The sequence below is a fragment of the Orcinus orca genome, chromosome 8 (assembly GCF_937001465.1).
Source record: "Orcinus orca chromosome 8, mOrcOrc1.1, whole genome shotgun sequence".
NCBI classification, from domain to species: Eukaryota; Metazoa; Chordata; class Mammalia; order Artiodactyla; family Delphinidae; genus Orcinus; species Orcinus orca.
Window position 1 is genome coordinate 38696549 of NC_064566.1, and position 144179 is coordinate 38840727.

General features: G+C 38.9%; 3 protein-coding genes and 1 non-coding gene across 12 annotated transcripts; 3 read left to right on the plus strand and 1 right to left on the minus strand.

The window, feature by feature from the left end:
• Positions 1 to 3924: 3924 nt before the first annotated feature.
• On the plus strand, positions 3925 to 4031 carry LOC117198669 (U6 spliceosomal RNA). Its single transcript, XR_004479892.1, has one exon. It is a non-coding gene; the product is annotated as a U6 spliceosomal RNA (small nuclear RNA).
• Positions 4032 to 15248: 11217 nt separating this feature from the next.
• PIK3C2A (phosphatidylinositol-4-phosphate 3-kinase catalytic subunit type 2 alpha) lies at positions 15249 to 120129 on the plus strand. Of its 9 annotated transcripts, none has more exons than XR_004479889.2 (34): positions 15480 to 15623; positions 44491 to 45630; positions 63178 to 63281; positions 68993 to 69150; positions 70628 to 70748; positions 71400 to 71511; positions 72663 to 72742; positions 72873 to 72936; positions 79868 to 80011; positions 81829 to 81877; positions 81958 to 82168; positions 84386 to 84508; positions 85598 to 85765; positions 91477 to 91588; positions 91964 to 92109; positions 93694 to 93882; positions 94347 to 94440; positions 94934 to 95028; positions 95386 to 95566; positions 98956 to 99060; positions 102842 to 102934; positions 104202 to 104331; positions 106847 to 106983; positions 108443 to 108612; positions 109377 to 109533; positions 110218 to 110327; positions 111970 to 112177; positions 113357 to 113481; positions 114404 to 114521; positions 114613 to 114685; positions 115020 to 115129; positions 115217 to 115342; positions 117006 to 117868; positions 119831 to 120129. XR_004479889.2 is itself a non-coding variant. In XM_033416176.2 (33 exons), the coding sequence occupies exons 2-33, from the start codon at positions 44557 to 44559 to the stop codon at positions 117186 to 117188; spliced, it is 5070 nt and encodes a 1689-aa protein (XP_033272067.1). In that variant the 5' UTR covers positions 15249 to 15416; positions 44491 to 44556; the 3' UTR covers positions 117189 to 120129. The 9 variants fall into 9 exon arrangements, 7 of the variants coding, with proteins under 7 accessions (XP_033272067.1, XP_004285570.1, XP_033272070.1 ...); XR_004479890.2 differs by having other exon boundaries at positions 117777 to 117868; XM_033416176.2 differs by lacking the exon at positions 15480 to 15623 and adding an exon at positions 15249 to 15416 and having other exon boundaries at positions 117006 to 120129.
• LOC105748868 (phosphatidylethanolamine-binding protein 1-like) lies at positions 62105 to 62755 on the minus strand. Its single transcript, XM_033416182.2, has one exon. The coding sequence runs from the start codon at positions 62738 to 62740 to the stop codon at positions 62120 to 62122; it is 621 nt and encodes a 206-aa protein (XP_033272073.1). The 5' UTR covers positions 62741 to 62755; the 3' UTR covers positions 62105 to 62119.
• A 6567-nt stretch (positions 120130 to 126696) lies between the features above and the next one.
• On the plus strand, positions 126697 to 129736 carry RPS13 (ribosomal protein S13). Its single transcript, XM_004285521.4, has 6 exons — positions 126697 to 126799; positions 126944 to 126992; positions 127397 to 127475; positions 128434 to 128603; positions 128930 to 129030; positions 129657 to 129736. Exons 1-6 carry the CDS (start codon positions 126777 to 126779, stop codon positions 129688 to 129690), a joined length of 456 nt encoding a protein of 151 aa, XP_004285569.1. The 5' UTR covers positions 126697 to 126776; the 3' UTR covers positions 129691 to 129736.
• Positions 129737 to 144179: the final 14443 nt, after the last annotated feature.

The following is a 144179-nucleotide window of genomic DNA, read 5'->3' on the forward strand; positions in this document are numbered from 1 at the left end:
TCCCGGACCAGGGCTTGAACCCGTGTCCCCTGCATTGGCAGGCGGATTCTTAACCACTGCGCCACCAGGAAAGCCCAAGGGTCAAATATTTAGATCAGTGGCAGAGACTGGAGCAAGACTTTCAGGTCTCAAATGCCAGCTCCACCCCTCCCAGGTTGTGTGACCTTGGGCAAATTATTCAACCTCACTTTTCCTCAGTTTCTTCATTTGGAAATGGGGAGAATAATCAGATTGTGTGAAGATTAAATTAGTTAATAGTTATAAAGTACTTACAACTGCATTTGGAATATATTAAGTGCTATATAAGTATTCGCTGAATGTTAGATATTTATTTAACACAAATATTAGTTATTATGGTTAGCTATTATCCAACACTGTTGAAATAAACTCTACTTAGGTTACTTTTCAGAATTATCTTACCTACCCTCAACCTTGCTCCTCTCCTATCTGTAATTCTACAAATACACTGCATCTGTTATTTGCTCATATTATTCTCACAGTCTGGAATGCCAGTTCCAACCATGACTGACTGAAGAATGCTTAACTGTCCTTCAAGATACAATTCAACGATCTCTTCCTCCCTGAAGGTGGCTGCTCTCTCCTATTAGCTGCCCCATCACAGATCTCTAGTCTGACGCTTCCCTACTCTCACTGCCTCTTGTCCTGCCTCAGACCAGCAGGCAGAGCAGGCAACAATTCGTGCTTGTGGGAATAAATGGGTAAATGGAATACTGACGTTTTCAAGGGAATTCAAAAAAGTGTAAGTTTTCTGTTGTGACATGTATTAAGTTCATTTTTATGCCCTAAATTCTCAGAGAGGAAAGAAAGAGCTGTTCACGGACACTTAATGGAAGGTGGAAATAGAATACTTTGGAAATTAGAAGGGGTTTTTTTTAGTGTTTTTTTGGGGAGGTGTGTTGTTTTGGTTTGGTTTTTGCCTTTAATTAACATGGACCTGGCTCCCCCTGCTGGATCTAGAGTAAAACGTGGGTGGACTTGGAGAGTATTATACTTAGTGAAATGTCAAAGACAAGTACTATATGATATTACTTATATATGGAATCTAAAAAATAAAACAAACTAGTGAATATAGCAAAAAAGAAATAGACTCACAGATATAGAGAACAAACATGATTACTGTCAAGGAGCGGGAAGGGGGGAGGGGCAAGATAGGGGTAGGGGATTAAGAGATACAAACTACTATGTATAAAATAAATATGCTACAGGGATTTTCCTGGTGGTTCAGTGCATAAGACTTCACGCTCCCAATACAGGAGGCTCGGGTTCGATCCCTGGTCGGGGAACTAGATCCCCCATGCATGCCGCAGCTAAAAGATCCCACATGCTGCAACTAAAGACCCCACATGCCACAACTAAGACCAGCACAGCCTAAATAAATAAATAAATACTTTAAAAAAGCTACAGGGCTTCCCTGGTGGCGCAGTGGTTGAGAGTCCGCCTGCCGATGCAGGGGATACAGGTTCGTGACCCGGTCTGGGAAGATCCCACATGCCACGGAGCAGCTAGGCCCGTGAGCCATGGCCGCTGAGCCTGCATGTCCAGAGCCTAAAAAATAAGCTACAAGAGTATATTGTACAGGGACTTCCCTGGTAGACTTCCCTGGTGGTGCAGTGGTTAAGAATACTCCTGCAAATGCAGGGAACACGGGTTCAAGCCCTAGTCTAGGAAGATCCTACATGCTGCGGAGCAACTAAACCCGTGCGCCACACTACTGAACCTGTGCTCTAGAGCCCATGAGCCACAACTGCTGAAGCCCATGTGCCTAGAGCCTGTGCTCTGCAACAAGAGAAGCCACCGCAATGAGAAGCCTGTGTACCGCAGTGAAGAGTAGCCCCCGCTCGCCGCAACTAGAGAAAGCCTGTGCGCAGCAATGAAGACCCAAGGCAGCCAAAAAAAATAAAAAATTTATTTAAAAATAACTGATTTGGGACCCTTCTCCTTTAAGAAAAAAAAAAAGAATATATTGTAGAGTACAGAGAATATAGCCAATATTTTATAATAGCTATAAATGAAGTATATAACATTTAAAAATTGTGAATCACTATGTTGTATACCTGAAACTTGTATAATATTGTACATCAACCATACTTAAATTTAAAAAATCAATTCATTTCTGTAAAGGCAGAGGAAACAAAACTCATAGCATATTTAAAATAGTACCGAGAGCTTTCATCAAGGCTCTTATTACAGATGGCATAGTTGTAGCTATGACATTCCAGCATCCCCGTAATGACTGGCTACATAACAATTACAGTTACCTCATGTATTTGGAGGGAGAGGTGTGGCTTTGAAATCTAAGCCCAGGACTGCAGGCCAGGAAGTCCTGAGTGTATATCCAACTTTGACAAGACCTGCAAAAATTGGTCTCTGGCAAATAATTTAACTTGTTTTTTATGGCATTGTTAATTTTTATTTTACTGTCTGTGTGCCGGCACAAGAATGCTACTAGCATCTCATTGCCATTGAAGCACTTGAATGATATCAGTTGTCAACTGAATACCAAATGTCTCCTATGTGCACAGCAACACTCAGGGCCCTGAGGAACCGAAGAGCAGTATAATGTTCCTCCCCTCAAGGATCTGTGTGTCTTAAGGGAACGTGGAGGTTGTGTATGGTGCTTCGAATGGTGTCTGATATACAGTTTTAAGTCTTCAAAAAACATACATTCACTTCCTTCTTCCACCTCTGAATCTGGCTTCTGCCCAGGGCTAGAATCCCTGATTCCAGACCTGATGGAACATTTTCTGTGATGGATTCTTCCCATCTAGATTGTCTAGATTGCCTAGATTGTCAGTGCCATGAGAATAGGGACCAGGTCTTATTCATGCTCCATCCCCAGTAACCAGGACCATGCCTGGCACATGAAATGTGCTCAGTACATTTTGTTGAGTGAAGGATATTCCAAGGAAACTCATTCTATTTTTGGCTTACCCTCATTGTTAAAGAAGTGAGCTGAAATCTACCTCCCTGTCACTTGCATTCACTGGTTCTTCTCTTCTCTAATCTAAATAGTTCTCAATAAATGTAAGCTCTCTTTCTACCTCCCCTTCATGCCCTTCTGTCATCATCGCCCTCATGAATATCACAAGAGACTATTTAAACCCCTTGCTGAAATCTAGGTACTACTGACTGTACCTCCAGTGTTCCTCTAATCCATTAGCCAAATAATTAAAAACTCATAATGTAATTGAGGAAATCCATCATGAAACAAAGAGGAATCAAAGCCTTTAAATGTGGTGGGTGATTGTGGTCAGACAGGAGTAAATTCAGGAGTTCAGAAAAGGGAACTATCCTTAGGGTACAAAAGAGTGAGAAGAGATTTTCTGCAGTGTTGGGGCTGAAACGTTGATTCATTCATCTTAAGACCTAGATGAAGCAAATAACACAGTACTTCCCCTCACATGTTCACTCTCTAGTGGAGGAGACAGGTAACTATCAAGTGAATTAATAAAATGAACTTAAAAGATGGTGCTATGAAGAAAAAGGCAGGGTGCTGGGAGGGAGAATAATGAGGTGAGGTAGGTAGGGGACAAACATCAGCTTTAGAGAGAACGGGGGTCAGAAAGCCTCTCTGAGGAGCCATCAAGAAGGAGCTTGAGAAAAAGTAAGGGTGGGAGGGGTTTAAAGCATGAATTGGAGGACAGATGTTAGAATCAGTGAAGTACAAGGAAAGAAACAAACATGAACTCCAAGGTAAAACTTGTGTTTAAGCAAATATCTAGCTCAAAATCTTTTGTTTGTTATTCCAAATATTTGAGCATTACTTCATATAAAAACATACACACGCAAATACGTTCTGAAACATGTAAATAGTTTATATGTTCCCAAAAGGATTCGAAGCACCTTATAGAAATATAACAGGAAATAATTCAGAAATTAGGATGAAGGTGAAAAGTAAAGACAGTGCTCCCTTCGGCAGCACATATACTAAAATTGGAACGATACTGAGAAGATTAGCATGGCCCCTGCGCAAGGATGACACGCAAATTCGTGAAGCGTTCCATATTTTTAAGCAGCCGCATATCACAGAGAGATCAGCTCGGTGCTTTGTGTCCACCTAGAGGGGTGGGATAGGGAGGGTGGGAGGGAGACGCAAGAGGGAGGGGATATGGGGATATATGTATACGTATAGCTTATTCACTTTGTTATACAGCAGCAACTAATACAACAATGTAAAGCAATTATACTTCAATAAAGATGTTAAAAAAATAAAAGTAAAGACAAACAGGAGAAGGAAAATGAAGTCAATTGTTAGGACTGACATACAAAAGTGGATATTATACAGTTCTAAACAGTAACTAGATCTGGGCTGTATATTTGATTCTGAGCTTCCAGGAACAGAGCAATAGGGAAATATGAACAATTATGAAATTCAGTGTGCCCATAATAAAAAAAAAATGAAGTAGTTCTTAAGAGAAATATAGCTTCCTGGTATTAAGATCTGAGAGAAATACTCCTTCATCATGAGTCACTCTGTGACATACTGGTCAAAGTCCTCAACGATATCCCTGCAGTAAACACAACAGCAAGATTCCCAGGGCCATCTCTCAGAACTAGCTTCAATGCATAAAACCAAAGTGCAGCTCAGTAAAAGCAGTTCTATAAGGGACCAGAGGCAATCCAGCTACACAGCTTATACTAGCAGCTGTGAATCAGCGATAACAGTTAGAATGTCTAGAGAAATGGATGGATTACTTATCCTTCAGGTAATCCTCAATGAATATTACTTCTTTCACCTGAGCTTTTGATAAATAATGTGTAGGAGAGAACTGAAGTCATTTCTCTGGCAAGAGACTAGAGTGGAAATGATCTTGCTGCTAATGAGTAATTGTTTTGAAAATCAATGGCACTGAAGATAGGACTAACAATCTTTTAGAGAAGTAAGGGGTCTAACAGTGTGATAGCTTGAAAAAAGGCTATCCTACTGCCATTTGGAAGTGGACTTAAAACTTTCCTCAAAAAATAGATCTTAACCCACATAATCACATGGACAGATAACGCCTCAGGCCCCAAAGTACTTCCACAAACATGTGGTCAAGATCATTCTAGCTGGGCTTCCCTGGTGGCGCAGTGGTTGAGAGTCCGCCTGCCGATGCAGGGGACACGGGTTCGTGCCCTGGTCCGGGAAGATCCCACATGCCGCGGAATGGCTGGGCCCGTAAGCCATGGCCGCTGAGCCTGCGCGTCCGGAGCCTGTGCTCCGCAACGGGAGAGGCCACAACAGTGAGAGGCCCGCATACCACAAAAAAAAAAAAAAAAAAAAAAAAAAGATCATTCTAGTCTCTATTAGTCAAGAGAACTCAATAAATTAGTTAAAAATGTTTACTTTCCAGGTAACTGCATAGTGCATGTGCTGTATAAATTTTTTGTCAATAAATCAATTAAATGTTGGAGGACAGCGACCTAAAACAATATTTGAATATAAAAAGAGTTGATTTCAAGCCATGCTTTCTGACGATAATTATGTAGAAAGATTCAGAGCCTGCTTAGTGGTAATATCCTCAGCATAGAGGCAAATAATTATCTTTCCCTTCTTAAAAAAAAAAAGCCATGCACTAAGCTCATCTAAAAGTGCCTTTAGGGGGCTTCTCTGGTGGTCCAGTGGTTAAGACCTCATGCTTCCACTGCATGGGGCATGGGCTCCATCCCTGGTCAGGGAACAAAGATCCCACATGCCCTGCGACATGGCCGGAAATAAAAAATGGTTTTAGTTCTTTAAGGAGCACATTTTGAAAGAAAAAGGGGAAGCTTTCTGCTTGAACCAGTAGAGTTATCTGATCTGTTAGTTTGACCGAGACTGGCTAGCTGGTTGCCAAACTGGTTTTGTTTCCCTCTGGGCCCACAGTTCAAGTAAATTTCCCAGCCTCCCTTGCAGTTAGGTGTAGGCAAGAGAATTCTGGCCAGTTGAATTGGATGTATTTCACCTTCAGGATGGTGCAAGAAACCTCAGAGTGACTTTGGGTGTAGTGTACCGAAGACGATAGACCTTTCCATCAGTCTGGGTCACTCAACACCCAAGCTCTTATTGGGCATATGTGTGAGAGAAATAACTTTATATTGCATTAAGCCACTGAGATATCAAAGTTTGTTGTTACAGCAGCTAGTGTACAGTCAATACAACATTTAAATCAAGTCAAGAATATGCTTCTACCTCTCTGTACCTCAGTTTCCTTAACTGTAAAATGTAGATTTTAATAGCACTTACCTCATAAATTTGCTCTAAGAATTAAATATGTTAATTCATGTTAATGCTTCCAACAGTGCCTAGCACATATAGTAAACATTCAATTCATGTTAACTATTATGGTTATTACAATAGTACAAATCTTCCTAGTAGAATTAAGTTCCATATAACTCAAATTTCCTCTGACTACTCAGATTGTAGTAACAAGTGATGTCACATTCATGTTACTATCTGCACTGTGCTGATCTGTGCCCCAATCACTGCAGGATTTCAGTACATTTCTTGGTCACCTTGGGTTGTCCCATACATGCTCTGAAATTATTCTCTGATCTCCATTTTGTTGTCTGCTAACCACTTTTGAAGTTACTGGGAAGTAGGGGGTGGCAGAATGAGGAAGGCTTGCCGTCACGGTGTACCGCCTCTCATTTGTCCCAAAGCTATAAATCCTCAAAGTGCCAGAATAGACTCCCATCCATTTGTATCTGTTTTTTCTCAAATTTGCTTTAATTTTTAAACTTTGTGTAATAATATACTGCGTTTCAGGAAATGTTAGAAACACATTTAAGGAATTATTCTCAGATAACACAGAACAAGTTTTAATTCATTTAATTTTCCATTGTCAGTCAACAGGCTTATGGGAAGGGGCAAACAGTCCATACCACTGAATCCAGGAATTCTCAGTGAGGTGCCTGGGCCTCTTCTTAACCCACTTCTTGTCCATACAGTGGGTCACCACAGTTTACCCCACAACTGCTCCTAGGTTTGGCTCACAGGGATTTTTAACCTGAGGCCCACAGACCTCCCTACCCAGCTGAAATAATCCCCAGGATATCCCTGGACAGAACTCAGAGGCCTGTGATCTTGGATGGGGAAAAAAAATTATATATATATATATATATATATATATGTATTACTAATCTCTAATAGAAATATAGCAATTCCTTCATTAATAATGTAGGCAACAAGTTATAGTAGTATTAGCTGTACCTGTGACTGTCACCAACAGATATACCAATAGATATTTCTATGTTACATTATAGCAGTTAAAAATATTTTGAAATAGCATTTATGCTCACACTACTATGAAATTATGGTAGTCACTAGATCTGCCAATGTCCTCCCTTTTGTCTTATTTCGTACATTAATAAGGATGTATATTACTATAGCAAATGCTGATTTAATATTCTGAGAACTATATTTTAATATAATTGGCTTCCAAATGTTTGTATGTAGAAACATTGTTCTGAGAAAGGAATCTATAGACTTTACCTGACTGCCAAAAGGGTCCATGGTACAAAAAAGAAAAACCTTTGGATTATTGGGTTTGACATTAACTCCACACCCCCATGTATTTTTCCTTACTCACCCTCCTCTGTAGTCTTGAAGAGGACTATATAGGGGTGACAAACACTCAGACACGTTGAAATGCCATCCCCTAGGACAGCATGGTAGGTGGTTAAGAGCTTGGGCACTGGAGTCAACTTGTCCTACTCTACCACTTATTAACTGTGTGACCCAGGGCAAGTTACTTAACCTCTCTGTGCCTCATGTCTGTAAAATGGGAATTATAATTTTTCCTTCCTCATAGGGTTATTGTGAAGAATAAACAAGTTAATCCATTAAGTCTCTTAGAGTCTAGCACATAGTAAGCTCTCAGAAAATGTTAGCTGCTCTTTCAAGTGCCTGTCACAGCTGTTTCTTTATGATATTTATAGGGAAGGGAGAGGAAGAGAGAAAAGAGTAGGCTAGACATTCCTCTTGTGAGTCATAGCCTACACATATTACTTTTATGATGCACAAAGTTAATATCCTTTTTTAAAGCACGCATAGTTCTTCCTTGAAAAGTTTCCAATTTAATTTTATGTTTTATATAATAAGTCCCAACTGAATCTTTTTTAATGCTTCCATAGCAGTACAAATGCTCCCTGCCCTTGGTTTACAAAAGCAGGGCTTACATTTAAATAATATTAGTCTTTCATAATTCATGCTCCTTTCTAAGCACTTTAAGAGGTGAATCTTGGCTATGTCATTTTAACTGAAGGGGAGAAAATATTAAAAATAAATGAAAGTAGATTCATTCATTCATTCATTTAACAATTATTACGCTCCTGCTCTGTGCCAGGCACTGCTCTAAATGCTGAGGACTTAGTGATGAACAACACAAAGTCCCTGCTGTCACTGAGCTTACTTTCTAGTGTGGACAATGAACTAAAAGTATCAGGAGGTGATCAATGCTTCACAGAGCATTAAAATAAAGTGATGTTATATACATAAGGACTAGGTGGTTATTTTATATTGGGTAGTCAGGGAAGTTCTCCCCAAAGAGGCGACATTTAAGCAGAGATCTGAATGACAAAACAGAGCTAGCCAATAAGGAGACAACATTCCACGCAAAGGGAAGAGCTAGTGCAAATTCATTAGAGCAAGACTGAGCTTACCTGTTCTTATCTCTTTAGGAATGAAAAGAAGGCTGCTGTTGCTGGAACATAGTGTGCAAAGGGCGGAGCCATTCAGGAGAGTTAAACAGGGATAAGATATTGTGAGGTTTTGCAAGTAAAGGCAAGGTTTATTTTCAGTGCAATGGGAAGCTACTACAGAGTTTTAGTCAGAGGCGAGGTGATCTGATATACCATTTAAAAGCACTCCAAGATAGGGAAGGAGAGTTGAAAATAAATAAAGTCCACTTACTCATGGGGAATGAATTTAGTGGGGCAAGACTAGATATGGGAAGACTGGTTGGATGGTGGCTTAGACCAGGATTACAGCAGAGAGATGGCAAAGATGGTCAGTTTACGCGTTAGAGTATATTTTGGAGGTAAAGCCAGTAATGCTTACTGATTGGGACATGAAGAAATGAGAGGAATCAAGGATAACTCCTGACCTTCTGGCCTATGTAACTGGGCTGATGGTGCCAATTGTAGAGATGGATAAATCCTGGGGGAATGAGGGGATGAGGAAGTGGGAACAGATGCGAGATAATGAGTTGCAATTTCTCATTTAGTGCTCATCTTAATTTTGAGTTGCCTATCAAACATCTAAATGGAGATATCAAATATACAGTTACACAAGTTTTAAGTTCAGGGGAGAAGGCAGGGGCTGGAAATATACGTTTAAGAATCATTGGCCTAGGAATGGTATTTAAAACCACGGGACTTGATGAGCTCACCTAGTTAGACAGTATAAACAAAGAAAAAAGAGTTGAAGACTAGGTCTTGGGGGCACTCCTAACTTTGGAGGTCTGATAAAGGGGAAGGAGCTGATAAGAAACTAAGAAGTAAGCAGGAAGATAGAAGGAAAACAAGATGAATGTGGCATCATGGAAACTTTGAGAACAAAGTGCTTCCAGGAGGGAGTGATAACTAGTGTCAGAAAATGCTGAGTGGTCCAGAAGGGTGAGGACAGAGAATTGACCTGTGTCTTTGGCGAGATGTGGGTCAGTAGTGACTTGATAGGAGATGTTTCGGCATGTGGAGGGGGATGAAAGTCCAGGGGGATGAGAAAGTAGAGTTGGCAAATATGAGACAGTTCTTTTGAGGCACCAAAATCGGGCAGAAGCTGGAGGCGGTGTAAGATCAAGGGAGAGAGGGAAGTTATGTGTGTAAGGGGGTTCAATGAGGAGGGCTGGGTAGGGAAGTTGTGAGAAAGGAAAACATAGATCTAAACTTTGGTTTCTGCCCTCAGGGAGTTTATGATCTTATCTGGGAGAAGTTGAGGATAGCAGTAGCAAAAAATTTAGGCTTTGGATTAAATAAAACAGCATCTGTAATGCTGAGCACGATGCCTAACAGTAAGAACTCAATAAACGGAAGTTATAATTACAAAACAATTTGAAAGCAGTCTAAGATAGGCAGTAATTAAGGACTAAACTGAGTAAGTAATTGAATGTTAGGATTTTAGAAAATGGAGAGATTACTGTCAGCCACAGCGACCATACTTCCCAGTTAAAACTCAGGACCCATCATATGACAGTGGGTTAAAAAAAAATCTGTCAGTATATTTATGTGAACAAATTTGCAAAGGTCTAAGATTTAAAAAAACTTTCAGCCACCTACTTAAACAATTGCCTATATTGGAGATACTTAAGTTCCATGTATCCCCAAATACCCTGAGCCATTTTGAGGCCTCTGTACCTGTGCTCTTGCTTTTCCCTCTGCCTGAAACACCATTCTCCACCTTTACATGACTAACTCCTACTCATTCTTCAGGGTTACTTCCTCTGGGAAGCCTCCCTGGCCCTGCCCTCCCCTCCAGCGGGGCTGGGAGCTCCTGTGTTGGGACCTTGTGCACAATTTTTTTTTTTTTTTGCGGTACGTGGGCCTCTCACTGTTGTGGCCTCTCCCGTTGCGGAGCAGAGGCTCCGGACGCGCAGGCTCAGCGGCCATGGCTCACGGGCCCAGCCGCTCCGCGGCATGTGGGATCTTCCCGGACCGGGACACGAAGCCGTGTCCCCTGCATCGGCAGGCGGACTCTCAACCACTGCGCCACCAGGGAAGCCCCTTTGTGCACAATTTTACCATAGCTTTTACCACACTGTATTGACATTTTGTATTTGTGTACCTTTTGTGGTTTTTTTCTGCTGTTTTGGGGTTTACTAAACTGCAGGCTTTCCAAGGGCAGTGTCAAGATTGTATTCACCGTTTTTTCCCTTGCACTCAGACCAGCTTATGGCTGATCTCAATCAATGTCTATTGAACCCAACAGAATCTGATACTAGGACTATGCTGGAATATCCTGGACACAAGTCCTTGAATGACTGATAACTAGCTTAAACACCCCACCGTAATCTTATAACAGGTTTATAATATGAGAACTACTCAGGACCCCATCCTTCCTCACTCCCTCTGAGTCTGCACAATTCCACATACTTCCTGAGCTGTTTTACAACACTTCCCAATACACTTTTTAAAAAATCTTTTTTCTGATCATTCAGCTTCTAATCAAAATGTATTAGCATCCAGTGCTGTCTAACTATACTTCATGCCAAAATTATTAAGCTCTCATATTTTTCTCTTCTAAGTTGAAAGGAATACATACTTATGGTAACAAAGCCAATCTGTATAAAAGGAATATATAGTTAAAAGGAAGGCTCCAATAAATAAATAAATAAATAAATAAATAAACAGCAAAAAAAAAAAAAAAAAAAGGAAGGCTCCATTCTGTTGCTGACTCCCAGCCTCCCAGGTCCTCTTTATAGACACAGTCACTACTACCAACTTCTTTTGTATCCTTCCAGAGGTATCCTATGCTATTACAACACACTCCGTTGTTTTTTATTTTAATAAATTTATTTTACTTATTTTTATTTTTGGCTGCATTTGGTCTTCGTTGCTGTGTGAGGGCTTTCTCTAGTTGCAGCAAGAAGGGGCTACTCTTCGTTGTGGTGCGCAGGCTTCTCATTGCGGTGGCTTCTCGTGTTGCGGTGCACGTGCTCTAGGCGCGTGGGCTTCAGTAGTCGTGGTACATGGGCTTAGTTGCTCTGCGGCATGTGGGATCTTCCCAGACCAGGTCTCAAACCTGTGTCCCCTGCATTGGCAGGCAGATTCTTAACCACTGTGCTACCAGGGAAGCCCTTACACACTCTGTTTTTTTAAACATAAATACTAGCATTCCACAGATTATTTGCAGCCTGGCTTTTTCCTTTAACAGATAGCTTGACTGTAACCTCATGAGAAAAGCCTTGAGGCGAAAGTACCCACCTAAGCCATTCCTGGATTCCTGACCAAAGAAACTGTGAGATAGCAAATTTTTGTTGCTGTAAACCGTTAAGCTTTGGGATAATTTGATATGCACCAATAGATAACTAATATACCTTCATCCTCTCCTCCTCTTTTTCCAGAGTTTCCCAAGTTACTTAGAGATATCTCTAGTAATGCTTTTAGAACACTATATCATACTTGTTTCTAAGTCTCTTTCCCCTACTTGACTATCTCCAAGGACAGGAATCCTGGCCCAGTTAGCTTTATATTTACCATGTCTTGCGCAAAGTTCAAGCTAGAACATCATCACTTCCCTAGATTTTTGCAATAACCTCCAAACTGGGCTGCCCAAATCCCCTCTAGCCTCTCTCTGATCCATTCTCTACCCAGCCCTAAGAAATCTTTTTAAAATGCAACTTGGGTTATTTGAGAGCTTAAAATCCTTCTCCTCGTTCTTAGGATAAAGACCTAAATTTTTAATACAGCCTCCCAGGCCTGGCATGGTCTGCCTGCCCCATCACCACATATAAAGCCACTTCCGCTTTGTTCCCAGCACAACAGCAACACTGGTTTTTCATTTCCTCAGCTGAACCATTCCCCTTCCTCCCTCACTGTCTTTGCTCACACTGTTCCCTCTGCCTGGGATGTTTTTCCCCTCCTCCTCACTCAATTTCTACTCATCCTTTAGGTTCAATGTCATTTCCTCAGGGAATGCCTTTCTGCTTTCCATTCTAAATCAAAGACCCCTATAGTTTTCTTTCATACCACTTATCACAATTGAGATTAAGTGATTGTTTAATTAGGTGTTTAATATTTGTCTCCCCTGGTGGACTCTAAGCTCTGTTAGGGAGGGGACACCTTGTCTTGTTCACTACTTTATCCCCAGCACAGACCACAGTGCCTGACATATTGAAAATAAGGGCTCAATACTTTTTTTTTCTTTTTCTTTTTTGCTAAATGAAACACAGACAAACATTTCCTATTCCTTCTTCAAATCTTTTCATCATCTACACATTCAAACTTCTGAGTGTCATTCCTCTATGACAGTGTTATCTACCTTAGGTAATGACTTCTGAGAGGTAGAGATCACAGCTTTTAAGTTGTATCATATAGGACCCAGCAGAGTTCTCCTACTGAGGTGGGGATACAGCTTTGGGAAAGGAAAGAGAATAGGTTTACTTATTAACGGCCTTTTGTAGCTACTTTATTGCTGTTAATATCTCTTTGGCCTGTTGGGGGCAGTGTGAAGTTAAAAGAGCATGAGGCATGCAGTCCCACCCAGCTTTGGATCCCAGCTACAGTACTTAGTAGCTGTGTGACTGTGGGCAAATTACTCATGTTCTCTGTTCCTCAAATTCCTCAGCTATAAAATGAGGATATCATAATGGTACCGTTTTATGAGGTTGTTGGAGGGATTCTTGTAAATTCCTCTCCATGACTTGTAAAGCACTAAGAACAAGGACTGGCCTTAGCAAATGTTCAATAAATGTCAGCTACTATTTTTATCTGTGGTAAAACAAGGTTGCCCATTTCTCATTTGGTACTGGAAGAAGTTTGGGAATATTTGTGGTGCTGTGAAGTTCCCTGTGGGAGGTTAGGATTGGAACACTTAAAAGTATAATGCCTCCTCCTCAATTCTTTTCTCTACCTTTAAACCTTAATATTGAAGCCAGTGGGAGAAGGGAAAGAGGAGAAACAGCTGCCAGGTATGTTCTATTTGGTTCCAAATGACAGCAGCACCAGTTTGCACTTTCTCCTAGAAGTTTGTGTTTCTATTGTTCACACGTGCATCTTCATATGCCTATTGCCAGAGAGATGAGATAAGCTAAGCAAGAGCTACCATTTCAGATTCTTGACACCTGGTAGTTTGTGAATGCTGCTTTTTTGGAATCCAGAGAACCATCAAGCTCCCTTTCTTCCTCTTCTTATTGGGACCCTTCTGATTGATCAAAGCCTATGAAGTATTGGCCATTCAAGAGCCATAATAAAACAGTAATAAAATAATGAAGTCTGAACTGCAACAAGGAACTCACTCAAGCAAGGGCCCTCTGCTGCTGGGAACCAGAGAAAATATTTCTCCTAAGAAAAATGTAAGAAGGATACAAAAAAGTCAAACAGATAATCTTCCCTCAAGACACAGTGTTCTCTCAAGTCCCCGTCCTTCTTTTCTGAAGGAAGGCACACTCAATTCTGGGGCAGAAGATAGGAAACGAGCCCGAGACAATTGGTTTTCCCCTCCCCTTTTAATCTCCTGAAAGAGCTGCCAATTCTAGAAATTCCTCCTTTGATCAAAAGATAAAGCAGAACAATGCTGTAGCACTAAGCAGATTCCTAAGGGACATTCTTCGAGAGTGTGTAAAGCCTGCCTGGAAGTGTGTGTACATGGGGGGAGGAGGGGAGTTGGTGGAAAACCAGGAGTAGGAAGGGTGGGTGGAACAAGAGCTGGTAGCCACAGACACAAGGAATAATCATATAGTTGCTTCTAGACTTCATAGACTAGCAACTCCAGCCACTCTCATTTCCTGGGAGGCATAGGCATGTTTATTACAGTGATTAGAGGGCTTCATCCACTTCAAATCCTCCCTCCAAAAAAAAAAAGACGAAAGAAAAATCGGATTTATATTCCACTACTTGTTGGAAGTGAGTTTTTACTTCTCTTACAGCTTTCTCACTTTTTTTTTTTTTCTGTCGGAGAATTGCAGCCCATACTAGTCTATCACATTAGACTGGGAACCTCTGGAAGGAGCTCTTCTCTTACTGTTTAAGGGACAAAAATACTATGGATTAGAGTCAGAACTGAGTTTGAATCATGCCCCCAGCTTCACCATCTGTAAATGGGTTTAATTTTCCTATGTGCTTAACATGGTCATGTAATTTTTTTAATCTAACATTTGAGGGCTAAAACTTTACAAGCATAATCTCATTCAATTCTCATGAGGAAAGTGTTATTATGGAGATTGTATGTGAAGATATTTTGTAATGTAGAAAAGAGCCGTCTGGCTGTGAGTTATTATTAGGCCATCTTCTTCACCTGGCTGTTGTGAGATTAGATGAGACACTGATGTGAAAGCACTTTAAACGATCCACGTGATGGGCTGACTACTAATTACACACCCCGCAGCACCTGATCCACTGTGAGGACTCGGTAAACGCTGGTTGGAGTGAACGATTTTATATCTTGCCTGTTCCCTTCAGTCCTCCAATCACAAACTAATCTCCTCGGGCCTGGGGCCAAAACCACGAATCTGGGAGCTGCAGCCCGGATGCAGCCGAGTGCAGAGTCCCAGGAGAGGGCACGGGAACAATAGAACAGTTCGGTGGTTGGGGGGGGGACTTTGGACGCCGGGCCTGAGAGGTGGCCGACTGGGGTCCCCGGAGACCCCCTCCACTGTTCTGGGGCTGCACAGAGAGACGTCCTGAACCCGCACGGCACTCCTCCCGGGGAGCCGGAGTCACCCCTACGCTCCCCCAGCTAGCGCCTCACGCGACGCGCCCAAGCCCCGCCCACTCCTCAGGTAGGCCGTCCACACCAGCCAATCCACGAGAAGCCTGGGCACGGAAGGCGGTGCTTAACCGGCCGGAAGTGACGTATCTGCTTGGCTGGCCCCAGACTCTGCCGATGCTTTCGGCAGCAGCTGAGGCGGCCGAGTGGAAAATGGTTCGGACCGTGGTGGCTGTGGAGGCTTGGGTTGCGGTGGAGGCAGAGGGTCAGGCAGCGTGAGGTGAGGAGCGGTAGGTGCGGCGGGGGCCGGAACCTGGGACCCTGCTCTGCAAATGCGGCGAAGGGCCCCGGGGGTCTTGGGAGGGTCTCTTGCCGCGGCCCCGAGTCCCCCGAGTGCCCGCTTCTGACCCTCCATCCCGTACTCTCGGCGCTGACCTAATCGACTTACCTCCCTCCGGGCCTTGTTTCCATCCAGGCCGTTGCCAGCTGCCCCTCCGAAGGTGCTTGCGTCCCACCAGGACCCTCTCGTCGGGGGCGGAGGGGGTCGCGCCTGGGAGTTAGTTTTGTCCCAAGGGGGGAGGAGAAGCCACCCCCTGGTTCTCGGGACCCGGCCGGAGCCGCGATGGCCGGTCCTACCCTCTGGTCGAATTGTTGGATTCTGGCGACTGTGTGTGCTGCACTTCTCAGCTGTGACCCGCATCCCCCCACCCCCGCTGCTTTTCTCCTCCTTGTCCCATCTCCGGCTTTGGGGGCGAACGATCCTTTTTCTCCAACCCCACCCCCACCCCGGTTCCTTTTTTTTTTTTTTTTTTTGGCCGCGAATCCACTTGCTTCGGGGAAGACAGTATTATTTCAGTGTGTATTTAGTGCATCATCTTTCTGGGAGGGCGATCAGATTAAAAATATTTGCTTAACTCTTCCTGAATGACGGAGGAACAATAAATAATTGAAGGGAAAAAAGCGCATGCTTATTTTCCTCACTAAATGGTTTGGCTTTAAGAACGAGATTCTCCAGCTGTGGAATTTTTTCTGGGGGGAGCAGGGATTGAGGAGGGAAATGAGGAAGGAGAAAAGTAAGTGAGGAATAAAGTCTGGAGATACAGAACGTGGAAGAGAGAGCCTGTGGTGGTTCTTTCCCTATATTAGCCTGATGGAAGTTCAGGTTGTAATTATATTTTTATTTTGAACAGTGGATGTTGAATTGGGTGTAAGGAAGGAGGCCTTTCTCTGTGAACAAGATTACTTCTTAGAGAGGTACCCTAAAATCTTTCCAGGTGGGTGTCAGGCAGAAAAGTTCTGTTGGGAAAATTGTGTAACATACTGGAGCAGCAAAGCCACAGATTAGAAGAGATGCAGAAAAAAGAAAGCTATTCTTAGAAGAGTGGTGAAGACGTAGTATAAAAAGAGGGACGGCCATAGGGGGCTCCAGGAACATTGATTCCAGGAGAGACTTTGTACCTTTGCCTCCTTGGCTTGTGATTAAGTTTCCACATAAGACACCTCTCAGCAACTCTGCCAGGGCTGGGGCTGATGCTCTTATTCGTAGTAGCAAATTAGACCGAAGTGCGTTGGTTGAGGTCTGTACCGTCGAAGATAACTGCTTGTTGAATATTACCGGTCTTTGAGTACTGAAAAGCATTTTGACTGAATTACTTAACTCAAACCTAATTCATGAGTGATTTTACATAGGCTTGAAGTAATTTTGCCTAAATTAATAGATTCTAAAACAATTTTTTTTTACGAAAATCTCTGTTGTGATTTGTGTTCTGTATGCAGTGTTGCTTGCAGTTTTTCTTGGCAAGCAATATAGTGTTTCCGTCCATAGGTTTCACAACTTTTTCTATTTCACGGAATATAAAAGTTGGCATGCTTGCATTCTAGAAACTATAACTTTATGTAATTAGTTGTATGTTAAGCATATGATTCTTTGTTTTTCTCTTCTGTAAATGGTTCTAAAATTTTCAATTAATTGGAGATTGCTGCATCAGTTTCCATGTCCAGGAATCCTTCTTTATCTAGCCCAATGTTTTTGCACTTAGTAAGCACATTAAATAAATGAACTTATACCTAACCAAGAGTATTGAATTTCCCAAGAGTTCAGAGTTGTTATCAGAGCATCAGAGCAAACTTTTCAGAGCAACAGGGTGAAGCACTTTTTTTTTTAATGTTTTGTAACTTGTGTTTCTTTGATAATATAAATTATCCATTTTTATTGTATTTGCTGTATTCCAAAAATAATTTAAGACAGGTAAATGATAAAGGTGAATGTTTTAGTGCAGTTCATTCACACAGTACACGATGTGATTAGTTAGTTGTACCTGAGTAAGGCTAAGAATTGACCGTATGGAAGATCTTGTTTTCAGAGGACCTATAGGGGTGTCTGGTACAGCAGTGGTTCTAGTAATAGAAAAATGAATGAGATAGTGCTTGTCCCCAGTAAGTTCTCTAGTCCATCTGGGGGAGACAAACACAAATTATAACAGTATGGTTATAAGGGCATATAAGGGTTGTGGATCCAAAACACTAAAAAGGATGTGATCACCTGGGCTGAGAGATGGAGAGGGAATGAGTGCATCTCATGAGGACAGAGATGCTCAAATTGAGTCTCAAAGTGTGAATTCCTTTTATTAATGAGGGCAGGATAGAGGTTATCAGCTTCCAGACCCTGCTCTGGTACCTTGTTTTTTTCATTTGAGAGTTGGACTACATCTAAATCAATGATGTCCAGTAGAAATATTAAATGACAGCCACGTATGTAAGATATTGTACATTTTCTTGGTAAATCTTGAAATCTGGTGAACATTTTACACTTAAAACATATCTTACTTTGGACTAGCTACTTGTCAAGCACTCAATAGGTGTTTGTGGTTAGTACATACCATCTTAGACAATGCAGATCTAGCATATGAAAATTCTGCTTTTCTGTCTTGGATTCCTGCTTGAAAAGGAAAAGCAACTCCTATGAGAAATGTATAAATGTAGTAATTTATAATTTCTAGTCATTTTGATAGTAGTCATATATGATGTTCTTTTGATTGGAATTATAGTCATACTTGAAAATGATGTTGCTGTAGGAGATTTTTCAGGTTGTTCATAGGGTTTTGGTTGGGACTAGAAGAAACTTTGTTTTCCCTGTGTCTGGTGCAGTCACATTTTGAAATATCTTTATTTTGTGTTTTTATATATACTTTGTATCTCTCCTTGTCTCTGCAGTCTGTTATTTATAACATGTGATGGATTCAAAATACAGTGAGATAGTGCACATGGACATTTTAGGCAGTTAAAAATGGAGATTTGTACAATTTTAAACTACATTTTGGATTTCTTAAAATTTTTATTTCAGCTATTTGGGTACAAAAGTGAATGGGGTTTTTAAACACTCTTGATTTTAATAGATTAGAAGGCAGTTATTATTGGTTTAGCAGTGTATTTATCTTTTAACCTTGAGAATGAATTAAGATACTATAAAATGAACATCCCTACTGTTAAACATATGGCTTTCTGTTAGTCTTACAGTACAAAAGTTACATTATTGATAAATGATGTACAGTGCTGATTCACTTAATTTGTTGTGCATTGAGTTTGGTTTAAAAAAAAAAACAGAGGCTTATTTTAGTCATGATAACTATGACTAACAATGATAAAGTGGGCTTCCCTGGTCACAGTGGTTCAGAATCCGCCTGGCAGTGTAGGGTACACGGGTTCAAGCCCTGGTCCAGGAAGATCCCACATGCTGTGGAGCAGCTAAGCCCATAAACCACAACTACTGAGCCTGTGCTCTAGAGCCCGCGAGCCACAACTACTGAAGCCACAACTACTGAAGCCCACATACCTAGAGCCCGTGCTCTGCAACAAGAGAAGCCACTGCAATGAGAAGCCCAAGCACCGCAACCAAGAGTAGCCCCCGCTCGCTGCAACTAGAGGAAGCTTGCGCACAGCAACAAAGACCCAATGCAGCCAAAAATAAATAAATAAAATTAAATTAAAAAATTTTTAAAAATGATAAATTATATCGTTACATTTGTATTGATTAATGATTATAGAGTAAGTAATGCTCCCCTCTCCCCCAAACCTTATTCTCTGAAATAAATGGGGCAGGTATTTTCTCATTTTCTTGAAGAGGAAAATGAGACCCAGTGAAGTTGTGACTTGTTTAGAATAACACATTAGCGGTATTGCTTGAATTTACAGTGTCTTACAATGCTAAGCCTAGAGTTCTTTTCATTGCATCTCTTCTGTAGTACTTCAGTGTTTAGATACATAGCACTTAACAGATTTTGGAGTGTGTATTAATGGGTACTTCCTGCCTTTAAGGAATTTATATTCCAACTTGGAGAGACCAACTACAATACATATAGCAGAAAGTAATTTCGTTATTAAAAATTATTAATGGGAAAGAAAAAATGTAAGGGATAGTATAGTTACATTTAAAATAGATGAGTTAACCAGGCAAGATGTTTGATTTTTGAGTAGAGGGTTTAGATCTTAAACTGTTACTGTAGGAAGAAGGTGATGAAGTGTTAAGGACAGAATTATTTCAGTGTACCGGGAACAACTTGGGGAAAAACTTAGATAAGAGAGAAAGTATAGCTTTAAGGAAGGATTTGCAAAGTTTATTTAAAAAGATAAAGGCAAGACAGAGGTGAAGTAGGAAATGAGAATAGACATCTGCAATATAAATTTAGAGGCCAGTGGTCAGAACTTTTATATTATTTGGATGATTCAGGAAATCTTAGCACGTGCTGTGAACTTGTTGAGGCTTGAGTAGTGTGGAAGACGTGGCTAAGAGTACGGAAAGAGAGGTTGTTGACTATAATGAGCAGTAGAGTAATGTGAGTTCCTGTTAAATGAGTAGGGATTTGATAAGAATTTTACTATGAGAAAAGAATAGGCAGTGTTCATAAAGGAAAATCGGTTAAAAATTTTTCAATATGGGTAATTCTAATTGAAACAGGTCATTTTTTAAAAGAGTATTTTCCTATAAAAACTGAAATTGGCAGTTTACTTTCAGAAAATACTAGTAGAAGCAGGAAGACGTTAAGTATTGTTAAAGTTCTACTGTGGAATGTGGGGAAAAAGCAAAGGCAGTCCTTCTAGATAAAGGGGTGGGGAATATGAGAGGAGACAGTAGAATGAAATCAAAGGTAAGAGGTACTTACCTTCTGGTGAGGTGGGAAAAGAACATGGATGTTGATGGGAGAGATACGTGCACTTAAATACCTGCCTAATTAGGGACCAGGAAAACACTTTTTCAAATGTTTTATTTGCAGTTTTGGAAATTATGCAAAGCAGGTATCCCCCACCCCCCGTAAACTCTAAAGGAGACCTAATTACCTGTAAACAAAACCATAGTGCTGTGAGTAGCCATAACCAGATTGATTTATTAAGTCACTTTATATGTGTTCATAATGTAATTTATAACTGTTCTGACTCTTCTTTTTAGTTGTTGTTTCTTTTTAATTTATTTTTGGCTGCGTTGGGTCTTCGTTGCTGAGCGTGGGCTTTCTCTAGTTGTGGCCAGCGAGGGCTACTCTTGGTTGCAGTGCTCCGGCTTCTCATTGCAGTGGCTTCTGTTTGTTGCGGAGCTCGGGCTCTAGGCATGTGGGCTTCAGGAGTTGTGGCAAGTTGTGGCACGCGGGCTCAATAGTTGTGGCGCACGAGCTTAGTTGCTCCGTGGCATGTGATACCTTCCCAGACCAGGGCTCGAACCCATGTCCCCTGCATTGGCAGGAGGATTCTTAACCGCTGTACCACCAGGGAAGTCCCTTCTTTTTAGTTTAGTGTGTAAGTGTTTTTTAGACTATAGTGCTGAGTTGGGAAATGTGCTCTTTGTCTCGAGACTATAGCCTGGTTTCATCTGACTGGATCTCATGATGACATTTATCAGACTGGAATTCTGCCTGTATTAAAATACATGACATGGGAGCTTCCCTGGTGGCGCAGTGGTTGAGAATCCGCCTGCCAATGCAGGGGACACGGGTTCAAGCCCTGGTCAGGGAAGATCCCACATGCCGCAGAGCAGCTAAGCCCGTGCACCACAACTGCTGAGCCCGTGTGCCACAACTACTGAAGCCCGCGCACCTAGAGCCTGTGCTCCACAACAAGAGAAGCCACAGCAGTGAGAAGCCTGCGCACCGCAACGAAGAGTAGCCTGCGCTCACTGCAACTAGAGAAAGCCCGCGCTCAGCAACAAAGACCCAACGCAGCCAAAAAAAAAAAAAAAAAACCTGAACAGTTACAGTGTCATGTCATGTTTTTGTTTGTTTGTTTTGTTTAACTCAGATTTATTGATATATAATTTACTTATAGTAAAATGTATCTGTTTTAGGTGTACAGCTCTATAAATTTTGAGAAATAGTGACAGTGTGTAACTGCCACCACCACAATTAAGATATGGAATAATTCAGCCGCTTTAGAAAGTGTCCTTTTGCCCCTTGTAATTGTTTCCTCCCACTCACCCTCCAGTCTCTGGCAACAACTGATTTTTCTTTTTCATTTCTATAGTTTGTTTTTTTTTTAAGTTGTTGGGGGTAGGAGTTTGTTAATTTATTTATTTTTGCTGTGTTGGGTCTTCGTTTCTGTGCGAGGGCTTTCTCTAGTTGTGGCAAGCGGGGGCCACTCTTCATCGCGGTGCGCAGGCCTCTCACTATCGCGGCCTCTCTTGTTGCGGAGCACAGGCTCCAGACGCGCAGGCTCAGTAGTTGTGGCTCACGGGCCTAGTTGTTCCGCAGCATGTGGGATCCTCCCAGACCAGGGCTCGAACCCGTGTTCCCTGCATTAGCAGGCAGATTCTCAACCACTGCGCCACCAGGGAAGCCCCCTCATTTATATAGTTTTGCCTTCCAGGAATGTCATGTAAATTGGCATCCTACGGTACCTATAGCCTTCTAAGTCTGGCTTCTTTCACTTAGCATAATGTTTTGAGATTCAATAAACCCTTTAAAAGAAAGAAACCAAACTAATTTTTAGAACAGTTTTAGACTACAGAAAAATTGTTAAGATAGTACAGAGAATTCCCATAAACTCTGGACCTGGCTTCCCTTATTGTTTTTTTTATGTTTGTAAACTATATTTGCTAATTGTCAAAAACACAAGATTCTAGAATTAAGTTTTTTGTGTGGAAATTGTGTGAAGGTTTCTGTCATGATGACTTTCTAATGACTTTTATTGTAAATTATATATAACAAAATTTGTCATTTAACCAATTTTAAGTGTACAGTTAATTCAGTGACATATGTACAATGTTATGCAACCATCACCACTATTTCCAAAATTTTTCATCACTCCAAACAGAAACTCTGTACCCATTAAGCAGTAACTACCCATTCCCCTTCGTCCTAGCTCCTGGTAATTGCTAATCTACTTTCTGTCTGTATAACTCTACTTAATTGCCAAGATATGGAAGCAAGCTAAGTGTCCATCAACAGATGAATTGGTAGAGATGTAGTGTATACACACACACACACACACACACACAGTGGAATACTACTGAGCCATAAAAAGAAGGAAATTTTGCCATTTGCAACAATATGGATAGACTTGGAGGATATTATGCTAGGTGAAATAAGTCAGACAGAGAAAGACAAATATTATATGATATCACTTATATGTGGAATCTAAAAATACAATAAACTAATGAATATAACAAAAAAAGGAACAAACTCACAGATATAGAGAATAAATTAGTGGTTACCAGTGGGGAGAGGGAAGGGGAGAGGGGCAATATAGGGGTAGGGGATTAAGAGGTACAAACTATTATGTATAAAATAAGCTATAAGGATATATTGCACAATACAGGGAATATAGTCAGTAGTCTATAATAACTATAAATGGAATGTAACCTTTAAAAATTGTGGGGAATTCCCTGGTGGTCCAGTGGTTGGGACTCCACACTCTCACTGCTGAGGGCCCGGGTTCAATCCCTGGTCGGGGAACTAGGATCCAACAAGCTGTGTGGCGTGGCCAAAAATTATTTAATTAATTTATTTATTTAAAATTAAACTAATCTATTTATTTATTTTGCCTGCATTGGGTCTTTGTTGCTGCACGTAGGCTTTCTCTAGTTGTGGCGAGTGGGGCTACTCTTTGTTGCGGTGTGTGGGTTTCTCACTGCGGTGGCTTCTCTTGTTGCGGAGCACTGGCTCTAGGCATGCGGGCTTCAGTAGTTGTGGCACGCAGGCTGTAGAGCATAGGCTCAGTAGTTGTGGTGCACGGACTTAGTTGCTCCGTGGCATGTGAGATCTTCCCAGGCCAGGGCTTAAACCCCTGTCCACTGCATTGGCAGGCAGATTCTTACACTGCGCCACCAGGGAAGAAGTCCCTATCCTTTTTAAAAATTATAGTCATTCTAGTAGGCGTGAAGTGGTATCTCATTGTGGTTTTGATTTGCGTTTCCCTAATGAATAATAACGTTGAGCATCTTTTCATGTGCTTATTGGCAGTAAGCTGCCTGGTTTTTTTTGGCCATGCCACGAGGCTTGTGGGATCTTAGTTCCCCAGCCAGGGATCAAACCTGCGCCCCCTGCAGTGGAAGTGCAGAGTCTTAACCACTGGACCGCCAGGGAAGTCCCTAAGCTGCCTTTTTAAATGGTAGGAACAGGGACTTGCCTGGTGGTCCAGTGGTTAAGAATCCACCTTCCAATGCAGGGGATGCGGGTTCGATCCCTGGTTGGGGAACTAAGATTCCACGTGCCGCAGGGCAACTAAGCCCACACGCCGCAACTACTGAGCCCACACACTCTGGAACCTACACACTGCACTGAAAGATCCCGCATGCCGAAACTAAGATCCCACGCAGCCAAAAATAAATAAATAAATATTTTTAAAAAATGGGACTTCCCTGGTGGCGCAGTGGTTAAGAATCTGCCTGCCAATGCAGGGGACACAGGTTTGAGCCCTGGTCTGGGAAGATCCCACATGCCGCAGAGCAACTAAGCCCATGTGCCACAACTACTGAGCCTGTGCTCTAGAGCCTGTGAGCCACAACTACTGAAGCCTGTGCGCCTAGAGCCTGTGCTCCGCAACAAGAGAATCCACCACAGTGAGAAGCCCGTGCACCGCAGGAAGAGTAGCCCCTGCTCGCTGCAACTAGAGAAAGCCCACATGCAACAATGAAGACCCAATGCAGTCCCCCCCGCAAAAAAAAAAGGTAGGAATGTACTGATGGTTGTTCCAATAGTTGAACAGGTGTAATGCATGTCTCTTGAAAATATTTATTTATTTGGTTGCATGGGGTCTTAGTTGCAGCAGGTGGGCTCCTTAGTTGCAGCACATGGGCTCCTTAGTTGTGTCAGGTGAGCTCCTTAGTTGTGACACCAGGGTTCCTTAGTGCGGTTTGCCAGCTCCTTAGTTGCAGCATGCGGGCTCCTTAGTTTTGTCATGCAAACTCTTAGTTGCAGCATGCGTGTGGGGTCTAGTTACCTTACCAGGGATCGAACCCGGGCCCTCTGCATTGGGAGTGCAGAGTCTTATCCACTGCACCACCAGGGAAGTCCCGTAATACATGTATTTTTTTATGCCTGTTATATACTAAGAGCATATGTATATTATTTTATTTAACTCTGACTACGCTGTAAGATACCTGTGTTTTACAGATGAGAAAACTAAGACATAGGCAGATTAAGTAAATTGTTTAGGAATATACAGTAAGAGGAAGGTCTGATATTTGAGCTTGGGTCTTGCTGCTACTTCATTTTCTTCTCTTTGTTATCACTGTTGTTCTATAAAACTAGTAATTTCATGCATTTGATGTCATGTGAAAATAGAATTTTGTTAGCCACAGAAATTGATGGAGTTTAGGAGAAAAATTCCAGCAGTATTCATGTCAGTTTTTCATTATTATTCCCCATTTGGTGATTCTCAGTTGCAATCCAGTTTTATTTTCTCCTACCTTAAGCCATGTTGGAAATGGAGGCATATACCATAACAGCACAGAAGCTTACTGTTATTTGCCATGTTGAAATTGGGGTAATGTCAGGGTATATTTAATGATTCATGTTAAATGAATGAACAATAAAGTAGTCCAAAGTTCAGTAATTATCTTCACAAAACAATACTACTGTTGGGATTCTGGGTTAGATTGAAAACTGCTTTGTCAGTAAAATGTCTTTGAACAGGAACCTCTTGCTGTGACAGTATCCCCACCTTTGTCCCATTCCCAGCCACATACAGTGATATGCATAAGCAGATATAGAAAGTTGTTCTGGATGAATGCTCTGGTTGTGAACCCCTTATGTGTAGAATGCTGCTCGTAAGAGCTGAAGGTGGTATAATGACTGCTAGTTGCTTATTGTACTACAGCGTAGCTGTTGATTTTTGTCAAAATGGGAGAATTAAGCCCTTTATTAATTGCTTATAATATTGGGCAAAGCATAATTGTAAGTGTGGTATAGAGGTTAAAGAATGCGAGAGCCAGGCTCAGCTCATACATCTTTAAACTTGTGAAGAACCTTGGGAAGTCTCTTTTCTTAGCTTTTCCCATGACTTCACTCTTTTCTTATGTCCAGGTTATGGTTCCAATTTCATCTTTTCTCTCATTCTACTATTAAAAATATTACCCCCCATCTAAATCATTCTCTATTACTTTTTTCCCCACATTTTATTTACTGTCTAAACTTATCTTTTTTGTTTGCTTGTTTAAATCAAGCCACTTAACATTTCCATTGCTGTCATCCGAATTCAAGTTATTACTGGTTCTTTCCTGTACCATTTCAGTTATTTGTTAATTGGTCTCCTGGTTTCCATTTTTGTTTTTCTTACATCTGTTTTCCATAGAGCAAATAGAGATCTTTGAACAACGCAAATCACGTAAATGTCTTTGCATAAAACACACCTTTGGCTTCCTATTACGCCTAATAATTGAATATGCTAGTTTTCCCCTCCTTGGAGGTATATTAAGTTTAATTATAAAAGTTCATATTGATAGATGGAGGTTTTAGGATTATTATTTTTTTGAGAGAAGATTTTTGATTTTGGATAATAGAGCTTGGTGGTTTAACTTATTCTTGATTCTTGTCAAAAAACATTTCACTAAAATTCCACTAAAATTAGGTTGAAGTAAGGAAGTTTTACTGTGGCATAACCCTAAACATAGAAATATAACTCTGCACGTTTAACGTATCTAAATTTGGAAAAAAATGATTAAATTGTAGAAGTGAAATTATTATAGAAACCTCCCTGGTTCTTTAGGAACAGACTCTCTAGAGATTATATGTATATTTAAAAATTATTTATTTATTTATTTTGGCTGCATTGGGTCTTTATTGCTGCGTGCAGGCTTTCTCTAGTTGTGGCGAGTGGGGGCTACTCTTCGTTGTGGTGTGCGGGCTTCTCATTGCGGTGGCTTCTCTTGTGGAGCAGGGGCTCTAGGTGCATGGGCTTCAGTAGTTGTGGCATGCGGGCTCAGTAGTTGTGGCTTGTGGGCTCTATAGCACAGGCTCAGTAGTTGTGGCACATGGGCTTAGTTGCTCCACGGCATGTGGGATCTTCCTGGACCAGGGCTCCAACCCGTGTCCTCCACATTGGCAGGTGGATTTTTAACCAGTGTGCCACCAGGGAAGTCCCTAGATATTATATTGATTTGACCTTAACTCCACCAATGTTAGTAAAATCTGAAGCCGTTTCTTTCAGGTAGTTGTTTAATCGTATTACTCTGCAACCCCACTAGGTTAATTGTCTGGTATATTTTTATCTTATTTTGTCTTCGCAACTTGAGATTTGCTTGGTGATGTCTTTCTTCACTTATAGAAAGTTTGTGGCCATTTTCTCTTCAAATATTTCTTCTGTTCAGTCTCTCTATCCTCTCCTGGGACTCCAAATACATGTATGTTACACCATTTGAAATTGTCCCATAGAACTCAGGCATGCTATTTTACCTCTCCCCCTCTTTTTTTCTCTTTTAGTTTGAATATTTTCTTTTGATTTGTTTCTGAGTTTACCAGTCTTTTCTTTGTTGTTAAGTCCATCTAATTAATTCTTCATTTCTGATATATTTTTCCTTTCTGATATTTCTTTTTCATTCTTTAAATAATTTGTATTACTCTGCTGTAATCCTCCTCTGCTTCATGTATATCATCTACCTCTTGTGCTAAATTTAGCATTTTCATGCTAATTACTTTAAAATTCCTATTTGACAATTTCAGCATTTGGGCCATCTCTGTGTCTGCTTATTTTGACTGTTTCTAATACCATGGGCCACATTTTCTTGTTTGTCTTATAATCTTTGATTATATGCCAGACAACTTATATAAAACAAGAGTAGATACTGAAGTTTACTTATTATTTACTTAATATTTGCCTCCAAAATGCCCTGTATTCTGTCAGGCCGTTAAATTGAGAAAGTTTGATTTATAAGTAAAATGGGTCCGTGCTCTGTTGCAGCTTTAATTTGATTCGATTCACCACTACATTGAAATACTTTGGGGCAGAATTATAACTTTCTCTTTAGCAGGATTTGGGATCTGAGCATTGACTTGATTCCAGAGATTTGTTCTGCAGCCTAGCTGCCAGCTTTTTAGGTTGCTGGGAAGTTTCTTTGTTCTCTAGTCCTGCTTTCTGTGTCTCATGAGATCTCTGTCTTGCTTCCATTACCCCAGCCTCTGGAGGGCAGCTGTCTTACAGCCTTAAAGGCCTGGAATGCCTTGGGGGGCTTTTTCTCAACTCTCCTGCTATGTCCTGAGCCACTGGTAGCTGAGAGCTTGGAGTGCTATGATGGATTTCTCCCTGCTCACCTCCCCGGTCTTTTTTAGGGGCAGGTGGCTGCCTTGTACTTCAGGGAGGCCCACGAACCTCACAGGGGATCTCTTTCAGCTCTTCTGCCATGTCCCCAGCTTTCACTATGCTAGCTGTGCCTTTAGTGAAGACCCATGGAAAAGATTTGGTGGGTGGGTACAGACTTGTTCACGGGCCCAGCCGCTCCGCGGCATGTGGGATCTTCCCAGACCGGGGCACGAACCCGTGTCCCCTGCATCGGCAGGCGGACTCTCAACCACTGCGCCACCAGGGAAGCCCTTATAATTCTTAATCTAGTGTTTTAGACCACTCAGACTTGCCTCTATCTCTTCTCAGAATGGTAATCTGTCATGCTAGCCTACATGTGACTGTTAAAAGTCTGGCTTATTTCTCCTTATTCCTGTCTACAGTGCATTCCTCCTCCTCCTGCTGTATCAGGGTTGAGAGTAGTGATGGGACTCCTTCTCCTGTAAAGGGTTTATCACTTTCTGGAATTTAATTTATTTGTTTTTTTTATGTCCTCTACTCTCTGATGTCTTAAAACTATTTTTTTTTAGCTTATTTAGATTGTTTTTTATTGTTGGCATGAGAGTGACAGTCTCTTGCCACTTTGTATATCCTAGTAAGAGAAAAACCCTCTATTACATATTTATCACCTTTGTTTTAAAATAGCCTGCAAATGATGAAATATTTAAAACTCTACCAAAGTTTAGATAGTGAAAAGTAAATCTGGGCTTCCCTGGTGGTGCAGTGGTAAAGAATCCGCCTGCCAATGCAGGGGACACGGGTTCGAGCCCTGGTCCGGCAAGATCCCACATGTCACGGAGCAGCTAAGCCCATGCGCCACAACTACTGAGCCTGCGCTCTAGAGCCCACAGGCCACAACAACGGAGCCCACGTGCCACAACTACTGAAGCCTGCACGCCTAGAGCCCACGCACAACAACGAAGAGTAGCCCCTGCTCGCCGCAACTAGAGAAAGCCCGCGCACAGCAAAAAAAACCCAACGCAGCCAAAAATAAATAGATAAATAAATAAATTTATATTAAAAAAAAGGTAAATCTGCTTTCCATCATTGGCTCTTCCCAGTCCTCCCTTTTTAGTTATTGACTTAGTAGTTTCTTACCTCTATCACCTCAGTCTCCTAAGGTTTCTCTTCCTTTGCAAGTCAGACCCTTCCAACTATGCTTCTGATTCTCTTTTTCAACACTACCCAGTATCTGAGCTAGTATTTATCTCCTGTCTCTTGTGCCTTTCAATCTTTGTGCCCTGAATCCTTCTCTTCAACCTACCACATGTTGAAATCCTTTCCCATTTTAAACAGCCATTCCTGACACCTCCTCCTGTCTACCTAGTTCCTTTTACTGTCAAAGAATATGCCCTTTTTACTTCTAATTCCTTACTTTTTCAGTTTTCTATACTTATCTAAATCACTAATGAGGATCTGGGGGTGGGGAATGAGGAGTGACTGCTAATGGGTAGAGTTACTTACGGGGGTGATGAGAATGTTCTGAAATCTGGTAGTGGTCACACAATTCTGAATATACCAAAAACAACTAAATTGTATGCTTTAAGTGGATGAATTTATAATAAGTTAATTAGATCTCAGTAAAGTTATTAAAATAATCACAAATGAGGTCTTAAATCTAGAGTTTTTTCAGTCCTCATCCTGTGTCATCTCTGTAGTTTCTGACAATAGTGACATCTCCATTTTAGGACATCCTATTTCCTTATTTCTGTTACCAGTCTTTATACTTATCTGTTGTTTTCCTTTGACCTTTTGTTTCCTGTTTAAGTATTTGTGGCCCTCATGATTTCTTTTTTTCTCTCTTTGCTCTATGCATTATCCCAGTTCAGTCTCTACTTTTATGACTTTATTCAGTTCTTTAGTTTTGCATAGATAAGAAGGTTCATCTCTAGCCAAATAGCTCTGTTGAGCCCAACGCCAGTATTTTATTTATTTATTTATTCATTCCAGTACACGGGCCTCTCACTGTTGTGACCTCTCCCGTTGCGGGGACGCACAGGCTCAGTGGCCATGGCTCACGGGCCCAGCCGCTCTGCGGCATGTGGGATCTTCCCGAACCGGGGCATGAACCCGTGTCCCCTGCATTGGCAGGCGGACTCTCAATCACTGAGCCACCAAGGCCAGTATCTTAAATTAGCAAGTAGAGATGAACTGTATTTCCCACAAGTACTTAAAATGGTAATGTGTTTCAGTCTGTCTAAAAAACATGGGGCTCTGAAGAACCGTTCTGAAAATATATACACATGATTTTCTTCCCTCAGAGAATGAAATTAATGGTTTATTATTTGGCACATTTAAGATGATTTCTAAGTACTTTAAATGAAAATGAATGCAACAAGAGTGGATTAAAAATCTGTTGTATCTCTTAGGTTAAAATATTAATTTTGAGTCTATTTTTGTGTACTCTTGAGTATGTTACAGAATACCGAAGACACTCCACAGTGAAGAACTGCTTCCTCCTTGTTCTAGGACTGTTCTAGGTGCTTGGGGATACAAGGGTGAACCCAACAGATAAATCCCAGCTTCATGAATTTTATAGTCTAGTGGGGAAACATAGACAATAAAATAAATAACTAAAATATACAGTATTTTGGATGGTACTGCATGCTAAGAAGAAAATAAGTAAAGTGCATAGGCAGTTGAGTCAGAGAAAGTTGTGGTTATAACTAGGTTATCAGGGAGGACTTTACTCATATGTTACCTTCTCAATAAAGACTTGAAGGAGGCGAGAAAGTGAGTCATTCAGCTATCCAGGGGAAGAACAGTCCAGTCAAAGAAAACAGAAGAGCAAAGCCTCTGAGTGAGAAACATGATGTATTTGAGGAACAAGGAGGCTCATGTGACAGTAGCAGAGAGGAGAGTTATAGGAGAGAAGAAATAGGGGACCAGATATTAGAGTGCCTCGTGGACTATTGTAAAGATTTTATCTTTTCTCTGAGATAGGAGCTGTTGCAAGTTCTGAGCATAGGGGTGAGATGATCTTTTTCAATATCACTCTGGCTGCTGTGTTGAGAATAGTGTGAAGGGGCAGGATGGAGGGGTGCTGGAGACAGATTGGGAGGCTATTTCACTAATCCAGGCAAGAGATGATGGTTGGTCTAGGGTGGTAGCAGGAATGCAATGAAGAAATGCTCAAATTCAGAAATATTTGAAGGTAACGCCTCTAAGATTTTATGTACATATCCGTAACTATCTCATAGAGCAGGGGTGCCCAACCCCCAGGCCGCGGACTAGTACCGGTCCGAGGCCTGTTAAGAACCGGGCTGCACAGCAGGAGGTGAGTGGTGGGTGAGGGAGCGAAGCTTCATCTGCCGCTCCGCATTGCTCCCCATCACTCCCCATTACTCACATTACCGCCTGAACCATTCCCTACCCCCCCATCGCCACACCCCCATCCATGGAAAAATTGTCTTCCAGGAAAGTGGTCCCTGGTGCCAAAAAGGTTGGGGACCGCTGTCATAGAGCCACTACCAAACATTGCTGCCTTCCTGACAAGCTATAATTGAATTAAGATTTTCTAATTTAATTCAAATAAGCAAAATAAATAAACTGGGTATACATACAATGGTGAGAGTGTGCAGTCATCTATCTCAGTGATAGGAATATCTTACTATTCATTTTTAAATGTTTTACTTGTGTTTTTAAATGCAATGTATATTTTTTTACATAAATTGATCATGTTATGTGCAATGCCCATTAAGTGATTCACAGATGGTGAAAACTTGAAAAACCATATTTTATAGTTTGTTGTTTTCTTTTACAGTCTTAACGCTTTCCCCATATCCCTTAATGAGTTAGGGCAGTGTCCTTAATTTAGCCTATAGATTGGCAAATGACAAAGGACAGTATAGCTCTTGTATTTTTTTACGGCATCACTAAAAAGTTGAACTTCTTGTGTTCACATAATTTGCCACGTGTGGGTAAGAAAAATCCCAACATACTATTCGTAATGCAGGTGTTCTTTATTTTTCACATACCATGTATAATATAGACATGAAAATGTATTTAAAATATGTGGGGAGTGGATTCTTTTATATTGTGAAATAACAGAAAAAAGTGCATAAATCGTATATGATTGTTTAACAAATAATTGTAAAACCAACACTTGTGTAACCAGTTGCAACGTTAGAAACTAGAATGTTGCTGGTATTCCAGAAGTCCCCAGTGTACTTCTCCCTTACCATAAATCTCTCCTCCCTCCATGAGTAACCACTATTCTAACTTTTGATAATCCTTTCCTTTTCTTTGAAGTTATACCGTTATGTAAGCATTCTTAAACAATGTAGTTTAGTTTTTCATGTTTTTGAACTTTATGTGAATGGAATCGTTATATGTATTTTTGTCTCTCCATTTGCTTAACATTATGTTTCTAAGTTTTAGCCATTTTTTATGGTTCTAATTCGTTCATTGGCATTGATGTACAGAATTCCATTGAATGAACTACAATGTAATAAATAAACATTTGGTCTTTGTCCCTGGTTCCTGTCATACAACTCCTAAAACTCTTGGAATCTCCAGACCATTGTCTTTTTGTATGTTAATAAGATGACTGTTGTCTGGGATCCCTGGATAGTTTCTGGATGAGGGCTGGTTGCCAGAAAGACCAAGGTGTGACTGCAGGTTTGGAACTTTGAACCCTACCCCCTGACCTCTGGGGAAGAGAGAGGAGCTAGAGATTGAGCTAATCAATGACCAGTGATTTAATCAGCCATACCTATGTAATAAAATCTCCGTAAAAACTCTTTTTAAAAAAAACTTGTTATTTTATATTTGAATATAGCTGATTTTTAAAAAATATTTATGTAGCTGCGCCCTGTCTTAGTTGTGGCATGCAGGATCTTTAGTTGTGGTATGTGAACTCTTAGTTGCCTCATGTGGGATCCTCGTTCCCTGACCAGGGATTGAACCCGGGCTCCCTGCATTGGGAGCGTGGAGTCTTAACCACTGGACCACCAGGGAAGTTCCTGGAATATAGCCGATTAACAATGATAGTTTCAGTGCACAGCAGAGCGCCTCAGCCATACGTATACATGTATCCATTCTCTCCCAAACTGCTCTCGCATCCAGGCTGCCACATAACATTGAGCAGAGTTCCCTGTGCTATACAGTAGGTCCTTGTTGGTTATCCATTTTAAATACAGGAGAGTATACAGTTGATGCCAAACTCCCTAACTTTCCCTCCACCCTTCCCCCCGGTAACCATAAGTTTGTTCTCTAGGTCAATGAGTCTGTTTCTGTTTTATAAATAAGTTCATTTGTATCATTTCTTTTTAGATTCCACATATAAGGATATGTGATATTTCTATTTCTCTCTCTGACTTACTTCACTCAGTATGACAATTTCTAGGGCCATCCATGTTACTGCAAATGGCATTATTTCATTCTTTTTAATCAATGACTAGTGTTTTAATCAACCATGCCTATATAATAAAATCTCTGTAAAAACTCTTAAATGATGGGTTTCAGGGAGCTTCCAGGTTAGTGAACACACTGGGGTGCTGGGAGGGTGGTACTTCAGAGAAGCCATGGAACCTCCGAGCATTTTCCCACCCCCAACTTTGCCCTATACATTTCTTCCATTGGTTGTTCCTGACTTGTTTACTCTATAATAAACTGGTAATGGTAAGTAAGCTATTTTCACGTGTTCTGTGAACCTTACTAGCGAATTATCAAACCTGAGGTGGGATCCTGGGAGCCCCTGATTTGAACCCAAGTTGGACAGAAGTGTGGGTAACCTGGGTATCCAGTACTTGAGACTGGCATCTGCAATGAGAGCAGTCTTGCGGGACTGTGCCTGTTAACCTGTGGAGTCTGACATTACCTCTGGGTAGTGTCTGAATTGAATTGAATTGTGAACATCCATTTGGTGTCTGGGAGAGTTGGAGAACTGGTTGTTGGTGTGGAAAAACCCGTACATTTGGTGTCAGAAGTGATGTGTGTAGAAACAGACCATCAACGTATTCTCCTTCATCCGTGTTCGGACAGGTAAAGATTAGGGTTATTTTCTATTTGGGGTAATATGTGCAATGTTACTTGAAGGTTCTTATGTACATATTTTGTGCACATATGCATGAATTTCTCTAGGGTATATACAATGGAATGTAATTGCTGGGCCATAAAGTAAGGGTATCTTCAATTTTTCTATATATGATCCGTTTTCTTTCTTTTTTAAAAAAAATATTTATTTATTTATTTATTCATTTTTGGCTGTGTTGGGTCTTCGTTTCTGTGCGAGGGCTTTCTCTAGTTGCGGCAAGCAGGGGCCACTCTTCATCGTGGTGCGCAGGCCTCTCACTATCACGGCCTCTCTTGCTGCGGAGCACAGGCTCCAGATGCGCAGGCTCAGTAGTTGTGGCTCACGGGCCTAGTCGCTCTGCTGCATGTGGGATCTTCCCAGACCAGGGCTCGAACCCGTGTCCCCTGCATTGGCAGGCAGACTCTCAACCACTGCGCCACCAGGGAAGCCCCTCTTTCTTTTTTTAATATTTATTTATTTATTATTTTTGGCTGTGTCAAGTCTTAGTTGTGGTATGTGGGATCCTTTGTTGTGGCATGTGGGCTCTTCGTCGCGGCATGCGGGATTCTCTCTAGTTGTGGCAAGCTGGCTCCAGAACACATGGGTTCAGTAGTTGCAACAAGCATGCTTAATTGCCCCGCGGCATGTGGGAATCTTAGTTCCCATACCAGGGATTGAACCTGCATCCCCTGAATTGGAAGGCGGATTCTTAATCACTGGACAACCAGGGAAGTCCCTGATCTGTGTTTTCTGAAACAGTTGTACCAACTTAGATTTTCCCATTGTTTCATATTCTTATCACTTAGTATTATAAGATTTAATTTTTTTCCCCAGGGTTATATGTGTGTTGTGGTATCTTACTGTGGTTTTTTAAAAAAATTTATTTTGTTTATTTTTATTTTTGTCTGCGTTGGGTCTTCGTTGCTGCACGTGGGCCTTCTCTAGTTGCGGCGAGTGGGGGCCACTCTTCGTTGCAGTGTGTGGGCTTCTCATTGCGGTGGCTTCTCTTGCTGTGGAGCACGGGCTATAGGAGTGCGGGCTCAGTAGCTGTGGCACGTGGGCTCAGTAGTTGTGGCTCGCGGGCTCTAGAGCACAGGCTCAGTAGTTGTGGTACACGGGCTTAGTTGCTTTGCGGCATGTGGGATCTTCCCGGACCAGGGCTCGAACCTGTGTCTCCTGCTTTGGCAGGTGGACTCCTGACCACTGCGCCACCAGGGAAACCCCAGAATTTTTTATTACATGTATTATTAGTTGGTGGATTTCATGTGTTTGAATGTGTTAGTGTAAATATTGCTTTTTTGAAGACTGCTTTTTCTAACTATTCCTTGTGGGTATATGGAAATATAATTGATTTCTGTATCATATCCAGCAATCTTGCTGAACTCTGGCATGTAATTCTGTTAATTATCTGCATATTCTTTGGAGTTTTTACTTTATCTGTATGTAATGTTGTTTCTTCCTACGTGATCCTAGCTCTTATTTCTTTTTCTTGCATTTCTGTGCTGTCTAGGAGTCTATAAAATGTTGAATAAAAATGGTGGTGGGCATCCTGGTTTTTGTTCATAGAGGGAAAGCTTTAAAGGTTTTACAATTAATTGTGATTTTTGTTGATACTTACCAAATAAGGAACTTCCCTTCTGTTCATAGTTGGCTAAGAATATCTGTTGAGGTGAATATATGCTTTTCCTAATTTAATTCTTTAATTATTGATGTGGTAAATTGCATTTTGTATTTACTACTAAGTTTGGTTTGCTGTTATTTTTGTTTATTTTATTTTATTTTATTTTTTTGCGGTATGCGGGCCTCTCACTGTTGTGGCCTCTCCCATTGCGGAGCACAGGCTCCGGACGCGCAGGCCCAGCGGCCATGGCTCACGGGCCCAGCCGCTGTGCGGCATGTGGGATCCTCCCGGACCGGGGCACGAACCTATGTCCCCTGCATCGGCAGGCGGACTCTCAACCACTGCGCCACCAGGGAAGCCCGGTTTGCTGTTATTTTGTTTAGAACTTTTTGTGTTTATGTTCATGAGTAAGATTGGTTTATAATTTTCTTGTCTCATCCTTGCCTGGTTTTGTTATCAAAGTTAGAGTAATTTTATAAAATGTTTGGGGAACATACCTTCTTGTCTGTTCTCTGGAAGGGTTTGTGAAAGGTTGTTATTGTTTATTATATGAAGCCAGTGAAGACATCTGGCCTTGCAGTTTTCTTTGATGAAAAAATTTTTGGCAACTAATTCAATTTCTTTAATGGTTATAAGATTATTCAACTTTATATTTTCTATTTGAGTCAGTTTCAGTAAGTTACTGTCCTCTAGGAATTTGTCTACATTTTAAAATTTATTTGGTTAAACTTAATAATATCCTCGTTATCTTTCTAATGTCTGCTGCATGTGTTGGATGTCCCTTTTTTATTCTTGATATTGTTTTTTTAAAAAAATAAATTTATTTATTTATTTATTTTTTGGTTGCATTGGGTCTTTGTTGCTGTGTGTGGGCTTTCTCTAGTTGCAGCGAGTACTCTTGCGGTGTGCAGGCTTCTCACTGCAGTGGCTTCTTGTTGCAGAGCACAGGCTCTAGGCGCACGAGCTTCAGTAGTTGTGGGACATGGGCTCAGTAGTTGTGGCACAGGGGCTTAGTTGCTCTGTGGCATGTGGGATCTTCCTGGACCAGGGCTCGAACCTGTTTCGCCTGCATTGGCAGGTGGATTCTTAACCATTGTGACACCAGGGAAGTCCCTTGATATTGTTTATTCCTGTCTTATTTTCTTCTTGATCAGCATCACAAGATATCTTCTTAGTGTTTTCAAAAGAACCAACTTTCAGTTTTGTTGATCTTCTCTGTTGTATATTTTTGGTGTTTTGTTTTGTTTTGCTTTGCTTTGCTTTGGGGTTGTTGTTTTTTTTTTTTTTTTTTTTTGCTGCACCACATGGCTTACAGAATCTTAGTTCCCCAAACTTGGGGCCTCCTGCAGTGGAAGCTTGGAGTCCTAACCACTGGACTGCCAGGGAATCCCTCTGTTGTATATTTATATATTTTTTGTATATTTTTTATGCCACTTAATTTCTTCTGTGGTCTTTATTCCCTTTCTACTTTTATTTTGGTGTTACTTTTCTACTTTCATGAGATGGATGCTTAGTTCATTAAGTTTTCAACCTTTCCAGTTTTCTAGCATCATTTAAAACTCTAAATTTTCCTTTATCTACTGTTGCATGTATCCAGCAAATTTTGGTATGATGAATATTTTTTTCCTTTATCTGTGTGTTTATTATCAGTTTAGTATAAAATTAGGTTTAGTATAACTTTTAAATTGCTATTGCCTCAACATGAGTAAAGGTAAGTGTCTTTACTCTTTTGTGAATTGCTTATTCAAACTCTTTGTCCATCTTTCCATAGGGTTGTTTTCCTTTATGGGCTTTATGTTATATATTACTAAAATAAGTTCTTTCTCTGTGATATGAGTAGCAAATGTTTTTCCCCAGTTTGTTTTTTCATTGACATTTTTAATAGTCAAGTTATTTTTATTTTACTTTTCAGCACCTAGAACAGTGCCTGATTCATAATATACACCCAATGAATATTTACTGAGGAAATGAATAAATTCAGTGGTGCTTGTTTGCCAAACAAAAGTTATTTTTTAAAATGTTTATGTACTTGAATTCTCTTATGGCTTCTAGGTTTTTGAATCACATTACAGCAGCCTTTTTTATGCTGGTGTTATGTAGGAATTCTCTGTTTCTTTGGTTTTATGATTCTTTTTTTAACAGTTAAATATTTAATCTCTTTGTAATTTATCCTGTGTGGTCGATTGTGAAACATTTCTCTATGAAATGTTAACAGTTTTCTAATTGTAAAAAGATTAATTGGAGGGACTTCCCTGGTGGTCCAGTGGCTAAGACTCTGCACTCCCAATGCAAGGGGCCCCGGGTTCAATCCTTGGTCAGGGAACTAGATCCCGCATGCCACAATTAAGAGTTTGCATGCCACAACTAAAGATCCCGTGTGCAACAACTAAAAGATCCCGCATGCCACAACTGAAGATCCCGCCTGCTGCAACGAAGATCCTGCATGGTGCAGCTAAGACCTGGTGCAGCTAAGACCTGGCACAGCCAAATAAATAAATGTTTTAAAAAGATTAATTGGAAATTATGTACTTTAAAAATACAAAAGTTACAAGGGATGATAAGGCCTTTGTTAAAAGGTTGTGTGTTATCTATGGGGCATAAAGAAATAAAAATTTTCTTCTCCTGAAAGATAACTAATGAGCAATTGAGATATGTTATTGACTTGAGGGAAGGGGCAACTTTTGGTAAAATAAACTTTTCCTTACCATCCAGAAAGTAATGATGCTTGTTCACCGTGCTTTTTGTTTCTTTCCTCATAAAGTCTAACCTTGTGTTGTCCACTAGCCACCTTTGTGTTGAACACTTGGTGTGTGGCTAGTCTAAGTTGAAATGTGGTTAGTGTAAAATATATACCAGATTTTGAAGACTTAGTATAAAAAAGTGAAAGTACAGTATCCCATTCATTTTTTTACATTGATTACCTCTTTATAATATTTTGGATATATTGGATTAAACAAAGTTTATTATTAAAATTAATTTCATCTGTTTCTATTAATGTAGCTATAAAAAAATTTAAATTTCTATGTGACTTGCATTCTATTTCTGTTGAACAATGCTACTCTAACCTTATCTCATCCAAAACCTGGACATTCTTCTTTTTTGTCTTTTTGACAGATTTGTATAGTGTCTAATAACAATGTACTTGATTATTATTATTATTATTATTTTGGTCATGTGAGTTCTTTCCCCCTCCATGAATCAATTAGAGATAGAATATGCTTTTCTAATGCAGTTTGTCTGTCTGTTTGTTTTTAAGCACAGATGGAGCCCCTCTCTCCTATTTTTACTTTTCTGTTGCCACCTCTCTCCCTCCTAGTTTTCAAGATAATTTTCTCCCACTTCTTGTTTGTTTGTTTTTTTAGGTATTTATTTGGCTGTGTTGGGTCTTAGTTGCAGCACATGAGATCTTCGTCGCGGCATTCAGGATCTTTCATTGTGGCATGTGGGCTCAGTAGTTGCAGTGCATGGGCTCTCTAGTTGTGGTGCATGGGCTCAGTAGTTGAGGCATGCGGGCTCTCTAGCTGTGGCAAGCGGGCTTTAGAGCACGCAGGCTTAGTTGCTCCGCGGCATGTGGGATCTTATTTCCTCGACCAGGTATCGAACCCTCGTCCCCTGCACTGGAAGGTGGATTCTTAACCACTGGACCACCAGGGAAGTCCCACCACTAGTTTATTCTAAACTCAACCATGTGATTTTTCAGTTTTAGTTGAATTATTAATAAATGAGTTCTTTCAGTCTGTTTGTTTCAGAGTTTATTTTCTCTGATAAAAGAAATGGTGTCTTAAGTTCTCTAGTCATTGATGCATTATGCATTCATTCAACAACTGTAGTATAAGTTTGAGAGTAGAGGATAAATAAAATAAGAATTCATGCCTGCAATGAAATTATAAATTTGCTAGTCATCTGGTGATAATTAACTGATAAATTGATACATATTATAGCTAAATAGCAGTATTAACTACTTCATGATAGAATTAAAAGAAAATTTATTAATGCAGACAGAAATAACCCTAGGATTGAGGAAGAAAGTTGGTATTTATAAAGGATAAGATGTGTCTAGACACTTATTGATTCCACATAACTGTTAACAAAAAAATATATTGTAGTGAATTAGCACTGCCTGGATTTGGGTCCTAATTTCACCACTTGCTAGCTGCTATGAGCTTGGGCAGATTATATGTTTGTATACTAGGGATAATAATAGTAGCTACTTAATAGAATTTGTGAGGATTAAATTAGTTAAAATATTTTGCAATTTTTGAAAATATATGCAATTTTTGCAAATTTTTGCAAAATATATGCAATTTTTGGCATATAGTATCTATATATCTCCAAACACAGGTCTATGTATAGATAGATGTAGATATTTTCTAGAGTTTTAACAAACATTTAACTGCAGTCTTCATAATTTTATTTTTAAAATATGTAGTGGCATAATATTCAATCCATGGAGGTACCATAATTTATTTTTCTTTGAGATTCATTTTCATTTTAAAGGAGAATATTGTTGAACTCAAATAATTGTTTTTCCATTTTCTTAGGTTCTTGAATTTTAAGATCAGAAAGCATTTAGATGGGTAGCAGGACTGACTTGTTTTATTTTTGTCTGAGATTTAAATTTAAATTGTAAATGAATGTTAGAAGAAGCCAAGAGCTTTTAAATTAATTCACTTGGGTCTGCAAATGGTATCCAAAAGTTTAACTGAATAGTTTAATTGACCTCTTTTGAAGAATTTTAAAGCAGCTACAGCCTTGTGATCTGCACTGAGTTACTTTATGTTGGGAAATTTTTGGCAGATGGTATACAATCATCATTCAAAAACAAGTTATATTGTCTTTCCCTGCTTGAATTGGGTGAACATTAGCATGGAACATTTCATTTTGAATGAGCATGTTGGAAGTTATTTCCTGCTAAATGTTTGTCATCAAGTGAAGTTTTATTTTCAAAAATTAATGGAGCATGTCAGTGCAGCAGCCTTAGAAAAATAGCTGAGGCACAAGGTTACTTTTGGACAACCATTTAAGTCCTTTATTATTATCTGAGTATACATGCATAATAATCTTTTGGGAAACTAAAATACGGTATTTTTTTAAGGCCCAAAACTTTAAAATATGGTATTTAGCTGCTAACAGACAGCTGTTACTGGCTACTTAGAGTTGTATTTACTTTAGCATATACTACTTTGAGTTGGAGCTAGGGATAGAGCAAGCAAATGTATTGGTGATGTATAAAAACATCACCAATTGTATAAAAACACCACAAATGAAATGACTCATTTCTCTTGTCATATATCCATACACTTGTGCCACCTGAAATCCCTTCTCCAAGACTCCAATAGCCTTCATTCCCTCCTGTTAAAACACATGTTAATTAAATTAAGTTCCATGTTTATTAAGCAAGGTGCTTTTAAATGTAGTGGGGAAAAAAAAAATGAACAAACTAGGCTTCCCTGCTTACGAAGCTTATTTTAGTCTGTCTGGGTAGAGATTTCTGTGTTAATCAAAATACTTTTGGTTATCATGGAAAAAAGTAATTTTAAACGGGCTTACGCAAGGAGAGGGATTTATTGGCTTACATAAATGAAAAGACTGGCCTTAGACATGGGTTGGATCCAGATGTTTAATGTAATAGCTAGAATTTATCTAATTTATCTTAGCTCAGCTTTCTTCTGGCTTGGGTTCATTCTCAGGTAATATCTCCTCAAGCGGTGGCAAAGATGGCCAAAACAGCTCCAGCCTTACATCCTATCAGCTTAGCAACCTCAGTGATAAGCTTCTTTTCCAAATAGTTCCAGAAATTCTGTAGTTAGCTCTGGCCAGACTTGGATCTTCTGGAGTTGGGGTAGGGTCGAGCGGGAGTAAGGGTAGTCCAGCTTAATTCAAAGTAGATGAAACAAAGATAAGTGGTGTCCAAAAGTTATAGATTCTACTACCAGAAGAAAGGATGCTGAGCATGCAAAAACAGCATACAAAGTAAAGATAAAAATTTTTAGTTGAGCTAAAAAGATAAATTCTGGTAGGAGCTGCTTAAGTAAAGCCTCAGACAGGAGACTGTATTTTGAATTGGGCCCTAAAGGACAAGTAGAATTTTTCTAAGGCAGAGTAAGTAAAGAAAGGACTTTCTAGGTCACTCATTCAAGAAGTTTGGCAGTGAAAGGAGAAAATTAAATTGAAAGCTACTGGAGTCTAAAGGGGAATGTTAGATTTTTTATCCTCAGTATGGAGAAAACTTGAGCATTTTTGTGGTAGAGGAGCAGAAGCAAGTAAAGGAGAGATTGATAATACAAAGGAGGCAGTCATTGATAAAGAAGGGGAATTCAATAGGATTAAGGATATAAGTGGAGGAGGCATCCTTAGAAAGGAAAAGGGGCTATTCATTCTCTGAGGATGTGTGAAGGAAGGTAGTAGTGGTAACTGTGGAGGTTAAAACAGAAATTTTCTATTAAATATGTAAGTGACTTCAGTTTTGTTTTCTAAAAGTAAGAAGAAAAGGTGTATGTTATCTACCCATTCCAAAATGATTTTGTGGGTTAGCAGTTTGACTTGAACTCAAGCTGGGTGGTTTCTTCTGCTGGTCTTGCCTTGGGTCACTCAGGTGGCTGTGGTCATCTCAACTGTGGACAGATGGTCTAAGATGGTGTCTGCACTCACATGCTTGGTGGTTGATGCTGGCTGTTGGCTGGATCTCTTTCTCTTTGTGCTCTCTCATCCTATGTGAGCATTTACATGGCAGTGGCTGCACTCAGGTAAGGAAGAGCTGAAGCAGTTGGGCTTATGATAGGCTTAGAACTCTCACAACGTCAATTCTTTCACATTCTGTTGGTCAAAGCAAGTCACAAGGCCGACTGAGATCAAGTAGAGAAATAGACCCCACCTCTTTATGGGAGGAACAACAAAGTTGCATTGCGGAGCGGCTGTATATACGGGAATGGGAAGAATTTGTACCCATTCCCCCCCACCCAACATTTTATTGTGAAAACTTTCAGTCATGAGGCCAAGCTGAAAGAATTTCAAAGTGAATACCCACATATCTACCACCTAGATTCTACTATTAACATTTTCCTATACTTGCTTTATCATTATTTATCCATGTATCATCGCTCTATCAATTTATCTTATTTTTGATGCATTTCAAAATAAATTGTAGATGTTAGTACTTTTCTCTAAGTACTTCATGCATATTTAGCAAGTCAGTATTCAGTTTTTTCTTTTCACAAAACATTTATATACAGTGACGTGTACAGACTTTAAGTGTACATCATACCTAGTTTTGCAGCCTGCCAGGGAAGGGAAAAATTTGGAATAGCTTTTCAGTGAAATGCCTCAGAAACTCAACTGTAGTTGTATAAAAGAATTGCAGATGATGTCTTTCTTGACTGCCTTTCTTCATGTCATCACTAATAACTTTTTCATTTAGTATACCTCAACACTTAGGATTTTCATTTGTGTTACATTAATTTGAATTCACTTTGGAATTTCCCTACATACTTTCATTAAGCATTTATTGAGCACATATTGTAGATAAGCACTGTACTAGAAAAAGGATGTAAACAGGAGCTCTCTTGCTTTATATTCAAACTAGGTGTATCTCAAATCAGATCAGATTAACAGTAGATGCCATTTATTTAATGCTTATGCTTAAGGCCTATGATAGACACTTTTAGTTGCATTGTTTCATTTTTAATTCTTTGTAATTTGGGAAATAGATACTTTCTCATATTTTAAAAGTTAGGAAACTAGGCATGTGGAAAAGTTATCACTTGCCCAAGGCCTTACAGCATCATAAATAAAGGTGATATGACTCCAGAACCCACATTTAATCCCTGTATCTTATTGATTAGAAGCAGGAAATATGCCCTCTGTTGCACAGTAGATAACTAACCCTTTAATTGGTCATTTTGCTTCATAGGGTAGTCTTGATCTGAATTAAGTGTTTATTTTAAATAGAGGACTATAAATGTTTATTAACTGATCATGAGAAAGTTTACTAAACTATCTTCTAGTTTATGAATAGATACTTTAGCAATTGGAAAAGGAGAAATTTTAGTATCATAACTATTGATTTAACTGCAGATAATTAGAAGTGTGATCAGAACTATGTGACAGATTCAGCCATAATTTAACCTTTGAGTGCAGTATTACAGTTTCTTATAGCCTTAACACTTATCATATTATTCTAATCTATGTTACAGTATACATTTTTAAAATTTCTAGAATATTATAAGCCCTAAATTTTTTATACGATGATTTGATAAAATAATAGTTACTTGATTTTATTCACTAGGTGTTGAATACTTTTATTGCTAATTGGCTTTTGAGCAATTTTACAAATAGTAAAAGATTGAAACCGTTTTGACTTGCTATTTGCATAACAGTAAACTGTGTCTGAACTCTTGAAAATTTGTGACTAGCACTTAAGCCATTTTATGCCGAGAATTCTGCCAGAAGTGCAACTGGTTAATGGCAGCCAGTGTGACAACTGAAGTGACAGCTTCTTGAGTTCATTTACTGTGTTAGCTTTCCTGTTAGGTCAGGGAATGGGATAAAGTCATGTATGTCTAAACATGTCTCTTAACCCAACAGTGTATAAGGTGTTTTAAAAGTGTTCCTTCACCAAGATTTTCCCTATTTCATTTCATTTCGTGGTATGTTTGTAAGTGGCATTAAATCCTAAATCATATGTGGTAGATTACAAACAAAACAAATTCGTGTTTTAAAAATCTAATCGAGTGTTATATTTATTTTTACGTGCAGGTCTTGCTATTTTGGAAGCTACAAGAAAAAAAATAGATTGGAGAAGGTTTGGTCTTTTAAGTGGACATGGCTCAGATATCCAACAACAATGGGTTTAAGCAGTGTTCATCTTCACATCTGGAACCAACAAGAACAAAAGATGTGGGCAAAGAAGAAGCATTACAGATGGAAGCAGAGGCTTTAGCAAAACTGCAAAAGGATAGACGGGTGACCGATAACCAGAGAGGCTGTGAGTGGTCAAGCAGCACCAGACAAAAAGCACAAGTTTATAGCAAACAGGATTATGATCTCATGGTGTTTCCTGAATCAGATACCCAAAAAAGAGCAGTAGATATTGATGTAGAAAAGCTTACCCAAGCTGAACTTGAGAAACTATTGCTGGATGACAGTTTCGAGACTAGAAGAACACCTGTATTGCCAGTTACTCCTGTTCTGAGCCCTTCATTTTCAGCACAGCTGTATCTTAGACCTGCTATTCAGAGAGGACAGTGGCCACCTGGATTATCTGGGCCTTCCAGTTACTCTTTACCTTCTGTTTACCAGTCAACTTACAGTAGTAAACAGACTGTATTCCAAAATGGCTTCAATCCAAGAATGCCTACTTTTCCATCCACAGAACATATATATTTAAGACTTCCAGGGCAGTCTCCATATTTTTCATATCCTTTGACACCCACCACACCCTTTCATCCACAAGGAAGCTTACCTATCTATCGTCCAGTAGTCAGTCCTGACATGGCAAAGCTGTTTGACAAAATAGCTAGTACATCAGAATTTTTAAAAAATGGAAAAGCAAGGACTGATTTGGAGATAACAAATTCAAAAGCTACTATCAGCAATCTACAGGTGTCTCCAAAGTCTGAAGATATCAGTAAGTTTGACTGGTTAGACTTGGATCCTCTAAGTAAGCCTAAGGTGGACAGTGTAGAGGTATTGGACCATGAAGAAGAGAAAAATATACCAGGTTTGCTAGCAGACGATCCTTGGGATGCTGTTCTTCTTGAAGAGAGATCACCAGCAAGTTGTCACCTTGAAAGAAAGGTGAATGGAAAATCTCTTTCTGGGGCAACAGTAACAAGAAGCCAGTCTTTAAATATTCGAACAACTCAGCCTACAAAAGTCCAGGGCCAAATATCTCAGGTATAGTCTTTTCAAACTTAGTGTAACAGAGAATTCATATTTGTGTACATAATTTATTTGGTAAAAGAAATATTTTTTATGTTGAATCTTGTTTTCTTAAGTATACTGTGAATGTTAGATTGTGTGGAAAAGGATTAAATGTGTTTAGGCAAATTGAAAAAAATTTTTTTTAATTAAAAATTAAAAAAAAAATTTTGCCTGTGGTGGGTCTTTGTTGCTGCATGTGGGCTTTCTCTAGTTGCGGTGAGCAGGGACTACTCTTTGTCACAGTGCACAGGCTTCTCATTGTGATGGCTTCTCTTGTTGCAGAGCATGGGCTCTAGGCACGCAGGCTTCAGTAGTTGCAATGTGTGGGCTCAGTAGTTGTGGCATGTGGGCCCTAGAGTGCACGGGCTTCGGTAGTTGCGGCTCATGGGCTAAGTAGTTGTGGTGCGCAGGCTCTAGGGCGTGCGGGCTTCAGTAGTTGCGGCACGAGGGTTCAGTAGTTGTGTCTTGTGGGCATAGTTGCTCTGCGGCATGTGGGATCTTCCCAGACCTGGGATTGAACCCGTGTCCCCTGCAGATTCTTAACCACTGCGCCACCAGGGAAGTCCCAGGCAGATTGAAAAATTGCTTACTATTAATATTATCTTTTCTAGGATTGTGGATTTTGAAAACCTATAATCAAGGATCTGGCTTTCACTCATAGGCATTAAAAATAATTTTTATCTGTCTCTCCTTGTCCATTCATTATATGTGGTCCTACTTTCTTTTCCTTATTGCCTTTATTTTTCAGGGTAAATAAGGAATTTTGGTTTTTAACCCCATTATAGAAATTCTCATGTATATTGTTTTGTTGTTTTTAACCATGAATGAATGAATGAGTAGAAGAAAGGGAGGGAGGGAGGAGGGAAGGAAGGAAGTGAGGGAGGGAGGAAGGAAGGAAGGAAGGAAGGCCCCAGAGAGATGGGAGAAAAGCCATTTAAAGGACTCTCTTTAAACACCTGTATTGATATAAGTGAAGAAAAGAACTGTAGTCTATATAGCATAGTTGCTGAGTTCATATAGTCTTACTGTCTGGAAAAATTAGTTAAGGGTGCCTGGGACAGGATGTCTTCTCTTAGAAGAGAGGCAGCAGGGTTTAGACTTTTCCTTTCCATAGATAGTATACCACTGAAGATTTGTATTTTGCTCTTATGGTATCTGTGGATTCTAGGAATGTTTAAGCCTCATTCTTACCTTAATGTGAATCATATCATTCAGCTAATTAGATCAGCATTTGGCTACTGTTTAGGCACTGAGATTCAACTTAGGGGAGGATAAGCAAATTTTGCATGATTTGGATGGGTTTATGTTGAATTGTTGATTCTTAAAAACCATTTTAGATGTCTTGGGAGAAAAAAGCAGATATTAAGAAGGTTAAGAAAAAAGGATGAGGATTTCTTTGGATAACACAATCAGAACCCAGAAAAATCTTAACCAGTGCAGTGTTTTCCAAATGTATTTTGACTACCGCTCCCCACTAAGAAATACCTGTTATTAAGGTCTCTTAAGCTTTTCAGTACTGTTTACAAATTTAGTAACAGAATTTCTTAACACCTTTCAATTTAAAAGTCACAGGTTAATTTCACAGCTTAAATTGGAATCATAAATATTTATTCTAATGTCATATTATTTACTCTTAATATTCTATGTCATCTTGTCATGATTTTTGTCTTTGTATTTACAAATAACAGTCATTTCCTAAAGTATTTGAAAGGAGAAGGGAAAACTTTAAGCCAAATCAGGAAGTGTGGGCGGGGGGCTTATACCTAGTAGTGGAGCTGCTGGTTATTCTGTGCTTAGCTTTTTGAGGAACCAGCAAACTCTTTTCCATAGTGGCTGCATCATTTTACATTCCCCCCAGCAATGTATGAGAGTTCCATTTCTTCACATGCTTGCCAACACTTGTTATTTGACAGTTTTTTGGATTATAGCCATCCTGATGGATGTGAAGTGATATCTCATTGTGATTTTGATTTTGATTTCTCTGTTGACTAGTAGTGTTGAGTATCTTTTCATATGATTATTGGCCACTTCTGTATCTTTTTCGAAGAAATGTCTATTTGTCATTTGCCCATTTTAAAAATTGGGTTGTTCATAGCTTTATGCATAATAGCCAAAAAGTGAAACAACCCAAAATGTCCATCAGCTGATGAATGGGTAAAAGCAAAAGCGGTATGTCTGTACAATGGAATATTATTCACCCATACAAAGGAATGAAGCCCTGATATATGCTGCAACATGGATGAACCTTGAAAACATTGTAAGTGAAAGAAGCCAGACACAAAAAAACATGTATGATTCAATTTATACGATATGTCCAGAAAAGGCAAATCCATAGAGAAAGAAAGCAGATTAGTGTTTGTTGGGGGGGTTGGAGGAAAGAGGGAATGGGGAATGGTTGCTTAATGGGTACAGGGATCTTTTTGGGGGGGGGTGATGAAAGTGTTCTGGAATTAGAACATTTCAGTGTTCTTACCATAGTGGTGATGGTCACATACCATTATGAATGTACTGTGAGCCAACAAATTGTACATTTTTAAATGGTTAATATGGCAGTTTTTATGTTCTATGAACTTTACCTCATTTTTTTTTTTTTTTTTTTAAAGGAAGACACTGGTCCCCCTGATCCTCCCATCTTGCTCAGGCCAGGTTACTGCTGGATTCACATTTGGGTCAGTGTTCCAATAGAGAGATCCCTCTCTAACTGTGGATCTCCTTTTTATGGATTTAGCATGAAGGCATGGTGTTTGACACCGTGTAGTCTGGATTAGGGGTATGAGAAGTAGTTTGGGAAGGGCAGCTGCCAGTAACTGGAGATCTCAGGAGCTAGGGAAAGTTGCAGTCTCTGCTATCAGGGAAAAAGAAGCCCCTGGTCCTAAAGGGAGCTGAGTTTAGGCTCAGCCCTCCCACTGGTAGAAGGCAGAGCCCCTGATTGTCCAGGCAACCCAGAGTGAGCATCCAGGTCACTTTCAAATAATACTCCTGCTCCTTGCATCACACCTTCATGGGTATGCATTTGCACCTCTACAATATATGCATTGTAGCCACAATACATAGGTTATCTTGAATTTAATAAAATATTTATAAATGACTTTGGTTTATTTCATTATCTCTGGATCTCTAATTCTAACTTTCCCAGCAGTGGAAATTCATTTATTCACTAAGGGAAATAGATTATTCCAGATGAGCTGAAATTACCATTCCAGGTGAACTCTGGTTATCATCTTAAACTAGTTGAGGTTTCTGGGTCTACCAGAATTACTTGCTATCAGTGATCCAAGACTGGACTCAGAACCTAAGAGCTACATGCTTTTTATCTGTGCTGTAAATGTTCAAACTGAACTCTTTTTTTTAATAATCACTGAGACAATAGAGAGTTCCTAAGAATCCTATGAGATCAGAGTGACCCATACCTATTTCACAGTTGAAGAAACTGAAATGTGAAGAAGTTAAGGAATTACTAATTTTTTCATGTAATAATGGTATTGTAATTAGTTAAATGAACTCGTATTTTAGAGATATTTAAGATGATAACCACAGTTATCTAGTCTAACCAACTTTATTTCATGAATGAAGAAACTTAGATCCAGAGGGTGACTTATCTCCAATTAATATTTTCTTCTTCAGTTTCTTTGTAACTTAAAACCTGTGGCATAGATTGCCAGTGCTTTTGCTGCAAAACACTTGCTTCCTTTCCCTGTTGCCCTCTATAGTTTAGACTGGTCACTTCTGGTTCAACCGATGTTTTCTCCACCCTTTCCTTTGGTGGGGGCAGGGCTGTGATACTCATTTATATCCCTTTCATTGTCTCTCTGCATACATCTTTTCCTACTCATTTTTAATATTTGTCACAGTATCATCTTGATATTTTCCCTATTTGGGGTACTTTCAGAAATCATCTTGCAGGACTGATGAGGATAGGTAGTTTCACTAAAGATAAGAAAAGAATTCCCCTAACAAGATCTGGGAAATCAGATCACATGGGAGTTGCAGAGAATTACTGCTTGTTCAAACTCTAGGAATCAGGCTTCTAGGCAAGTTTTAGCAGAAACATGTTCTTAGATTTTGTTTAAAGTACAGGGGGAAGGATCAAGGAGTAATCAAATTGGTTGCGAGAGACATGAGTCAAAGCCAGGTAAGCAAAAATAACATGACTTGATCAGCTGATCAATCAGAGACGGGAGCTAGATTACTACAGTGTACATGAGTAGCTTTACTAAATGGCACAGTGTCTGAATTGAGGTGGCTTAGGCTCCTTAAAGGAGTTTAACTGTGGCATGGCTGAGGAGGTATGTAGTTGTTGATCATTCTGTTATACTCTGCTCTTTTATTTTTTTTATTTTTTAATAAATTTATTTATTTATTTTTAGCTGCGTTGGGTCTTCGCTGCTGTGCGCGGGCTTTCTCTGGTTGCGGCTAGCGGGGGCTACTCTTCGTTGTGGTGCGCAGGCTTCTCATTGCGGTGGTTTCTTTTGTTGCAGAGCACGGGCTCTAGGCACGCAGGCTCAGTAGTTGTGGCTTGCGGGCTCTAGAGTGCAGGCTCAGTAGTTGTGGCACATGGGCTTAGTTGCTCCGTGGCATGTGGGATCTTCCCGGACCAGGGCTCGAACCCGTGTCCCCTGCATTGGCAGGCGGATTCTTAACCACTGTGCCACCAGGGAAGTCCCCTCTGCTCTTTTAAAACCCCATGTAATAATTATGTTTGAGCACCACATTCTAAAAGGGACCAGTGGTAGACTAGAGTGTGTCTTGAGAAGACTACAGTGTTCAGGATCTAGAAGCTATGCTATTTAAGGAACTGTTGAAAAGATTGGAGATATTTTGCCTGAAGAAGCAAATATTAATTGGAGCTAATTCACACTCTGAATCTGAGTTTCTTCATCTATAATATAAAGTTAGTTGGACTAGATAATTTCTGAGATCCTTTCAGGAATAATATTTAAAGTTTGGAAAGTTGCCCTGTAAAAGAGGAAGTTGACTTTTTTTCTTTTAAAGTTTTATGTTTGGGACATAGGTTCTCAAAGCAGTTCAGGAAGTAGAATACCTGAAAATCATGGTATTCTTGTAAAACAAATGTGAAATAGTTATGTTCTAAGTTTTCCAATACATTAAGTGCGTTGCTTTGTGCAAATTACATGGTACGTTGTACTAGATTTTGTTTTTGTTTTTGTTTTTGCGGTACGCGGGCCTCTCACTGTTGTGGCCTCTCCCGTTGCGGAGCACAGGCTCCGGACGCGCAGGCTCAGCGGCCATGGCTCACGAGCCCAGCCGCTCCGCGGCATGTGGGATCTTCCCGGACCGGGGCACGAACCCGTGCCACCTGCATCGGCATGCGGACTCTCAACCACTGCGCCACCAGGGAAGCCCTGTGCTAGATTTTAATAGACAAGTGGTAGCAGGTGTAAAAGTTAAAATAACCTTTCATAGAAAGCTTAAAATTACGCAAGTCCTAGTTGTTTATATTTTTCTCTATGAATTGAGAAATTCAGTTTAGTAACTTAGTTTTAAAATTCATTGTCCCAAAAAGTAGAACAAGGACCAATGGGGAATAAAACTCAAAGAGGCAGATATACAGTTAAATATCAATAAAGGAACTTATAAATAGCCATTTGGTAATGGTTCCTCTCAGGTGGTCAATGCATAGTTATTGGAGGTCTTTAATCAGAGGTTTAGTGTGCACTTGTTACAAATGCTATAAAAGGATTTTTATTTTCAAAGAAAAGTTCTAAGCCCTTTTATTAACACTAAAATTTCATCATTTTGTTTGTGTACAAGAAGATAAAGTTTGGTTTGATTTAGACCAAAAGGGGGAGGTAAACAGAACACTAATAAGGCTGATTTAAGAAGTCTGTGACACAAACATTGGCGTGGAACTTTTAATTTTTCACACACCATTCATCTCTATTTAAAAACTTTTCCCTGAGGTTCATATTTTTTGTTGGGAAATAAGATTGCAATGCCTATTCTTTATAATTACTTTACATACTTAAGTGTTCATTTCCTGTAAGAATTTTATGCTTTGTGGTAAAAACTCTGAAGGGTATTTTTCTTCTCACTCAGCAGTCTTACTTCCTATTTCCTTCTAGTGTCTTTTGTCCATAATAATCTAAATACTTTAGTTCAAATTTTTGTTTTCAAAACCAGGAAAAGGCATAGTACTTAAAACTGTCTTCTGGCAATTTAAGTTTAAATCACACTTTTAGTTAATAGCTATAATTTAGCTACTTTGAATAGATCCCAAAGATTTTAGTAGTGAATGAAATTATTTTCATAGAAATGGTTTTGCAAAGTTCTGTGGCTATTGACTTTTTCTAAAAGTTGATTATATTAACACTATAAACATGTATATCCCCATTAGCACAATGTCTAACGTTAATTTTAAAGAAGAGGTAAAGTTGAACAAAATGTGGTTTTTCATTGTCTAGCTGAATATAGTACATTAGTTGAGTAGATTACTGAAGTCTCTATAAAATTTTGGTAACGAAGTAACCAACTTTGTTCTGAAAAGCAGCTGATATGTTTATATTTAATGCTTAAAATACATTTATTGAAAACTTGGTGTTCCATCTAATTTCTGGGGTAAGATGGCATGAACCTGGGAGTTGTTTAGGTGTAAAGCTTTCCCATATTCTTTTTTTTTTTGGACATGGTTTCATTTTTTTTTTTAATTAATTAATTTTTGGCTGGGTTGGGTCTTCATTTCTGTGCGAGGGCTTTCTCTAGTTGCGGCAAGCGGGGGCCACTCTTCATCGCGGTGCGCGGGCCTCTCTCTGTCGCAGCCTCTCTAGTTGCGGAGCACAAGCTCCAGACGCGCAGGGCTCAGTAGTTGTGGCTCACGGGCCTAAATGCTCTGCAGCATGTGGGAGGATCCTCCCAGACCAGGGCTCGAACCCGTGTCCCCTGCATTAGCAGGCAGATTCTCAACCACTGCGCCACCAGGGAAGGCCCTCCCATATTCTTATAACTGCTTTATAGAGTATGCACTGATAAGTTTTTGTGAATTATTGCAAACCTGCATCACTTTCCTTAAACCCTTAATTTACCCTTTCCACCTCTCCTTGACCTCACTACCTTTTTAAAAAATTGAATTATAATTGACCTACAACACTGTTAGTTCCAGGTGCACAACGTAATTTAGTGACTTGGCATTTCTGTACATTACAAAATGATCACCATGATAAGTTTAGTTACCATTTGTCACTATGCAAAGTTATTACAATATTATTGACAGTATTCCTCATGCTTTACATTTATCCTCCTGACTCATTTATTTAGTAATTGGAAGTTTGTACCACTTAATTTCCTTCACCTGTTTCATTCCCCCACTCCCAACCCCCGCCCCTGACCTCCCCTCTGTTCTTTTTCTTCTTCTTTTTTTTAAAAAAAGATTTATTTATTTAGGCTGTGCTGGGACTTAGTTGTGGCATGTGGACTTCTTAGTTGTGGCATACGAAGTGTTAGTTGCAGCATGCATGCAGGATCTAGTTCCCCGACCAGGGATCGAACCTGGGCCCCCTGCACTGGGAGCATGGAGTCTTACCCACTGGACTACCAGGGAAGTCCCTCCCCTCTGTTCTTTATATCTGTGAACCTGTTTCTGTTTTGTTATATTTATTCATTTGTATTGCTTCTTAGGTTTCACATATAAATGAAATCATACGGTATTTCTCTGTCTGACTTATTTCAGTTAGTATAATAACCTCTAGGTCCATCCATGTTGTCCCAAATGGTGAGATTTCTTTTCTTTTTTTAATGGTTGAGTAATATTCCATTGTATGTATATACCACATCTTTATCCATTCATCTGTCAGTAGACACTTAGGTTGCTTCCATATCTTGGCTGTTGTAAATAATGCTGCAGTGAACATAGGGGTGCATGTATCTTGTCAAATTACTGTTTCTGTTTTCTTCACAAAAATACCCAAAAGTGGAATTGCTGGATCATATGGTAGTTCTATTTTTAATTTTTTGCAGAAAAAAATACTGTTTTCCATAGTGGCTGTATCAATTTACATCCTGCCAGCAGTGCACTAGGGTACCCTTTTCTCCACATCCTCACCAGCACTTGTTATTTGTTGTCTCTTTGACAATAGCCATTCTGACAGGTGTGAGGTGATACTTCATTGTGGTTTTGATTTGCATTTCCCTGCTGGTTAGTGATGTTAAGCATCTTTTCATGTGTCTGTTGGCCACTATACCTTCTTTTGAAAAATGCCATTTTTTAAATCAAATTGTTTTTTTGATATTGAGTTGTATGAGTTCTTTGTATATTTTGAATATTAACCCCTTATCAGCTGTATCCTTTACAAATATCTTCTCCGGTTCAGTAGACCACCTGCTCATTTTGTTGATGTTTGCTTTGCTGTACAAAAGCTTTTTAGTTTGGTGTAGTACCATTTATTTATTTTTGCTTTTGTTTCCCTTGCCTAAGGAGACATATTCAAAAAAATATTGCTAAGATTGATGTCAAAGAGCATACTGCCTGATTTGTTCCAAAAGTTTTATGGTTTCAGGTCTTATATTTAAGTCTTTAATTTATTTTGAATTTAATTGTGTATATGGTGAGAGAAAGTCCAGTTTGATCCTTTTTCATGTAGCTGTCCAGTTTTCCCAGCACCATTTATTGAAGAGGCTATCCTTTTCCCCATTATATATTCTTGCCTCCTTTGTCATAGGTTAATTCACCACGTAAGTGTGGGTTTATTTCTGGGCTGTCTGTTCTGGTCCATTAATTGATGTTTCTGGTTTTGTGCTGGTACCATACTGTTTTGATTACTGTAGCTTTGTAGGGTAGTTTGAAATCAGGGAGCATGATACCTCCAGTTTTGTTCTTCTTTCTCAGGATTGTTTTGACTATTGGGGGGGTCTTTTGTGTTTCCACACACATTTTAGAATTGTTTGTTCTAGTTCTGTAAAGAATGCCTTTGGTGTTTTTTTTTTTTTTTGACTGTGCTGCACAGCATGCGGGATCTTAGTTCCCTGAGCAGGGATCGAATCTGTGCCACCTGCAGTGGAAGCGCAGAGTCTTAACCACTGGACTGCCAGGGAAGTCCTGCCATTGGTATTTTGTTAAGGATTGTATTGAATCTGTAGATTGCTTTGGGTATTATGGCCATTTTAACAATATTAATTCTTCCAATCCATGAATACAGTATATATTTCCACTTGTGTCATCTTCACTTTCTTTCATCGGTATCTTATAGTTTCCCGAGTACAGTTCTTTTACCTGTATTGGTTAGATTTATTCCTAGGTATTTTATTATAATATTTTTGACACAACTGTAAATGGGATTGTTTTCTTAATTTCTCCTTCTGCCAGTTCTTGTTAGTGTATAGAAATACAACAGATTTCTATATATTAATTTTGTATCCTACTGAATTCATTTATTAGGTCTAACAGTTTTTTGGTGGCATCTTTAGGATTTTCTCTGTATCATATGTCATATGCAAACAGTGACAATTTTACTTCTTCCTTTCCAATTTGGATTCCTCTTCTTTTTCTTGTCCGATTGCTCTGGCTAGGACTTCCAGTTACCTTTTTTTTTTTTTTTTTAAATAGTGAAGTTATGGTTATTCTTTGTATGCACTTGCCCACCTCAGATTTATTTGCCTCTTCTTTCTGGTTTGCAGGGAAGAGATATTCCTTCTCTTTTCTCAAACTTAACTCTTTCATCTCTTTTCTTGTTCCTGTCTCCCCAAAGTATTTTTTACGATTATTCTTCAAAGTGGAATTTGTACTTACTGCTTTTCCAGTCCCTCAACATCCTCTCTTGTTCCTACTATATTGCAGAAACTTGTTTCTGGTAGTATGAATAGTAATTGCCAATCTAGTGACCATACTCACTGTCCATCCTTATTGCTTCATTTGCAACAATTGACCACGTTCCTTTCTTGAAACTTCTCTTGTATTGCCGTAGTTAAATCTACTTCCTAGTTTTCCTCCTGTAATCTTTGAATCGTTTTCCTTGTCTAGTTTCTAAATACAGGCACTCCCCCAAGGTTTTGTTTTTGGTTGTTTTTAATATATCTGTTCTCTCTCGGTCAGTGCTTTATTCTTGAGGCTCTGAGATAGAGTTTGAAAGCTACTGATCTAGACTCCTTGGCTGTCTATGGTTGAGATGCAGTGATGATTAATTTTATGTGTCAGTTTGACTGGGCTATGGGGTGCTCCGACATTTGGTCAAACATTATTCTGGGTATGTCTGTAATGATGCTTCTGGATGAAATTAATATTTGAATTTGTAGACTGAGTAAAGGCAGATTGCTCTCCCTAAAGTGGTGGGCCTCACCTTAACAGTTGAAGGCTTGAATAGAACAAAAGGGCTGACCCTACCACCAAAAAAGGGGAATTCCTTCAACTTGACTGCCTTTGAGTTGGAACATTGGGGTTTTTTCCCTGACTTTGGACTCAAACTGAAACATTGGCTTTTCCTGGGTCTTGAGCCTGCCATACTCAGACTTAGAACTATAACATCAGCTCTCTTGGGTCTCCTGTTTGCTGACTGCAGGTCTTGAGACTTGGCATCCTTTATAATCACATGAGCCAATTTCTTATAATAAATCTCTCTCTCTCCATTCATATGTGTATAAAGAGATGTCCCAGCTTGATGTCCAGTAGGTGCAGTCCCTTAGGTATTCCTCAGCCTCCTGAAGAGACTTTCCTTTTGATGGAACTTGGACCCAAAGTCCGTTTGGTTGGGATATTGCTCTGTCAGTGATCCATATAGATGCTGACAACAATTAGCAGAGAGAAATTTCCCTGTAGAAAAGTGCAGAAATTGGATGATTCCCAGTTCTTTGTCTTTAGCTCTGGAATAGAATTTTGTAATAGAGTATTTCTAGATGATGACCAAACATCTCCATGGATTTCCAAACCCAAAATATTTACTAGAGAACTCAGTATCTTCCCCCACAAACCTCTTTGTTTCATATATTGGATAATGACATTAGTGATTTTTTCTTATTATCATTTGCCTCTTTCATTCATTGAAAGATATTTGAGGGGACTTCCCTGGTGGTCCAGTGGGTAAGATTCTGCACTTTCAATGCAGGGGGCCCTGGTTGGGGAACTAGATCCTGAATACATGCCGCAACTAATAGTTTGTATGCCGCAACTAAGAAGTCCGCATGCCACAACTAAGAAGCCCACATGCTGCAACTAAAAGATCCCGTGTGCTATAATGAGCATCCTGCATGCCACAACTAAGACCCGGCAAAGCTGGGTCTTAAATAAGTATTAAATAAATGTTTAAATATTTAAAAAAAAGAAAGACTCTTATTTAAAAAAATTAAAAAAAAATTTGAGGACAAAATGTGTGGGCTACAAATATTAACCATTCACAGACCTCATCCTTAAAGAACTCGGGTTAGAAGGGGGAGACAAAATGTATGTGCATATAACTGCAGTATGTAATAGAAAGCCGGGAGTGCTGCATAAAAGTTTGTGCAAGATCAGTGGAGGAAAGAGATGATTTGATGCTTAAGTTGTTTGGAGTTTGAGGAAGGGATCAGGAGCAAGAGTTGAGGGAATAGGTGTGAAATTTTTAAAAAAATTGTTTTTGGTTCCAGAAAGAGTGGAAAAAAACAAAAAAATGCTAATGTTAATGTAAAGATGAAATCATTGGCAGCCCAGCTGTTTTTTACTTTGTGAGCAGAACATTTGTGTTAATTTTCCAGATTCTATTATTACCTTGATGTATGACTAGATAATTAGTTATTATAATCTATTTCTGTCACCATCAATTGAAACTTATAACTTGCTTGAAAGGAAGGACCTAATACATGAAAGGCACTGTAAAAAATACTTTTTTGATTTTAAAAAAAAAGCATCTAGAAATGCCACTAAGGAGATTCAAAATCTATTAAGAAGTGGAACATGAAAAACAGACAGAGTTAAAGAAGGAAAGATGGTTACTAGGTCAACAAAAATACGAATTTTTTATAGCATTGCTCCTGCAAAGGTCACAATGCTGTTTTTCTCTCGTGTTTTAAAGGTTTTTTTTTCAGGAGACTTTGTTGTGAGGTACTAGAATGGCATAGTGAATAAGTTAGGTTGCCTGGGTTGAAATCCTAACTCTGATTATATTAGTCATGTGACCTCATGTGCCTCATTAACTTCTCTGTGCCTCATTTTTTAATCTGTAAAATGGGGATAATAGTAATGTTACCCACCTACTAGAGCTTTGTGAGAAATAAATAATATATACATACATATATATATACACACACACGCATACATACATGACTAAATTTCTTACAGCAGAACCTTACATGTAAGAAATGCTCAGTAATTGCTAGATATATTTTTGTGTGGTAAAATACATATAACAAAATTACCAGATTAACCATTTTAAGGTGTACAGTTCAGTGGTATTAAATATATTCACATTGTTGTGCAACCATCACCACCAACCATCCCCATAACTTTTCATCTTGTAAAACTGAAACTCTATACCTATTAAGTAGTAACTCTCCATTCTCCCCTCCCCCTGGCCCCTGGCAACCACCATTCTACTTTCTGTCTTTATGATTTTGAATACTCTTAAGTACCTCATATAAGTGGAATCATATAATATTTGTCATTTTGTGACAGTCTTATACACTTATAATGTCCTCAAGTTTCATCCATATTGTAGCATATTGTAAAATTTTCTTTATTTTTAAGGCTGAATAATATTCCACTGTATACCTCAGTTTGCTTGCTTTTCCATTCATCTGTTGGTTTATACTTGGATTGCTTCCATGTTTTAGCTATTGTGAATAATGCTGCTATGAACATGGGTGTAAAAATATCTCTTTGATACCTGCTTTCAATTCTTTTGGGTATAGACCCAGAAGTAGAATTGCTGGGTCATATGGTAATTCTATTTTTAATTGTTTGAGAAACCACCACATCGTTTTACACAGAGGCTACACCATTTTACATTACTACCAACAGTGCCCAAGGGTTCCAGTGTCTCCACATCCTTGCCAACATTTGTTGTTTTCTGTTTTTTTGTTTGTTTGTTTGTTTTTGTGGTACGCGGGCCTCTCACCATTGTGGCCTCTCTCGCCGCGGAGCACAGGCTCCGGACGCGCAGGCTTAGCGGCCATGGCCCACAGGCCCAGCCGCTCCGGGGCACGAACCTATGTCCCCTGCATCGGCAGGCGGACTCCCAACCACTGCGCCACCAGGGAAGTCCTGTTTTTTGTTTTTTTTTGTTTTTTTGTTTTTTTGTGTTTTTTTTTTTTGCGGTACTCGGGCCTCTCACTGTTGTGGCCTCTCCCGTTGTGGAGCACAGGCTCCGGACGCGCAGGCTCAGCGGCCATGGCTCACGGGCCCAGCCGCTCCGCATGTGGGATCTTCCCGAACCGGGGCACGAACCCGTGTCCCCTGCATCGGCAGGCAGACTCTCAACCACTGCGCCACCAGGGAAGCCCTGTTTTTTGTTTTTAATAGTAGCTATCCTAGTGAGTGTGAGGTGGTATCTCACTGTAATTTAGATATTATTTTTAATAATAATAATAATTAGAAAAATACTTATTTTATAGAATCAGATATTAATTATGAAAATTACTGCTGTTCTTTTTAGGAGACAGTTGAAGGAACTACATAGTGCCTTATATTTTTTCATTGTTTTATGATTGCTATGGCAAATTCATTGGTTCTATGGAAGTAAATTTTAACTTGTTTTTAGAGGGAGCAGAACATTTAACAAATTGAACCAATGGTTGGGTTCCTTATGAACTGGATATAAAGTTTTACAAAAATATGAAATTCAGTTAAATTTGATTCTTGTCTTCAAGGAGCTTTCACATTAGGACAAATATAAAACAGGATGTAATGATACTGGTGTTTGGTTCAGACTAAGTACTTAGAAATTCTAGGAGGGAAGAAATGCTTCATACTGAATATTCATAGAAGACATTGTAGATGAAGTGGCATTCCATTGGGCCTTAAAAAATTAATAGATCTTTGACTTGTGTTGTGAGGGAAGGTTAGGAGGAAGACATTGAAGACAAACAGATTCAGAGGCAAGATAGTTCAGTTTGTGTTTCATAGGAACAGGATATGAGTCAAACTAACTTGGACATAATATTCACTTGGGAAGTTCTGGGAAATACTATTGGATTAGATTGTGGCAAACTTGGAGTGGCAAACCAGAGGATTTCTTTAGAAATATAAAAATCCATTTTTCAGGTAGTATGGTCTATTTGCTACGATACTTGTTTATGTAACACAGATTAACTTCTGTAATTGGTAAATATGGGATTGATGTCAGTATAATGGGGAGGTAGCAATCGTTCAAAAATCATCTTTCCCAGCATATCAACATTTCAAAGCAATCTAGAACAAACTCTCATAGTTAAAGGGAATATCTTAGTAATGCAGGAAAATATTAGGAAAACACTGAAAGTTCTGCAGAAGTGCAAATGGTGGCTACAAGAACAGTTCCACATTCCACAGGGTTAAGCATTCTGATGAAACAGTAAGTGCAGACAGAGAAGCTGAGAAGACATTTCTGTTTGCATTAAGAACTTTGGTGAAGAAGTGTACATCCTGGGGTATATTTTTAACTTCATTGAAATTGGTCTTCGCTAGAAGCAAATGCCCTTCAGAATCCATATAACAAATTAGGAAGCAGGAGCTCCAGGGTTTAAGGAGGCTTCAGAGGATCAAAGACCATAATTGAAGGTGCAAATTCAAGTGGAGATTTAACTGCACTAGTGTTTCTGTAAAGACTTATTGTTTTAGTTAGGGCTTTGATTACACTTTGTGTTTTTTTTTTTTTTTTTTTTTGTGGTACGCGGGCCTCTCACTGTTGTGGCCTCTCCTGTTGCGGAGCACAGGCTCCGGACGCACAGGCTCAGTGGCCATGGCTCACGGGCCTAGCCGCTCTGCGGCATGTGGGATCTTCCTGGACCAGGGCACGAACCCGTGCCCCCTGAATCGGCAGGTGGACTCTCAACCACTGCACCACCAGGGAAGCCCGATTACACCGATTTTTGAGTAGTCTGCCTTAACTCTGTTTTTCCCATGAGCTCTGTTATTTGTAGTAGCGATTTTTCTAGAACTCAGGGCTGGCCACTTCCCCATGTACATATCACATTCTAGCAGAAGGGGCTCTGCCACATTATAAAAGCAGTAAATTAATAAAGGAGTTGTTGTCCTGAATTTTCAGTTTAATTTTCTGACAAAACCTTCTTGTTTGTCATGGTTATGGAAATCCATTACAACTCTTGAAATTTATACACTATGTTCTCATTCACTCAAGTTTTAATGGAGAATGTTCCCATTTTAATTTTAAAGGAAATTTACGTTTGGAATTTGTGCTAAATCAAGTATTTTTACGTAGTAAGTCAAAACACCTCTAAATGGACTCTGCTGCTTGGCTGTGCTTGGGTAGTGAATTTATCTTCCTAAATGTTGCACACAAATTTTGATCAGACATAAACTTAACTTTTGAAGGAATGTCAGGGTGTTTGTACAAGTTTATTAACGTAGAAAATGCCCACTAACTCCTAAAACTCATTCTCTTATATAAAGAACCAGATGCTTTCTTGGAATTTGAGACCTAAGTTGAATATATAGAATTCCTGGTTTATTAGAGGAGTCCCAAATGGGCTTGATATCTTCATTTTCTTAAAACAGAGCCTAGTCCTTTAATTTCATTCAGCTGTTAACTTTCTGAAGTGTTCATTTCTGGAAGATTTTGAATGGAAATGTCTTTAGCGTTCCATTCTTATTGACTGATACAAAGTACAGCCTATTTCTACTTTTTTTTTCCATCTACACATGTTTTTATTTTTATGCAACTATAAGCAAGTAGCAGAATTAACACAACATTCAGCAACTCCAGACCAGCTTTTCTTACACCGACGAGTGATCAATTTAACACGTACAGACTTTCGGATTTCTGATGACCTCTCACTCAGCCCCGCAGCTCATCTGGATGGCCAAGCTTTAACAGCAAAGTGACTCTCTCCCTATTGCTTTTTCCAGTATTGCTCTTTAAAGGAACCAGAGCGGGACACTGACAGCCAATAACCAGCCTGAGATGTATCACGTTGGGGGCTAGTGGACATGCCAGCCCCTGGTTGTCTTAGTGAGAGACAGGGCCCTGAAAACAAATGCCAGAAGATGCCATCACACACAGCCCTGGGCTCGGGCTCACAAAGGCAGAGGCAATCAATCTTTTCGTTTTTTCAACCTCCCTTAAAGATTCTTTGATGCTCTGTTCTAATACTGCAGACCTCGTCTTTTTACCAGAATTTTTTTCCTCTTTAACGTCTGGGTTGTTATATTAACATTTTGATGACCCCATCCTAGTACCAAAGTATCCCCCACCAAAACGGAGTTCAAATTTGATCAAAACATAAACCCCCTAGAATTATAGAGGACAGGCAGAAGGAAAAGACACCCTAAACCTAAATCTTACTGCTCAGGCCTCAGGGCAGGGGGAAGAGAAGAAATCTACATGCATCACTAAACTGAAACACTGCTTGGGAACTCTGGGACGATGTCCATCTCCTGGCTTTCCCTCTGCTTCCCAGACAGCTGCTCGTAGAGTTTGGGCACATAGTCATCCCATTTGGCCTGGTAACACGTGCCGGCCCCTGGAGCCCCGAGCTCATACTTTTTGCAGAAATTCGCCACCTTGAATCTGCCACCGTGGTCTCCAGATCGGTTGCTGAGAATGGGCTCATCACACTTCAGTGGCCTGTCCTGCTCGTAAACCAGCCAGATGTAGTAGTGAAGGCCTGTGCCCTTGGGAGGCCCAGAGCCCACATAATCGGAGAGGACTGTGCCACTGCTGATGTCGTTCCCCTTCATGTTGACCACTAGGAAATGGTGCCATTCCCTGTATTTGGGGTCCTTCCTGCTGGGAGCATCCGGGTCTGTCAAGACCAAAATATACAGTTTACCTGGATGAAGGCCATCCCATGCAATGCTGGTGGGCCAGTTCTTCACCTGCGTGGTTGTCAGCACTTTACCCAGCTCGTCAACCTCTGCCCCGCCGTATTTGACCTGCAGTGGGTGCTGCGGCCTCTCATCCACTTCCTGCAGGCTCAAAGGCCCAGACTGCTTGTTGAGGTCCACGACCATCACGGAGCCAAGGGGGGCGGACAGCAGGGAAAGCAGCGGGAGGACTCGGTGCAGGGTAGTAGTCCAGACTCCCAGGCCTATTTCTACTTCTGAGCAAGTAAAACCAATGAACTTTAAAATAAGGCTTGGGACTTTCGTGGCAGTCCTGTGGTTAAAGATTGCGCTTCCAATGCAGGGGGCGCAGGGTAATCCCTGGTCAGGGAGCTAAGATGCCACATGACATGCGGCCTGGCCAAAATTAAAAAAAAAAAAAAAGACTTAGTTGGCATTACTTTTACAAAGATAGAAATCCATACTTTAAAACTTTGTTACTGATATGATTTATTTTACCTCCATATTTTTGTACATGTTTTTATAAAAATGTGTTTGTGCTATATGCTATTTCGCGTTTTGGGGATCTTTTACTTTTAAAATAAAAACACTCTTTTTCATTACAGAAAGGCCCAAATGGGACCAGTACTTTGCCAGCTGAAAGTTCTCGTCTACAAGAAATTGAAGTACAGAATGAGGAAGTGGCAGCTTTTTGTCAATCCATTACAAAGTAAGGAATTTTTCTTTATAAAGATTATTTTTTATTAAGTAATTTTTTAAAATTTATCTTAACCAGCTTAGTGCTACTAATTATAAAATTTTTTAAGTTTTAACTATTTTCTCCCTGTGGCTAAAATGTCAAAACAATCAGTTAATTGGTACATTAACACAAACTACAGTTGAACCTGTTAGTGTTCTGAGTATTTAGAAGAAAAAATTGAGGTCAGACAGTAGATTTCTGATAGTCTATTACCGAGGGAGAATATGGCTTAAACATAGAAGTTTCATTAGAATTAGAAAATGCCTTTTTTTTTTTTTTTTGCGGTACGCAGCCCTCTCACGGTTGTGGCCTCTCCCATTGCGGAGCACAGGCTCCAGACGCGTAGGCTCAGCGGCCATGGCTCACTGGGCCCAGCCGCTCTGCGGCATCTGGAATCTTCCCGGACCAGGGCATGAACCCGTGTCCCCTGCATCAGCAGGTGGACTCTCAACCACTGCGCCACCAGGGAAGCCCAGAAAATGCCTTTTTTTTTTTTTTTATGGCTGTGCTGGATCTTCATTGCTGCACACGTTGAGGTGCGTGGGCTTCTCACTGCAGTGGCTTCTCTTATTGCGGAGCACGGGTTCTAGGTGCACAGGCTCAGTAGTTGTGGTGCGTGGGCCCTACAGCGCACAGGCTTCAGTAGTTGCGGCGTGCGGGCTTAGTTGCTCCATGGCATGTGAGATCTTCGCGGACCAGGGATCAAACCCGTATCCCCTGCGTTGGCAGGCGGATTCTTAACCACTGGACCACCAGGGAAGTCCCTGCCTTTTTTGCCTTTATAGGGAGACTTAGTTTTGCCATAAACTTTCTAGCATTCAAAATATTGTCCTACTTAGAATTAAGAGATGATATAACAAGCAAGATTAGAGGAGCAAATATATTTTCTGAAGGTTAGAAAAATGCATTTCTAAAATGTTCTTTTAATCCTAAATGTGTCCAGTGTTCTTAATACATGAAGAAACTGAGACTCAGAGAAGTTACCTACCAAAGTTTACTCAGCTAGTCTGTAACAGAGTGAGGTCTCCATTACCTCTGGTTTGGTGTGTTTTCTTTCCATCATTTCACTGTATTAGTGAGGACTTCTGTTATGAGTGCAAGAAACCCATCTTAAACTAGCATAAATCAAGGAAGGTTATGTATTGGTTCACAAACCCGTATAGCAGAAAGAGGGAGGATGGGGCAGAGCTCAGTGACAGCAAGATCCAGGAATTCACACACTGTAATTGATCCCTACTCCCTTTGGACTCTTCTTCTTCCTCCCTTTTCTCCCTGGGCCCTTTCACCATGCATGTTGGCTTCTACTAGAGATGGAGTTTTGAAGGCAGGGAATATAACCACCGATAGCTTAGACTTTGATATTCTAATGGTCTTGTTAACAGAAAGGAGAGTGTACTTTCAGTCAGCACCAGATAGAAAAATCCCACGGAAGAAGGGAGTGGAACAACAAACATTGTGGCCAAATGGATGAGATCTGTTATCAAAAGAAGGAAAAGTAGGGACTTCCTTGGTGGTACAGTGGTTAAGAATCCGCCTGCCAATGTAGGGAACACAGGTTCGATCCCTAGTCCGGGAAGATCCCACATGCCACGGAGCAACTAATCCGTGAGCCACAACTAGTGAGCCTGCATGCCACAACTACTGAAGCTCACACACCTAGAGCCCATGCTCCGCAGCAAGAGAAGCCACCGCAATGAGAAGCTTACCCACCGCAACAAAGAGTAGCCCCCGCTCACGGCAACTAGAGAGAGCCCGTGCGCAGCAACAAAGACCCAATGCAGCCAAAAACAAACAAATAAATAAATTTATTTTTTAAAAAAAGAAGGAAAAGTAGATCACTACTAGGAGATTTATTCTGAATCCAGTATTTTCCCCAGTGTGGTTTAAGCAAAGCAGAGTTTGGGGTTCCCAGATCATTTTCGAGTATATTCATCATTTTTATGATATGGGACTTATTATATTTAACTAGATTTTCTAGACTATTGGTAACATTTCATTAAAATTCTATCTTCCTGTGTGTCACCTTTTAACCAGCATTCCTTTTCTTCAGGATACCTTAGGGAAAAAAAAGAAGAAAAATATCAGTAGAGTCACTTTTTCTTTCCTGAAAAGGTTACTCTTTTTTTTTTTTTTTTTTTTTTTTGCGGTACGCAGGCCTCTCACTGCTGTGGCCTCTCCTGTTGCGGAGCACAGGCTCCGGACGCGCAGGCTCAGCAGCCATGGCTCACGGGCCCAGCCGCTCCGCGGCATGTGGGATCTTCCCGGACCGGGGCACGAACCCGCGTCCCCTGCATTGGCAGGTGGACTCTCAACCACTGCGCCACCAGGGAAGCCCAAAGGTTACTCTTAGCTGTGTTTTTAAAACTCATATTTTTCAGTAGACGTTTAAAATAGAAGAGACATTTAGGTGACTGAGAATGCAAATTGCATGTGTTAGAAATTACCTGTGCCTTTATTCCATTATACCATTATGTATGTGTGGTTAACAGTTTAGAAATAATCTTTTATCTTAATGGTTTGGTATTAATCTGGTATGTGTTTTATCTTAATGGTTTGGTATTAATCTGATATGTGTTCATCGAGTTTTTAAAATTTTCTTTCCAAACAAACCTTGTCTATTAGACTGTGTTGAGTGACTATTGCATTTAAGCTTTGCATGTTGAGAGATTAGGCTCTCTGTGATCTGCCTTTTTTTCTGCATTTGAATCTTAGTGTTATTTACACAAACTCTGCCACTAAGCTAAAATGATCATTTTTATTTATGTGTGCACATGCGCGCGCACACACACACACAAATGGCTTCTGTAATATTAAAACCTCAGATGAACTAGAGACAATGAATTCTTTTTGTAATTTATTTCTGTTAGAGTGGGATTGCAACAAATGTTTCAGAGAAGTAAGAGGGAGAGGTGTTTTTGAAGCCATGTTCTAGAAAATTCTTTCATTCCCCTCTGACCTTAGAGATTGGAGTCAGGAGAAGTCTTGATGTCTTGAAGAAATTAATGTCACTTTCTATTTTTTCCAGTGTGCAGATTTTAAAAACAAGTGTTTATACTCTTAGTAAATGCCTCATTTTTTGAAATCTCCTAAAATGATTAATTTCATTATTTTAATTCAGCTATGACATTAGTGTAAGATTGTCAGGATGATATTTGTTTACAGTTAAGCCTACTTCTAGGCCTTGTTTTTTTTTGCTTCTGTGAAATCAGGGAATTGCACTAGTGATCTCAAGGGTCACTTTCAGTTTAAAGTTCTGTAAAATACTTTGAATCGGGACATTTAATTATTACTGCATTTTTCTTGTTTTTATTTCTTTTATTTCTTTCCTTTCACACTCATCATAATTGACAAAACTTGCTGTATCTACTAGTTACATAGGTCCAGAGAAAGTTCTCAGAGGAATGTTAGATACCAGTGGAAATTTTTTCTGCTTCATTTGTGGTCCCCTAGGGTAAGATGAAAAACTACACTTTACACTTGTCATTCTGAATAGCCTTTAATTTCCTTTCCTCATATATGGTTCCAATCTAATATTTATATTCTACAAAAATGTCTTGATCCCAAGGATTCCCTGTAGGTTTTCACCTCTGCATTTAGTTAGTTTTATTCTAAATGACGCTGACTCAAGTTTCTTATAAAGTAGTGTCAATTCAATTAAAAACCCTCATTTTTTAAAATAAATTTATTTTTATTTTTAATTTATTTTTGGCTGCGTTGGGTCTTTGTTGCTGTGTGTGGGGTTTCTCTAGTTGTGGTGAGCAGGGGCTACTCTTTGTTGCAGTGCGCAGTCTTCTCATTGCCGTGGCTTCTCTTGTTGCGGAGCATGGGCTCTAGGTGCACGGGCTTCAGTAGTTGTGTGGCACGCAGGCTCAGTAGCTGTGGCTCGCGGGCTCTAGAGCACAGGCTCAGTAGTTGTGGCTCAGGGGCTTAGTTGCTCCGTGGCATGTGGGATCTTCCCCGGGCCAGGGCTCGAACCCACATCCCCTGCATTGGCCGGTGGATTCTTAACCACTGTGCCACCAGGGAAGCCCCAAACCCTCATTTTTATATGTAACTTTTTATCACTAGAATTTTTGTCCAGTAAATTCTTGTTTTCTGAACTGTCATCAGGAATTTCTGATTTTCCTTTTATCATCCTTAAGGATTTCTGAAAATTGAAGGCTTCCTTGGATATAGATAAAGTTCTTTACTGTTTTATATATTAGTTAGCTACGTGATTTGCTGTGAGTATCTTATTTCATGTGGTATTTCTTGTTTCATAGGAAACAAGAATACCAAGTATGTGAGAAACAATAAAAAATCTTAGGCTGGGTCCTGTGAAGGTCTTGTCATTGTGTTACAGAGGGGTAAGCTTGGCAGCAATCAAATATTTGAAGGTAATGTGTCCATATCTAAAGGTGCATTTCCAACATCAATTTAAGTTTATTACTTTCTATTACCTTTTTTTTCAATTACATTTCTTTTTAATATTGGATCCTTTGTGGCACTTAAGATCACAGTGCAGAAACCAGATTTATTCATTTATTCATTTATTTGACGAGATGCTTATAACGCTTACCATGTACTAGACACTGTTCTGAGTGTCCTTATAAACTTAATTCACATAATTCTCACAACAACCCCATGAAGTTAGTAGTAGTATTATCCCCATTTTATAGAAGAGGAAACTGAAGCAACAAGGAGATTGAATAACTTGCCTCAGATTACACAGCTAGTAAGTAGTACAAACAGGATTTAAACTTGGGAAGTCTGACTCTAGCAGTAGTGCACAAATAGTTACACTTGCTGCCTGCCTCTCCAGAACCTTTCTTATTGTCAACTCAAACTATTTTATTCTGTTCCTATAACTTGATTATTTTAATCTCTACAGAAGCGAATAGATAACACTTCCAGCATTCATTCCGTTTATAGCCCTGTGAAAAGCAGATGGGAGAAGTGGAGTTTGTCTTCTAACTTCCAGAAAAAAGTCAGTTAAGGGAAGCCCACAGGCTTAAAGAAGGCATCAAATCCTCCTTTGTCTTCAGATAATAGAAGTGCTATCTGGAGATGAGCCATACACCTGCCTTATATATTTAAATTTAAACTATTTTGCTACTATGAATACCAAAAACACTTCACAGGCAATTTTTTTGCCATTCCCTAAGTCTTAGAAATCACTTTGAGGGAATAAAGGCCTCATAGCACTGTAAAAACCCATTGTCTATGTTTTTCTATCATGCTAACAACCAAAAACTGTGTAGGAAAAAGGATGTCAGAAAAAAAGATGTTAAAAAGACAACAAACTTTTCATCCCTCTGGCAATTACAATTTAGGTCTATCACCTGTATTGTCAGTGGTTCATTAAAAATGTACATTTTGTGAAATTATACTGTTTAGCCAAAAATCTGAAGCAGAGAACCTCATTTAATGCTGTGTATCCAGTGTGTGTTTTGTTGATGTTGATAGTGTTACCAAAGCGGTCCTGGCAGTACTTAATCTCTTTCCTTGGATTCTGTTTTTTAAAAGGCAAATGCCGGTGTTTTGGAGTTTTGACAGGGGTCCATTCATTGCATTTCTCCTGAGCTGCTCTAGAATTGGACAGTAACACAGAATTGAATGGCTATAAGCATGCAAAGCCTTGTTCAGAGCTCTCAAATGCAGCTTTCAAAAAAAGAATTTAATTTCTTGTTTTTTGTGAATAGATTGAAGACCAGTTTTCCATATACCAATCACTGCACAAATCCAGGCTATTTGTTAAGTCCAGTCACAGTGCAAAGAAACATATGTGGAGAAAATGCTAGCGTGAAGGTCTCCATTGAAATTGAAGGATTTCAGCTACCAGTTACCTTTACATGCGATGGTAGGTTCATAGTTCCCCAACGATCTTGTTTTGCTCTGATTAGGGAGAAAATGTTTAAAATGTTAATGTTATCATTCTTTTAATAAACTGACTCAGTTATCATTAGGTATCCTTTAAAAATCTCTGTGTGTGTCGGGGGGGGGGGGTAAAATACTTAACATGCATTAGTTATCCCTTTCTAGAAATTGGCGTTCATATGGATAGTTCTGTGGTTTGGGTTAGAGAAAAAACAGTTTACTTTTATAACTACATATTTCTCTGAAAGATGCTGAGTAATTTGGTTAATCAGTGGCTCTTGGCCAAAGCCCAAAAGCATTAGCTAGCAAGGCTAATTATAGTCCTATTCTTTATATTCTAAAGGAAGACTTATTCTCTTTAAACATACCTTAAATTTTGGTTTGGGGAATCGTATGCAGTAAGAATTAATACTAAAATTGAAGGAAAGTAAGGTCAATAAGCTTCTTGATTGAAATAAGCATGGATAAGCATTGATAGCAAATGTTTTGATTTGTATCAAATTTTGACTTGATATATCAAGATCTGATTCATTTAAAAATATATCAAATGCCTATTGTTTGGTGCTTCATAAATGTGCACATTTATAGTGTACATCTCTTTTAAGAAATGTAACCATTTTATAGTAGAAGTGCTTTGTGTGTTTAAATAATAACTGTTATGATACATATAAATGTGTTCAGAAATGTAGCTATTGTATTAGATAGAGGTTTTATGGCCTTTTCTGCCAAGCTGTTAATTTTCATGAATTCTGAATGTAGTCACTGTCTTCTAAGTTGAACATAAAAGCTCTAAGTATAGAAATAGGTTACTTTAGTTTTTAATGGTTTGTAATCTTAGTATCCAGCTATTGTGAAGAATGATAATTGAATAATACTTCCTACTTTCTATATTTTTATTCTTCATTGGATAATTTACCAGGCAAATGTCAAATGTTTAAAATGGTGATTCTTTTTCCTTATGATTTGGTTTAAATAATTGTTTGCTAGACACTGCTAAATGTCATCCTTTTTGGAGGAGTCTGTAAAACAGAGGTGGCTTTCTTAGCTTAGATCTGCCCTGTCTAATACGATAACCACTAGCTACATGTGACTATTGATTACTTGAAATATGGCTAATATAGATTGAGATGTGCTATAAGTGTAAAATACACACTGGAATTCAAAGACTTACTTTGAAAAGAGAATGTAAGATATCCCATTAGTAATTTTGAAATACCAATTATATATTGAAATGATATTTTGGATATATTAGGTTAAATAAAATATATTATTGAAATTAGATTCATCTGTTTCTTTTTACTTTCTTCAACATGGCTACTAGAAAATTTTAAATTACATATGTGACCTGCATTATAGTTCTCTTATATAGTGCTGTTTTAGATTGTAAGACATACAGTCTGAATAGGTATATACTTAGTGTTGAATGTATACAATGAAAATGATGACTAACTCTTTTACAGTGAGTTCTACTGTAGAAATCATAATAATGCAAGCCCTTTGCTGGGTACATGATGACTTGAATCAAGTAGATGTTGGCAGCTATGTTCTTAAAGTTTGTGGTCAAGAGGAAGTGCTACAGAAGTAAGTATTCATTTAATTATTGAGCAACATTTTTGGAAATTTCATTTTAATGGATTAAATTAGAAAAATTTCAAGTTAAATTTATAATCTAAAACCACATTGGGTCCTAGTGAATTGGTTTATTGGATCAGTTAACTTATATTAAGATATACGTTGTCCAAGACATTGTGTCTAAGACAGTAGAGGATCTTGCCCTTAAGAAGCTGATAGTCTTAGATGGGAAGAATGGTGGGCAATTGGTTGACAAGTGAATTTAAAGTTGTTTTTCTTTCTGCAGAGAGGCAAATAGTTACATCATTAGGGACTCCATTTTCCCTTTGTAGCATGCAGTATTACTTTATACACAGTGTTTAGTTGTGATTTCCTTTTAGTTGCCTGAAATAATCATTATATGAATCTTTTTCTGAACCTACTAGAAATGCTCTGTCCCTGTTTTTTTTCCTTGTTTGTCTTCATCTTCTTTCTTCTTTGCTTTAACTCTTCTCATGTAGAATTATTTCTCTATTTAAATGCTCACACTTGGTTAAAAAAGTCTCTGTATTTTACCATTCTCTTCAATTCCTGATGAGTAAAATTTACATTTTACTCTCACCTGTATAATTTCTAGTTTGAGGAGAATAACATTGATGAATAATTGATATATTTTAACAGTAATCATTGTCTTGGAAGTCATGAACATATTCAAAACTGTCGAAAATGGGACACGGAGATTAAACTACAACTTTTGACCTTCAGCGCAATGTGCCAAAATCTGGCCCGAACAGTAAGTGTGTACCCTATAACTGAATTGCATTTGGTTGAATCTAAATAATTTTAGATTAATTTAGATATTATTGAATATTAATTTTAGATTAATATTAGTTTGGATTAATATGTAATTCTAAATAATTGCTAATCAGCCAATTTGCAATGTGTACGTGCTCTGAGAGTTTTGGGTTTGACTGGGAGTGAGGCACGCTTTATCCCCTACGGGATAAAGCAGATGTGGGGAGAGTTTTAGCAGACCGGGGGGAGACTTTCAATCATGGAGGTTTAGGTAGCATACTACTCAGAGTTGGAGGCATGTTTGAAAATCAAAGTGGAGGAATTATAAAAGTTTGGCTTGTAATAGTTTTACACAAGTTACACAATGAAAACATCAGGGTCAGTCAAGGAGAAATGAGGAAGAAGAAAGATTTTGAATGCTAAACATGGTTTTGGGGAGAAAAAGATCCACATTGACCTTTGCACCAAACTGAGAAAAATATATTATTTTTCACAAAATGAAAACTAATTCTCTGTTTTAAAACTGTAGTACTTTCTTTTGAGGTTAAAGCAAAATAGAATGCAAGAAATTAGGCCATTTTATTACTGTATAAACACTTGATGACTTTTAACCTCTAAAGAGAATCATTCATTTGGTAGAATTTTAGGAGGAAAAATATCAATCATTTCTACTTTCTCTTTTCTTTATTTTCCTAGGTTTTGCTCCTATGTTAGGTAGAATTTATTTCACTTGGGTGGAAACTATTTCACAAAACTCAGTACATTTTAACAATCATTAGTAACTTCTCTTTTCAGTTTCTTAAGGCATGATGTTTTTGAGTATTTTGAATAATAAGGGTTATGGTTGAAGAGACCAGTGCCTTATTTATTGAAGGTAAGGTAGAAGGAAATTTGGTTATCATTATAAAAAATGCAGAAATTCAGATGATCTCTTCTCATCTGGTTCCCACCCCACCTTCATTTGGCTGTCCGCCATCTTTAAAAGTGCTTTTAGCTCTCCATTCTCTCTCTATAGCAGAGGCCTCGGTTCTCAAAAGTCACTTTCATTTCAAGAATTTATCATACGCTTAACCTTACTTAATTTGGCAATAGAAAGACCAAAGAATGGATTTCATTATTTGGTAAACATTTGTCTGTATGTTTATTTAGGCAGAAGATGATGAAACACCTGTGGATTTATACAAACACCTGCATCAAATAGAAAAACCTTATAAAGAAGTCATGACAAGGTGTGGCATCTAAAACATTAATTTCAGGTTTTCAGACGTTACTTTTGGATGTGAATGCACTTATTTTGGTGAATAAAACAATCATTTTTGCATATGGTATCTTTCAGCCACAATAACTTCTTTATTTCAGACATCCTGTTGAAGAACTTTTAGATTTTTATCACAACCAAGTGGAACTGGCTCTTCAAATTGAAGTAAGTCTTAATTCACATTTTGGCTTGATGATTTAAAGATTCTTTTCTCTGTACACTCTTAAATACTAATGTTGGAATTAGATTAAATATTTTAGAAGGACTATTTAAACTATATTCTTGAAGTTGATATTTGATAACTTGTTTTCTGACCCAACATATTAACAAAAATTCTCAGTAGTGCTTGAGTTACCTGAACTTTATTACTAAGAGGAACCTTCACTTCAATTCAAAAAGCATTTATTGAATACTTGCTATATGCTAGATGCTGGAGTTATGAGAATGAATGACCTAATCCCCACCTACCAGGAACTTAAAACTAGCAATGAAAGATTTAAACAGAATTTCAACATAGTAAATGTAGAATAGAGGTATGTTTTGGCGTCCTTTGAGAGATTGATGAGGGGCACTTCTCCCAACTTGAAGGTTCAAGGAAGGCCTCTAAGAAGGGATGCTGCCGGAGCCAAGTCTTAAACAGTATGAGTTAGGTAGAAGATAGTTGGGAAGGGCATGTGAACAAAAGTACATAGGTGCGATACATATGTGGAAGTGTAAGCACTTCTCTGATACAAAGTGTGAAGTGAAGGTTGAAAGATGAAATTGGAAATAGCCAGATATAAATTACCACCATATAATTCATGTGAAGGAGTTTTACTTTATTCTCCAGATCGGGGGCCATATCCAGTCCACTTCCCATTCTTGTAAAGAAAAATTTGGGGGACACAGCCACATCCATTTGTTTACATATTTTCTATGACTGCATTTGTGCTCTAATACTAAAGTTGAGTATTTGGGACAGAGACCATATGTCCTGCAAAGCCTGAACTACTTACTATTTTCATTTTACAGGAAGAGTTTGTTGACCCCTCCTGTAGCCATTCAAGGTGTTTTAAGCAGAGGGTAGGAAGTGGAGTGGGGTGGGGTGGGTGACTTGTTTAGTCTTGAGCTCTGAAGTCACTCTGGCCAAATTGTGGAAGTTAAATTTAAACTTGGCAGGATTGGTTTCAGGGAGACTACTTAGGAAAGTTTTTGATAGTAGTCCAGGTAAAAGACAGTGAGTGTGGTACAGGTAAAGAGGAGGGACTGATTAACAATATTTAGTAGATAAAATTGGTTAGATTTTGATAGGTAATGAGATGTAAGAGAAGAAGAAATAGTGTAGGATGACCTCCAGATTTCTAGCTACTGTTATACTTTTTATGAATATATAATTATGTTGATTTATCCAACAAATATTACTGAGTATCTCCTCTCTCAAGGCACTGTTGTAGGTGCTGAGGATGTGGCAGGGGACAAAAGAAACTGTAATCCTTGCTCTTTAGAGAATTTACATTCTAGTTAGAGGAAACAGAGTAAAATAAACTAGCAAGGCATATGTTATATCAGGTGGTAAGTGCTATTAGAGAAACATAGAGGAGGGTAATGTTGCAATTTCAAATAAGGTAATCAGAGAAGGCCTCATTGAGAAAATGAACTTGAGTAAAGAACTGGAGAAGGAGAGGAAGAAGCTACCTGGTTATCTGGGGGAGAAGTGTGCCTGGTATGTATAAGGTCTGCTAGGCTAGAATAGAGTGAGGAAGGGGGCAATAGTGGAAACAAATGAATGAGGAAGATTTTTTTTTAGTCACAGGAGAGAGAATGATGGCTTGGACCAGAAGTGATGAGACGGGGTTGAATTCTGTGACAATTTTGAAGTTAATGCTAGGAGGATTTACCAATAGATTGGATGTGGAGCATGAGAGAGAGAGAGAGAAGCATAATTCCAAGGTTTTCTACCTGAGCATTTGGAAATTTGGAGTTGCTTTTAGTGAGATGTAGAAAACTGAGAGAAGAACAGGTTTGTGGGGAAGACCTGAACTCAGTTTTGGACATTTTGTTTGAGATGACTATTATTCATCCAAGTAGTGATATTGAGTAGGCAGTTGGATATGAGTGTGGAATTTAATGGAGGAGATCCAGGCTGGAGATAATAAACTGGGGAATCATCAGAATATAAATATTTTGCAGCCATAAAACTGGATGAGATCACCAAGAAAACCACTGCAGGTAGAGAAAAAAAAAAAAGTTCAAGAATGGAGCCATGGGTATACTCCCATCTTATAATAAAACAAAAAATCCACATCCCCCTGCAGCAATCACCCTACTTCTCTGTGCTCCTTATAACAAAACTTGAAAGTTAATCTGTTTTTTCTGCTTATACTTCCTCTCTTCTCACTCTCTTATGAACCCACTCCAACCAGGCTTTCATTCTCAACGGTTCTCTGAAACTGCACTTAAGATCATCAAGGACTTCAATGATCAGGATTCCAGTAATAAGTTCTTAGTCTTTCTTTTTCTCAACTTTTCTATCGTGTTTGATAGAGTTGATCGTTTCTTCCTTCTTGAAACACTCACATGGCTTCTGGGATACCACATTCTTGGTTCTCCTACTTCCAGTGTCTGCTCTGTGTTCACTCTTACTTGTGGCTTCGAAGCTCCTTATGATCTCCTTATCTTCCTGACCTCCAGAACATTAGAATGCCCAGGGTGCTCAGTTCTAGGACCTCTTCCTCTCTCTGTATTCATATCGTAGGTGATCTCGTTTAATCTCATGTCCTTAAATACCCTACATATGTTGATCATCACTTCAGATTCAAGTGTCTATTACTTGATATTTTTATATGAATGTCTGACATCTCAAATTTAAGATATATGAAACTGAATTTTTATGCTATCCTTCATATCTATTCATCAGTCTTCCCCTTCTTAATAAATGGCAACTCTGTCCTTCCATTTGCTCAGGCCAAAACCTTGTAGTCATATTTTATTTCTCAAGAAAAAGATATTTCACATCCCATATGCAGTCCCATTCCTGTCAGCTCTGCCTCGAAAATACATTCAGAATGTGACCACCCTTCATCACCACCAAAACTATACTCCTAGTCAGCTATAGTAGTTAACAGCAGTTCCTTACTGGTCTTCCAGCTTCTACGTGTCCTTCTATAGCCTGTCTTCAATAGGCAACCAAAATTATCTTTTAAAAATAAATCACTAAATGCAATGTGGTATCCTGGATTGTATCTTAGAAGAGGAAAAATACATTAGTGGAAAAACTGGTGAAATCTGAAGAAAGCCTGCAGTTTAGGTAATAGTAATTTAATGAGTGTTAATGTCTTAGTTTTGACAAATTTAACATGGTTATGTAAGAAGTTACTTAACCCATTTTCCTTTAATGTTGAATGAGAACTCTCTTTACTATTCTTGCAACTTTTCTGTAAATCTAAAATTGTTCCAAAATAAAAAAAAATTTTAAAAAATGAATATAATCACAGAAAGCAAATGTAAAATAAGAGAAAATCAAAGCCAAAAGATGGTTCTTTGAAAAAATTAATAAAATTTGTAAACCCTTAAAAATATTAAATCATGCCACTCTTTTGTTCAAAATACTGTTTACCACCTCAGTCAGTAAAATTCAAATCCCTAATTGTTGCTTCAAGGCCCTACACATTCTGACCCACTACCTCTCTGATCTGGCTTCCTACCCCTTTCTTCCTTTGTTCTAGCTGATCTGCAGGTATGCTCCCCAGCTGGGACCCTTGTGCTTATCCCTTGTTTTAATGCTCTTTCCCCAGATACTTGCATGACTTACCCTTTCAGTTTATTAACGTCTGTGCTCAAATGTTGTCTAATCAGAGAGCTCTTCACTGACCATCTTATCAGAAATAATAGTGACTCTGTATAGCTTTATTGAGGTATAATTTATATACTGTAAAATTTACCCATTGGATGTGTACAATTCAATGATTCTTTTAGCAAATGCATAGAGTTGTATAATTGTCACTACAGTCCACATTTAGGATATTTTCATCACTCCCAGAAGTTTCCGTGTACTACTTTCCAGTCATTCCCCATTCCCATCCTCAGCTCCAAACCACTACTGATCTGGTTCCCGTCTCAGTAGGTTTGCCTTTAATGGAGGTTTCCTGTAAATGGAATCATACCTTATGTAATCTTTTACATGTGATTTCTTTCACATACCATACTGTTCTTAAGCTCTGTCCATGTAGTATGTATCCACAATTTTTTTTTATTGCTGAATACTTCCATTGTATGGATATACCACATTTTATTTATCCAGTTACCCAATAACTGACATTTTGAATGTTTGTAGTTTTTGATTATTATGAATAATGCTGCTATAAACATTCATGTATAAGTCTTTGTGTGGATGTATGTCTTGATTTCTCTTAGGTAGGTTTATGGGAGAGGTCAGGAAGTTGCAAAGTTCTGATCCCTCCTGGTCTTAGTTTTCTAGGGATAAGATGTTAATTTATTTCACTAAAATGAAGTTAGGGTGGCAAGTAGGGGTTTTGAGGCAAGGAATAATGGTTGGCTTCATCTTCTAAGGGGAATGGGAAAGAGAGCTGACCAGGGCTTGTAAAAGGAATGTTAAATGGCATGCAGATGCCTGCTGAAATTGGAGACTGTTGGATCTTTATGGTTGTGAGATTTTCTTTAGAAGAACTAGCTGCCTGGTAGAAGAAGCAGAGAAGTCTCTGAGCTCAGAGAACAGGTTTGGTCAGAATGAGGGTGTGAGGGCTGGAAGCAAAGGAGATTATGATCAGAATATGGTATTGTGGTTAAGATTCTGATAGGGTACAATTATGGGGTTGAAGATGCTGTGAATTTTTCAACATTGACAGGTTTTTTTGGCTGTGTTGGGTCTTTGTTGCTGCGTGTGGGCCCTCTATAGTTGCGGCGAGCAGGGGACCACTCTTCGTTGCCGTGCACGGGCCTCTCACGGCGGTGGCCTCTCCTGTTGCAGAGCACGGGCTTCAGGAGCACGGGCTTCAGTAGTTGTAGCACGAGGGCTCAGTAGTTGTGGCTCACGGCTTAGTTGCTCTGTGGCATGTGGGATCTTCCCAGACCAGGGCCTGAACCCATGTCCCCTGCGTTGGCAGGTGGACTCCCAACCACTGCACCACCAGGGAAGCCCCACATGGACATTTGTGTAACTGAGGCTTCTTATAGAATATAGAGATAAACGTCCAGAGCAAAAATAAGGCATGTAATAGGGGAAGTGACCACATGTCAGTGGCAAGGCAGATCAGTCAGTCAGGGGCCAAGTCAGGCAACAGAAACTATAGTGTCGTTTTTTGAACAGGGAAATTTAAAGAATTGTTAATTAGTAAAAGGTAATTAATTACTATAAGGGGTAAAAGAGGACTGAAGCAGGAGTTGGCACATTATGGCTCACATGACAAATCTGGCCCGTTTTTGTAAATAAAGTTTTATTGGAACACAGCCTTACTCATTCATTTATGTTATCTGTGTCTGTTTTCATGCAGAGTTGAATTGTGACACACTATTTGACCCACAGAGCCTAAAATATTTGCTGTCAGGCCTTAAAAAAGTGCCAGCCTTGCTCTGAGGGGTCCAGAAGTAACAGGTGCAAAGAAGCGCAATTATCAATTCTACAGTTGAGGAGTAATGTGGATAGTGAAGGAACTTTGAGGACTTATGATAGAGCCTCTCCCTCAGCCCCAGGCTGAAATTTGGCCTCTTTGAAGAGGGTATGGCTATCACAGGAGCACACAGGGTGCCTATGGCAAAGAAATTTGGTAGAGCTGTCAGATTGGAGGAGCATGGCTTGAGGGTACAGCTGGAGCGGGTAGTTGAGGACCACTGGGCTTCCATACTGAATTTAAAAATAGAGGACTGGAACCCTGATGAGAAGTACCTTCCTGCTGTTATTGCCTTTGAGTGTCCTTTCAGTGCCCTCTATTGACAAAACCTAACATTGTGCTAGCTGGCAAAGGAGAAATGTTTGTAAGGTCAAGTTCTTGTATCACAGAGTAGAGCAAAGAAGGGTGGATTTGGAACTGATAGACAATAAATTGATAACTGGCATATAAAAAATGATGGAGAATAGTATAGGAGAATGGCATGAGCCTCAAAACTGGAAAGGTTTTTGCATGAAGGTGGAAGAGCAAAAATAAGAAATACAAGTCAAGTAAGCAAAAATTGGGACCTTCGGGATCTGAGGACTGCAAGGTAATTGGGTATTTGAGAAAATGAGGTGGTTTCATTTACACGTGAAGATGAAGAGAACATTTGGTTTATGGTAGCCAAGCCTCAAAGGTGGAAAATTTTAAATGTTTAAGGGATGGTACAGTACTGAGTTTCAGCCCATTCTAACAGTACTTGGCATTTAAGTTTGGTGTAAATATTTGATGAATTAATCCATTATATAAGAATGTTTTTGTTTCTTAATGAGATATGTACTTTAAAACGATGATGGGGGAGTGGAGAAGGATTTTTGAATCATCCTCATCAGGTAAATTATTTTATAATATATTTGTACATGTATACTTACATGGTGAAATGATCTGTGGTTGAATAGTAAGGAGGGATTGTCCTCACAGAAGTTTTTTCATCAGACAAGACTTAGAAAGTGTTGGTTGTATAGATGCAAATGATGCTGAAAAGTTGACTCACTTTTAGTAACTGTTGCCCAGTGTTATTAATTTGTGACCAGTCTCTGAACAACCTGGTTTTTGATACCAGATTTTTGCAGGAGAGCGAGAAGTGTTGATGTTTTTAATGTGGAAATTATTCACAAAATGAAAATTAAAAAGAACTCTAGCTTTTTAAAGTGATTTCATAATTTGTTAGTGATTTATTGCTTTTGCTTCTGATTCTAATAAGAAATTAAAGGCATTTGCATATGAATAATTGTACAGGCAGAGTGAAAATTAACCAGGCCTGCTTTTTTCCTATTTCAAAGTAACTTATGTAATTGAAAAGCTATCTTGTTTCTTTTCTTTTTCATCACAAAAGAGTAAAGGATATCTGTTCTTAGGCACATCTGAAATGTCTGGTTTTTTACTTCATCTCTGAAATAGATCCTTTAAATTTCATATGCTTATGTTTATTTTACTTTTTATTTTTAAAGAACCAACATAGAGTGGTAGATCAAGTAATTAAAGCTGTAAGAAAAATCTGCAGTGCTTTAGATGGTGTGGAGACTCCTGCCATTACAGAATCAGTAAAGAAGCTAAAGAGAGCAGTTAATCTTCCAAGGAGTAAAAGTGCTGAAGTGAGTATTTTTTAGTAATTAGCATTTTATCACGCGCAAATATGTACTTAAGTGAGCATCTATCACTTAAACTGGGAGATTCTTGCTACTGCTAGACAAAGTGTTAACCTTTTTTTTTGTTTAGTTTTAAAATAAATTTTATTTATTTATGTATATTTGTATGTATGTATTGGCTGCGTCGGGTCTTCCTTGCTTCGTGCGGGCTTTCTCTAGTTGCAGCGAGTGGGGGCTACTCTTCGTTGTGGTGCGCAGGCTTCTCATTGCGGTGGTTTCTCTTGTTACAGAGCATGGGCCCTAGGCGCACAGGCTTCAGTAGTAGTGGCTCGTGGGCTCTAGAGTGCAGGCTCAGTAGTTGTGGCACACGAGCTTAGTTGCTCTGCGGCATGTGGGATCTAACCGGACCAGGGCTTGAACCCATGTCTCCTGCATTGGCAGGCAGATTCTTAACCACTGTGCCATCAGGGAAGCCCAAGTGTTACCGTTTTAACTTTGGCTTTTACTTTTGAGCTGATTTGGTCACTTACTTGGTAAGGTGGAGAATTCCTAAGAGGAGATGGACTGCCTTGAAGAACTTTGTGAGAGTTGACACTGAATAGGTGGATGCCCAACTGAACTTTTTGTGTGTAGAGAGTAACTCTGGCAAAAATGAGTTGGTTTGGGGTTTTAAGGTAATACTACGCTTGAAGGACCTGGATAGTAATAGCTAACATTTCCCTCCCTCTGGATGGAAGTGTTCATGATTGTCAACGGGGAAGTTCTACTTTGGACTATACCTCCTTCCTATTGGAAAGACCCAGGAGCCTCAGTAATAGTGACTTAAATTGCCTCAGAGGCAACCAGGTTAGGAGCCCTCACTTGACATCATACTGTTGCATTTAGTAAAAGTTCTCCCCATGATGTTTCCACCGGGATTTAATTAACTATTTTCAGAGGGATGTTCATAGCTTTGATTGGAAGGATGAGAGAAGGATCACAAGACATGATAAATTTAAAGAAAGGAAAAGTTATATTGTTGGCATGTTCCTCAACAAATGTTTAGGAGCTAGCTTAATCCATTCATTCTCACAGAGAGCCTATTCTTATGGTATATAGAAATTTGGATCTCTCGTGTTTTGTTTGTTTGTTTTTTCCTTTCTTATTATGTGCTTGTTTTTATAAATTAAAAAATATGTCTGAAATCACTTGGAGGTGATAAACTGCCATGGTCCTAATGTTGTCTGAGGCTTCTACTCATTATATTCATTTGCTGGATAAAGGAGCAGAGAGTAGGAGAGCTCAATTCGAATAATTATAAGAGCTTTTTTTGAGACACTAAAGGGTAATAAGTAGAGTCTAGTTTCTTTAAGGATATGCTTATCATGCTAATAGTAGAGCAAGTAATGGAAATGCATTTTCTTCATATTAAAAGTCATCTCTGGGCTTCCTAGTGGCGCAGTGGTTGAGAGTCCACCTGCCGATGCAGGGGACACGGGTTCGTGCCCTGGTCCGGGAAGATCCCACATGCCACGGAGCAGCCGGGCCCATGAGCCGTGGCCGCTGAGCCTGTGCGTCTGGAGCCTGTGCTCCGCAACGGGAGAGGCTGCAGCAGTGAGAGGCCCGCGTACCGCAAAGAAAAAAAAATCATCTCTTTATTTGATTTGGGATATTCATTTTCTTTTTGCAGTCTTTTTTTATTGTTTTATTCTGCGGACACTTGGAAGTTTCTCCTATGAAGGATTTCTTTGATATAGAATTTAATGAATGTATTGAGATAAAAGGTAAACATTTTATATTACCTCATGGGTGATTTTCTCACTAATTTGTATGTATGTAAGCAGGTGACTTCACTGTCTGGAGGAGGAGACACTAGCAAGAGTTCAACTAGAGGTATGTATTGAAGTTCCTTAAATTTTAGGACTAATTGTTGCTTTTTCAGAGAATTATATTAACAATTTCTTTAAACCTAGGCTCACTGAATCCTGAAAATCCTGTTCAAGTAAGCATGGACCAGTTAACTGCAGCAATTTATGATCTTCTCAGACTCCATGCAAATTCTGGTAGGGGTTCTGTAGACTGTGCCCACAGTAACAGGAACATCAAGGAAGCATGGACCACAATGGAACAGCTCCAGTTTACAATTTTTGCTGCACATGGAATTTCGAGTAACTGGGTATCAAAGTAAGTAACTATTTAAAAGGAGATATGTATAGCTTCACCTAGAAGCTAATCTAATCTTGAAAAATGTCAGCATCCACTGTTACCTTGGCATCTAAATGGATGATACGTGATCCACCAGATACCTTTGTGGTTTTCCTAAAGATTACAGAGATGTTTGATGCTGTTCCAATAAAATATATCACCCCCACTACGTACATAAAAGGCAGGAAAATATGTTTAAACTTACAAGGGCAAATGCTAGTTAATAAATTAGTCAATTTATGACTGCTGTTTCTGCCTTTCCTTTAGAACCAGGGTAATGGGACTATAGCACATTTTTGTCCCTCTTTAGTAGTTTACAATTTACTCTTTGCTAGACTTTGAAGTATGCAAGAGCATATTTCTTCTATTGAATTTTTAATATGGGTTTTTCCTTTTTGATTTTTTTGTCAGTGCCAAAAAGTTTGCCACCTTCAACTTATTTGGAAAAGACTAGTATAAACTGAAAAGCCCAAATTGAATTTTTTTTTCTTTTTTGCGGTACGCGGGCTTCTCACTGTTGTGGCCACTCCTGTTGCAGAGCACAGGCTCCGGACGTGCAGGCCCAGCAGCCATGGCTCACGGGCCCAGCCGCTCCACGGCATGTGGGATCCTCCTGGACTGGGGCACGAACCCGTGTCCCCTGCATCGGCAGGCGGACTCTCAACCACTGTGCCACCAGGGAAGCCCTCAAATTGAATATTTTTAATGAAATTGTTTTATAATAGCTATATATATATATATATATAAAATAGCTATAAAATAAAGCCTAGTTATAGATACCAAACATAAATTCTGCTTTAGAACATAAACTGAGCATTAGGTAATATATAATATAATGACTTGAAAGTGGTATATTAATTCATTCAGTAAATATTTACTGAGCACCATCTGTGGGCAGTATTCTTAGTACTAGGGATTCAGCAGTAAACAAGGCAGCAAAAAATCTTTGCCCTCTTGGAACTTGCATTTAAATGGGTACTATTGGTGTCTAAAGGTATTTCACTCTTTTAAATAGTTACAGAGATAATACCCTCCACATCCTCCATACAAAACCATGTATACACACAATTAAATTTAGCGACACTAATGAGGAGAACAAATACTCAGTAGAAAACAACACAGTGATAATTAAGATGGAAAGAAAGTTAATACAATGCTGATTTTTTTTTTTGGCCACTCCGCACAGCTTGCGGGATCTCAGTTCCCTGACCAGGGATTGAACCTGGGCCACAGTAATGAAAGCTTGGAATCCTAACCACTAGCCCACCAGGGAACTCCCAATACAATGCTGATTTAAAAAGAGGTTGAGGGAATTCCCTGGTGGTTCCAGTGGTTAGGATTCCGTGCTTGCACTGCCCAGGGCATGGGTTCAATTCCTTGTTGGGGAACTAAGATGATGCAAGCCGAGCAGCGTGGCCAAAAAAAAAAAAAAGGAGAAGGTTGAGAAAAGCAATTAAATAGTTAGCTATGTGAACCAGTGAGATTAGATTTGAAATATATTTAGAATGATTAACAGATTGTATGAACAAAATGGTTAATGGGTAAGCCTAGCAGTAAGTTAGAGTACTAGTAGAATACAGTTTTATTGAACCTAAAACTCCTGCTCTACAAGATTGCCTGACTGTATTACCCGGCTTTGTACTTGTAGCAGTTAGGGGCTAAATCATTGCTGTCCAGTGAAAGAATGCAATAGCATCTGTCCCCTTGGATGGAAGCCTCCTAATAGAGTAGGAAGACTGGCTCAGTGCAAGTCAGGCCCATGCACCATTAATATGCTAAACCGACTCTATTTCAGTGGCTTAGCAAAGGAAAATAGCACCTAGGAGAGATAAATGTTTGTACTATTACTTCCTAGAATTTACCTAGAAATGAAGAATTATTCAGTGTCATTTAACTAAAATCTAAAGCTAGTAACTAACTGAGCACAAAATTGAGATAAATTCTCCAGCTGGTATCAATATGGCTCCTTTAGACTGGCACCTAGTGATATATGTTCCCTTCGGTATTCCCTTTGCTATGCCTCTATTTTTGTAGGATTTGCAATAGTTAAATTTTAGATGTTTTTCCATAAATTCAAGTGAATGGTAACCAAATTATTTCAGATAATAGTCACTTTTAGGTAAGAATGGCTAATGATACATATTTGATTAGTTAACTAATTTGTATTATCAAATAAAAATTAATCTCTTTTCTCAGTTATGAAAAATACTTCTTGATATGTTCCCTGACTTACAATGGAAAGGATCTTTTTAAACCTATTCAATCAAAGAAGGTTGGCACTTATAAGAATTTCTTCTATCTTATTAAATGGGATGAACTGTAAGTGAAATTTCTGGCTTTTTATTCTTTCAGTATGCCGTGTTCTTTACTTTTATTCATTTATGCATACAGCTTTCAGTTTTAATTACAAGTTCCATTAAAATTCATTAAATTCTTACTGATATCTTAAAGTCTCTTCTAGATACAATTCTATCGAATGGACTGAAATTCTCATTTAAAACTCTGAAATATTCTTTTAAATCTTCATATTGTTAAATTGCAGAAGGTGCCATCAATTCTTACTGGGCTTTGTCAAGTTAAAGTTACGTATAATTCTACAAAGATGGTTTTTTATAACATTGCTTTAGCTCAGTATTTATTCTGTAACACTGTATATAGGAAGCCTAGTTCTTGGTTAACAGATTTGTAAAATTATCTTAAATCCATGTACAAGATGATATTTTGCACTGTTAATATTTTTAAAATATTGTCTTCAAACTAAGGGAATGCTTTCATTATTTAGACAAGGAGGCAATTGCAGAACTTTTTACTTTTTTTCTGCATTTATTTAATGGTTTCCTATTTTTCTTTTATTTTTTTAATTATAAAAATAGCACATGTCTGTGAAAGCAATCAAATAATACAAAAATGCATGTGGGGTGGAAAGTGTCACTTTATTTTTCACTCTTAACCATCTCATCGCTCCTCAGAGTGACCACTGTTGGCCTTATGTGTCCTTTCAGATTTAAAAAAAACAAAAACAAAACACTGGTAAACATATATGTCTGTCTGTGTATGTATGTGCACACGTAAATCTCGAATCAGAAATACTCAAACATTCATCTAGCTTTTCCTAAAGGAAATAAAAATGATTATTATTTTGCCTAGAAATTGACATTGCCAGTCTTAAGTAAAGGTATTAACAAATTTTTGAAGAGAGAAATGTTATGTGTTTGAAATTATAATGAAATTTATTTAAGATTTTTATAGTATTTGTTAGCGAAGCTTACTGCTTAAGTAAAGGTTACTCAGGATTAAAGATTATTTGATGAGTCAAATAAAATACCTAAGATTGTCAGTCTCGTTAAAGCATTAAACTTCATATTCAGTCTAATTTGTTTTTTCTATTAATACATTTTCCCCCCATAGAATCATTTTTCCCATCCAGATATCACAATTGCCATTAGAATCACTACTTCACCTTACTCTTTTTGGAATTTTAAATCAGAGCAGTGGAAGTTCCCCTGATTCTAATAAGCAGAGAAAGGGGCCAGAAGCTTTGGGCAAAGTTTCTTTACCTCTTTTTGACTTTAAACGGTAAGTGTTACTGAGTTGTAATGGTGAGTTACTGTGGACACACCTGCAGCATGAGAATTGGGTAGAGAGTGGAGTGGGGAACAGTGACGTACGTGATGAGATAATGAGTTGCCTCATTTTTTCTGATGTGATTAAAGGAGGTCATTTCAGAGACACAGAGGAAACCAAAGTTGTACTGCTATAGTTTGAACATATCTATATGGGTATTCAAAGGATTGTTTGCCACTCACTATTCCAGAAGAAAAGCAGCAGCCAATTCATTCTTTAATTGTAATTTATGGAAAGCATTATGTTATGACATAATACTCGTGGTCTTACAAGTTCCTTTGATATATTTAAAAAAACCCCACAATGCGAATTCCCTCTTCGCATCTCTTCCCCATCCTTCTCCAGTTTAAGAGAGTCTACAACTGCATATTATTCCCTTTACCTAACTGATCTACCCTTACTGCTATGGACCCCTGGCCTTTAATCTTCAAAAGTCCCACATGTATGCAAAATTAATTGATCCTTAGGGTTAAAGGAATTCCTTTTGAACTTTGTGTCTACTAATAGCCATTGGGATAATGTAGCTGGCCTTTCAGCTATTTTGATTATGTTTTAAGTAATAATATGTTCCATGAGACCATCAAGTGTTTTCCTAAATGAAAAAAAAATTTAATTGCATAAGTTTGGAATGTTTGATGATATAGCACGTGATAATACTTTGGAGCATGATAAAGGACATTAGCATATTAAAGAATCTCTAAAGTTCTGCAGTCAAGAAGCCTACTGTGTTTAATAATAATATTACTGTAATTATAAATGCATAGCATTTACTGTATGCTGGGTATTAGTCTGAGTGCTGTATACATAGCCTTATATACCCCACAACAACCCTATGAAGGTAGGTATTATTATTATCTCTTTTTACAGAGGGGAGAATCAAAGTGCCTTGCCCTTGGGCGCTTAGCTAGTAAGTGGCAGAAGTGGGATTTGAATATAGGCAGTTTGGCCCCAGGGTTTGTGTTCTTAACATTATCCTATATTACCATTCTCAGACTTATTTGATACCATAGTACTTTTTTTGTTCTAGAATACATCTTTTAAAACATTGTGTCCCTTGGGACAGTTTTGGGGAAATGACTTAATAACTGATCTATTTAACCTACAATAAAACAATTAAAAAATAAGAGTTAAAAAATTCTGCTAATCTAGTTCTACTTCCTTTTTCCTCTTAAATGACAAACACAGTTTGAATTTCCAGTAATCATTTTAAAAATCATGTGGTGTTTGAAACACTGACTTCATAAGTTTTGTTTTTGAAATATTCTTTTCTTATGTACTTAAATATAGCATTTATTCACACATTTTTCTTTTCTTATAGTCACTTCCCCTATATGTGAGGAGGCAGTTTAAGATTTTTTTATTCTATAACTTCTTTTGGGCTCAAATTTTATTTGACACCTGACATAATTCTGAACTGCCAAAGGCTAGATAAAAGCAGTTGAAGAAATTGCTATTAGGACTTCCCTGGTGGCACAGTGGTTAAGAATCCACTTGCCAATGCAGGGGGACCTGGGTTTGAGCCCTGGTCCAGGAAGATCCCACATGCCACAGAGCAGCTAAGCCCATGCGTCACAACTACTGAGCCTGTGCTCTAGAGCCCGCGAGCCACAACTACTGAGCCCACATGCCACAACTACTGAAGCCCGTGCGCCTAGAGCCCGTGTTTCGCAACAAGAGAAGCCACTGCAATGAGAAGTCCACGCACCGCAACGAAGAGTAGCCCCTGCTTGCCGCAACTAGAGAAAGCCCGCACACTGCAACCAAGACCCAACACAGCCAAAAAATTAAAAAAATTTAAAAAAAGAAATTGCTATTAATGATGTATATTTAGAACCGTTTGCTAAATATAATCCATGACTACTCTAAAACAGAATATTGGCCCCATAAAGGAGGAGAATTGTGTTCTCAATTGTCTTTCCCCCCCACCCCTATAAATTTATTTATTTATTTATGGCTGCATTGGGTCTTCGTTGCTGTGAGTGGGCTTTCTCTAGTTGCAATGAGCAGGAGCTGTTCTTCGTTACGGTGCACGGGCTTCTCAACACGGTGGCTTCTCTTGTTGCGGAGTATGGGCTCTAGGATTGCGGGCTTCAGTAGTTGTGGGACTCGGGCTCAGTATTTGTGGGTTGCGGGCTCTAGAGCACAGGCTCAGAAGTTGTGGCACACGGGCTTAGTTGCTCCGTGGCATGTGGGATCTTCCCAGACCAGGGGTCAAACCTGTGTCCCCTGCATTGGCAGGCGGATTCTTAACCAGGGCTCCACCAGGGAAGTCCTCAATTGTCTTTGATAAATTAGTGTCAGGGAATAGTTATGTGAGAAAATTAAATGTAATTATATCATTATCATTAATTTTTATAAATGAGTCAGTTTTGAAAACCTTCGTGCTCTTGAAAGCACCAGGAGTCTTTACTTCATTTGAGAAGTACTATCATTTTTTGCAACTTTTTTTTGACTATTAATAAATGTTTTTTATTGGATGAATGACATTCTTTCAAAATTCAAAAGAGTAAGGGGAAGGGCAGTTGACTTTGTTTTTTTTTATGCGGTATGCTGCCCTCCCACTGCCACGGCCCCTCCCGCGGCTGAGCACAGGCTCTGGATGCGCAGGCCCAGCGGCCACGGCCCACGAGCCCAGCTGCTCTGTGGCATGTGGGATCCTCCCAGACCGGGACAAGAACCCACGCCCCCCGTATCGGCAGGCGGAATCCCAACCACTGCGCCACCAGGGAAGCCCCGACTTTTGTTAGACAATTAAATAGTTGCATCCAGCACTCTACTGTTTAAAACAGTGAGCTGATGCCGTTAATCTTGAGACTTTGGCAAGTAGTGTAGTCAATCTAGGTAATGTTAGGATTTAACATTCAAAAAATGCTCAGAAATTAAGAGGGGAGATGATTTTATATTAATACATATAGAGAAAGTGTTAATGATTTAGTCTGTTAACGTACTGTAGTACAGTGATCAGAAGTCCTGGTCTTGAAATTCTTTTAAAATTAATTTATGTTTAAGGTATAACTTGCATACAGCCTGATGAAGTTACTATCATGAAAGCCAAATGATTTACAGGCATTTCAGTCAACCTCAATGATAAATGAGTTCTTAACTCATTTTTAAATAAACTGAATCAAGCATTTAAGCTGCTGTTCCTTTATAGTTGTGTCTCAGGATTACCAAATAGTTGACGTGAGAAAGTTTTTTACAGAAAAATTCCAGCTAATAGATGCAGAAGGAATGACAGAATATTACAGTTTTGCAGCCCCTACTGAAATAGTAGATTTAGGCCAGGAAATCTCAGTCTTGGCACTGTTGACATTTTGGGCCAGGTAATTCTTTGCTGTGGGAGACTGTCCTGTACACTGTGGGATGTTTGGTGGCATCCTTGGCTTCTGCCCACTAAATGCCAGTAGTACCCCCTAGTTGCCAACAAAAAAGTCTCCAGACATTGCCAAATATCCACTGTGGTCAAAAGCATTCTTGGTTGACATTGATTTAAGCAGTGATTTATTAATGCTTGTTTAAAACCATTGTGATTAAGTTTTCTGGAACTTTATAATGGATGATTTAGACTGATAGCACTTGAACAAACCGATTATCTTCACATCACAGAAGGAGAGATATACCAATGTGTGCTTCTTTATTTGATGCATCAGGAACTAGTGGTATACAATACCACCTACAAAGTATTAAGTATTCTTGCCACATAACTAATCCTGAATCAGATCAAACCTTTAGATCTATTACAGAAAATATAGGAGATAAAGGGACATGCTAAATGATACCAGAGGAATGCAATCAGTAAAATCCAGGATGTAGAAAATTCTCAGAACGGAAGACCTGGATTCTTCAACAAATAACGGGGGATAAAAAAGAAGAATGTATGGATTAAAACAAGAGTTGGCAAACTTTGTTAAGAGGACCAGATAGAAGTAGTTGAGGCTTTGTAGGTCATGTAGTCTCTGTCACAAATGTAAAAGCAAAGGCAAAAGCAGTGATAGATAGGCAATATGTAAATGAATGAGTGTGGCTTTATTTTAGTAAAAGTTTATTTACAAAACAAGGTGACAGTCTGGAGTTTGTTGACCCTTGATTTGAAAGATACTTTAAAAGACATATCAACCAATTCACATGTTGGATCTTGCTTGTATCCTTATTCAAACAAACCAACTGTTAAAAATTTTTTTTTTAGAGACAATCAGAGAAATTTGAGTGCTGACTAGATAGCTAATAACTTTGAGTAATTATTTTTAATTATTCTCTTGTAATTATGTTTAAATATTTATTTGGCTGCGCCAGGTCTTAGTTGCGGCACACGGTATCTTTTAGTTGCGGCATGCAGGATCTTTAGTTGCAGCATGCGAACTCTTAGTTGCGGCACGTGGGATCTAGTTCCCTGACCAGGGATTGAACCCGGGCCCCCAGCATTGGGAGTGCGGAGTCTTAGCCACTGGGCCACCAGGGAAGTTTCTGTTGCAATTATGTTTAAATTAAAGTGTTTATCATTTAGAGATACATAAAAGTATTTGCAGATAAAATAATATCAGAATTTGCCTTCAAATAATCTAGTTGAGGGTGAGGGTGGTTCTGAAGTAGACAGAATGTATGTGTCAAAGATTTTTTTTTTTTTTGGCCGCCTCGCGCAGCTTGCAGGATCTCAGTTCTCCGAGATTGAACCCAGGCCCCCTGCAGTGGAAGCGCGGAGTCCTAACCACTGGATTGCCAGGGAATTCCTGTGCCAAAGATTCAAAGGCTGTTAACCTGCTAGAGAAAACATTAAGACTGGAGTCTAGTTTTGGAAAGGATATTTGCTGTTTGAATAAAATGAGCAAAGTGTGATGAAGTTTATAGTTTCCTGCTTTTATGTCTCATGTTATTTTGCAGAAATTTCTTCTGTGTAAAGATATATCAGTATCTTTATTGGTAAATGTTTTTAATTTCAGTAGACAATAAATTGGTAGTCTAGGGCAAGGGTCAGCATACTCCGGACCACTGCCTGTTTTTTGTAAATACAGTTTTGTTAGAACACAGCACACATTTTTTGAAATGTATTGTTCATGGCTGCTTTGGCACTATACTAGCAGAGTTGAGTCTCTGACAGAGATTGTATAGCCCAGAAAGCCACAAATATTTGCTCTCTGGCCCTTTAAAGAAAAATTTGCTGACCCCTGGTCACAAACAGATGAAACTTCTCATCTCAAATGATTAGTGCTTTGGCACAAAGCAGATACTGGTTTTCTTGGCATGCGTTTTTGTTGTTATGGTAAAAGTCAAGGAGCAGTTATGAAATCCAAACCACCATCTTGAGATGTGTTCCTCTGTAGATGATCTTCAAAGACTATCCTTCACCTTCCTATTTATAGAAGTTGTTTTGGGGACAGGTGACTCTGAGACTTTACCCATCTTGTCTTCTATCCTGAGCCCCGATTCTCCCAAGATAATGTTGCTTCATCTTCCCTCCTTTTGTTCTAACTCCCATACTTCAGTACCTAAATACTGAAGTGAAAGTACACTATGGAGAGTGACTCCTTCTGATATGTTCTTTTTATATAGAGGATGCTTAATAAATATTTGATTATTAACATTTCAAATTCATTACCGTGTGTTGTGAGTTTTGAAGTAATTTTTAAGATGAAATCCACAGTATTCTTCTGTTTACATTCATGAAGGTTTTTAACATGTGGAACTAAACTTCTGTATCTTTGGACTTCATCACATACAAATCTTGTTCCTGGAACAGTCCCCAAAAAAGGATATGTGATGGAAAGAATAGTGTTACAGGTAATGATACTTCCTGACACGTGGAAAGGTTCAAATTTGAATTCTTTATGAAAAGTATATGTGTACCATGATCTGGGTTGTTACTAAAGAAGCCTAATTGATCTTGTTTCGATCTTAGGATCTATATTTAATTTAAATGTCAATAAACCACTTCCTATTTCTGAGAAACAGTAAGAGATGCACTTACACCAATCCCAAGTAGTACACGTGCTATTGAGAATTACCAGTAATGGTAATCACTTTTAATAAAAGGACAGAAGCATTAATTTAATATTTGGTATTATCACCCTGTTGGCTAAGAAAAATCAAAAACAAGTTAATGTAGCAAATATGTGGACTTTTCAGCTATAATTTAATCTTCTGTTAATTTTTAAGGTTGATTTTCCTTCTCCTACATTTGATATCATTTATACCACTCCTCAAGTTGACAGAAGCATTATACAGCAACACAACTTAGAAACATTGGAGAATGATGTAAAAGGGAAACTTCTTGATATTCTTCACAGAGACTCATCACTTGGGTACATTCCTTTGATTCTGTTTTGCCTGGGTATCTCTTACAATGTAAAGTTCAAGTTAATGGTTTATTAAATGCCCTGATTTAGTTCATGATTTAGCAATGTTCCTGATATGGAAAGTTTTTTTTTTCTTTTTTTAATTGTATAAAAAGACTATATGACTACATAAAATTTAGAAATTTGTACAGGTCAATTTTTTTACATAATCAAAAGGCAAACGATAGATTGGGAACTATAATCTGTATCCTTAATATATGAAGGACCTTTTCATATAAGTAGAAAAACGGACAACACAGTGGTAGACAAGAATATGAATAGGTAATTCTTTGGAAAAGAAATACAGTACCTTTTAAACATCTGAAAAAATATGTTCAACCTCTCAATAATCAAGAAATTATAAGTTAATACAAGATACCATTTCACACATCAGATTGTTGAAAATTAAAATGTCTCATTATATAAGGTATTGATGGGATACAGAAAATGGGAATTATACTGTTGGCAGGACTCTAAAAGCTTTTGGAGAGCAATTTGGCAAAATCTATAAAGGTCGCAGTGTCCATAGTCTGACCTAACAATTCCACTTCCAGTTAGTTATAGTGTATTTTAGAGAAAACCCTTTTATATTTGCTTGTGGAGACAAGAATATTCATTGCAGTGTTTATTTGGGTTATTATAAAACTGATAGGGAATGTTCATTAACGGGTTAAATTACGGTACATTTATCCAACAGTACTATGTAACTATTAAGAATGAAGTTATAGCTATATGTACTAATATGTAAGATGTTAAATGAAGAAAATAAGTAGCAGGATAGTGTGTATAGTGTGTTACCATTAACATATAGGAAAAAAAGAGAATCTACATACACCTTTGTGTATGCTTCTATATGAATAGACTACCTCTGGAAGAATATACGAGGTTAGGCAGTTGCCACTGGGAGGGGAATTGGAAGGAGAAACTTAATTGTGTACCTTTTTGCAATACTTGATTTTTTTTTTTAGTATTCCATGTGAAATACATTTCAATTCAATGCATGGATTATATACACAAGGGTAGATAGATGAGTAGTGAAATATTTCATTCACATAAACATCTGTCATTAACAGTAAATTAGAATTTCCAAGACAAGTTCTTTTTATTTTGAATATTCCTCAAATGAGCTATATAGTCATCTTCTAAAATTTTGTAATAGCATTTGTTTTTGGCATGACATTTGATTTTACTTTTATAAAATGATGAAATCCTTGCTGTCTCTTAGGGTAGGTTCTGCGTAGCCAACTCTGATTTCCAGTGCCTGGCATCTGGTTAGAGCTCAATAAATTTTATTGTGCTGAATTATCCTTCTTTTTCTTAACTAAGACTCTTTTATCAAGGCAGAATGATTTCTTTCCATCCCCCAAATTAGGGTAAATTAGTGGTGTTTGCCGTACATTGCGTTTTTCTATTCCAAATTAGTATTAATGATTCTACCAAGAAGTGGCTGTCCTAAAAGGAATAAATTTCTTCTTTGTATTTTTAATCATTGAGATTATAACTGTCATTATGATACCACTAAGAAGTGATGTAATTCTGTTACATATTCAGACTTTCTAAAGAAGATAAAGCCTTTCTGTGGGAGAAACGTTATTATTGCCTCAAACACCCAAATTGTCTTCCTAAAGTACTAGCAAGTGCCCCAAACTGGAAATGGGTTAATCTTGCCAAAACTTACTCATTGCTTCGGCAGTGGCCTCCATTGCACCCACTGACTGCGTTGGAGCTTCTTGATTCAAAGTAAGTTAACTGTGGCTGAATTTATTTGCTCTGTTTTATTGTTTTTCCAGTAAGATATTATGTTGCAGGATTAGTTCCCTTTGTTATAGCATGAAAGCAATTCGATTCAGTATAAATGTGTAAATGCATATTTCTATAAACACATCTTTTGTGTTGAGGTTATTAAAAAGGGATATCATATCATTTAAAACTAATCTAGAGAGGTTGTAAATTTTGAATACTTTGTTATATTTTTATGATGTAGGTCAGAATTAATTTTCATAAGGTTTCTAAACAGTCACGAAATTGGATTTGTGTATAGGACAATAAGATTTTCTTCCTAGAAAAAGAGAAGAAACACATTGCTTTTGAATAGCTATTTGAGTATTCTTTGTCAGGAATAGATTGAGATTGTGTTTTCAGGAAAAACAGCTTCATTAGAAAGAAATCGCTGTCAAATCTTGATTTTTGTGGTATGCTTCTAGATTTGCTGATCAGGAAGTGAGGTCCCTAGCTGTGACCTGGATTGAGGCTATTAGTGATGATGAGCTAACAGATCTTCTTCCACAGTTTGTGCAGGTGAGTTTTTTACGAGGTTACCTACCCTCCTTACCCTCTCCCCAGTTTGTATGAGTAGGGACTTTGCTAAGGGATCCCCTTTCTGTTTTGATTAAAAGTACTTTTGTTGTGTGGGAATGTTGAGGTGTATTGCATTTGGATTTAGTGTGAATTTTTTTCCACTATTATCAGCTGCCCTACTTAAATACTAACTATATATATATATACCTGGATTTTTAATTCTCGGGTTTTAATTCTCAGAACAAACCAGACTTGAACTTTTCTTTGATTTCTTTTCTTTAATTGGCCTTTTAAACATAGCTAATGAATGTTATTCCCAGGTCTGTACTTTTCTGCCTGATTTCATTAATTTCACCTAAGTTAATTCATCTGTTTCATTTTTATCAGTATCACCTTTCATCCTTGATTTATATAGTTTATCTTTTGATAATTTTATCCTAACAACGTAGTATGGGTTTGACCACTAGTGATTCTTATTTTTCTTTGCATGTAGGCTTTGAAATATGAAATTTATTTGAACAGTTCATTAGTGCGCTTCCTTCTGTCCAGGGCATTGGGAAATATACAGATAGCACACAATTTATATTGGTAAGATTTAAATTTTCTTAAGTACTTTATTTCTGTCTCTGTTATTTACAGAGATGACACTCAAAGTCTAAACTGTATGCTCGGACTATTTACTCTTGATACCAGCTGTTTCATTGAAGTCATTATTATAAAGAAGCTAAATTTCTATGTCTTTAGAAATAAAGCCAGAAAATAACAAAACCCTCTATTGCAAAATTATTTGGCATGTTAGAGCTCTATAATAATGACTGAGGTTTTACTTGCTTATATAGCTTAAAATTAATTCCTGGATACCAAAAATTAAACTTGTTAAATTGATTTTGAGAGACATTAATCTGTTTCTCAGAAGTGGCTGACATCAATATTTTGCTGTATTAGGCTCCTCAAGGATGCCCTGCATGATGCACAGTTTGGTGCCCGATATGAACATGTTTTGGGTGCTCTCCTCTCAGTAGGAGGAAAAGGACTCAGAGAAGAACTTCTGAAGCAGGCAAAACTTGTACAGCTTTTAGGAGGAGTGGCAGAAAAAGTAAGGCAGGCTAGTGGATCAGCCAGACAGGTATGTACCCATAGAGGGAACATAAATATTTTGATGTTAAAGGATCTTTACAGTGCTGACAAGTTGTTATTCTTTTTTTTTTTTTAATATTTGTTTATTTATTTGGTTGGTTGGTTGTGCCGGGTCTTAGTTGTGGTTTGTGGGCTCCGTAGTTGTGGCACGTGGGCTCCTTAGTTATGGCAAGCTGGCTTCTTAGTTGCAGCTCACCAGCTCCTTAGTTGCGGCGCACAGGCTCCTTAGTTGCAGTATGCGAACTTTTAGTTGCGGCATGGGTGTGGGATCTAGTTCCCTGAGCAGGGATCGAACCCAGGCCCCCTGCATTGGGAGCCTGGAGTCTTAACCACTGTGCGCCACCAGGGAAGTCCCGGTTGTTATTCTTTTTCAATAGACATCCAATAGAACTCTAACACACTTATGCTGTTTTGGGCAGATTGAATTCAAAAGTTGCTTAAAACATGTCGGAAAAGATTTTATATCCTAACTCAGTTCCCTTTCATTTCCATGCTTATTAATTCCTTTCTGATCAAAATTGTTCTCTTGAGTTTCTTTTTCACTATTTTGCTTTTTAACATTTTTGTAATTGTAAAGGTAATAGAAGTATGAATTGATGCTAATGTTTAAGAAGTCCAAATGAATAAATTTATGGATTAAAAAATTAGGACTTTTCCAGTTTCATTTTCTCCCTGTAGGTATCTTGTTCACAGTTTGCTTTATGTCCTGCTTGGTCATTTTATATGACTTTACACATATATACATGTATATATACAAATGCTTGGAGTTAAAAATTTTTTATAGAAATGTATGTTATTTTTTAACTAGACTTCATTATTTTAACCACTTTAAGGTGTACAGTCCATTGGCTGTTATTGATAGTACATTCACAGTGTTGTGCAACCACCATCACTGTCTAATTCCAGAACATTTTCATCACAACAGAAAGCAATCCTGCACCCACTAACCCTTTACGTCTTATTCCCCTCTCCTCCCAGGTCCTGGTGAGAACTAATCTGCTTTCTGTCTCTATGGACTTACCTATTCTGGACATTTCATATAAATGGAATCATGCAACATGTGGCCTTTTGTGTCTGATTTCTTTCACTTAACCTAATGTTTTCAAGGTTCATCCATATTTTAGCATGTGTATTTATGGCTGAACAATGTCCCATTGTATAGATAATACCATATTTTGTTTATCCATTCATCAGTTGGTGGACATTGGGCTTGTTTCTATTATTTGACCACTAATGAATAGTGCTGCTGTAAATATTTGTGTATAAGTTTTTGTTTGAACATCTGTTTTCACTTTACCTAGGAGTAGAATTAGTGTATCATATAGTAATTCTATGTTTTTTGAAACTGTTACCCGAAGTAGCTGCACCATTTTATAATTCCAGTATAACACTAGTAATGTATGAGGATTCCAGTTTCTCCATATCACCACCAAAATTTGTTATTTTCCGTTTTTTTAAACTGTAGTCATCCTAGTGGATGTGAAGTAGTATCTGTAGTATCTCATGGTGGTTTTGATTTGCATTTCCCTAATGACTAATGATTTGGGGCACATTTTCATGTGTTTGTTGGCCATTTGTATATCTTCTTTGGAGAAATTTCTTTTCTAAGTCCTTTTTAATTGGTTTGTCTTTTTGTTGTTGAATTGTTGGAGTTCTTTATGTATTCTAGATACTAGACCCCTATCAGATGTACTGTTTGCAAATATTTTCTCCCATTCTGTGTATCATCTTTCTATTTCCTTCATAATGTCCTTTGATGCACAAAACTTTTACATTTTATGGTCTAACTTATTTTTTTGTTGTTGTTGCTTGTGCTTTTACTAGTGTGTCCAAGAATTTGTTGTCAAATAGAAGGTCACAATGAGGTACACCTTTGTTTTCTTCTAGGAGTTTTATAGGTTCACTCTTAAAAAGTCTTTGATCCATTTTGAGTTTCTTTTTTTTTTTTTAATATTCTATGAGCTAAGGGTCCAACTTCATTCTTTTACATGTGGTTATCCAGTTGTTGCTGCACCATTTGCTGAAGAGACTATTTTTTCCTGTTGAATGATCTTGGCACCCTAGTTGAAAATCAGTTGACCATAGTTATATGGGTTTATTTCTGGACTCTGAATTCTATTCCATTGATCTGTATGCCCCTCCTTATGCTATACTGTTTTTATTACTGTAGCTTTGTAGTAGGTTTTGAAATCAGGAATTTGAGTCCTCCAACTTTTACTTTTTCAAGATTGTTTTGGCTGTTTGGAAGTCCCTTACAATTCTATGTGAATTTAGTATCAGCCTGCCCATTTCTGCAATAAAGGCAGTTGGAGTTTTGATAAAGATTGTGTTGAATCTGTAGATCAATTTGGGAAATGTTGCAGTCTTAATAATATTAAGTCTTACAGTTCATGAACATGGGATATCTTTTCATTTATTTAGATCTTTAATTTCTTTCAGCAATGTTTTTTTTTTGTAAACTGCTTTTTTTCTTTTTTACTTTATGTTGGAGAATTCATGTAAGTACATATAGTTACACTTCATGTTTCTTAATGAGTACATGGTATTACATGGTATTACAAGGTATCTTAGCATAAATTATGAACTATTACCTCTATGTAGGTTGTTTATACATTTTTCTTTTCCCAGACGGTTCTGTGATGAATTTTAATATATAAGTGTTTGCCCCTTTGCTAGTATTTTTTTTCCTTTTTTTTAAAACATCTTTATTGGAGTATAATTGCTTTACATTGTTGTGTTAGTTTCTGCTGTATAACAAAGTGAATCAGCTATACATATACATATATCCCCATATCCCCTCCCTCTTGCGTCTCCCTCCCACCCTCCCTATCCCACCCCTCTAGGTGGTCACAAAGCACTGTGCTGATCTCCCTGTGCTATGCAGCTGCTTCCCACTAGTGCTAGTATTTCTTCATAGGATATTCCTACAGATGAAATAATTGAATCAAGAGCTTTGTATATTTTTAGTTATAATAGTTTATATTAGATTGCAATAACAAAACAAAACTTACCAGTATACACCTCCCTCGCCACCAGTAGATTATGAAAGTATCTGTTTCCCACCTTGTTGCCAGCACTGGATGTTATCTTAAATTTTTTGTCTCTTAGATAAAAATTGGCATCTCATTATTGCTTAATTTCTATTTGTTAGTGAGTATTAACTAATATGTTAAATATAACCCTATGTAATTCCCCCCTATGTTTATAGCCTTTGCTATAATTTTAATTTTTATAGTAAAAATTAACTCTCTTTAGCAACTTTTTTGACCATTTGACAATTGGGCATTTAAAAACTTGGGTCCATATCATATTTATGTTGTCATATAAAAAGGTCTTCATTTTCATTATGTACTTAACAGTATCGGTTTCTTTTCATAGGTTGTCCTCCAAAGGAGTATGGAACGAGTACAGTCCTTTTTTCTAAGAAATAAATGCCGTCTCCCTCTCAATCCAAGTCTTGTGGCAAAAGAATTAAATATTAAGGTGACATACAATGCTTATAAGTTCATATTACATTTTCAAATAATGTGTAGGAAGAAGGCAAATGGGCAGGTATGCTTAAGGCAAATGCAGATAATATCTGCATAGGTTGGTTATAAGTACTTATGGATGTATGTTTGTGTAAGATCCATATTTATCTCAGTATATTCTTATCTAATCACCATTTCTGAAAGAAAAAGCAGTGTAAAATTATTCACTGCCTTGAAATTATTTTTTGCTATGGTGTAATAGCTGCATATGTTGTAATTCCAGTGGTAAAAGTACCCAGTCACAGGTAGGCAGTTTTTTTCCTCTCTTGTGAATGGCCAGGTGGAGTCTTCCAAGGTTTATAACACTTCTTAGAGTCATCAAAAAGTAGTTGTAATCATCAAAATTGAGTTAACTATATTTTTAATTGGGCTAATAGTAACACAAATAGTGGATTTTTCTCTAACATGAGTTCAGCAAAAGCAGCCAATTAATTCAGCCATTAGTGTCTGTGATTTTGAAAGTCTAGGGTGCAACTATCCATAAAGGAGTCTTATATTTAATTTTTTTAAATTGACATATGGCTACTCTTCATTGAAATACTGCGTTGGCCAAAAAGTTCATTTGGTTTTTTTCCGTACGATGGCTGTAGTAGCGCTTAGTTGTCTTTAACTTCATGTGAAACAATTTTCTTAGATTGTATTGTGACAGCTGTCATATCAGCGAGCATTTAAAAAAAAACATCAAAATTGGTGAATTTTTGTGTAGCCGTTTTAATATTGAAGATGGAAGAAAAACAACATTTTTGGCATATTATGCTTCATTATTTCAAGAAAGGTAAAAACACTACTGAAATGCAAAAAGAGATTTATGTGGTATATGGAGAAGGTGCTGTGACTGATAGAACGTGTCAAAAGTGGTTTGCAGAGTTTCGTGCTAGAGATTCTCGCTGGATGATGCTACATGGTCGGGTAGACCAGTTGAAGTCGATAGCGATCAAATCAAGACTGTAATTGAGAACAATCAACGTTATACCACGTGGGAGATAGCCGACATACTCAAAATATCCAAATCAAGCGTTGAAAATCATTTGCACCAGCCTGGTTATGTTCATTGCTTTGATGTTTGGGTTCCACCTAAGTTAAGCGAAAAAAATCTTTTTTTTAATAGATGCATTTATTTATTTACTTTTTTTTGGCTGCATTGGGTCTTCGTTGCTGCACATGGGCTTTCTCTAGTTGTGGTGAGCAGGGGCTGCTCTTTGTTGTGGTGTGCAGGCTTCTTGTTGCAGTGGCTTCTCTTGTTGCGGAGCACGGGCTCTAGGCACGCGGGCTCAGTAGTTGTGGCTTGTGGGCTCCAGAGCACAGGCTCAGTAGTTGTGGCGCACGGGCTTAGTTGCTCCGCAGCATGTGGGATCTTCCTGGACCAGGGTTCGAACCTGTGTTCCCTGCATTGGCAGGCAGATTCTTAACCACTGTGCCACCAGGGAAGTCCGAAAAAAATCCCTGACTGTATTTCTGCATGCAATTCTCTGCTTAAACGTAATGAAAATGTTTCTTTTTTTTTTTTCTGACAAAAAAATCATTTATAACCTCCCCATGCACATAAAATGACTGGATACACTTTGGTTTATATGCTTTCAGGCTTTTTCTAGTTACATGAACTATGTTTTTATAAAAATAAGCCCTTACTATATGAACTATTTTGTAACTTACTTTTTTAAAAATTTAAATTAATTAATTTATTTTTATACGGTAGGTTCTTATTAGTTGTCTGTTTTATACATATTAGTGTATATATGTCAATCCCCATTTCCCAATTTGTTTTTTGAAAACAAATTGTGACAGGAGATGAAAAGTGGATACTGTACAATAATGTGGAATGGAAGAGATTGTGGGGTAAGCAAAATGAACCACCACAAACCACAGCAAGGGCCAGTCGTCATCCAAAGAAGGTGATGTTGTATATATGGTGGGATTGGAAGGGAGTCCTCTGTTATGAGCTCCTTCTGGAAAACCAAACGATTAATTCCAACAAGTACTACTTCCAATTAGACCAACTGAAAGTGGTACTCGACGAAAAGCATCCAGAATTAGTCAACAGAAAATTCATAATCTTCCATCAGGATTATGCAAGACCACATGTTTCTTTGATGACCAGGCAAAAACTGTTACAGCTTGGCTGGGAAGTTCGGACTCATCCGCCATATTCACCAGACATTGCACCTTCGGATTTCCATTTATTTCAGTCTTTACAAAATTCTCTGAGTGGAAAAAATTTCAATTCCCTGGAAGACTGTAAAAGGCACCTGGGGGCTTCCCTGGTGGCACAGTGGTTTAGAATCCGCCTGCCAATACAGGGGACACAGGTTCGAGCCCTGGTTTGGGAAGATCCCACATGCCACGGAGCAACTAAGCCCGTGTGCTACAACTACTGAGCTTGTGCTCTAGAGCCCGCAATCCACAACTAGTGAGCCCAAGTGGCACAACTACTGAAGCCGGTGCGTTGAGCCTGTGCTCCGCAACAAGAGAAGCCACTGCAGTGAGAAGCCCACGCACTGCAACGAAGAGTAGCCCCCACTCACTGCAAGTAGAGAAAGCCTGCGCACAACGCAGCCAAAAATAAAATAAATAAATTTATATTAAAAAAATATTGTATAAAAAAAAGGCACCTGGAACAGTTCTTTGCTCAAGAAGATGAAAAGTTTTGGGAAGATGGAATTATATAGTTGCCTGAAAAATGGCAGAAGGTGGTGGAACAAAATGGTGAATGTGTTGTTCAAAAAGTTCTTGGTGAAAATGAAAAATGTGTCTTTTGTCTTTACTTAAAAACCGAAGGAGGGCTTCCCTGGTGGCGCAGTGGTTGAGAGTCTGCCTGCTAATGCAGGGGACACAGGTTTGAGCCTTGGTCTGGGAAGATCCCACATGCCGCGGAGCAGCTGGGCCCGTGAGCCACAACTACTGAGCCTGCGCATCTGGAGCTTGTGCTCCGCAACAAAAGAGGCCGCGATAGTGAGAGGCCCGCGCATCCCGATGAAGAGTGGCCCCCACTTGCCACAACTAGAGAGGGCACTCGCACAGAAATGAAGACCCAACACAGCCCAAAATAAATAAATTAATTTAAAAAAAAAAGATCAGCAAGTAGCTCATTCTCATTAAAAAACAAACAAAAAAACCGAAGGAACTTTTTGGCCAACTCAATATAAGAGTGGGTGCTTGAGCTGTATAATTATGTCACTGGAGGTGGGGGGGGTTACATTTACCCCTTGGATTTTGTTTGCTGTTTCCTTTAAATTGCTCTCGCTCTCTTAAATTAGTTTTTTAGCCAGTTTAATTTTAATATTAGACTTGATCTTTGCTAATGAAATTGTTCAATTTAGTGTCACTATTTGATCCCATGGCTAATGATTAATTTTACTAGTACCATGAATAGAAGTAGAGATCTCATTCCAAATCTTACTGATTTAGAGGAAAGATAAGCATATACAAAATTTTGTGCTTTGTTGAAGGATTATAACACTTTTAAAGTGTCATAATATTTCAAATTTTTAATGGTTTTTGTCTCAAGTTTTTAAGGTATTGCTTCTCTGCTTAGACAATGTGTTATGTTTAAGTTTCAAAAAGTATCTTTATATACCTCTTATCTGCCAGATAATCTAAGAAGCAGCTCACGTGCGTTATTTCATTTGCCCTAATTCAAAGGAAAAAGTGAAAGGAGAAATGCCTTGGACAAAAAAAAATTTTTTTTAAGTTTTTATTTCAGTGTTATTCAAATGCTTAACATATTGTATTTGTAGTCATGTTCCTTCTTCAGTTCTAATGCTGTGCCCCTGAAAGTCACAATGGTGAATGCTGATCCAATGGGGGAAGAAATTAATGTCATGTTTAAGGTGAGCAGAGAAAGGTGATTTTGTTTTTTGGTAATTTAAAAATTCTTTTCTCAAATTCCTTTTTCAAAATTGCAACAGTAATTTTGTTTATTTAGAATTTAATTAAATTGAATAACTGTGAAAAATTATTACTGAGATAAACTGTTCCCAAATGGATTTGGTAATAAATGCAACTCTGGGCTAGAGCTGCTGTATATGGCCATGCTAGTTAAGTGTTAGTACATCATAGCTCTAGGTAATGCCTTTCACCTGGAGGTGAAATGGTATGCCCTAGAGACGTGCAGGGCAATATTGCAAAACTATGAGAGGGGCACTCTTTTTGGAAACGTGTAACTTACCTGTGGGAAGCAGCAGGAGTAGAGTACTTTAGAGTAATCTATTACCAGTCAAAGTTTTGTGTGTTGTGATCACAATTAGTATTACTTTTAAGAAAGAATGGAGAGTTTTAGTTAATTCAGTGAGTTCCTTTAGTGGAGGTTCATCAAGATAGCTTCTCTTGAACCACCTTTGATATGTCTATAGCAAGTTCCCATATACTCAGATCTGGTTTTAGATTCCATTTTATTGTGTTGATGTATTTGCCTTTTCCTAAAACAGTATCATCTGTTTGAATACAGTAATTTTATATGTTGTAATATTTATTAAGGCAAATCACCTCTTTTTTTCCATAATTTTCTTGGCCAGTCTCAAAAATGTATTCATCATTATGTGTTTTAAACTTATCCAATTTAAAAAGAAAATGAAAACTTGATGTGATCCAGTTAGAATTCATTTGGGGAGAGCTAACTTTTTTTTAAGTAAACTTTTAATTTGAGATCATTGTATATTGAAGTTTGCAGTTCACTGTAGTTCATTTTAAGAAATTACACAGAAATCCTGTATACCCTTTACTCAGTTTCCCCCAATGATAACATCTTGCAAAACTGTTCTACAATATTGCAGTTAGGATGTTGACATTGATACAGTCAAGATATGAAATATTTCGATCAACACAAAGATCTTCCATATTGCCCTTTTAAAAAATTGAACATAATTCACATACCATAAAACCCAACCTTTTAAAGTGTACAGATCAGGAAACTGAGACATGAAGAGGTTAAGTAACTTTTTGTAGAATGCTGCAGAAGAATAAAAATGTGGTTCTGTTCATCTTATTCTTTACTCTTTTCACTATTCCCTCCTCCCCACACCCCCCCTCTTTTATTATAGGTAACCTATTAAGTCTTTTGGAAATGTACAAGTTTCATTTTGTTTCCTTGATTTCAAGGTTGGTGAAGATCTTCGGCAAGATATGTTAGCTTTACAAATGATAAAGATTATGGACAAGATCTGGCTTAAAGAAGGGCTAGATCTGAGGATGGTAATTTTCAAATGTCTCTCAACTGGCAGAGATCGAGGTAAATATGTTAGCTATGTCTTATTTTATTCCTTGAATTTAGCTCAGAGTGCACCTGCTCTAAGGGTCCTGGTGCTGGTACACTATGATCTCAGCCTTATCACTTTCCTTTCATAGGTAAGGATGTGCAGACTTTATCTTGTCAAAACGAAATCAGGTCAGGGACTTCCCTGGTGGTGCAGTGGTTAAGATTCCAGGCTTCCACTGCAGGGGGCATAGGATACGTCCCTCGTCGGGGAAGTTCTGCGTGCCGCACGGTATGGCCAAAAAAAGGGAAATTAAGTCAGTTTAAGAATTCTTGCTGGTTTTATATAGTAACTCAATGAGTAGCCCTAATAAATGCTTGCATGACAATAAGTTTTATAAGATGGAAGTCACTTTATCAAGCAAGATTCCTTATTCATCAACAAGAGCCTACCATTTCACTGGATTAGTTTTTCTGTCACTATACTTATTTCATATAGTTGAACTCTTCTTTCTTCTTATGGAATTCTATGTAACTTTGTAGGCAGTCAACTCCCTCTTTTTTTTATGTTGTTTCTAATGGTTGAGTGCTTACTTTGTGATTTGCCCTGTGCTAAAGCTTTTCACTCGTGTTATCTCACTGTGTCGTTATTTTTCAAATGAAAAATCACATTCACATCCTCTGTGAAGTTGTTTTTTTTTTTGCGGTACGCGGGCCTCACTGCTGTGGCTTCTCTGGTCGCGGAGCACAGGCTCCGGATGCGCAGGCCCAGCAGCCACGGCCCATGGGCCCAGCTGCTCTGCGTCATGTGGGATCCTCCTGGACCGGCGCACAAACCCGCGTCCCCTGCATCGGCAGGTGGACTCCCAACCACTGCGCCACCAGGGAAGCCCCTTTGTGAAGTTTTTAACAAACACCTTAGTCTATAGTAATCCTCCCTTCTCCAGACTCAGCAGTTGTCTTTAATACTTACCACACATTGCGTCATCTCTGCTGGATTGATTTTAAGTTCCCTCAGGGGATGGTAGTACTTTGTATATTTATGAACGTTTATCCACTGTTTTGTACACAGTAATTTCTACATGTGTATGTTTGATAATGAAATTAGAAATTTGTATATTAAAAATTTGATTAAACATACTCATAGAATCAAGATGCAGGTATTCATTGAAAAAGGATGTCACTGTGAACTATAAACCAGATAATGTAACCAAAACAACACAAAGGATCCAAATGAGTTCACTCTGCCATGTGTGACCAGTCTACTAGGATTACAGCCTGACCCTGCATGCTTTCTTTTGGGATGGCCTGGAGGACTGGGCCTTCTTGATTATTTCCAGTCCTTTCTTCAAAGCAGGTCTCTGTGTCTGTATCTTTTATTTTGATAACAGCGCATCTCCTTGATTTGTTAAAATATATAAAACTAATTTTTAAAATATATAAAAAATATATGCACATAGTAAAATATCCATATAGCATGTAATAGAATAAATTGGAATGTAAATCTTAGTTTTCTCCCACACCTCCTAGGCAGCCTGCTCTCAAAATATAACTGCTTACATAGCTTTCTGAGACTATGTTTTTATTCTTTTTTAAAAATGTTTTTGGCCACACCACACGGCACACGGCATCTTAGTTCCCCAACCAGCGATCGAACCCGTGCCCCCTGCAGTGGAAATGCAGAGTCCTAACCACTGGACCACCAGGGAATTCCCTTTCTGAGACTATTTTGTATATATTCCAACATGCATAATACTTTCTTTTAAACAAAAGGTACAGTTCTCTATGTGGATTTTGTCTTTAAAAACATATTTTTGAGATTTTTCTACCTAAGCACAGCATTTACATTTCAGTAAGGAAGACAAAACATGTACTTGAGACTCAAACATATCACAAAGACAATCTTCATCTGTTCTTCCCTTTGAAAGGGCTTAATGTACTCTGAAACACTCTTATATTGCCCAAGTACATGACTAGAGAAAGTTTTTTGTGCAAAATGGGACAGCATATATCTTGTAAGTAACTTTATTGATGAGGTCAGTATTATCTAGTTTGCAGTTAAAGTTGTTATTCTTATTCTTTGTGTGGGTAGCACATGGATGTACAGACAAAGTCTGAAATAGTCAAATTCAGTTTTATATCTTGGGTACTTTTTTTTTTTTTTTTTTTTTTTTTTTTTTTGCGGTATGCGGGCCTCTCACTGTTGTGGCCTCTCCCGTTGTGGGGCACAGGCTCCGGACGCGCAGGCTCAGTGGCCATGGCTCACGGGCCTAGCTGCTCCACGGTATGTGGGATCTTCCCGGACCGGGGCACGAACCCGTGTCCCCTGCATCAGCAGGCGGACTCTCAACCACTGTGCCACTAGGGAAGCCCTATATCTTGGGTACTTATGAAAATAAAAAAGAATTTTGATTTCTCACATTTTCTAGCATGGGCTGCCAGAGTTGACTTTTTTTTTAAATGTTGATTGTTAGCTGGTATCTTATATCAAACATCAAAAGCTATAAATTTGGGGGACATTTTCACATATCTTAATATTTTGTTTTTAAAGGCATGGTGGAGCTAGTTCCTGCTTCAGATACCCTCAGGAAAATCCAAGTGGAATATGGTGTGACTGGATCCTTTAAAGATAAACCACTTGCAGAGTGGCTGAGGAAATACAATCCCTCTGAAGAGGAATATGAAAAGGTGATTAGCTAGTCTCTGTATTCTAAATTACCGTCAAAAATGTGTTACATAGGTCTTAAGTGCTTTCATTTTCCAGCTCTGATGACTAGTCATTTAGTTTAAGTTGTGAATTTTTCTCAGTTTTAATGAGATCCTAGTTTATGTCAAATCATTAATGTATCGTATTTACAGATAGATACGTACAAATGCTATCTGTTGACCTGCGAAAGTAAAGCAGAGGAATTTTGTTCTTTGTTGGTCTTTTACACTATTTAAGAGCTCTCCCTTTTCTTAATTCTTCGTAGTTTGGGGAAAGAAGCTAATATTTGTTTACAGTAATATTGGCTCTGTGATTCTGAATAAGTTATTTGACCCAAAATAATTGTCAAGTAACATACTTTGAATGGCTTTCATGCACTTGGCTCTTCTGTGTGCTTTGCTAAATAAGAGGGAATATAACATAGTGGAATCTCGTTGCCTGGGTTTGAATCTTGGCTCTGCTACTTAACAGTGATGTGATCTTGGGCAAATAATCTTTCTGTTTTTGTTTCTCTCATACGTAAAATAGCAGTAATAATAGTATTTACATCATGTTTTGTTGTGGCATTTTAAATAAGTTTAATATGTACATACGCACACACATATACTCTGGTGTGTGTGTAGAAAGAGCTAGTGCAATGCCTGGTTTTGTGATAAGTGCTGTGTAAACATATGCTGTTATCGTCATCATCATCATCACCACTAAAGATTTCTAGGGGGTTATGGAATAAAATTAATCACATGGACCTGTAGAGCCACATGACTGTTCCGTTCAGAAATGTAGTATCTTGAGAATAAACTAAATGCATGTGCTTTAGTATTTGCTTTACAAATACTCATTGTATGCAACTTGTATCCTTCTTTGTGATATTATATTATTAATTTAATCCCCAGGACAGGCAGGACTAAAGTGAAAGAAGGTCTTCCATCTTTGAGAAACTTGCAGATGACTCATAAGGAGTCACTAAATGGACAACAAGACACATTCATTATATTATTGGATGTTTAAAGATATAAGCTTACTTTCTTTACACATGCCATTCCTACAAGCCAAAAAAGGGGAAAAAATATTCCTTTATTTAGATTAATCTTTGTCCCAATGTTACCACTTGTGGTAAGTAGCAGAGCCTGTGAAGAGCAGGGTTCCACAAACATGATGCTTAAAAGACGGTCAAAGGCAGAGTGTACCCTGAGTAGGGACTGACAGGATCTCTACGTGTTTGTTGAAAGACAAAAGCTAGAGAGAAGGGGCAATAACCACTTTTAGAAGGGTGTTTGCTTTTAAAAAACTGGCTTCTGCTACCATAACCCAGTTTACAAGCTATTGAGAAAGTGAATTATAATAGTGTTTTCAACGAGTGATAAATTACTTTAATCTTTGTTACCCTGCCTCCTTTAAAAATAATCTTTTTCCTAAGATAATTCTGTATCTTTATTATAGGCTTCTGAGAATTTTATCTATTCTTGTGCTGGATGCTGTGTAGCCACCTATGTTTTAGGTATCTGTGATCGACACAATGACAATATAATGCTTCGAAGCACAGGACACATGTTTCACATTGACTTTGGAAAGTTTTTGGGCCACGCACAGATGTTTGGTAGCTTCAAAAGGTACTAATATTGTTATTATTGCTAAAGAAAATAGAGGCACTTCCTATTTCACAAGTTAATGTCCCCAACTATTACATATAAAATAAGCTACAAGGATATACAACACAGGGAATATAGCCAGTTTTGTAACTATAAATGGAGTGTAATCTTTAAAAATTGTGAATTACTATATTATACATGTAACATATAATATTGTATATCAACTACAATTTTAAAAAATCAACTTCAAAAAAAACCAAGTTAATGCCCCAAACTTTGCTTTTTTTCTTGCTGTTCTTTGCCTTGTAGCTCCCTTTGAGCGTAACTAGGGATGAAAAAGGCTCTAAAAGATGACTTTACCATGTAACAGAAAGAATGAGTATGTGTGTGTAACCTTTGAAATGAGTTAAGGTGTATTTTATTTTATCTAGTTAGTGGTACCTATTAGAAATGTTCCCATTTATATAACGGCAACGAGTACAAATTTTTTCTCTATATTTGTTTGTAACTAATATTTGATCTCTGTTTGGCTGTGGGTGGATTGATAAATATCACCTTGGAAATATATATAAATTCTACCTAAATAATGAGATTATATGATGGCTTTCCTGGGGAAATGTGAATTTTTAAGAATTATGCAAATTCAGAACTGCCTGATACTAAGTTACCCACTTAGAAACTGCTATGGCTCAGATAGCTTTAGTTCAATAGCCATGTAATAGCAATAGCACTTATTTGAATATCTTCTGTAAATAATATTTTGTATGTACTTTCTTTTTAAATAGGGATCGGGCTCCTTTTGTGCTGACCTCTGATATGGCATATGTCATTAATGGGGGTGAGAAGCCCACCATTCGTTTCCAGTTGTTTGTGGACCTCTGCTGTCAAGCCTACAACTTGATAAGAAAGCAAACAAACCTCTTTCTTAACCTGCTTTCACTGGTAACTCTGTTCTTTACAAGCATTTAATTAATTTTAAATGAATGGTTCTGTGTTTCAGTATCTAAAAATAGATATTTTGTGATTTTTGGAATATAATTTATTGTAGTTTCAAGTGTCATATTATTACTGAAATATTTTAAAATTGCTGCCATGTGAAATATGCCAGACACCATTTATATAAAATAAAAAAATAAGTCACTAGATAGAGTGGGTACCCTGGGGATGAGTAGTAATAGTAACTGGAAGGGACCCTGAGAGTATCATCTGGGATACTGGTAAATGTTTTATGTCTTAATCTGGATGTATTCAAATTTTGGACATTCATTAAGCTGTGCTTTTAAGATTTCCGTGCTTTTCTGGTTGTATATTAAGTAAAAACAAACCAAAAAAAACCCCTATGATTATTGTGACTGAAATTGATGTAGAAACAGAGGACTACACAAAAGACCTGGATTTCACAGCGTTTATTCCATAAACTGGCTGTGACTTGCAACAATTGATCTTCTTGGCCAAGATTTTTCTTATTTATGAGAGAATCAGTCCCTAAAACACTAACAGACTCTTTAAAACTGTGATTGTTTTGGTTTGTTTGCTTTATTTCTGATTACTTGGCCAGCTTTTAGGGAGGGGTGAGGAACAGACTTTTAAAAAATTTAACTCACAAACCTTTTATCCTTTCTAAAGATGATTCCTTCAGGGTTACCAGAACTTACAAGTATTCAAGATTTGAAATATGTTAGAGATGCACTTCAACCCCAAACTACAGATGCAGAAGCTACAATTTTCTTTACTAGGTAAGGTATATTTAAGTATATTAGAGAAGGCACACACTGTTTAACCTTGATTTGTTTTCCTTAGTTTAAACAAATGCTATATATCAAAATTCTGATTTATAGGAAAAAATTGTGATTCACAGTACTAGCAAATAGGTTTATCAAAAGTTTATTTACTGAATAAATGTGAAGCATCGGCAATAGCACTTTAAAAAATACATTTATTTCAGGAATTCCCTGGAAGTCCAGTGGTTAGGACTCGGTGCTTTCACTGCAGTGGCCTGGGTTCAATCCCTGGTTGGGGAACTAAGATCCAGCAAGCCGTGTGGCGTGGCCAAAAAAAAAAAAAATTTACTTCTCTCAAAATATCATCTTGGGGCTTCCCTGGTGGCGCAGTGGTTGAGAGTGCGCCTGCCAATGCAGGGGACGCGGGTTCATGCCCCGGTCCGGGAAGATCCCACATGCCACGGAGCGGCTGGGCCCGTGAGCCATGGCCTCTGAGCCTGCGCATCCGGAGCCTGTGCTCCGCAATGGGAGAGGCCACAACAGTGAGAGGCCCGTAAAAGATCTCAAGTTTTATTTAGTATATGATTTCAATTCTAAACATCCCATTTATGAATCATTTCTGCAAAACATATTTTCTACAGTATCACATACAAGGTTTTTTTCTAAAATGATATCTCTACTAATGTATTTTTCAGGATTCTGCCATAACAATTTTCATGGATACCATAAGTGCTTAAAACAGTGAACTCTGGGTCACTGCTGTAGTAAATTGTTGTTATATGATGTAGTACTTGAAACACATATACCAATAAGTGGCATTTGAACTTGTGATTATTACTTTAGAAGCAGATCTTCCTGGCAAATATGTTCTAAAGGTCTGGTGACCAGGTTGGTCACAGACTAGTGGTACCACCTCATTAAACGCCACAGCAGGGAGGAGCACATGAGCTCATATTCTTTTCTTTCCTTTTTCTCTTGCCTTCTTCCTCTCAGTGGAGAAGAGGTAGAAAACACTGGACTGGACTTCCCTAGTCTCAAGAGTCTGGGCTGAATTGAATTGAAGGAAGCTGACTTTTATATAGCCTTCCAAACTAATCCTGATAATTTAGGTATTGATGGGTTTTGTTTAGTTTTTTTGAGATTTGTTGGCTCCCCTGGGCAAAACTATAAAGCAGGCATGTAAGTATTAGTCGGCTTGACCTGCCATAACAATACACCATAAACAAGGTGGCTTAAACAAAGGAAATTAGTCTTCTCATTGTTCTGGAGCCTGGGAAGTCCAAGATCAAGGTGCCAGCCTATTTGCTTCCTGGTGAGGGTTCAAGCTTGAAGATGAAGGAGGGAGGAGAAGAAAAAGGAGGAAGAAAGTCATTCTTATAAGGACACTAACTCCATAAAGGCCCTGTGGGGTTGGGGCTTTAACATTTGAATTTTGGGGGACACAAACATTCAGTTCCATAGCAAGGCAAAAACCTTTGTGTGAGGTTCCCTGACCTTTACTTTTTGACTCTCTTTTTGATTCTCATTCCTTGACAAAGTGAGAATCTACTCAATATTTTTAAATGAATAAAAGTGTTTTTCATCTTTTATTGTTAAAATAATTGAGAATGTTTTCTTATGAACTTTAATGTTAACACATTGTCTGATTATCTTGTAGGCTGATTGAATCAAGTTTGGGAAGCATTGCCACAAAGTTTAACTTCTTCATTCACAACCTTGCTCAGTTGCGTTTTTCTGGTCTTCCTTCCAATGATGAGCCCATCCTTTCATTTTCACCCAAAACATACTCCTTTAGACAAGATGGTCGAATCAAAGAAGTCTCTGTTTTCACTTACCATAAGAAGTACAACCCAGATAAACATTATGTAAGTTTGGTTCTGTATCTGTAGACACTCATGCGTGCATTATTTTTGTCCTTTCCTACTTACTTCACTGACTCTGCTAAAGTTCAAGCATTTGTCCTTTTCATACTTCTTTCTTCCATGGATGGTCCAAAAATTAATAAGTATACTTGGAGCATCCCTAATTGTTTTTTGGTGTTTATTTCTTGGTAAATTTGCTCCAGAAGCATGAAGGACAAACGATACTCTTCTTTTCAGAGACAAGACTGAAAGGGTGGTGCTATTTTGCTTTTCTCCTTCCTTATCTTCGTTTTTAATTTCAAAGGTAAACCTTGCTCAGTGTAACAAACTCAACCAATATAGAAGCACGTAAAGTAAAAATCTAAGTTCTCATTCCACTCTCCAGGGATGATTATAAAACATGCACATAAAGTTGGGTTTTTTGAACAAAAACAGGATCTTTAGTGTGCTCCCCCCGCCCCAAATAGTATAGCATTATCATCTTTTTTGCTGTTATTTTTGTGCTAATATTTTTGTTGGATAACTTTACAGCACTGTCAGCCTTTAAATTTTTGACAAATTGCTAGATTTTAAAAGTGACTTCACTATTCTTAATAAATTTTTATGTTTACTGAGTATTTTAGGATACCATTTAACTGAATAGTCCATTCTTTCCCCCCAATGATTTATAATGCCACCTTTAAATAAAGTAAGTTTGTATCCCTGAATTTATTTCTGGTCTTCTGCAGATATATCTGACTCTCTGTGCACCAGCATTTTACTCTTTAAGTACTTTATAATATATTGATAGTGTAAATATCCAGTAAGACATGTTTTCCCCCATCTCCCAGTTGCCCTAAGTTTTGCCTTCTCATTTGCTCTCATAAATGAATTAACTTAATATTTTCACTGAAAATGCACTACACTTACAAATTTGGAAGGACATTTATATTTAACCCTAGAAATAGAATGACTTTCACATTCCAGTTCTTATTTATTTAGACAATAGTTAAGAAGGTTACTCTTAGAATGTAGTTAGATATGCTATAAATACCTTGACTTTTATATTTGCTGTTTCCTGTTGGTGACATATATATTGCAAAGTGAAAAGCACTTGGTACATATAATGGTCAAGCTGAAAACTGTCTATCAAGAAAGGTTGTATTATAAATCTAATGTGTCAGGGGTGTGATTTCTTTTCAGATTTACGTAGTCCGAATTTTGAGGGAAGGACAGCTTGAGCCATCATTTGTATTCCGGACATTTGACGAGTTTCAGGAACTTCACAATAAGCTCAGTATTATTTTTCCACTTTGGAAGTTACCAGGGTATGTTCTCATCCTTGTACATTAATCTTGTTTTATAGGAAACAATTTCTTTATTACCAAGTATAGGTCAAAAGCTTTGTGTTAAGCTAGTGTAAGATACTGTACTATGGACCGTGTGCAGCTAATTTTCCTTTGTATCACAAGAGCCTGACACAGTACTAGACATAAGGAACTGAGTTTTTCTTGAATGAATGATTAAGATCTTAAACTTAAAATATGTTTAAGTTTACATGTTTGTGTAAATTTCTAGCTTTCTAAATCACTGCAGGAATAATCTATTACGGCCATATTGAGCTCCTCTGAAAAACAATAAACTGAGGCACTGATCACTAATCAAAATGTTAGTGTTTAGGTTTGTATTTGATACCCTTTGGAAACCTTCAATTTTTAAGGTAGCTAATGACCAGTAGATGTCCTGTGTTGAATTGCTCCCATTCTTCTCAAGATTAGATTTTGAAAATGAGGCAGCAAAGTGGGTATCAGAGTTTATTTCCATGTGCAGTCTCATTTCACCACTGCCACCAAAATAAGCAGAGTTAAGATGAACTTGATTTGAGCCCTGTGGCATTTGTGGATTTTACTGGTATCAATGATAGCTGTGGCTGATTGCATAATGATTATTTTGGAGGATAAGGTCTGCAAATTTGTGAATGATTAATCTTGAGTAGAAATAAGTAGGAAATAAGTAATACATATGCATATTAGCAATGTACGTTTTGTACCAAGGTCATAAAAGGATAATATATACTTGAACTGTTTCGTCTCTAGTACTTGGAAAAGAAATCCAAAAATAACTTTATAGTGAATTAAGACTCCACTTTGTATTTAAGTGTATAAAAGAATATTTCTAAGTATTATACTTGATTCTATAAATACTCCCAGATGAAATAATTTAAATTCCACTACTTTTTTTCTTTTGTAGCTTTCCTAATAGGATGGTTCTAGGGAGAACACACATAAAAGATGTAGCAGCCAAAAGAAAAATTGAGTTAAACAGTTATTTACAGAGTTTGATGAGTGCTTCAACGGATGTAGCAGAGGTGACTATCCTAACTGAAAAATAACAACATACTTTTCTGTGCTGCATAGTATTTAAATTAATGAGTCTTTTTTTTTCCTCTTCCACCTTAGTGTGATCTTGTTTGTACCTTTTTCCACCCTTTACTTCGTGATGAGAAAGCTGAAGGAGTAGCTAGGTCTGCCGGTGAGAATATTTTTCTCTTTATTGATAATTCATGACTTCCCTATGACCTGCAAGTCTGTAACTTCTCGATGGATGTGGTAGAGTGACAGTGGGTTACTGTCTGTACACAGTGAGAATGAGAGGAGGGTATTCTTTCTAAGCCAGTTGATTTCTGGATAAACATAATTTTCCTAATGGAGTGTGATTACTAAAGAAGTGTGTATCAATGTTCTACCAGGTTCTTACCTTCTTTTCTCCAACATGTGATGGTCCTGGAATTAGAGCAAAAACTTTTGTTGCAGCTTGAACCACTGCAAGCAACATAAAATAAAGATGAACATATTTGTATTTTCAGATGCAGGTTCCTTCAGTCCTACTCCAGGCCAAATAGGAGGAGCAGTGAAATTATCTGTCTCTTACCGAAATGGCACTCTTTTCATCATGGTGATGCACATCAAAGACCTTGTGAGTGATTACAAATAATGATGATTGTAGAGGAAACCTATACCTTGGTAGGAAACATTACTGTTAAGGGAATGCTTTTCTTTATAGGTTACTGAAGATGGGGCTGACCCAAATCCGTATGTCAAGACATACCTACTTCCAGATACCCACAAAACATCCAAACGTAAAACCAAAATTTCACGAAAAACTAGGAATCCGACATTCAATGAAATGGTAAGTTAAAATCATTTCTAAAAATTTCCTAGATTTGTTGTTTTAAGATTTTTAATTTTAAGCACTTAAAATTTTTTAGCTATCAGTAGCTGAACTATTTATTGTACTAGTAAGGCAAACCACTAGCAGTCCAATGGTATTTAACAAAATGATGCAGAATTGAACCTTTGATCATAGATCCTTAGGCTTTAAAAAGATCTTAGGGGCCATTATTCAACTACCCTTCTAGTGCTTAAACCCTTTCAAAAAGTGGATGTCTAATCTGTGCTGAAATACTTCCAGGCCATCCAGTTTGTTTTGGGCAGCTCCAACTCTTAGATCATTTTCTTTACTGAGCTGAAATCTTCACTCCCTCTAGTTTGCACCTGTATGTCTCAGTTGTACCTCTTGAAACCACACAAATGCTCTGTTCTTCCTTCTACATGGCAGCCCTTGAGATAACTGAAGTTCAAATGCCCTTCCTCTTTATTCTGTTGAAACATCTTCAGGACCTTTACCTTGGTTTGATAGGAGGTAGTTTCAAAATCATCCTCTTTCTAATTTGTCTTAGTCTGTCAACAACTCTTGCAAAATAGAGTGATCTGAACTGAAAGCAGTAAGCGAAACATCAGCTGAACAGTGGGGAGCAGAACTGTGACTTTGCTGAGCCACTCATGGTCAACTTATAAATTTACTAATCTATTAAAATGCGCTAACCCTTAGTCAACTACTAGTTTGGGATAATAACCACATTTTTTGTGTACATTAACATTATATCCACACAAAAATGTCTGGATAGAGATTTGGAAGCAAATAATTCTGAAGTTTCATCAAGGTTATAAATTTATTAAAACCACAGAATACCCTTTCAGCCCTTTTTAAAAGCATATAAAATATTTGGAGAAGACCAATTGGTATTATTCTCAAAAAGTAGTAGAGGCTTTTCTTCTAGTTAGTGTTATACTTTCAAGAAACTGAAATGTGGTCATTTTTTTAGTTCTTTTAGTCAAACAGTGAGAACTAGATTAAGGAGATGTTGCTCAGAAGTTATGGTGAGGCTTTCTTGAAAAGAAAAAAATTGTGTTGCATGCAGTGTTTGAAAGAGAATAACCTTACAACACTCCAGATTTGCTATAAACTACATTTGTAATTGGTGATTTTGCACTGAATTATGGATAATCAGAAATTATCACTTCATGGTATATAAAATCCAACAGAATAAAGACAACAAAAGGAAATTTTAGTCCCTCACTTTCTGTAAAATAGTTACGATTACACTATCCCAACTTGCTTCCTTCTACTCTCTTTTTCTTCCATTCTCTTCCTTCCATTTCTCTTTTAAAGATGATCTATTAAATTATCTTAAGGCAGGCTGCCATGTAATTTTCCTTCCCCATACCTCCATTTCAGAAAAACCATGTTTTTAGTTTTTAGCTAATAATAATTTTCTGCTTTGTGCATTCCTGTCAGACACTCAGAGGAATGATAATACAATCCAAGACTCCTGAAATACAAAATGTGCATCTAAAGTATGAGACATATTCTACCAGATGTCATAATCAATGTCATTAGTTGTAGTCACTCTTTGACTAATAATCTCACTTATGTTTTTATGTAAAATAATCCTAGAAACCAGACAAATAAATAATTTGTAATCTGCTGTTTCTTTTTGCCTTTGCTATAGCTTGTGTACAGTGGATATAGCAAAGAAACCCTAAGACAGAGAGAACTTCAGCTAAGTGTACTCAGTGCAGAATCTCTGCGGGAGAATTTTTTCTTGGGTGGAATAACCCTGCCTTTGAAAGATTTCAACTTAAGCAAAGAGACAGTTAAGTGGTATCAGCTGACTGCAGCAACCTATTTGTAAGCTAGTGAATTTCTGAGCTTTGGAAGCAAGAATAGTTATAAACATGTGCAGACACACGTGAACTTTGTATAATATTTTTATACTGGACAGAAATTATAAAGTAAATGTACTTGCTGCATTTCAACACATCTGTTGGACCAACAGTTACTTAACTTTTATGAATTTGTTGACTCCATTGCTGTTTTAAAGTCATTGTATAGAATGCTGTAAATCCTAAACTTAATATATAATAAGTCCTGAAAAAGACTTTGAGTTGGTGAAGGAGTTAATCCTTTCTTGAGTAATAGCTTTAGTGTGGTCTGATAGTATTGTCAGTTCAACCATCTATTTTGCATTGTTTCTTACACAGACATAGCATGTTTGCTTTCCTGTTTTGCACCTTTTACAGCCTTTACCACTGTGTATGTTCACAAACACCAAAGGAGAGGAAAGGTGCAGGGTGTTACCATAAAATGCAGCTGCTATTCACAGGGCTGAAAAGCAAAGCACAAATAATAAATAGTTATGTTAAGAACTACTAAGTAGTTGATAGAAGTAGGGGAAAATAACATTGCTTTTTATTATTCACGTCTTTAAAACCTTTTTCAGAATAAGTGCCAATCACTGAAGTTGTAAATAATGGTGCCTTAACTTCATATGCTTCTCTGGCACTTCATTCTGAGTTTTTTCCTGACTTAATAGTAAGTAGTTTTGACTTCCTTTTTACTAAAGACAAGAAATTAATGTAACTTTACTAATGCTTTTCCCACAGATAGATCATTTTCTGTACTTCAGATGTGTGACTTATTAGTTATTTAAACATCAGCCATTTTATTTGTTTTATGTTTTCGTTGCCCAGTAACTGAATGAGATTAATCAACATAGATGTACACTATATTCCATCATTCCATTATAATCCTACATTTATTCCCAGGAGGGTGAACTGAAGTTTGGTAATTTTACCTCCATAAATCTATACTCCACCCCTCATTAAACGAGAGAAAATATTCCCTCAAGTGTCCATTCCTGTTCGGTAGAAGAACTCCATGAGTAGGGCAGACTCTTCACAAGAAGCCCAGGACAAGAACTCTAGGGTCCAGACTAAATTTTAATGTAGACCTTTATGGCACAGTTTGTCTTGTACACTGTCTTACTTACCTTTGTAAACATTTTACATTCGCATGAATTACTTTCCTTAATATAATGAGATTTAGAATCATAAGGGACATGATTGAAATCATTCTATAGTAACCATTAAGAACAGGGTTCACTTTTATTATTCATTCAACTTCACACATAATTTTGTGTTTAGTTTGGATAAATAGGTATATATAATATTAATTCTCATGGCTAGAATAGGAATTCACTTTTAAGTGGTAAGACACTGTAGCAATCTAGTTGCTGTGAGATAACTGACAAAATATTCAATGAAAAATACCAAGAAAGGAAGGACAATCTCCGATTCAGTTGCCCAGAACAGAATTTTTATTAACTGTGCAAATGTTTAATGTAAATGGTGATACCTGCAGAGCAGACAAAGAAGAGTTGAGAATGTATCAGTGGGACAGGTTAAAAAAAAAACTTGAAATTTTTGGTGCCTAACACTAATGGTCCACTTGTAGGAAACCCCGTATGATATATGAATGTCTTTTTTTATATTAAAATGTGTTGTCTATTTAATAAGTTAATTAAAAGGCAGATCAAAACACCGCTGTTTATTTGCTTTTTCCACATACAGTTAACATTTCCTTAAAGTGTGTAAGTAGCTTTGCAAATGTGAAGAAGTACTAGATATTTTCACTTGTTTTTAAGACCTAATTCCATTCCATGAATTGTCACTTAGCCACTGTTAAAAAAAAAAAGAAAAAAAAGAAAAAAAAGTACTGTCTTGGTAAAAGGTCACTGTTACTTGGACTCAGTGTATACTGCCTGTTTGCAATCTGTTATAGCAGTGTCTTTTATCCAAATAGTAGAGTTAGAAAATGTGATGTCACTTTTCAATTACAAGAAATATGGACTTTTTAACCAAAAATGTATATTACACACTCTGTATAGTTAACCAGAGTTCAAAACAAGTGGTAATCTTTCTCTTAATTTAACTCATTATGTGCCTTCTTTGGTCATTAAAAAAACACACGTTAAATATATTTTAAATATAAGTTATTTCTTTGTGAACGCTAATCTTCAGCCCTTACCAAAAACAAACAAAAAAATGACAGAGGCGCCTCTTTGCACTACTTACTATCAGTAAATTTTTAAATGTTTTTTTAAACACTTTTTAAAGCTTGCATTAAAGTAAATCTGAAACAAAAGTTTAAACAAACTAGCCAAGACACTAATTTTTATGTATAATCACAGTGTTTTATACCTATCTTTACTGAGTAAAAATAGTTATGCTTAAGTCGTACACCAAAAGAATTTTTTACCCTCGCAGTGTTTTGGGATTTGAAAATAATGGTTTACTCGAAGAACCTATTATTTTCTCTACTGAGGAACCCAATGTAGAACTTGCACTGATGTTTTTATTACTGCCTTTATAAGAATCTGTAGGTATCTAAATGTTAAGGCATGTATGATCTTTGATAAAGTATTCTTTCATCTTTTCAAATTAATGTGTAAAAGTTTCAATATCTTGCCTTAAATTGGTTGACTGTTCTTTCTAGGATTCATGTGGCATTTAAAAAAGAAAACATTAAATTTGATACTTAGACTTCAGATCAAAAAGGAATCAAGCCCCACTACCATAATCCATGGATTTACTTACATGCTGTTTGACTAGCAATGCAAATATGAATAAATATGGCAGTTAGTCTCATCTGTAAGAACCAAATACTTTAATTATGTTAAGGTAGTTAATAAAGATGTATAATATTTTTATTAATACCTTGAATATATTCAGTGGATTGAATGTGACTTCATAACTGTACTACAATTGTATTAAAATATTTCTGGAACAAAGGAACTCTGCTATCATTTCTTTTTTTTTTAAGATTTTTTTTTGATGTGGATCATTTTTAAAGTCTTTACGGAATTTGTTACATTATTGCTTCTGTTTTATGTTTTGGTTTTTTGGCCGCGAGCCATGTGGGATCTTGGCTCCCTGACCAGGGATCAAACCCACACCCCCTGCATTGGAAGGCAAAGTCTTAACCACTGGACCACCAGGGAAGTCCCCATGCTATGATTTCTTTCCTCATCCACATATTAACATTTTTGGTTCAAAACTCTGGTATGAGCTCACTGTTGCTATTCTTTGCATCCAACCCAGGAGTTTATTAGATTCAGATAATCCTGAATTTCAGAACTGGCCTGTGATCTGCCCCTAAAAATGTCCAAATAGTGTGTCTGACTTCTAAGTGTGGTTTGTGGAAGGTCTGGATTGCCACTTTGTTAAACCCCATCATCATTTCATAGAAGTGAAATGCTTCTGTGAGTACGGTCCCTGGCCTTTGGTAATTTACTTAAATATTAACTATGTCTATAGCATGGCTATTACTATACTATCTTCAGAACAGAGAATGTAGATTCTTAATACCATACCTCCATCCTGGAATGATACCAATGAGGTTGTGGTTCTCTGATCCTAGAGATAACATGTAAAAGGGCCAGAGACCATGAAAGAGCAATAACTTAATTAGAGCCAGTTTCTTTGGTTGATAAACTCAGTTTGTGTCAGAAACAAAACAACTTTATTTTACCCTTACTGTGTTGAAACACTTTATCACGCAAATTTTAGACAAAGTTAGACAACAGTATAATGAACTCCATGAATGAATCCTGTCACACACCTTCAACAATTATTACCTTAGGGCTAATTTTGTTTGATCTATATTAATGATGATGTGCCTAGGTGTAGATATCTTTATTTTTTTCTATTTAGGATTCTTAAGTCTATGGATCAGTAACTTTCTTCAGTTCTGAATAATTTATTGTGACTTCTTTTCAAATTCACTACTTCTCTCTTCAACTGTTTAACCCATTCATTGAGTTTTTAATTTGGGTTATTGTATTTTTCACTTCTATTTGGTTTTTTTTGTTTGTTTATTTGAATCATGATCCAGAAAAGACACAAGACTGCCAGGATCAGTGTGGAAAGAATAGTTCTTTTTCAACAAATGGGGCTGAGACAATTAGATAACCACATGCAAAAAAGTGAAATAGGTCTCTTACAACATATACAAAAATCAATTCAAAATGGATCAAAGACCTAAACATAACTAAAATTATAAAATTCTTAGAAGAAAACATAAGTGTACATCTTTGTAACCTAGAATTAGACAGGGTTTCTTATGTCACAAAAAACACAAGCAACAAAAGAAAAATAGATTGGTTTTCATCAAAATTACAAACTGTGCATCAAGGACACTATTAATGAAGTAAAAAGACAACTCACAGAATTGGAGAGAATATTCACATATACCTGATAAGGACCTGGTATCTGGAATACATAAAGCACTCTTAAAATTAAAGAGAAAGCAAACTCAATTTTTAAATGGGCAAAGGACTTTTGAACAGACGTTTTTCCAGAATGGCCGACAATCACATGAAAAGATGCTCAATATCTCAGTCATTAGGGAAATACAAAACTACATTGAGATACCAATTCACACCCACTAGGATAGCTAGAATTTAAAAAGTTAAGTGTTTGTGAGGATGTGGAGAAATTGGTGCCCTCGTACACTGCTGGTAGGAATGTAAAATGGTGCCAGCTGCTGTGGAAAACACTGGCAGTTCTCAAAAAGTTAAACATAGCTTCCCCGGTGGTGCAGTGGTTAAGAATCCACCTGCCAACGCAGGGGACATGGGTTCGACCCCTGGTCCGGGAAGATCCCACATGCCGCGGAGCAACTAATTCCGTGTGCCACAACTACTGAGCCTGTGCTCTACAGCCCGTGAGCTACAACTGCTGGAGCCCACGTGCCACAATTACTGAAGCCCACGCGCGTGGAGCCCGTGCTCTACCACAAGAGAAGTCACTGCAATGAGAAGCCCGCGCACTGCAAGGAAGAGTAGCCCCCACTCGCCGCAACTAGAGAAAGCCCGCGCGCAGCAACGAAGACCCAACGCAGCCAAAAATAAATACATACATACATACATACAAACATAGTTACCCCTATGACCCAGCAATTCATATGATATGTAATCTCCAAGAGAACTGAAAACAGGTACTCAAATACTTGTGCACAAATGTTCATAGCAGCATTATTCATAGTGGTCAAAAAGTAGAAACAAGCCAAATATCCATCAACTGATGAATGGATAAAACAAAATGGTATATCCCTATGATGAAATATTATTCAGCCATTAAAAGATATGGAGCATTGATACATACTACAATATGGATGAACCTTGAAAACATGCTAATGGAAGAAACAACATATAAAAAGCCACATACTGTATGATTTAATTTATATGAAAAGTCCAGAATAGGCAAATCCAAGGAGACAAAGCAGATTAGTGGTTGCCAGGGACTGTGGGGGACGGGATACTGAAGAGTGATTGCTTAAGGAACAGAAAGCTTTTTTTAGATTTATTTTTTATTGAAGTATAGTTGAATTACAATGTTATTGATGTACAGCAAAGTGACTCAGTTATACATATATATATATACATTCTTTTTCATATTCTTTTCCATTATAGTTTATCACAGGATATTGACTATAGTTCCCTGTGCTATACAGTAGGACCTTGTTGTTTATCCATTCTATATATACCAGTTTGCATCTGTTAATCCCAAACTCTCACTCCTATCCTCCCCCTTGGCAGCCACCAGTCTATTCTCTGTGTCCCTGATTCTGTTCCATAGATAGGTTAATTTGTGTCATATTTTAGATTCCACATATAAGTGATATCATATGGTATTTGTCTAGAATAGAAAGCTTTTTTAAAAAAAATTATTTTTTTTTGGCTGCGTTGGGTCTTCGTTGCTGTGCACTGGCTCTTCTCTGGTTGCAGCGAGCGGGGTCTACTCTTCGTTGCGGTGTGCGGGCTTCTCATTGCGGTGGCTTCTCTTGTTGCAGAGCACAGGCTCTAGGTGCGCAGGCTTCAGTAGCTGTAGCACACGGGCTCTAGAGCGCAGACTCAGTAGTTGCGGCACACGGGCTTAGTTGCTCTGCGGCATGTGGGATCTTCCCGGACCAGGGCTTGAACTCGCGTCCCCTGCATTGGCAGGTGGATTCTTAACCACTGTGCCACCAGGGAAGCCCAGAAAGCTTTTTAGTGAAAATTCCTGGAATTAGTGGTGATGGTTGCACAACACTGTAAATGTGCTAAAAGGCACTGGATTATACACTTTAAAATGGTTACTCTAGTGGATTTTATGGTATGTGAATTTTACCTCAATAAAATGTTTAGAAGCTCATACAATCAATTTTTAGAAACCATTTGATCATGGAACCTCTGCCTTTAATAAATGTGTTAACACTTTTTTTAGATAGTGAAATTATAATTTTCCCTTTTTTGCCTTTGAAAAATCAGAAGGTTTTAATTAACAAGTTCTCCAAAAAGCATGCCACATTTAAAGGCAATAGAAGGTAAATATCATTTGATTAAAATTTATACACATCATATTTTATCTTTATTATTACTGAATATACAAACATGGCCAGATAAAGAATTGAAAACTAGTGGAGGGCTTAAACATGACTAAAACAAAAAACCCTGAAACAATAGTTATAATTCCTATACCATGAATAAATATTTGAGTCAACATTCCTATATCCTTATTAGAAAAATTGTATGGTCTTTTTAACAACTGATTTTTTTAAATGATTTTTTTTAAAACCAGAGTGGTATTCTCAAAACAATCCAATACTAGTATTGGTTATATCACAGATATCCTTCAAATCATTCTACTACAAGACATAAGTGTGATGAGTTAGCGGGCTGAGGGCAAATCATGCTGGCAATGCTTGAGTACTCAAAAACCTCATGTATAACTAAGAAAGTGATTTGATCCAAATCACACACAGATGTATGGTAATCCAGGTCTAGATTGCCAAATCTTACTCTTCCCACTATGCCTCCTGAAATAAAGTTTGTAGTCTACACATCTTCATGAGGAAAAAATTACTTCTTTAGATTCATTCTTTAAAAATATTATTGACTGCCTAGTTAGGCACTGTTCTTGGTGCTGGAGGTGAAAGCAATGAACAATCTAAGAGTTCACATTTATTGGAGGCAGACAACCAAACAACTGGAAAGGAAAAATGAAAGCACAAAAACAAACATACAGATCAATGGAACAGAACAGAGAGCCCAGAAATAAACCCACACACCTACAGTCAATTAATCTTCGACAAAGGAGGGAAGAATATACAATGGAGAAGAGTCTCTTCAGCAAGTGGTGCTGGGAAAGCTGGACAGCTGCATGTAAATGAATGAAGTTAGAATACACCCTCACACCGTACACAAAAGTAAACTCAAAATGGCTTAAAGACTTAATATCAGACATGACACCATAAAACTCCCTAGAAGAGAACATAAGCAAAACATTCTCTGACATAAATCATAGCAATATTTTCTTAGGTCAGTCTCCCAAGGCAATAGAAATAAACAAATGGGACCTAATCAAACATAAGCTTTTGCATAGCAAAGGAAACCATAAACCAAATCAACCAAAGACAACCTATGGGAGAAAATATTTGCAAATGATGCAGCCGACACGGGCTTAATTTCCAAAATATACAAACAGCTCATACAACTCTAACGAAAACAAACAGTCCAATCAAAAAATGGGCAGAAGACCTAAACAGACATTTCTCCAAAGAAGACATACAGATGGCCAACAGGCACATGAAAAGATGCTCAACACCGCTAATTATTAAAGAAATGCATATTAAAACTATTAAGTATCACTTCACATCGGTTATAATAGCCATCATCAAAAAGTCTACAAATAATACATGCTGGAGAGGGTGCGGAGAAAAGGGATTCCTCCCACACTGTTGATAGGAATGTAAATTGGTGCAGCCACTATGGAAAACAGGATGGAGGTTCCTTAAAAAATTAAAAATAGGGCTTCCCTGGTAGCGCAGTGGTTGAGAGTCCGCCTGCCGATGCAGGGGACGCGGGTTCGTGCCCCGGTCCAGGAAGATCCCACATGCCGTGGAGCGGCTGGGCCCGTGAGCCATGGCCGCTGAGCCTGCGCGTCCGGAGCCTCTGCTCCGCAACGGGAGAGGCCACAACAGTGAGAGGCCCACGTACCGCAAAAAACAAAAAAAAAAAAATTAAAAAAAAATTAAAAATAGAGTTACCATATGATCAGCAATCCCACTCCTGGGCGTATATCTGGAAAAGACAAAAGCTCTAATTTGAAAAGATACACGCATCCTAATGTTCATAGTGGCACTATTTACAGTAGCCAAGACATGGAAGCAACCTAAGTGTCCATCAACAGATGAATGGATAAAGATGTTTTTATATCTATATATATATCTATATATGCAATCGAATGTTAGCCATAAAAAAGAATGAAATAATGCCATTTCAGCAACATGGATGGACCCAGAGATTATCATACTAAGTCAGACAGAAAGACAAATATTACATGGTATCACTTTTATGTGGAATCTAAAAAATAGTACAAATGAACTTATTTACAAAACAGAAACACTCACAGACATGAAAACAAACATGGTTACCAATAGCGAAGGCAGAGGGAAGGAGTATGGGATTTTAAAAATAAATAAAGGAAAATGACAGACTATATGTTATGAGGATAATCAATAGGATACTGTGTTGGGAGGGAAAAGAACTACTCTAAAGGGAATGGTTTTCCTCAGGGAGGGCCTCATTGAGATGACAGAGGCCAGGATCTGACTTCTCTGTAGTCAGTGACCCCTCCCCTGAGAGATTAGGATTAGAAATAAGAAATGTTACTCTTGGCTAGGCGGCAGCCACTACTATTACTTCCAATGTAGCACTTATCACCATGGTATTGTACCTGCGAATTTTTTGTATGTATGTATTTTCTGGCTCCGCAGCGCAGCTTGTGAGATCTTAGTTCCACGACCAGGTACCAAACCCAGGCCCTTGGCAGTGAGGGGGCGGTGTCCTAACCACTGGACCACCAGGGAATTCCCCCATGTGAATGTTTTAAGGGCAGGGACAGACTCTGAGGTATCCAGTGCGAAGGCAAGGCCTGGCACTGGTGAGTGGATGAACAATTGTGTAGGGCTGAACTTCTGACGCCCAAATTCGCTGGGCGGCGGGGGCGCAGATAACGGCCTTCTTTAAGGGCGGGGACCAAGTCTACCAACCTCTGCAGCCGTATCTGTTCCATTCGCACTCCCAGTCCGGCATCCGAACCTGAACAACCTCGGCGCAAGCAGCACTTCTAACTATCCCACAGCCCAGGCTGGAGGCGGACTCTTTTTCTCCTTCTCTAGTTTAGCACCGCCTCAAACACCGATGCATGCCGGGATGTGTAGTCCGCGTCGAAGTGCTTTTCGGGATATGTAGTCACGCGGTCGCCGGGAAACATGCAGCGCAGCTCCGCCTCCTGCCGGCGAGGAAGCGAGGACGTGTGAGGTCACTTCCGACGTGTAGGGTGGCTTCCTACGGCGCTCCCATCCTCTCCCTCCTTTTCGCTACCGCACCGCCGCCATCATGGGACGTATGCATGCTCCCGGGTAAGCTCGGGTTTGTGAACGGGTTGCTAGGGCTGGGCCCGGGAATTGGGGGGAAAGAGAGACTGTGGGCAGCGGGTCGAGGGGGTTAGGTTCTGGGCTGCTGTGGCAGGGATTTCCTCACCCCGAGACTGCTTCTCTCCCCAGGAAGGGCCTGTCCCAGTCGGCTCTACCCTACCGCCGCAGCGTCCCCACTGTAAGTAGCGCGCGGGGACCGGGGAGAGGCCGGGAGGGGGTGCCATTCGTTGCTTGGGGGAAGCGGCGCGGGGATGGGAACCACGTGTGCATGAGGAGCGCGGTTTGTTGTGTTTTTTTTTGCGGTACGCGGGCCTCTCACTGCTGCGGCATCTCCCGTTGCGGAGCACAGGCTCCGGAACCGCAGGTTCAGCGGCCATGGCTTACGGGTCCAGCCGCTCCGCGGTATGTGGAATCCTCCCGGACCTGGGCACGAACCCGTGTCCCCTGCACCGGCAGGCGGACTCCCAACCACTGCGACACCAGGGAAGCCCAGGAGCGCGGTTTTGAAGGTGGAGGGGACCGCTGTGTTTCGGTTCCATCTCTGGTTTTTCGTCTTAAAGCCGCTTTCTTTACCATAAACAGTGGCTGAAGCTGACGTCTGACGACGTGAAGGAGCAGATCTACAAATTGGCCAAGAAGGGCCTGACTCCCTCGCAAATAGGTGAGTGTTTTTGTTTAATGCAGCCCCTTCCGCTTGCCCTCGTGTAACCTGCTGAAGAAGACTCGGGGCAAACGTCTCACACGTGGCTTGAAAATCTTTTGCTCGTTTTCCTTGCTTTACTGTTGATGATGACCGAGGCCTAGTCTCATTTGCTGAACTCTCAGGTTCTTACTTGGAAGGCGGTAAAGTGAGTAAAATGTGCTCCAAAATTTAATGAGTATTTTCTTTGGGCTAGGCACTCTTCTAGGTGCATGGTTCTAAGCACTTTACATATGCTGACGTTTAATTCTGACAGCCATACTTTCAAATAAATACTAGTTTTCTTTATGTTAAGTTGAGGCACTGAGGCACATTGAGGAAACTGAGGCACATTGCAGCTGTGTAACACACCCCAAATCACACAGGTGTTAATGGAGGAATTGGGATTGGCTACTCAGAGTGCTCATCCCTTTCTCACAGTTAGATGTGGTTTGAACCTCAGCTGTGTGTGACTTTGTGCAAATGGCTTCATTCAGTGAATGTTTGCCTGCTATGTGATTTTGGATCCTGAGAATAAAGTAATCAAAAAAAGGGCAAGTTAGTCTTCTGGAGTTTACAGACTAGTGGAGGTATTGCACACAATAGGAGATACATAATAAATAGACTGTCAAGTAGTCAGATGGTGCTGTTTTGAAGAATCTCCTTGATTCCTTTGGTGGCCTGTAATGCAACAGCTGACTATGATGATGGTCTTACAACATTCGCAGTTTCCACCAGAAGGGTTTTCCTTAGTGTTGGGTAAACCTTCCTTGGCTGTCTGAGTGAGCTTTGCATGCAGTCTAATGTCGGTGTCTGATGTATAAAAGTAAGCCTTGTTTTACAGATGGGTAACTTGGAAAGTGACTTGATCTCAGAGCCTTGACGTCACATGCTTCAATTTGTATGTTTGGTGTGGGAATTTATATTATTCCCTTTTCAGGTGTAATCCTGAGAGACTCACATGGTGTTGCACAAGTACGTTTTGTGACAGGCAATAAAATCTTGAGAATTCTTAAGTCCAAAGGACTTGCTCCTGATCTTCCTGAGGATCTCTATCATTTAATTAAGAAAGCTGTTGCTGTTCGAAAGCATCTCGAGAGAAACAGAAAGGTAAGAGAAGAGGACTACTTGTACTAATTCATTTCAGTAAAATATAATGCATGTGATTTGAATTATCCAAGGTGGGTTAGGGCACAAACAAATCACACTGTTTGCTTTGAAATAAAAGTTCCACTGGGAGAGATTTGCAGGGGGAGCTTTGCCTCCCTAAATTCCCTTAAGGACTTAATCTAGCCACATGAACCCTAGCCTGTGGTTCTGTTAAGGGACACTGGGTAACTTCTCATTTTAAAGTACGTGGTGTCTATATATTCTACTGTTAAAATAGTGTTTAGTTTTTAGTGGTTTTCCTGAATTCTGTCAATTTTCATTTTTAGGATAAAGATGCCAAATTCCGTCTGATTCTGATTGAGAGCCGTATTCACCGATTGGCTCGATATTACAAGACCAAACGAGTCCTCCCCCCCAATTGGAAATAGTAAGTATTGATCCCTTTTGTTAACAAGAACAGGAGTTGGCCAGATATTAAATAGTAATAATTATAGTAAAAGGCCTGACAGTAAATATTTTAGACTGTGGCTCTATGGTCAACTACTCTTTCAACTCTGATTATAGCAAGAAACCAGCCATAGACAATACATAAACAGGTGGACATGGCTGTGTTCCATTGAAACTTTTTACAAAGACAAAGGGCCATAATTCTGTAGACCACTGATTTAGAACACAAGCAAGCCCTTTGAATCGCTTTTAGATTGTGGGTAAAGTTTCAGTTCTTACCTCTGCTCCCAGGTGCTTATGTTGTCTTAATTTTTGCATAGATTGCTCACTATAATGACTAATTTCCAGACATTCGGAGTTTCCACCAGAAAGGTTTTTCCTTATGTTGGCCAGTTCTTTGGATGTCTAAGTGATCATCTTCATATTATGCTTGATCATAATGAACTGATTCAGGAACTGAGCTGTTTGGTGCATTTATATATTTGGGGTTTATTTTAGCTGTTAGGAAATAGCTCTCATAGTTTTTGGAGATTTTTGGAATGAATATGGAGGACTTTTATTAATCTAGCTCTTCTCATCCCCCCCACCTTTTTTTTTCCTTTTCAGCGAGTCATCCACAGCCTCTGCCCTGGTTGCATAAAATTGTATGTTGTACTCAAGCAATAAAATCATTGTTTAACTAGAAACACGTTTTGTATTTCTTTCCCTAAAAAAATTCAGTGGTTTGTGTGTTTATCTTTTTTGACGTGGATGTGTGTTAGCAGAATTAGAACTGGGTGATTCCACAGGGAGCAATGAGATAGCATCTATCCGTTACATCCCTTCACTGCTCAAACTAGTTGAGCAGTTTATAACTTTATGGTGATTTCTGTGTACAAAGTGAGTAGGTATTGGAAGAGACTAGGAGGTTGTGACTTAACTGTTTTGATGTCATGGCAAAAATGTTTCTAAGTAATTTGGATACATTTGATGTATTTGAGGTAGATCTGTGATGTTATCTACATTGAAATATCAGAAATACACTTGAAAGCGTCTGGAGGGGAGGGCATCTTTAGTATGGAGGGACTTAGGAAGCAATATTTGATCCTAGTCCTGTGGGTGAGGCTTAAAGATGAGGAAGAAGGGCTTCAGGGAACAGGAAGAACTATGAGATGAGCTTAGCTCCCTGAGCCTTGCAACTTTTGGATGGGTTAGGACAAAATTTACTTAGCTGGGTATTGTCAGAATATTCATTTAATTAATTCTTAAAACCTAATGAGGTACATGGGTAACCCTGTTTGAAAGAGGCAAGTCTTGAACAGCTGGAGTGAGGTGTTCAAGGCTGTAAAACCAGTAAATGAGAAGCTGCGTGTCTGGCTGGTTTACTCTTTCAGAATTCAGAAAATTCAAGCAAGCCATGTGTATGTACCACCTTTTTTCTAAGTGTTTATCACTTGAATAAATGTTTATTCTTTTTAAGCTTTCCCCAAGCAGTAATCAAAGTTGTGGTCGAAATCAAACTCTCAGGCAAAGTCCCTTGTTTTCAAGAGACCAGTATCGTAAGTAGCATTGATGTCCCTGTGGGATGGTGGGCTCTGGGGGCACAGACACCTCCTTCACTTCCCTTGTTCTTCAGGACACTGCGTATATTTGCCTCCCCAGCTCTGCTGGGTATGCAGCTCTCTGTGCCCTGCTGGGTGTACAAACTGACTCAGCCCCACATCCTAATGGGCTCACAAATATGGGAAACAGGTGTGGAAATTTTACCCAATTCTTACATAGTGTTAGATGTAAGTTTCTAATCCCTGTGCTTTTATGTTCAGGTCTTAAAAGTGGGTAACTGTCATAAACCAAGAAATAAATTTACTGTAATAAGGCAAACATCTCCAAGAATGATGAACAAGTAAAACAAGGTAACAGCAAGATCTTTGCAAACCCCAGGTAAGCTAGGCAGATGTTGGGTATTGATGATTCTGGACCAAAAGCTAGTCAATAGTACATGGAACATTTGATGTTTCCAAACATCTCTAGGTTTCTTTTAGTTAGGAGAAGTATTTACCTATTTATAATTTTGCCATCAGGCCAACAGAATTACTGGAAATACTAAATCGGACTACATATTGGGAGGGTTTTTAATACCTTAAAAAATAATATATTAATGTAAAAACCATCTGCAGTCCTTTAGGCAGAGGGTTCAAACTTGGCTTTCAGAAACAGCCCTGCTACTTAAAGGCCGTGTGGTTTGGGGGTCAAATCTCAAGAATCTCTAAATTACTGTGAGGATCACATGATGTTCTTAATATGTGGCAGTAGTTAAACATTTCAGAGAAAACCTTAAGTCTCTCCAGATCACTGTTTATATAATTGCCGACACTTTTTGCACATGGGCATTATATGCTGCCTATATGATGATGATATACTGCATATATCATCCCATAATCTTTACTTGTTACAGGTTGTGGGAACTTAGTATTCCATGGACTGTACTCTAATTTGCCTTGTAGTTATCTTGAGATAAATTCCCAGAAATGGGATCTCTCGGTGTGTATATTTTATATTTTGTAAAATTGCCTTTTTTAAAAATAACATTTTGGATTACACACGGGCAAGGGGTGTGGGTTGTGTGTGTGTTTTCCACTCATTTTTTTCAGGGCTTGGGACTGCTAAAGTCTTATGCAGGATTTTAGTTCCCCAACCAAGGATTGAACCCATGCCCCCTGCATTGGGAGCACGGAGTTGTAAGCACTGGACCGCCAGGGAAGTCCCCAAACTGCCTTTCAAATGTGTACTGATAAGTACCCAAAAGGTGTATGAGAATGTCATTTCTTTACATCCTTTGAAAATTGTTTTTGTTTATAAATCTTTGTTAAAAGAGACTGATATTCTGCTTTACCTCTTTGATTACTAATGAGTATCTTATGTTTACTTTTTGTGAATTGCCTATTTATGCCCTGTTTCTTTTTTGGGACATTGTTATTAATGCTTTATCATGTGTTACAAATATTTTCCCCAGTTTATTCTGTCTTTTGATCTTGTTTATGGTATTTTTGCTATAGAAGTTTTAAGAACTTTATTGATACTGTCCCTGATGTTTTTCCCTAATCATCTTTTTCTTTTTTAAATGGATTAGTCTGTTTAAATTTTAAAAAATTTTTTCTGCTTCTCCCTTTTGTTAAATATAGTATGGTCTGTCTCCATCTGTCTTCCAGACTTAGACATTTATTCTTTCTTTTCAAATAAAAGTTCCCATATGCTTTTTCTTTGTAACATCTATTTTGATGGAGTTGGAAGCAGCATATGCATGTAATTTGTCCAGATCTACCCATATGTGTGCTCGTAGTATCTGAAGGTTTCCTTCAGCAACTATTCTTTTCATTTAAAAATCATCTTTTCTTCAAGTGACAGGTGTTCATCTTATTATTTTTTAACTGGAAGTTATGCATATATCTGGTTTTTAAAAGTCGTGATTATTTTATGAGGCTTATAACTAAAAACAGCCCCTTCCGTTTTGCAGCCTAAAGTCTAGGGCAACCACTTGCAACTCAGCTGTTTTTTTGACATGTAATATGCCTTCTTATTTCTAAATAACATTTTTTTAAAAAAATTGAGGTGAAATTTACATAAAACTCATCATTTAAAAGTGAACAATTCGGTGGCATCTAGTACATTGTGCAACCACCATCCTTATCTAGTTCCAAAACATTTTCATCACCCCAAAATAAAACACTGTACTCATAAAGCAGTTATGCCTCATTGTCCCCTCCCCCCCAGCCCCTGGCAACCACCAATCTGCTTTCTGTTCCTAAGGGTTTACCTATTCTGGATATTTCATATAAATGGAATCATACTATGTATGGCTGGCCTTTAATATCTGGTTTTCACTTGGCATGATGTTTTGGGAGCTCGTTCACATCGTAGCATTTATCTATGTTACTCATTTTTATGGCTGAATAATATCCCACTGTATGTATATACCATAATTTATGCATTCATCAGTTGATGGATATTTGGATTGCTTCCACCTTTTGGCTGTTTTGAATAGTGCTGTTATGAACGTTTATGTGCGTGTACTTGTTTTCAGTTCTTTTGGATGTATATGGAATTGCTCTAAGCACCATTCTTATACTGTGATTTTTTTTTTTTTTTTTTTTTTTTTTTTTGTGGCAGTGCTGCATGGTTTGCGGGATCTCAGTTCCCTGACCAGGGATTGAACCAGGCCATGGTAGTGAAAACCTGGAATCCTAACCACTAGGCCACCAGGGAACTCCCTACTATGATTTCTTGATTTTTAGTTTATACCTCTTCATCTGGAATTTTCATATAATGTTTATATATAATATGTATAATTCTATACTTCACATTTCCTACAAATACATATATTTACAGAAATTGTTAGAATTAACTTGTTCTTCCATCTGCTTAGTGTTTTGTGTTCCTATCTCTAATTCATCCCCAATTGTTGAACCATAGTTTAAATCTCAATATGTTCAATCAAGTTTACTTTTGTTCTCGTTTTTTGGTGATATCCCTCCCAGGGCACTCACCCGCTAGCTCCAACTCAGGTAAATTACTCTTCAGACCTATAGTTCTGGGGTCTCCTTTTGCCATCAATATGGGATTCTTTCTGCCACCAGTGTCAGAGTCCCGATTTCCATATCATATATCTTCCTCTTTCTTGGTTTACGCCTTCCTTTTGGTGAAACATCCTCTGGTAGCTCCTGAAGAAAGAGCTCAATCCTTGAACCTCATTTCTTCCCTGTTTATACCAACTCCGAGGTAATTTCATCGAGTTTCTAGCTTTAAATGCTCTCTTTGATGTTAAGTACACTAAAATTCCTATCTCCAGCGCAGACCTTCTCTGAACTCCAGTCTTAGATATGCAGCCACCAATTCAACATCCCCACTTGGATATCTAATATGTATGTGGACTTTATTTATTCCCAAACTGAACTCTTGACTTTTGCAGCCCAAACCTGCTTTCTCCGAAGACATTTACGTCTTAATAAATGGCAACTTGATTTCATCCTTGGACCAAAAACCTGAATCAGCCTTGCCTTTTTTTCTCTTACACCCATATATCCACTTGGTCACCACATCCTCTTGGCTTGATCTTAACAATGTATCCCCACATTTGATCACTTATCACCTCTACTACAAACACCCTAGTCTGAGTCGCCTTCTCTTACCCTTACTATTGTAAAAGCCTCCTCCTAACTATTTTTTACCACCTGTTACTCCCCACCAAAGTTTACTGCATCCATCTAGAGTGGTCTTTTAAAATCTAAGTCACATGGTGTCCCGCATGCTTAAAAACCTCCAGTGGTTTCCATCTCCTTAAGAATAAAATCCTTATCTTGCCTTACAAAGGAGTATTAGGATCCTGGCAGGAAAACAGGTGGATGTCACACTCAAACTGAGGAGTTGGGAGAGTGTGTACTAAAGGAACTCTTTACAGAGGTGCCAGTGGGGTTTAGGGAAGCCACAAGGCATGCTATCTGGTTTCCTGGAGCTGGCAACCCTGGAGAGGCATTAGGGACACCCACCCCCAACCTGAAGTGCACAGGGGAACTCCAAGCTGCTGAAGGTCGTCTGGGTAAAGACGACTCCTGCTCTCTGATTTCTTGCAGGTGCCTCCCATTGGCCAAATCTCATAGGAAGCCAGAGGTCAAGGGAGCTTGTTGACATGGGGCATAAACCTCAGCTTCCCAGGCGGCAGAACAGGGTGGCAAGTGGGTATGGGGGGACAAAAGGGAAGTATCCAACTCAAAGGGCCCCTGTGGTGTGGCCTCTGCGTTCATCTCCTGCCACCCTTCCCAGTCACACCAGCCTGGTTTCACAAACACTCCTCCCTGGGCCATTGCCCTTGTTCATTCCTCTGCCTGGAAAGTTCTTCCCCCAGACATCTGCATGGCTTGCTCCTTCATTGAGGTCTCTGTTCAACTGTAACCTCAAGCAGAGGCCCTGTCTGAAAGAGCTCCCTCCCACCCAGCACTCCATCCCCCTAGCCCTGCTGTTCTTCAGAGTACTGATTACTACCTGACATGCTGTGTTGATATTTTCAGATTATAAGAAAGCCCCATAGAGCAAGGACCTGTTTGTTCACTGCTATATCCCTAGAATTTAGAATAGTGTCTGGCACATAGTAGGTTCTCAAATATTGGTTAAATGAATGCACACCAGAGATGAAAAAACTTGAAATCTTGGAAAAAGTCTTTTCAACTCTCATTGTTGAGTGATAGAATTTAACTGGGAGTAGACTCTAGATTGGAAATAATTTTTCCTAAAGAGTTTTAGCACTGCTTACTGTTTTAAACTAAAAACGAACAAAAATTGTTGTTGAGAAGTCAGATGTCATTCTGTATCCCACTCCTTTGTTTATAACCTTTTTTTTTTCTTTTGGGTTTTTTTTTTTCTTCTTTTCTTGACCTGATGCTTTTAGGATTGTCTCTGTTGCTTAGTGTTCTGAGATTTGCAATAATGCCTTGGTTTTATCTTTTTTCATTTGTGCTGCAAGGTACTCAGCTATTTCAGTTTCAAAATTGTCTTGCAGTTCTGGGAAATTTTCTGGAATTACTCCTTTAATATTTCTTCCACACTATTTTCTGTGTTCTTTTTCTGGAACTCATTATTTGCACATTAGATTTCTGGACTGATCCTCTATTTTTTTTCATCTTTTACCAACTATTGTCCATTGCTTTTCCTTCTGAGAGGTTTCCACTTCATCTTCCAGTCTTACTACGTTTTTCCATTTCTACCTTTATATTTTTAATTTCCCAGAGCCAGTGGTATATTGGTAAATGTTATATGTATGCTGGATGGCGTGTGTGTATGTGTGTGTGTATATATATATATATTTACATATATGTAGGTGAATGTTTAAATCTCTGGGGGGGGGGTTGGGCACTGATTTGTAGTGTTTACCTATTCTGTGATGTAAAAAATCCCATGATGGCCAATTTCAAGCTACCAGTGGGATGGAGCTGGGAAGAGATACTTGGCAGTAGACCAACTACATAGTATTTTTTTTTTTTTCAACTACATAGTATTTTGCCTATACAGAAACAGTAAACATAAATGACTTCAAGACTGTAGATGATAAAATGATGTAAAATAATTAGGAAGTGATGAGCTTTATTTCTTAAATTGTTTTAAAAATAATTTATTTACCTTTGAGTTTATATAATTTAATTTTGAGTAATGCCCTGTGCTTAACTAGCTTTCAGAATTCCTCAGAAAGTAACAGTTGGGTATTGTTAGCCCTTATGAGCCAGATCCAGCTCATCACTGCTCAGAGCTCATCTTTGTTCCCTGAACTTGCTTTTCATAGAAACCTGTTGTTTCACAGATAAACTTTTTCTGCCTCTACATTGTATATTTTCTTTGAGATCCTTTTTTGTTTGTTTGTCTTTTATGTTAAAGGCTTTCCTCAAATGTCCAGTAATCCTTGTAAGGATCTGAATTGGGATGCTCACTATACAGTATAGTATATAGACAATATGGAATTGTATCCAGATGCAATTACTCTTTCTACCACTAGGAGGCGTGTGTGTGTGTGTGTGTGTGTGTGTGTGTGTGTGTGTGTGTGTGTGTGTGTGTGTGTGTGTGTGTGTGTGTGTGTGTGTGTGTGTGTGTGTGTGTGTGTGTGTGTGTGTGTGTGTGTGTGTGTGTGTGTGTGTGTGTGTGTGTGTGTGTGTAGCTAACAGTACCCTATACCAGCAGCTTCTTATAATTTAAAAGTACTCTCACATTTGTTATTTCTTTGATTTTCACAACTTCCAAAAAAGTTGATTCTAGATTTTTTTGGAAGGATGTGAGAAAATTACCCCCATTTTAAAGATGGGGAAATTGAGGCTCAGAAAAGGTAACTCAAACTAAGGCCATTCAGATGCCTGGTGTTCCTGTCACTAAAACTGATGCCTCTTATTCATTTTCTCAGGTTTTGTTCTTTTTTTTTTTTTTAAGAGAAGTGCAAATAATAAAGACCCGTGTTCTAGACAAACCAGTTAAAAAATTGAGTAATATTTTAGCTAATGCCTAATATATGACAATATATTCATTAGAGAAATCAAAATTTTAAATCTTCAGAAGTCTCAGTATAAGCAGTTTTTACTATTATTTCTCTCTTATTTTCTTTTCTTTTTGGCCGCGCCACAAGGCTTGCGGGATCTTAATTCCCTGACCGGGGAGTGAACCCACAACCTCTGCAGTGAAAGCACGGAGTCCTAATCACTGACCGCCAGGGAATTCTCTCCCTCTCGTTTTCTTACCTATGAATAGAAATTAGAGTTCTCTTAAGCTAAGGATAAGAGTTGTCTTTCAGGTCTAAGCTAGTGCTGTTCCCGGCTCCCAGTCTCACCTGCAGTCAAACTGCTTCATACACTGGTACCTGTTGCTGTGACGTGTAGCCGCAGCTTGGGAATGATAAATCAAGATAGTGACTCCTCCAGGGGGAAGGAGGTGGGCAAGGTTGGGCAGGGCTACACGGAGAGTTTCAACTGTGTCTGTCAGGTTTTATTTCATAAGCTAGGTGATAGGTACAAGGGGTTTTGTTATATTCTGTCTTTTTGTATGCCCAACATAATTCATTTTAAAAGTCTCTACAGGGTCTAGAGTTATAAACGCAATTCATTCACTCCACAAATATTTATTGAGCACTTTTGTGACAAGCATTCTAGACAGCAGTGAACAGCAATTTAGGGTCTAGATTCATCACTAATTCATTCAACATGCATGTGCTATGCCAGATGTTAATAAGATGACTCACACCTGATCCTGCACCTTAAAAAAGTTTTAGACTAGTGTGAGGTAGGGCACATTAGTCGTTAATCTCACAAGGTTGAAGTTAACTTCAGAAGAGAGGTGCAGATAAAGTGGTAAGGAAAAATCACAGAGAATTTGGGAGGGCTTCACAGAGGAGATGGCAGATGAGCTGCATTTTGAAGGGCATTCTGGGAAAGGGGAGGGATGCACTCCAGGAAAAGGACCTCCTCTGCAGAGGGAACAGCACGCGCAGAGTATGAGGTAGGAGCGTGTGCAGTGTGAGGGTCCAGTGAGTATTCTAGTTTGGCTGATGAACTCAGTGGTAGGGACTGAAAAGCCTAGGAAAGAAGTTAGATCAACTCTCAGAGGGCCCAGGTCCAGGCCAAGCTGCTAGACTATTCTGTAGGAGACATAGAGCTATTTGCTGTAAGGCCAGGAGGGCAGGAGAGTAGCAGGTTGCTCACAGAGCTTGGGTGGTCACAGACAGGACCTGGAGAGACAGGAGCAGGTGGGAGATCACAACAGTAGAGTCCACAGGACCTACTGTTTCCTTTGGGTTGGGATCATTACAGGTGGCTGTTCAGTTTCTGCTTGAACTCCTCCAGGGATGGGAAGCTCATCACTCAAAAGGAGTATGGTTTTTACTGCTGGGTAGCAGTTCCCCATGTGTCTTGCTGGGTCTCACATGGAGCTCTACTTCACAGGGCCGTGGTGAGGGGGGAGGAGATGGAAGAGGAGGAAGAACTTGGAAAAGCACAAAGCATGCTATCTCTATGAGGGCACTGTATCTGCTTCTGGCAGTCAGTGTGCGTGAGGACGAGCCGGGCTGGGGGATCCAAGGGGGGAAGGGCTGCTTTGAGGCTGTGCTCTTCTCCACTCAGGCACTGACCAACAGGCTGGAGGTTGGAGGTACCGGGTTGCCTTTGTGGTGCCTCTATGGGGGTGCCATGGTACTGGGCCTGGAATGCAACGGGGACTTGGGACAGAGACAATCTAGTGCTGGAGGTATGGGATGGTCCTGTGTCACTGGGGGTCCTGCTCTGCCGCCATCCACTCTTCTAGTCCAGGGAAGGGGCTTTTGACTGATCTGGGAGTCTCTCAGCATGGGCCATCAGCACTGGCCCTCACACCTCACCAGCATGGCTTTTGGCTCAAAGATTGGGGCCAGACTGGTCTTCATGGAAGACTGATTTGGTACCCTACCCTCTGAGGGTCATTAGACAGACCCCCCCACCCCCACTTGCCCTAAATCTCTCCAGCTAACGTACTGCAGTGTCTGAAATCTCATCATTGGACACATACATTTCCTAGAGGGACTGGCACATTACTTGAGAGCCTACTCGGAACAGTTATCTATTAACAAATTCACAAAGATTGGAAGGGCCTGATTGCCTTTTGTAACTGTAAAGCCCTACACTAAAGTAACTAAAGTGCTATTATTCATGCAAGTCACCCCGAGCTCTAACCACCTCTAACTCAGGATCAGGAACTTATGGATCACAGTTCTGCCTCAGTAATCTCACTGGACCTTTACAGCAACCCTGTACCACAGAAATTATTAAACTTCTCTTTGCCTCAGCTTCCTCTTGTAAACTGGAAGTAAAATCCCTTGTCCAAGGTCACATGACCAATATGAGGCCACAGAGACTGGACACTAGATTTTAGAAACAAAGTCTTATTTCTTCCTATTTTTTCAAAGCAGCTTGGGGTGTGACACACTCTACCTTGTGGAAGGATTACTGTCTGACCAGGATATGTCTCTGACCTTTGAAAGCCAAGATAAAGATTGGGTAGGGCTGGAAAGGAAAGTCACGTAGTCATTTGGGTGGGTGTGGGATGCCACCCAGAATGCATGGCAGGAGGGTCACCGAGGAAGCTGAACTGGGATTTGGGGGTGTGGTCAGTTAGCCATTCAGGTGATAAGACTTAGGTCCCCTCCTACCACTGGGCCAAGAGCCTGGGACAGGGTGTCTGTGAATAGCACAGCCAGAATGGAACCCAGGCTGTCGGTGCCTGAGCCCTGTTTTCTCCATCCCTGCACTGGCCCCCAGAGGTGCTGTGTGAACTTTGGCAAGTCTCACTGCCTGGCTGATCCTTACTAGAAAAGAAGGAGATTGGACCAGATAGACTGGAAGCCACCTCCCCCCCGCCGCCCACCCCCCCCCCCCCCCCCCGCCCCGCCCGGGCAATGCCATGCTAAGTTCTGGAAGCAGGTGAAACTATTCAAGTCTGCAGCACCTCCAGAAGAGAGGCCCTGGGGCAGGGAGGATGTGTTTCCAGTCCTGACTAAATCACTTTTTCTTATAACATTCCTTTCTGGCATGCCTGAAGGATGGAAAATCGGCTGTGAGTCATTTCCTGGGCTCTGCCCAACCTGCCCATTTATTTCTTCATTCAGCAACATTTTCTAGGTGCTTATTACAACGGCCCTGGCCCCTCTCCTCTCCTCTCTCATCCATCCATCCATCCAATCAACAAATGTTTATTGGACTGTGTGTCAGCTGCTATTTTAGGCTTTGAGATACAATAGTGAGCAAAACTGGAGCCTACGGGGTTTTGGAGGGGAGAGATGCTAATTAAACGATCACCATACAAATGCAGATGCCAATGGTAACAAGTTCTACAAAGGAGATGGGTCTGGTGCTACAAGGGCCTATGGGTGGTCGGGTGGTCTGGTGGGGGAATCTCACCAAGGTGGGTAGAGAAGGCTTCCCTGAGGATGTGACTCTTGAGCTGTTGTCTGACGTAAGGGGGAGTGAAGTGGGGAAATGCAGTGGGCATTCCAGGCACAGGAAATGGCCCATACAAAGGCTTTATGGCAGAGGGAGCCCAGTGAGTGGGGGAGGGAGGCAGGGGCCAGACCCACAGGACTTTGTAGGCCTTTGAAAGGGACGATCTTTTCTTTAGAGCAATAGGGTTTTAATTAAGGCGAGTGACATGATCAGCTTTACATTTTTAAAATATTCTGGCTGCCCACTGGGTGAAGAATGGATGAGGGTGGGTGGAAGATGAACTGGACCTAGTGAATTTGGGAGACCAGAGAGGCCAGAGTCCAAAGGAGAAATGACTGCAGCTCGGACTAAGGTGTCAGGATAGAGGTGGAGAAGAGTGGAGAAGTTAGAGAAACATCTAGACCATAAACCTGTTAAGACTTGGCGTTGGGTTGGATGTGGGGAGTGAAAGAGGTATGAAAGATGACTGCCAGTCTCTGGCACGGGCAGAAGCAGGGGTGGCAGTCATTCATGAAGATGGAACACTGGGTGGAGCGGGGCAGGTGTGGGCTGTACATTATGAGTTCAGGTTTGGAGATGTTGAGTTTGAACTGTCTATAAGATATCCAATTAGGTCAAATAATAGTAACACTGAGCACTTACACGTGCGAGACATTACACTAAGGGCATTATCAGTATTATCTCATTTAATTCTGATAGTCACTCTATGAGTAGAGAGCATCAGCATCTCCATTTTCCGAAAGACACCAAGGCACAGAAAGGGAAAGCAGACAGGCAGTTGGACATACTGGTCTGAAGCTCAGAGAAAAAAGCTTCAGGCAGGAGATGTAGCATCTTCAGGGAGGAGTAGAACCTGAAGCCATGGTCAAGTGAAATTGTCTGAGGAGAGATGAGTCCACCTTCTCTCCCATCTTACCTCCACCCCATTTCTAGCTGGGCTCTGCTCAGGCCCACTGTCCTGTGCTGGGCAGTAAGTGGGGTGCCTGGATCCACCCTGGGTGTGGGAGATTGTCTATATCAAACTCTTTTTGTTATCCACTCAAGAGGTGGGGTCTAATCGTCCTCCCTATCAATCTGCCAGGCCTGTGACTTGCTTATCAATATTAGAATTCAAAAAAAGTGACTTTAGGACTTTTGAAGCTAGGGCAGAAAAGGCCTTGTTACCTGGATCACTCATGCTCGGGGTAGGAAGGCTGACCCTGAGCCTCCAAGCTGTGAGAGAGCAGAGGCCACACGCAGAGGCCATGCATGGGTGCTGTGGAAACCAGCCCTGGGTCCTAGAAATTTAGAGGGACTGTGAGCCCCAGGGAGCCCCACCAGAGGGCAGCAGGAAGCTGGCCCTAGGCTCCAGTGAGTCCCTCTGCTGAGAATGTCACTGGGGGTCCAGAGGCTCCATGGAGAAGAATTTAGGTCAGATTCTGAAGGAAGAGAGTGAGAAAGCTACTTTAGGCTTGTGTGGAGGGATGGCCTGTATAGAGCTAGGTAGGCAGGAGTTAAGAAGTCAAAATTGCCAGAGGTGGGCTTCCCTGGTGGTGCAGTGGTTGAGAGTCCGCCTGCCGATGCAGGGGACACGGGTTCGTGCCCCGGTCCGGGAAGATCCCACATGCCGCGGAGCGGATGGGCCCGTGAGCCATGGCCGCTGAGCCTGCGCATCTGGAGCCTGTGCTCCGCAATGGGAGAGGCCACAACAGTGAGAGGCCCGCGTACCGCAAAAAAAAAAAAAAAAAAAGATTGCCAGAGGTGAGGATGGGGACTAGACACTCCTTTCAGGCAGGGAGGGACTGTGTCTGTTTTATGCAACCACCTATACTCTTAGACCCATGTCTGGCATATAATCTGCATTAAATTAATATATATTGATCAAATGCACAAATGGAGATACTGTTGGAAGGGACAAGGGAGGGAAGTGAAGGAACGGCAAATGTTTTGAGTGGAAGACAAAAAAGAAAGGAATTTTTACTTATTGAGCACCTACTATATGTTGGGCAGTACCCTAATAATAAGCTCTTTAAATTCATGATCTCTTTTTTCAAGTTAGTTTTTTGGGGTTTTTTAAAATTAATTTATTTTATTTATTTATTTTTGGCTGCGTTGGGTCTTCGTTGCTGTGCGCGAGCTTTCTCTAGTTGCGGTGAGCGGGGGCCACTCCTCGTTGCGGTGCGTGGGCTTATCGTGGTGGCTTCTCTTGTTGCAGAGCACGGTCTCCAGGTGCGTGGGCTTCAGTAGCTGTGGCGCACGGGCTCTGTAGTTGTTGCTCGCGGGCTCTAGAGCACAGGTTCAGTAGTAGTGGTGCACGGGCTTAGTCGCTCTGTGGCATGTGGGATCTTCCTGGACCAGGGCTCGAACCCATGTCCGCTGCATTGGCGGGCGGATTCTTAACCACTGCACCACCAGGGAAGCCCATTGTTTTTTTATTTTTTATTTTTAGCTGTGATGGGTCTTCTATACTGCACGCGGGCTTTCTCTAGTTGCAGCAAGCAGGGGCGGCTACTCTTTGTTGGCGGTGTACAGGCTTCTCATTGTGGTGGCTTCTCTTGTTGCAGAGCACGGGCTCTAGGAGCGTGGGCTTCAGTAGTTGTGGCATGTGGGCTCAGTAGTTGTGGCTTGCGGGCTCTAGAGCGCAGGCTCAGTAGTTGTGGCACACAGGCTTAGTTGCTCTGCAGCATGTGAGATCTTCCCAGACCAGGGATCGAACCCATGTCCCCTGCATTGGCAGGCGGTTTCTCAACCATTGTGCCACCAGGGAAGTCCCTCAAGTTAGTTTTTTGACTGAAAAAGAACATATGCTTAAGGTTAAAAAATATGAAACAAAACAAGAATTTTAAAGTAAGTCTCACTCTCATATCAGGCCCATAAGCCTTCTTCTCAGAGGCTAACAATATTTTCTGCATATCTTTGTAGAAATATTACATGCATGTCCCTTGAGGGTCATCTGCTCCCTCCTGCATCTTTCTGAACCTCCAGGCTCAGATTAGAGCAGCATTTCTCAAAATGTGGTCTGGGACCACCTTCAACAGAATCACCTGGTGGGGACATCGCTTATTAAAATGCAGAATTTCGGGCTTCACATAGACCCCCTAGAATCAGGGTAAGGAAAAATCCCTGATTTTCCACCCCAGGCAATTTTGATACCCACTAACATTTGAGAAGCACTGACCTGACTCACCCAATCACTTCATGGAGAGAGGGCCCAGACAGCTCCAGGTACAAATCTAGGCTCCAGAATTTCCTCACTGTGGGACCTTGGCCCTGGGTGAAGCACTTTACTTCTTGTCTTAGTGGGCTTGGGCTGCCTTAACAAAGTGCCACAGGCTTGGGTGGCTTAAACAACAGAAATTTATTTCCTAAAGTCTGGAGGCTGTAAGTCCCAGATCCAAGTGCAAACAGGGTTAGTTTCTGGTGAGGCCTCTCTTCCTTACTTGCAGATGGCTGTCTTCTTGATGAGTCTTCATATGTCTTTCCTCTGTGGGTGTAAAGAGAATGAGCTCTGGTCTCCCTCTTCTCATAAGGACACCAGTCCTAACGGATTAGGGCTCCACCCTTATGACCTCATTTAATCTTAATTACTTCTTTAAAGGCCCTATCTCCAAATACAGTCACATTGGGGATTAGGGCTCCTATATATGAATTTTGGGGCACAGAGACACAATTCAGTCCA

What these genes read in the sequence shown, in the direction of transcription:
- PIK3C2A (XM_033416176.2), top strand. Translation starts at nt 44,557, where the DNA reads ATGGCTCAGATATCCAACAACAATGGGTTTAAGCAGTGTTCATCTTCA. An exon ending in CCTCTTTTTGACTTTAAACG is followed by an intron (nt 85,766 to 91,476) that starts GTAAGTGTTACT and finishes ACATTCATGAAG; the next exon opens with GTTTTTAACATGTGGAACTA. An exon ending in TTCTTCCACAGTTTGTGCAG is followed by an intron (nt 94,441 to 94,933) that starts GTGAGTTTTTTA and finishes CTTTGCATGTAG; the next exon opens with GCTTTGAAATATGAAATTTA.
- LOC105748868 (XM_033416182.2), bottom strand. Translation starts at nt 62,740, where the DNA reads ATGGTCGTGGACCTCAACAAGCAGTCTGGGCCTTTGAGCCTGCAGGAA.
- RPS13 (XM_004285521.4), top strand. Translation starts at nt 126,777, where the DNA reads ATGGGACGTATGCATGCTCCCGG. An exon ending in ATCTCGAGAGAAACAGAAAG is followed by an intron (nt 128,604 to 128,929) that starts GTAAGAGAAGAG and finishes TTTCATTTTTAG; the next exon opens with GATAAAGATGCCAAATTCCG. An exon ending in CTCCCCCCCAATTGGAAATA is followed by an intron (nt 129,031 to 129,656) that starts GTAAGTATTGAT and finishes TTTCCTTTTCAG; the next exon opens with CGAGTCATCCACAGCCTCTG.